General features: G+C 49.7%; 3 protein-coding genes across 3 annotated transcripts; all 3 read left to right on the forward strand.

Moving 5' to 3' along the window:
- Positions 1–2,959: 2,959 nt before the first annotated feature.
- Positions 2,960–25,373, forward strand: LOC133044302 (disks large-associated protein 4-like). Its single transcript, XM_061125697.1, has 6 exons — positions 2,960–3,915; positions 7,173–7,414; positions 9,859–9,973; positions 12,462–12,512; positions 15,348–15,588; positions 25,135–25,373. The coding sequence occupies exons 1-6, from the start codon at positions 3,598–3,600 to the stop codon at positions 25,371–25,373; spliced, it is 1,206 nt and encodes a 401-aa protein (XP_060981680.1). The 5' UTR covers positions 2,960–3,597.
- Positions 25,374–26,398: 1,025 nt separating this feature from the next.
- Positions 26,399–89,806, forward strand: LOC133045077 (disks large-associated protein 4). Its single transcript, XM_061127200.1, has 7 exons — positions 26,399–26,520; positions 57,049–57,410; positions 59,887–59,975; positions 60,524–60,936; positions 86,093–86,184; positions 86,957–87,112; positions 87,968–89,806. The coding sequence occupies exons 1-7, from the start codon at positions 26,490–26,492 to the stop codon at positions 88,184–88,186; spliced, it is 1,362 nt and encodes a 453-aa protein (XP_060983183.1). The 5' UTR covers positions 26,399–26,489; the 3' UTR covers positions 88,187–89,806.
- Positions 89,807–101,596: 11,790 nt separating this feature from the next.
- On the forward strand, positions 101,597–109,674 carry MYL9 (myosin light chain 9). The gene is made up of 4 exons (XM_061127201.1): positions 101,597–101,687; positions 104,714–104,923; positions 107,716–107,877; positions 108,864–109,674. Exons 2-4 carry the CDS (start codon positions 104,740–104,742, stop codon positions 109,034–109,036), a joined length of 519 nt encoding a protein of 172 aa, XP_060983184.1. The 5' UTR covers positions 101,597–101,687; positions 104,714–104,739; the 3' UTR covers positions 109,037–109,674.
- The last annotated feature ends 18,544 nt before the right edge of the window (positions 109,675–128,218 follow it).

The raw sequence follows: 128,218 nt of genomic DNA on the forward strand, positions 1-128,218 counted from the left end.
CAGCCAAGTCAATAAATAAATAAATTTAACAACAACAACAAAAATATTTTTTTAAAAAGTAAAAGAGCTTCGGGGAACCACTGAAGTGGAAGGACGCTATTGCTTTGGCAGGTTAGAAGTATCATTCCAGTTGCAGTTTGCAGCCTGGATTGCAGGTGTTAAGAGTAAATGTAAAGAGACCAGGGAGGAGGCTGGTATGATTTTCCAGGTGAGCGGTGGGAGTGACATAGACAGACAATACAGAGAGGGGGTGGCATCCGAAAATATAACTGAGGTGGAGTCCCTGGGCTATCACAGTTGGGGTTCCTCAGAAGCATGACCAAGATAAGGATTCAGGTGCAAGTACTTTATTTGGGAATAGGTGGCACAGTGTGGGAGGGGGAAGGTAAAGTGGGGAAGGGAGGTAGCCAATGAAGAGGGCATTATCAAGCAAGTGACTGCCCAACTGGAGCTCACTCTCACTGAGGACTGTAGAGCCCACACCTCTGTTGTCCCACCCAAGGGGGAAAGAGTCAGGGTATTTATACACCAACCACCTAGAGTCAGTGGCTGAGAGCTGCAGCCAGAAGGCGCGGTGGAGAGGGGGTTGTTAATTCTCCCGCAGTTCCTGCCAGCCACATATGAGCAGAGCGCACTCCAGCTGCTAGAGAAAGCCCCCGCTCCCTCCAGCAGGGATGCAGGCGCTGACAGTTGGAAGTCAGCCTGCTGGGCATCACAGTGATGAGGCCACAGGAGATACGGGTGGGGTACCCACAGCCACTGCCATAGCGACCAATTGGACATGAAGTCAGTAACAGGCTCTTTTTGAAAAACACAGAAACTCAACTCAGATGTAAGCAAAAAGGCTCTTAACTCTCATATCTAAGATGTCAGGCAAGATCTTGACAAAGGACTGCAGGCTGACACTCAGATAGCAGCCTGAGGATGCCTCTTTCCCAAGAGTTCAGCCATAATCCCAGGGCTGACTCTCACTGGCTAACAAGGATCCTGTTTCTATCTCAGAGCCAATCAGTACTCGGGGATGCAGGACTCTGATTGGCCAGGCCTGGGTCACGTGTCTACCCCTGGGTTCTGGCATAAGGCTGATTCCACCTAGACCACAGGAAGGGAGTCTGAATCATTTTCCAGGCACAGTGGGAACTGTTGTTAGGGGAAAGATAAGAAAGGTCAGGAGAGAAGTGCTTGGGGCTGAGAGGACGAGTATAGTGTGCACTTCTGGGGCAGGACTGCAGCTGTCTTCTGTTCCTGGTGACCAGCCCGCTCCACCTCTGGTATTTTGAGGGAGTCAGGCCCCTGCCAAGCCAGCGAGCAAGCGGACTGTGTTTGCAAACTCTTCTGAGTTTTCAGTATCATTGGCCTTACTTGAGCGGGCACCGAGGACAGATTGCTACACACACAGTTCTCCAGCTGGAAAGCCAAGGAGTCACTTGGGACACAAGTGAGCCCAGGGACACTGCAGCCCTGAGGGGCTGTAAGGAAGATTGGCCAGGAGCAAGATGGATCCGGGGGTGGTTTTGCATTTGCCTGAAACTGTCTTCAAGTAGAGGTTTGCCCAGAGGGAGCTGCTGCTGGCTGGAGTGGAGGAGGATACTTGACTGTCTGGGACACTGATGGGGTGGCTGAAGTCTGAGTTACTTACTTTACTTTGGCTAGAATTGCTTCTCCCAGCCTCAGTTTCCCCATCTGTAAAATGGGGATAATGGTCCTCCACCTCATGTGGCTGCTGTAATGAAGATAAAGGTGCTAATCAGCAGAGTTCCTCTCCAGGCTGGGGATAAAGGCTCTGACAAGTCGCCTGGTAGAAGCAGAGATGCTTCCTGGTGGGGGGCCATGGGGGAGGGGCTCTTCAATCACAAGGACCTTCATTAAAGTGCTCTGAACTTCAGGAGTGGGCTCCCTTAGGCTTCTAGAGGCAAGGAGAGGATCTGGCAGAGAACAGGGAGAATTCCAGCTGGTGGACTCTGCACAAGTCTCAGGCTTAGAAAGGCTTGAGGCACCATTGGTCATGAAAATGGCCAAGTCCAAGTGTGGCAGGCCTGCTTCCAGGGCCAGCACAGATCTTCTCATGGTGGTCTACACTGTCAGTGGAACCAGCCCTAAGGATGAGAGGTGGCTATTTTGGGGGCATGTGGAGTGAGCGTGCATGTATGGGGCTCCTTGCAGTGAGGAACAGTCATGCGGCCTTGGAATCTGGAGGAGACCCTGGTGGCTCAGTGCTAAAGAATCTGCTTGCAATGCAGGAGACCTGGGTTCGATCCCTGGGTCAGGAAGACCCCATGGAGAAGGGAATGGCTACCCACTCCAGTATTCTTGCCCGGAAAATTCCACGGACAGAGGAGCCTGGCAGGCTACAGCCCATGGGGTCACAAAGAGTCGGACACGACTGAGTGACTAATACACACAAGATGTCTGAGTTTGAACCTGGCTTTCCAGTTTATTGTGAAAATATATTCACTAAGGTAGGAAAGTAGAACATATTTTAACAGTTTGCTAGCCTGAGCTATCGCTTTTATTTACATATATGGTGAGTGGGTCTCCATTTTACTTTTTTTTTTTTAATGCTATCATTTGTATTTGGAATTAAAAAAATGATATAAATAAACTTTAAAAAATTCCTTGTGTTTCCATATAAATTTTAGAATAAGCTTGTCAATGAAGAATATATATAATTTTTTTTTGACTGTGCTGGGTTTTCATTGTCCATTTTACTCTTGATCTCAATGCAGAATGCTAAGGGCAGGCTAGGAGTCTTCAGAAATCCTCCCACCCTTGAGATCTGTGGGGGGTCTGGGCTAGCCTTCCCCTCTGAACCCAGCTGACGCCTGTCTATCTTCTTTCCCCAGGTCAGCTGCTGCCCGGGAGAGGCGACCCGGGCGCCCCGCTAGGGCGACGGCCCCTGCCCCGAGGGCCGAGATCATGAAAGGCCTCGGTGACAGCCGCCCCCGCCACCTCTCTGACAGCCTGGACCCACCACACGAGCCCCTGTTCACCGGGCCTGACCGCAACCCCTACCTGCTATCGCCCACGGAGGCCTTTGCCCGCGAGGCCCGCTTCCCCGGGCAGAATGCCCTGCCAGGGGATGGCCTCTTCCCGCTCAACAACCAGCTGCCGCCGCCGAGCAGCACCTTCCCCCGAATCCACTACAACTCCCACTTCGAGGTGCCAGAGGAGAGCCCCTTCCCCAGCCACGCCCAGGCCACCAAGATCAATCGGCTGCCTGCCAACCTACTGGACCAGTTTGAGAAGCAGCTGCCCATCCATCGCGATGGTTTTAGCACGCTCCAGTTCCCTCGCGGGGAGGCCAAGGCCCGGGGCGAGAGTCCTGGCCGCATTCGCCACCTGGTCCATTCCGTCCAACGGCTCTTCTTCACCAAGGCGCCCTCTCTGGAGGGCACGGCAGGCAAGGTCGGTGGCAATGGCGGCAAGAAAGGTGGCCTGGAGGACGGCAAGGGCCGGAGGGCCAAGAGCAAGGAGCGGGCCAAGGCCGGGGAACCCAAGCGGCGCAGCCGCTCCAACATCTCGGGCTGGTGGAGCTCCGATGACAACTTGGATGGTGAAGGTGGCGCTTTCCGCAGCAGCGGCCCGGCCTCGGGACTGATGACGCTCGGCCGCCAGGCGGAACGCAGCCAGCCCCGCTATTTCATGCACGCCTACAACACCATCAGCGGGCATATGCTCAAAGCCGCCAAGAACAACACCACTGAGCTGACCGCCCCGCCACCCCCGCCCGCACCCCCGGCCACCTGCCCCAGCCTTGGGGTAGGCACCGACACCAACTATGTCAAGCGGGGCTCCTGGTCCACTCTGACCCTCAGCCACGCCCACGAGGTCTGCCAGAAGACCTCGGCCACCTTGGATAAGAGCCTGCTAAAGTCCAAATCGTGCCACCAGGGTCTCGCCTACCATTACCTGCAGGTGGGTCCCTGCCAAGGTCAGGGGTGGGGTGAGGGTTGTGGTGAAGGCACCAATTTGAGACTCAGCTGTACCACAGGTTGACTTGGAAAGATGTTTCACTCAGGCCTCTGTTTACTCACCTAGGAATTGGGTGACAGGTGGTATCTTGCTAATAAGAAGATTCTTTCCATTGGTCATGTGCTCAAGAGCCATTGATTAAGACCCTTCTGAGACCAGCCCTGAGTAGGGACTAAAGCATATACCCCCACTTAAAAAAAAAAAAAAGATTTATTTATTTTTATTTTTGGCTGTGCGGGGTTTTCATGGCTACACATGGGCTTACTCTAGTTGCAGCGAGCAGGGGCTACTCTTCATTTGGTGCATGGGCTTCTCATTGCGATGGTTTCCCTTGTTGCAGATCATGGGCTCTAGGACACAGGCTTCAGTAGTTGTGGCATCTGGGCTTTAGTTGCTCCATGGCATGTGGGATCTTTCTGGACCAGGGATGAAACCTTCGTCCCCTGCGTTGGCAGGCGGACTCCTAACCACAAAACCACCAGGGAAGCCCACATCTCCCTGCGCTTGAGAAGAAAAATCTGAAAGCTGTGCCATCTATCCCCTCCTAGAACCAATTGCATGGCATTCTGGTGCCAACCTCCTACCTGGTACTGCCACCAGACTGGGGGCTCCTTGAGGACAGGGACCATATCTGGTGCCATTCTGTGTCCCCAAGGCCCAAGACAGAGTCTGTCATAGAGGAAGTGCTCAAGAAACATGAGAGGAGAGAGGGGTAGATGAGCAGATGAGCACTTAAGTGAAGAGATCAAAAAATAAATAAGACCTATTCCTGATTATCAGGATGCTAGGAGGAAAAAAGGGGCTTCCCAGATGGCTCAGCGGTAAAGAATTTGCCTGCCAGTGCAGGAGATGCAGGAGATGTGGGTTCGCTCTCTGGGTCAGGAAGATCCCCTGGAGGAGGAAATATCAACCCATGGACAGAGGAGCCTGGCGGGCTACAGTCCATAGGGTCACAAGAGTCAGACATGACTGAGCAACTGAGCATGCACGCTGGAGAAAAAGACACACGAACAGACAGTCCTCTCAGTGAGAGCAGAATGTGATGAAGATGAGCAGGGAGCTGCAGGAGCCCAGAGGCCCTAAGTCCTTTTGGAGGACTAGCTTTTTTCTTTCAGACACTAGAGTTTATTGAGGCACTTATTATGCACCAAGGTCCCACTGCTGGAAAGTGGCAGAAGGCTCAGAGATGTCTCTGCTGCTACACATGCACTGGGCCTCTCAGGGCAGGGTGAGTGGCTGTGAACTGGGTGGCTCCCAGTGCCACAGGCCAAGCTGTGGGTGAAAATGACAGGAAGTAGATTTTCTGTTCACTAGATGGGAGGGGCTGCTTCAGTAGGTAGCGTGTGCCTCATCCCAGAGGGCAGGTCAGCACAGGCCTGGCCAGCCCTTGGGAACACATTAGATGCATTTTGAACCAGATGAACATCAAAGTCTGACAGATCCCTGCGTTCTTGTCATGCTATATAAATTTCCAAAGGCAGTGAGACTATGGAGGGGAAAGACTCTTTTTGTTTTTCCAAAGGAAGGAAATGAAATCTAGGTGGTATTTTGTATATTTAAGGCTTTTGTGGCTCTCAATCTACCTTCCTTAGTTTAGAAATATAGGAGAGGGTGGCGTGCAACCTAGCTCCCTCTCAGATGATGTAGGTTAGTCTGATCATGTGAAAATGCTTCAGAAACACCATGAAAATGTGGCCCTGCAGGCACTGGGGTTGTGCCAACTGCTTGCTCCACAGAAATTAGGTGGGTAAGAGCTGGGGAAGCAACAGGTGTTGAGCAGGGGTATACCAAGCCACCTTCCCAAGGGACGGGTGGAGGAAGAGAGGATGGACTAGCCAATGGTTTGGGGTGGAATGTGCAGAACAGTCAGCTGGGGAGAAGACGTTAATGAGAAGTCTGCAGGGGGAACCTGGGCCCAGGCAGGGACCTTTCCTCAGCCAGGAATCAGCCACCAGCAATGCAGGGACCAAGAAGAATGTGGACTCTGCAGGCATGGTGATTTGGGGAATGTGTGCATTTGTGGGTGTGGGCAAGAATTGGTGTACTGTGTGCACTGAGAAACATGTGTGCCTGGGTGTCCACGGTGACGTATAGACCCAGTGAGAGTGTGTGCTCTGCGTGTGTTGAGGACACAGTGAAGTGTGGGCAAGTTGAGGTGGGTCCAAGGTGCACTGGTGGCTAGTGTGTGCGTGAGAAGGCACGTAAGCTCTGTGTTCACATCATGTACTCACTGAGGGGTGGACACACCTTGAAGTGGCTGGGTGTGTCCTTGGGGAGATGGGAGTGGGGGGTTATGCCTGCTCTCTGAGGTGAGTGTACATGGCACGATGTGTTCACCCAGTGCTGGGGCTGAGGTACGGGCGTACTCCATCACACGGTGACCATCCACTGTCGTGGACAGGTCGGTGGGTATCAGGTGAACGAGGGCGCAGCTGGCGGATCCTGGCCTCAGAGGGCAGGAGAGGTCCCCTCAGTTGGTTTGCCATTGTAACCACTGGGGTCAGGGCTGCCCTCACAGCTGCAACCTCACTTGCCCTTATATCAGCTCCCTTCCACTGATGGGGTCCCTGGGGTTCAGATGGGAACACTGAGCCCTTTTTTCCAGCTCACCACATGGCTGCCTAACCCGGGAAAGCCCTCTGCTCTTAGTACCTCAGTTCACCCACCTATGGGGTGAGGAATGTTGGTTGGCCCCAGATTCCTCACCCCCATCCTGCGGGTGAGGTCCTCTGGCTGGGGCCCTCTGACTTGTCCTCCCCCCCGCCCCCCATCCTAAGGTCTGGGGACCTCTTTCAAGCCTGCGGCTCTCATCTGTGTAGTGAGATCATGAGCCATCCACTGAGTTTGTGGGGGAAGTGATAGGAAGGTAACGGGGTGCTCACAACTGTAGCTGGGGGGGAAGTCATTGTGAACATTCTGTCTGGGTGGTTTTGCTGGGGCACCCAGCCTGGGATCCATGGAGAAACCTAAGGTGGGGGAAGGCCACACAGTGAAACTTCCCAGGATGTCCTTCGACGGTAAGGCCGAATTCTCCAGGATGGGAGAGCAGGGAGCTTTACGGTCTTGGGGATGGGGGTTCTATCCCACAGCTCATTCCCCAGGTGATGAGTCCGATCCTGGGTGGCCGGTGGCGCTCTGGGGGTGTGCGCTGCCCACCCGCAACCCCCGAGCCGCCTTCGCTGAAAGCGGTCCATCCCCAGGTGCCCGGCGGCGGCGGCGAGTGGACCACCTCGCTGTTGTCCCCGCGCGAGGCGGACGCCACGGCCGAGGGCCCCATCCCGTGCCGGCGAATGCGCAGCGGCAGCTACATCAAAGCCATGGGCGACGAGGACAGTGACGAGTCCGGCGGCAGCCCCAAGCCCTCCCCCAAGACGGCGGCGCGGCGCCAGAGCTACCTGAGGGCCACTCAGCAGTCTCTGGGAGAGCAGAGCAATCCCCGCAGGTGAGCGCACAGCCCCGGCCCCTAGAGTCGCGCCCACAAGTCAGCCCCGTCCCCGGGAGCCCCGCACCGGAAGCCTTGGCCACACTGAGTTCAGATCCCTAAAAGGACCACGCCCTTAAAGTGAGCCACGCCCCCAGGCTATCCCCGCCCCCGCTGGGCCCCGCCCACTTGTGAGCTAGCCTCTGGGAAAGCCTCGTTACCTGCTTGCAACCCCCGCTCCAAGCCTCGCCTTCCAGGTGAGCCCCTCGCAGGTACTCCACACCCCTGAGAACCTCGCCTTCCTCTTCTTCGGCCGCCGGCTGCTGGGAAAGCGCAGCCCCACAGATGAATCCTGCCCTCCAGCTTCAGGTCCCCTAGGTGAACCTTCCTTCAGGTTTAGACCCCCTCCTGAGATCTTCCTCCTTAGGTTGGCTCCTGCTCTTTGTTGAGTTGACTCCAAAGAGCCCCGCTATTTGGTGAACTACCCCACTACCCGCCGCCCTCCCCACCCCAGTTAAGTCCTGGCCACAGGTGAGCCTTATGCTCAGATAAAGTGTAAGGGGAGTCTCTCTAGAGACTGGCCCAGAAGGAGCCTGCCCAGAGGAGCCACACCCCCAGGTGGTTTCCAGTCCCACAGGGGAACTGCCCCAGGGGACCCTCTTCTTCTGGCTAGAAGAACCCTGCCCTTTGGGGGATTAGGGAGAATCTAGACGTCAAAGGGGGCAGTCTTCACCTGTCCATTACCTCGCCTGGAATTCCTGGAATGGGGCCCAAACCTATTGTTTTAAGGCTCGGAAGAGTTAGTGAAAGTGTGAAAAACGAAATGCACTCATATAGAAAGCAATAATTAACATGTTAGATAAGTGAGCTTGCACGTGCAGAAGTCACAGTGGGGATTAGAACAGAAGAGAATGAGTAGAAAACAGGTGAAAGTTGGTGCAGGTGATTCAGAACCCACTGAGGAAGAGAAACAAGTCAGAAGCAGACAAAAGACTTGGAAGAGTTAAAGGAAACAAGGTTAGTCCTAGTTCTTCAGTTCCTGGGAGCAACAGCCAAGGCTTCACGGAGAAGGTAGGCTAGGAGGACTGCAGCCGTGGGAAGAGAGCAGAGGAGGTGATAGGAGCACTGAGGCAGGGAGTCTCCTTGGCCAGGACAGAAGGCAGGGAATGGCCTGCAGGTGGGAATTCAGGACACAATGGGCTATTAGGTCTCACCCTCTCTGAGCCTTTTTCCCTAGCTTTAAGGGGGCTGAGCTGGATGATCTCTAAGATCCCTTCTAGTCCTGACCTCCTATAATTCTTAAATGATCTGCGGGCATGGAGGTGGGAGAGGTGGGCAGGACCAGGGTACAGGCCTTGAATGAGAGCGAATTGATAATAGTAGTACAGGCCTAATTCAAACCACGGTAATACAGAGAATATCGCAATAAAGTGAGTCACATGAATTTTTTTGTTTCCCAGTGCATGCAAAAGCTATGTTTACATTCTAGTCTATTAAGTGTGCCATAGCATTATGTCTTTTAAAAGGTACATACCTTAATTTTAAAATGCTTTATTACTGAAAAATGCTAAGCATCACCTGACAACTCAGGGTTGCCACAAACCTTCAATTTGTAAAAAAAAAAATTCTGCAAAGCACAGTAGGGGAATTGCAATAAAAGGAGTATGCCTGTAGTAACAGTAATGGGGGCCATCTGTTAGCACTTGCTGCTCTCTGGGCTCTATGCCTGCCCAAGTGCCCTTTAATCTGCATCTCAGAAACCTCCCCACAGCCCCAGCAGACAGGCATGGTGACACCCCCACTTAAAGGTGAGGAAACTGAGACTTACGGGGTGACAACTTACCCAAAGTCACCCCAGGAAGAGCCTGGGTCCCAATCCAAGTTTGTCTATATCAAGAGCTGAGCTGTTGGCAGCTTGGACCTTATTTTGAAAGCAGCAGTGCGGAGGAGGCCCGTGGTCAGGTAGTTCTGAGAAAGACTGAAACACCAAGACTGTGGGGGAAAAGTGATGAGTCTTCAGGAGCCTGGAGGAGGCTACCTGGACATTGTGTCAAAACTGATGACCTTTGGGCAGCCCTGGCTGGAGGTCAAGGCTTGTGGGCCTTGACAGTCTCCTCTGTCCAGCCCCTAGAATTGCCCCAGGCCTGCAGAGGAAGGCGCTGTAGAATTGAGCTGGTGTGGAGTGCCTCTGGTTTGAAACAGTCAAAATCGAGCTTGTGCTGCCACCTCGTGACTGCAGCGGACATGACAGGTGAAGGCCGCCTGCACCCACGAGACTCACAAGGCCTCCAAAAGCTAGGAGCTCTCCCCTTGCTCATCACCCCTCATACTACCCAGGCTGGCAAGGACTTCCATTTTCCCCTCTACCACTGGATGACCTAGGCTGGTTTTCCCACCTCTGGGCCTCAGTTTTCCAGACTGAACAAAGAGGAGACTGAGCCCCATCTGCTCCCCATCCCCTCCAGGAGTCTAGACCGCCTGGATTCCGTGGACATGTTGCTGCCCTCCAAGTGTCCGAGCTGGGAGGAGGACTACAACCCCGTCAGCGACAGCCTCAATGACTCCAGCTGCATCAGCCAGGTGAGGGCAGTGGGCAGCCAGAAGGCCAGTGGGCTGGAGAGAGCCCCAACTCCCACCCAGGAAAAGGACCAACGTCCAGGTCCAGCCTCTGCTGAGTGGTCCCTGAATGTCTGCCCTGTGCTTCTGTTCAGTCTTTGTTCCTGAAGTTGCCTGTGCATGTCTCTTCCCCACCGACCATCTAGGGCCTGGAGAGCAGCCCCAGGGCCCGACACTGATGGCCTGAGCTGTGGGCCCAGAGGGAGGGGTCGCACTACTGCTGTCCACCCAGAAGCCCCAAGGATGTGGGACCGGAGGCCTGGCTTTGAGCCCCAGTCTTGTCACTGACCGTGTAAACCCAAACACAATGTGCTCAGCACAGGGTAGCTACCTTGATGGTTGGTGCTGCCATCTTGCTGTATGACTTCCAGCAAGTTGCTTCTCCACTCTGGACCTCCATGTCCCCCACCTGCTCGGTGGACAGTTGGGCTTCCAGGACCCGGCCAGTTCTGCCACTAAGAGTGGTAAGCACGCTGTGCTGTACTATTAATTCTCTCAACCATCAGCTCCTGGATCCCTCACCACCACCCCAGAGGGTCCTTATCCATATCCCCATTTCACAGATGAGGAAACTGAGGCCCAGATAGGTAGGGTCACACAGGGAGGAGCAGACAAAACTGGGCAGAGATGGGCTATCAGACCCAGACCTGGACCTCAGTCCCTACTGTGTTGTGCACAGTACTTTACCATTTGCAAAGAGACAGCCGGGCAAGGCTCAAGGGCTCCCTCCATAGTGTGAATGGGGGGACAAGGCCCAGAGAGGGCAGACACCTGCCAATGGTAGCACAGTGAGGCAGCAGAGACAGTCAGGTGCAGACCCAGCTGCCTCTCTAGGCAGGAACGGGCCCCAGGTCCCACTGTGTGCAGCCCCACTGCCTGGGCTAATGGACTGCTTTGAACTTTTGGACCCCAGATCCCCACCACACCATTATTCCTAGCCTGACCAAGCTCTCCCCAGCCACCCCCCTCAGGACTGTCATTCCCAGACTCCACGGAAAGCAATCTCAGAAGCGGGGAGAGGTAGAGCCCCCCCACCCCAGCCAGGGGACCCTCTGCCCCTTTCATCCTCCAGGCCCCACCAAGTCTCACCTGAGAAGTTGTGCTGGCCTCTATGCCTGTCACCTCCAACCTATTCACGGCGGCCAGAGGGAGCTAGCAAAAGGCAGAAGTCAGATCACATCACCTGCTCCGAACCCTCCCATAGCTCCAGCCTCACCCCAGGAAAGCCAGACCCGCGAGGCCTGGCCTCCCTCTCAGACGTGATCTCTGACATATTCTGTCACCGGCCCTGCTCCTGCCACACCAGCCTCCTTTTGCTCCTCACATCCCTCATTCCTGCCCCAGCCTCCCTGCGCTTGTTCCTCCCAGGAGCACTCTTCTCTCAGATCTTTGCACAGCTGGTTTCTCTCTGTGATCCAGGTCTTGGCTCAAATGTCACCTCAGAGGGACCTGCACTATCACTTCCCACCTCAGGGGGTCCCCAGGGCCCTGTTCCCTTACCTCGCTTCATTTTCTCAACAGCACTTCTCACTCTCAGGAATTGTATCTGTTTGCTTATTTACTTGGTGTCTGTCTCACCCCCTGGGAGCTCCTGGCAGACAGGGACCTTGCTGTCTTGTCCCCCACAGTGTCCCCAGGCAGGTGGCACAGAGCATGAAGGTGTTTGCTGAATGGACAGTGCCCTTCCCTGTCTGTCCCAGCCTGTCTGTCCTCTCATCCCTCAGCTGTCTTGTCTGTGTCCCTCTGTTTTTCTCTGTTCTCATTCACATTTTTCTCTGATTCTCTCCAGTGTGTCTCATCTCCATGTTTCTCTCTGGGTCTGTCTGTCTGTCTCACATGCACCCTCTCCACCCCCAGCCTGGCCCTGGCACTGGAATCACACTTTTGTCCTTTGGCTACACAAAAAGGTACATGGAATCAGCCAGGCTGGGAATCCCAGCCAGTCTCTCCCACTACCCCCTGCCAAGCCCCAGTTCTCTTTTGGCCCAGAGTCCTCTGAGCCCCAAAACCCTCACCCCGTGAAGCTTGAGTGACCTGAGCCACATATGTGGCCTCAAAATCAGAGATGTCTGATTCTGTCTGTATCTCCGAGCCTCAGTTCCTACCAGGAGAAACTCCCTTCCCACCAGGCACTGGACTGGGTAAGCCCTGACCAGGGAAGAGAAGCATCCAGGTTCTGCCCCTAATCTATAGATCCTGGGAGGCTACCTGCCCAGCTGAGAGGCAGCAGACAGGACATCCATGGTCCCAGGAGAAACACTTAATAAACCCAGTCCCAGAAGGAGTGAGCCTCCTATCCCTGGAGGAAACCAAAACCTCCTAGTAACTCGGCCCCAGCCAGTCTGGGGAGGAGGTTAGACCAGCCCCAAGTTCTCTTGTAGCTGAGCCTGAAGACCCCACCCCAGCCCCCAGCCTCAGTCTCCCCGTAACCCTCCCCATCTCTTTCCTGCAGATTTTTGGACAGGCCTCCCTGATCCCCCAGTTGTTTGGCCACGAACAGCAGGTCAGTATGTTTGCCATTCTCTTGCCGCCTCATCCCAGAGTCCGGGGCTGGGCCTAGGCACCTCAGTGTCCTGGCCCCTAACCCGGACAGGTGCAAGCAAGCTAGCACCAGGAAAACCTCCTCCAAGGAGGATGGATTGGGGCTCCTGTTGGCACCTGGACCTTTCACTCCCTGGCCCTGTCACTTCACCTCTCTGGGCCTCAGTTTCCTCTTCTCAAAAATGGAAAAGAATGAGTTAGGTTCTATGGATGAGTCAAGAATAGCCCCAGGACATTAGGACAGCATTGTAAATCAACTCTACTTTTAAAAAAATAGTAACCCTAGGATAAGGGAAGGCATATCCTGAGATCTTCTAGCCCCTTCCTTGTCTTCTCCCCCAGAGCCTGGGAAAGGCCAGGCAAGACTGTTCTATTTGGACAGATCAGGTGCTGGGGACACTGGCCTCCACGTTCCAGGCCCCAGATCCTCTGACTTATCTCTTTTCTTGGGTTCCATCAAGATCTTTAAGGATGTTAGGGTTCTGGAGTGAATGCAGAGACTTTTCAAGTTTACCAAAGTTGGTGAAGATGATGCTGGTATTGGCACTGTCTGCCTGTCCTAAGGGTGCCCCCTCCCACGCATACCCATCCTACCCCTGGAAGTGGTCCTTTCCTCCCCCCACCCCCCAGCCCCAGCCCCAAGGCCACATGGCCTACATGGTAGAACTAGGACTGACCCTACATCTCCTGATTCCAGCTGTGGATGCCTCATGCACCTCCCACCCTCATTTCAGAGTTCCTCTTGGTCACACTGATGCAGAGGGTCTTTGGGGAGCCCACAGTGGGCCAGGTGATCTCTTCCTTCCTTCAACAGCCTTGTGATAAGGGTCTCATTATCTGTGTTTCACAGATAAAACCTCCAGGGGAGGTTCCCTACACACAGTGTGCCCTCAGTGATAAACATACCAATAGCACTAACCAGCTGGCCTCTCCCCGAGAGCTTGGGAGCATCTTAACCAACACTCACAAATCCTTGCAATCACCCCACAGAGCTGCCTGTAATAACAGGTACAGGTTATGGGGTACTGATTTTCCCCCCACCCTGACACTCTTCAAAGCATGTGATATGAATTATCTCATTTAATCTTGACCACCATCCTGTGAAATCTGGTCCCTAATTAACCCCCATTTTATAGATGGGGAAACTGAGGCACAGAGTGGTTCAGTGACTCGCTAACATTCATATTGTGAGCAAATGATGGACCTGGCAGTGAAACTCTGGCTGTCTAGCTCCCAAGCTGGGCCATTACCATGCAATCCTGAAGCAAGACCTCATTGCCTTTTGAAAATCACAAGGGCCTCTCAGGTTTCAACTCTGGAGGATAAACACCTGTCTCTTTAATACCCCCTCAGGTGATTTCTGGGATATATTACATGGCCTACATGTTAATTTATCAGTGCTGTCTGATAGAACCTGGTGATAATTAGAAATGTTCTATAATCCATGCTGTCCAATAAAGGTAGCATGAGCAAGTGCAATGTGGCTAGTATAATTAAGGAAGTGAAATTTTTAAAAATTATATTTCACTTGAACCTAAATAGCCACACACAGTTAGTTGCTACCGTATCGAACAGAGCGAATTTAGACCTTCCCAAACATATACTCTAAATTGGGTAATGATTCCTCTGGCCACTTTATCTGGTGCAGGACCTGAAAAGTTCACAGGCGTTCCACTTCATTTAGAGGAGGAAACACTGGTCTAAAGGGTAGTGCTGGCCTGAGGTTGCACAGCAGGTCCAGGGCAGAGCTGGCCCCAGGCCCAGCCTCGTCTTTTCCTCCACGTGGTGCTCAGTCAACTTTTGCCCTGCCATGTAGCCCAGGTGTCTCCCAAGACCCCCACCCATTGTCCATCTTTGGCCGACTCACTCTTCAGCTCATACTTTGTGATCCCAGGTACCAAGATGGCCTAGACCTGGGTCAGACAGACCCTTCCAGAACTCTTGGTGGGTATATGTATGGTGAGGCCCCTCTATGCTCACAACTCCAGCTGCAGACTTATAGGATCTTGAATGGTTTTCGCTAGAGGGACACCTAGAAACCATCCAGATGAGGTTGAGCTAAATGTGAGATGGCAAATAGCACATATACCACCATTCTCCACACTGCCCGTGGCAGACATCACTAATTGATCCTCACTGCCATTACCCTCATTCCAGTATTATTTTCTCTCACCAGACTATTGCATCGCTTCGTCTCTGGCCTCTGCCTCCATTCCACACCCTCTATCCAACATCCATTCTGTATCCCAGGGCTAGATTAATCTTCCTTAAATACACATTTGGAGTATTGATTCTGCTACTTCCTCACTGAGTGCACCTGGCAAATATCTTCCCCTCAGTTGCCTTCAGTTTCTTTGCTTATAAAAATGAAGGAATTGGACCATAAGATGGTAAATGTCTAGCACATCTAGTGCCACCTCCCCACTCCAACCATCAAGGCAAACATTACTAATTGAGTATAGCCTTCTTTTTGGTTGACTTCAGATGTAATCTCAAAATCTATTAGTGAATCAGTCTGAACACACAAGATATAACCTAGTTAACATCCTAGAAAGTATATTGAACAGTTTCTCCTCCATCTTAGAGATGGGAAAATTGAGGCCCAGAGAGGTGAGAGGGGCTGTCTATTTCTTAAGGGCTCCCTCTGCCCATCCTGTGCCCCGAGTGAGATGCGAGCAGGAAGGTGGGCTGAGTTGCAGCACCAGACTCCAGCTCTGCAGCTGAACCGACCACCAAGCCCCCCCATCCCTCCAGAATGGGCGGAGATGGCCCCTGATGGCTGCTTTTGCCCGGACAGGTCCGGGAGGCAGATCTGAGCGACCAGTACGAGGCGGCCTGCGAGTCGGCCTGCAGTGAAGCGGAGTCGACTGCGGCTGAGGCTCTAGACTTGCCGCTGCCCAGCTACTTCCGCTCCCGCAGCCACAGCTACTTGCGCGCCATCCAGGCGGGCTGCTCGCAGGAGGAGGACAGTGTTTCCCTGCAGTCCCTTTCCCCACCGCCCAGCACCGGCAGCCTCAGCAACAGTCGTACGCTTCCGAGTGAGTACCGAGGTGGGGGCGGGACTTGTTCGTTCGTTTTGCCAGGGGGCCCCTGGGACCGTGCTTGGTGGACTGCAGATGGAAAGGAATCCACAGTGGGCAAGCCAGGAGTGGAGCGGTGGTTAGGCAAAGGAGCCCTTGGGGCTGAACTTCCCACCAGTTGGTAAACTGGAGCTCAAACGGGGCATGGGGGAGGGGGTCACAGAGAGAGATGTCAACACTGGGAGTGGGGTGGAGGGGTCTAGCTTGTGAGATACTTGGTGGCCCCGGGTCTTTAAACCCTGATTCAGAGCAGCCTTCTGCTGGCAGGCAGGGCTCACTGAAGCCCTACTTACCTGTTTGGATTAGTTCAGGTAGGCAAACCTGTGGGGAGGGCGGGACCCTGCAGGGAAGAGAATGGGATTTGCATTGGGACGTCTCAAAGGGGTGAGTTTGCAGGTGTCTCTCATATTCACAATCAGGGACACCCTGTCCTTCCTGATACCTGTTCTGAGTTCTCTGATGATAACCCAGGGATGATCAGAGACAAGGGGGACCCTCTGTCCCAGAGCAAGCCATGATATCAAGACCAAGGAAAATCATAGCACAGTTTCTGGCTTAGTAGACAGAACTCTGATCTCACTCAGGCCAGCAACTTTTCCTTCCCTTGCTTCAGTTTCCCCGTCTATAAATTGAAGCATAAACCAGATCCCAGAGAGCTCTCCCGCAGATGAAGTAAGTCTGTGCCTGGGGAGGCTTAGGTGGGTGGGGCCTTGCCTGCGGTAGGAACTGACAAATGTAGTTGTTGTTACTGATTCTCAGTCTTGACTCAGAGCCTCCTGACAATCAAAGGCATTTGGGGTTGGATTATTGTAGAAGACACTTGTTTCAAGTGCTCAGTTGGTGTTTGATGTGAACAAATGAGCCTGAATTTCAAGGAATTCTATACACAAGAAAGCAGCTTGTTGACTGGAATGAACTTGGCTGGGGACAGAGCAAGAAACCACTTTGTTTCACTATTGCCTTTCAAATCATGGGTGGTATCTGGGCAGGTTCCTGAGCTTTTCCTATCACTTTTAGACCTTAAGGAACAGTCTCGTTTTCAGATTTTGAGAGTCTGGCCTCATTTCAAAACACCAGGCTCATCCACTTCAGACCTCATGCACCTGGCAGCTAGGGCTTGACTGGGCTGGAAAGCCCACAGTGGGGAGCTGGGCATGGTGGTCAATGTCTCCTGGGTTCCTTGTTCACCAGTGGCCATTGCTGATTCCTCCAGTGGGAGGGGAAGGTCGCTAATGCAGGGGTCGTCTAGCATCAGGACTTTTCTATGGGACAGACGCCACTTGCAGCTCTTTCTCTTAGGTGATGCTTTTGGAGTTTCTTCTGTCCCGAAGGCCCTCATGATGCCTCCCCTCCTGGCCTGGGCAACCCCCCTCCAGGCCACTGCTGCTTATTCCCTCTCAGCTTTTCCATCCAGTGGTCCCTCTCCTCCCACTCAGCCTTTTTTCTTTGCCAGGGGACCTGCCCCTGCCAGGCAGGCTTCTTGGACAGACTCCTCTGAAGACAACTCCAGCCCTACTGTCTCCCCCAGCTTGACTTAACCTATATGACAATGGGGCCTGTGCCTTGCAGAACTCTGAAAATACAGGGTGGTCTGCTACACCCGTCCTTCCAGCTAACCCTGCCAGCCTCTCCATGTTAGGAGTCTCAAGCAGGCATTGGGGTCCACATTGTTTGGCCTCCAAATCCAGGGAATCTCTCTGCCCGACTCTCCCAGACACCCTATTCCAGTCCTCTAAGAGCCTTGGGTGAAGGATCAGATTCTCCACATCACCAGGCCCAAGGGAAATTCTCCCTCTTTTTTTTTTTTTTTTTTTTGTGGGGGTGTGAGTACACCATGCCGCTTGCAGGATCTTCTTAGTTCTCCGACCAGGGATCAGACCCATGCCCCCTGCAGTGGAAGCACAGAGTCTTACCCACTGGACCACCAGGAAAGTCCTGTAAGGGAAGTTCTCTAAGCAGAAGGTGAGCCTGGGGAATCAAATAGCACCTCCAACAATTTTCTTCAAATAAACCCTCATTCACTAATTTCCCCCTACCTCATGTACTCATGAATGGGCTGAGGTTGGGTGATGGGCCACATGTCTCAGAACTGTTTGGAACCCTGTATTGGTCAACTATTGATACAACATTGCTGCATAACACACAACCACAAATGAGGTGTAAAAAAAAGTAACATTTATTTCTTTTGTGCTCATTTGTGGTCAGCTGGAATGTACTCCACATGTTTTTCACCCTCTTCCCGGGACCAAAGTGTCCTGGGATCAGTGGCTTTGGCAGGGCATGTTCTTCTTGTCGTGATGGCAGAAGCGCAGGAGAGCAAGCCCAACTACACAGGCACATTTCAAGGTCCCTGCTTGCATAATATCTACAAAAATCCTATTGGTTGAAGGGGGTTATATGACTAAGCTCAAAGACAAGGGATGGAGAAGTACCTTCCCACCTTTGTGTAAGAAACTGATTTATATGGTAAAGTGTGAGGACTGAGGAAGGGGTGAAGAATCAGGGTCAGTAATTCAATCTACTGTAGTCCACTTTCTTGGCCAGATTTATTCCTGTCCCTTTTACAGAAAATACCCTTATCTCAAAGATCCTGAAAAATCTCATTCAACCATAACATCAGGATGTCATGGTACACCTGAAATTAACACTGAAAATCAACTATCCTTCAGTAATAAATAAATATATTTTTAAGGAAGAAAAAAAGATCTCATGATCTGTGTCAAATCTGGATGCGGCTCCTCTTAATTGAGGAACCCAAAACCTAAAAAAAGAAAAAAAGGTATCTACCTCCCACCTCCCAAACAACGCGCCCCCCCCCCCCCCCCCACACACACACAGAGCATGCATTGGTGAAATAGGGACAGGATGACTTGCAGGTCACATTCTTGTTCAGAAGGAGGGGGAAGGGGTTCAGAGACTTACTGATCCATGGCCATTGTGAAGTCCCTCTTGGCAAATGTTGGGCAGATACTCTGGGAGAGGGAATATCTCTTGATGAGGCCCAAGGTCTGCTCCCTGGGGTTGATGCCCTAAGCTATGGTTTTCTATAGCTCTCCAGAAGTCCTTCCTTTTCCATTAGCCTTTTTTGGCCATGTCTAAAGAAAGCACTGGAGAATATAGGTCTTTGGGCAGTTGACGAACTGTTGTTGTCTGCTTCCTGCCTGAAGGAAGTTGTCTTTTTACACCTTGAATGGTCTCAGTCTCTTTAGCCTAAGCGATCATAGTTTTGGCCACACACCTCCCTCAAACACTTTATGGGTTTTCTATGTATTGTATTCCACTTAACTTCCATATTGCAAAAACTACACCATTAATTTTTGAGTTATGACAGTCTCTCTCTACTCAATTATGAGTACTTTGGGTGCTTCTATGGGGCCATGGTCTTAAACTTTCTGGAAGCCCTTTTGAGCAGCTGAGAGCATCTACTAAACGGTACCTTATTATTTTCAAGTATTAATAAAAGATGTTGTAACCATGCTCTTGATTGGATCTGGCCCACATGTTATATCTTAACTGGCCATGACCTTGGTTTGATCTTTGTCCCCCGGCTGCATATTAATTTGAGACTGATTTACTGGCTGGAGAAGCATTGACTGATTTATTTTCCAACTCAGCCAAGTTCTGAGCTCTCTGTATTCCCTCTAAACACTCAACACTCCCTATATCTTTTATTTACTCCACTCTTTCTTTTAAGTCCTTATCAAATTCAGCCCAGAGGCACCAGCTCTTGCTTTTAACATTTACCTGGAAACCATCTTGCCCAGATCCATTGGTTCTCTTCAAGTTACTATAGATGGAGCTTTAGCAAGCATTTTGTCTCTGCATAGTGTGAGGTCACATTTTTTCAAGCCTCCAGTGACAGTTCACTGCGTACCACTTGGTCCTGAAGACAGTGCTACATATTTTTATTTTTATTGCTCATACACCCCACTCTTGGTATCAATTTCTGTATATATCAACTATTATCACAATAATGCCATGGAACAAGCAAGCACATCTAATTTCAGCGGCACCGAATAATACACATTTGTTCTCATTCATGAGCTTTCGAGTCACCTGGTTTTGCTCCACATGTCCTATATCCTTCTCCTCCTGGGACGAAAGTGCGCTCCTGGAATCAGTGCCCAAGCCATGCCATGTGCTTTTCACGGAGATGCAGAAGTATAAGAGGGCTAAGTCCACTGTACAAGCACATTTCAAGTCTCCTGTGAACATCTGGTTGGTCAAAGCAAGTCACGTGAGCCCAAAGCCAAGGTCCAGGGAAATACACTCGACCTTTTGTGGGAGAAACTGCAGTTATGTAGCAAAGGGCATGAACATAGGGAAGGGTTGAGGATTGAGGCCAAAAATTCAATCACAGCCCCTTCTGCACCTCCCATATGAATGATCCAGCGTTTCTGGCTCTAAATGTAGGAAAGGCGGGGGTGGGGGAGGTGGGAGAGCTCCAATTATTCTCAGTTTGGGGACTTAAGCCCAAACCAAGATACTCAGGAAAGTATGAGAGGACTTCCCTGGTGGCCCAGTGGCTAAGACTCTGCACTCCCTATGCAGAGGGCCTGGGTTCAATCCCTGGTCAGGGAACTAGATCCCACCTGCCAAAACTAAAGATCTGGTGTTCTGCAACTAATATCCAGCACAGTCAAATTAATTAATTAAATTAATGTATTTTTAAATTAAAAAGTATTGGTAGCAACATCTGACACCTTACCCAGACATGTGTGCGCATATATACCTATTTGTGGACATATGTAAGATTCTAAGCCCTTAGACCTCTAAGAAAATATATAAAAGCATATGCACATTGGTGTTCTCACATGTGCACATGTATATGTGCACATATACACCTAATTGCTACATACAGTTGCACATGCTCTCACATATGTGTGTGTCTTCTTCAAGGCTCATGCCACCTCCACACCAGTGAGGAAATTGTGCCCCTACCAGATTGGAGCCACCAAAAACATCTCCCCCCTCCCCACCACTCTGTTTCCCCACTCAGCCCTCCATCCAGGTCTCCATAGTGACCACTACATTCTTGCTTCTCTCTACTCCAACCTCTGACTCCCTCATGCTCAGCAGGTAAACTCACCTGTCTTCCAGAGAAAACCAAAGTCACCAGATTTTCAGACCTCTGCCCAGAGCTGCAATTGTTTCCTGAGATACCTTAGTGCTGGGTTAGGAAAGACACTTAACTGTCATCTGTTGCAATATTATCACGTCACACAATTTTTATTAGGCTTAGATCCTGTGCTGCCATCTGCCACAAACATGTCATAATAAATATGTAATTCAATTATGTCTATGTTGTGAACAGCACCCTCTCCTACATGTGGCATCCTTAATCTGTGTACAACCTGTATCACCGTACATGGCAGTCTTGCCTTCCATCACCTCCCTCCTTACAGACACACCCTAACATGCACAGGCACACCCTCCCTCAGCCACTGTCTCCCTGCAGGGTTCTTCTGCTCAGAAGGCTGCCCCCTGTCCTCAGCATATGTCTCTAAGAAGTGAGCCCAACAAGGGCTCTTCTGAGTCCCCAGGTTGCTAAGGGGCGTGAAAGCTCTCCGTCACTGTCACATGGGCATATATGCTCTCAGGCCATTGGCCAGCGAGTGGGAGGTGTGGGGGGCAATTATTGAGACAGTGAGAGCCTGGCCGGGGCAGGCCCCTCCCCAGTGGCCTTGGGCAAGGCATGGAGCTTCCCACCCACCCACCCTCCCACCCGCTGGGAACTGGCCAGCTTCCCAGCTGCCAGCGCTGCCTCCATAGACACCCCCTCACTCCCTCCCCCTTTCTGACCCAGATTCCACATTCCGGAAATAGCTCTGGCAGGTGACTGGCAGGCAGGCGGGGGTCAGCCCCTACTGGGATGGTGGGGGAAGCAGCACATACACATTTAGGCACATACACATGCCCCTCCCCAGCCACAGGACCTGCCAGGAAGGCCCCTGGGTACCCCTCAGTCTGCCCCATCCTCCCTCCTCTTTCTCCACTTCTGAGAAAGAAAAGAACAGAGAATGCCCGCCCTCCCCCTCCTCCCATCTCTGACTCTGCCCACCTCCTTTCCTCTCCACCCTCCCTCCATCCCTTTCTCCCAGCTTCCCCTCCCCGCCATCATCATAGCCTTCTGTCTCCTTCAGCCCTATTTCTCCCCACCACCCTCTCTCCCGTTTTTCTCTCCATTTCTGGCCTTTCTCCCTCCCCAGCCTGTCTCTCTCCCACTCCCTCTGAATCACAGGAGAGGCTGTGACATCACTAAGGAGCCGCAATGGTGGTGGGCTGTGGGGTGATACCCACCCCTGCCCTGCGCCAGCTGCATTCTCTGCACGGGCACGTGGGTACACGTGTGTACATGCACAGAGGTCCACACACCTGGGGTCACTCTCTGGTGGTGCTTGAGGCTCTAGGGTGAGCTGGAATAGGTTGCTGGCCTGGGAAACACCCTGGATCTTTTTGGATCTAGTTTCTGCTCTGCTAAGTCACTCTGGGTGGATCCTGGCCCCTTCTTGTGCCCCAGATTCTCCATCTATGTTGTGAAGCTTGGGTTTGGAGACCCCCAAACACCTCCTATCTGAGTCACAGAAAGCTCTGTCCTCCTTTCTTTGTTCCCTCTCCCCTCCCCCGGAACTCCCCCAGTTTCTTCTCTGATTCATTCTCTTCTGCACAGACACAGGAAGGAAGGCTGACAAAATTCCAGTAAGCAGCCAACCTTCCAGGTGGCCTCATCCCCCGAGCCCTGTCCCAGGCCTGACTCTCCACAGTCTCTGATTATCACACTACAGGCTCCTGTCAGGTTGGACACTCCAGTTTCCAGAGCGTCAGGGCTGAGAGGAACCTCAAACACCATCATGTCCAGCGATGCAAATAGGCTTCAACTCAGGTGTCATTCCTGATCCCTGGAGCTCAGGACTGAGAGTGAGTTAAGCAGAGAAGTGTGGCACCATCGATTAGTGATGTCTGTTTGGGCCAAGAGAGTTTCACTTATCTGACATTCCTGATTTAGCCCAGTTAATCATGCACATGCACACGCACATACACACACATGTGCACACATACACACATACATGTTGACATATTTTATAAAGAAACTGTAGCCTAGAAGAGGTGAGTGTTAAGTCAGGGTAACCCAGTTAGTAGGTCAAGGAGCTCTTCCCCGCCTGGTCAGCCTGACTTGAGTTCCCCACTATTCTGTGGATGTTGAGGGGTGCGCATCCAAGGTTCTGGTAAAGAGCTGCAGTGTGGTCACAGGAGTTTCAAGGAGACTCATCTGACAACACGGGCAGGATGGATTGGAGGCTGTGCTCTGGCCCAGGCAAGGCCCAGGGAGCTTGGGCAGGGAACATAGAGTCAGAGAATAATGCGAGTGTCCAGGAGACCTTCCTAGAGTGAGTGATGAGGAGCCAGAATTCCTGCCCCCTGAACGAGGGCCCTCCCCACAGAGGGCGGAATGGGGGCTTCCTCCCTGGGCCCCACCCAGCCTGGGACCAGGAAGTCCCTGGTTAACTGAGTCACTCTCCAAAGTCCTACTTTTGGCAGACCGGTAGAACCTTCTCAGGGAAACAGTGATTGGGCTCAAGGACTGGTGGGCAGGCTGGAAACCCCAGGTTTCTGAATGAGACAAAAACATCCCTTACTCCCTCAAGGGCAGAGAGGTCAGGCCAGAGGAGGAGAGACTAAGGTGCTTACATTGAACCGTGGAGGCCCTCCAGTGGTGATGAAGGACAGGAGCCTTGCCACGGGACATCCCTTTCATTGATTAGAGTTTACTGATCACCTTCCACCAGTGAAGTGGTGGTGCAGGACCAGGGACACCTCAGTGAACAAAATGGAAACCCTGGCCTTCATAGAGAGTACACTCTTGTGGGGCGCAGATGGGCAGGTTGGAGGACAGACAAAGCAGTCAGTATAAATAATGCAAATAAGTATATGGATTTTTAAAAAATATTTATTTATTTATTTAGGCTGTGTCAGGTTGTAGCCTTCGTTGTGGCACGATCTTTTTGTGGTTGTGGCGCGGGGCACATCGTGGGCTTAGTTGTCCTGCTATGTAGGATCTTAGCTCCCCAACCAGGGATTGAACCCACATCCCCTGCGTTGGAAGGCAGATTCTTAACCCCTGGACTACCAGGGATGTCCCCTAAGTATATGGCTTATTGGAAAGCAGTGTAGGGCAAGGAGTACTGGGAGTGCCAGTGGGGGTGGGGGGGATATTGCAGCATAAATAGGGTACCAGGGTAGACCTCATTGAGAAACATGTTTGAGCAAACTCTTGAAGGAAGTGAGGGAAGAAGTAGTGGTGGGGAGGTACTCCAGGCTGGGAGAAGAGTGGTACAAATGCCCTGAGGAAGGAGGGCTCAGTAGCTGATGGAGGCAAAACAGGGCTGCGTATGGTTGGGACACAGCAAGACAGTCAGGCTGTGCTTCGGGGCTTCCTGAATTTTCCCATGTAATCAATCTAAAGACTAAGTGAATGGTATAGGTGTAGCCCGGTGACTGTGAGAAGGGCAGAGTAAGCTAGTATTTTCAAAGGGACTCGTGCAGTGCCTGGCATCAATATTAAAAACAAACAGTTGCTTTTAATATTTTTGTTGTTGCTGTTTAGTCACTCAGTCATGTCTGACTCTTGTGCCCCTATGGCTGTAGCCCGCAAGGTTCCTCTGTCCATGGGATTTCCCAGACAAGAATCCTGGAGTGGGTTGCCATTTCTTTCTCCAGGGGATCTTCCCAACCCAGGGATCCAACCCGCATCTCCTGCATTGCAGGCAGATTCTTTAGCACCAAGCCACCAGGGAAGCCCGCTGTTATCCTTATAACTTTATGCAAAAATCACAACAGTGGTATTGGAAAGACTGTATCATCTTCAGTAAATTTTCCTCCATTTTACATTTGGAAAACAGAGGCACAGAGAAGGGCAGGGGCTTGTCTAGGTCACTTAGGAAGGCAGGTCGGGGGGCAGAAACTGGATATGCAGGTGGTAGACCTACTGTAGGTGCAGCCCAGAGGGACAAGGCCCGGAGCAAGGGCCAGGACTGTGAGTAGGGGGACTCGCAGGGGCGAGGCAGGGACTCCATGAGGTGGGGAAGCTCCATGAGTCGTAAAGAGAGTGACTTAGGAATTTACACAGCTCCTACTGCACTTTGCCCTCCAAGGTATCGTGGATGTAATGGTTTTATTTTACTAAAGAGGAAACTAAGGTTCAGGAGGTTGAATGAGCATCTTGTCCAAGGTCACACGGCCCTCCAGAGGCTGGGCAGGGATTAGAACCCAACCTGGAAGACCCCAGATGAGCACAGCAAAACCAGGAGGGAGCGGTGGGGACACTAGAAACCCTTAGGACGTAGAGTCCAAAGTATTGGGAGGCTAATTTGACCACACACAGGTGAGACGACCTGCTTGTGCGGAGCCTCTGTTTCCCCTGGGGAATATCCAGGTGTAGCCACGATAAACGGGTACAGACTCCCCGGGCCCCTCGCTAGTCAGGGAGCATGCGTCTCGTTCCAGCTGGAACCGGTTTGGTGGGGGCGGCTGGAGGGGCGGAGTCCCGGGTGCTCAGGCACGCGCGGGCTGACGTGGGCGCGCGCTCCCTCGCCGGGTCGGGCAGCCTGGGCGTGGGCTGGACTGAGCGCCTCGCGCGCGTGCGCACCCGCCCCGCCGGGCGCGCGCGACGGGCCACGTGCCGAGAGGGCCGCGCGCGCCCCCGCCCGCCCCGGGAGTCCCGAGAGACGCGCGCGCGCCTCTGACGCGGGGGGCGGGGCGGGGCGGGGCCGGCGCGGGGCTTTAACCCAGAGGCCCCGCCCCTCGGGCGTACAAAACCGGAGCCTCGGGCCGGGCCGCGTGAGGGAGGAGGGTGAGTGCCCGCCGCTGGCCGCAGCTGCCGCCAGCCCGTCCGTCACTTCATCGGTCTGTCCGGTCCACGTCGTCGCCGCCGCCGCCTCCTCAGCCCGGACGCCTGGGGCCCGCCCAGCGCCGCTCAGAGCAGCCGCGGCCCCGCGAGGAGACGGGCGCCGCCCCCGCCCGGCCCTGCCCCCGCCCTCCTCCCAGTCTGTCCGTCCGTCCGTCCTCCCGCCCGCTCGCGCTTCCGTCCTTCTGTCCAGCCACCGACCCTGGGGCCCATCTCCCCGCTCCGCCCGCTTTGTCTCACCCTGGCTCGCTGTCTCTTTGTCTCTGCCCTCGCGCTGCCTCCCAGCCCCTCCCTCGCTCCCCGATCTCGGGTCCCCCTCAAAGCGCTCGTCTCATCCCCCAGAGTCTCCCTCTCGGAGCGCCCCTGTTCTTCGGGATTCCCTCTCTGAGCGCCCTCTCATCTTGTGGGGAGGGGGCTTTCTTTCAGAACACCTTCCACGCTCCCCTCACATCCCTTGGGGATCCTCCCATCTGTCCCCCACACCCCGGGGGTCTTGCCTCCTCTTAGCCCTCCTTTCTGCAGGCTTTTGCCTCTTTTGGTGACCCCTCTATACGCTGGGACCTCTGTGATCCCTTGGGGTCTCTCCTTGGGACCCCCGAAGCTCCCCAGCTCCCTGACTTCCGTATCCCCTCCCTGCCTTTCCTTGGTTTGTCCCCCAGTCGTTGTTCTCTGTCGGGACTCCGCGCCCCCCAGCCCCCTGGGTCGGGGTCCCCTGCTTTGCTCTCCCTGCCTCTCCCTGTCCTCACATCTGTCTTGCTGGTGTCACCGCTCGATGTCTCTTGCGCTGCAGACCCCTTTTTGAGGCTTCTCCTCTGCCGGGGGCTCTTGCCCCGCACCCCCCCCCCCCCCGCTTTCCCTGCCGCAGCCCCCTGTCCCCCCTCTCCCCGCTCCTGCTCCCCCTCTCCCCTGTTCTGTCTTTGCCGGTCTCTGGGTCTCTGACCCCCATCCGGCCCTCATGGCTTTCTGTCTGGAGCTCTTGAAGCAATGTGAGTGGTGGGGTGTCCGGGTCGGGCCGGAGTCCGCCCGCAGGCTGGCCGCGGCCAAGGCTCCATGGGGTTGGCGCTGGGGCGAGGGCTGGCGCTGGGGACTCCCCACCAAGAGGGCAAGGGGGGAGGGGCCAGGCTGTCTGGCAGAGGTGGGAGTGGGGGGCCTTCCTGCTCTGAGGCTTCTGCTTTAGTTGCTTGTGTGTGTGTGTGTGTGTGTGTGTGTGTGTGTGTGTGTGTGGACCGTGCCACGGGCTGGGCATCCCTGCCCGCTTGGCCCTGCATGGCCTGGCATTTTGTGATCGCTTGTGGGCAGGCCTGGGCTATTTTGGAGCCAGCAGGATGTGATATCACTTGGGCGTTTATTTAGACCCGACTGGGGGTGGGGGCTGCGTTCTTGCCAACTTGAGTAATCAAATTTTGCAGGGGGGTGCGGCCTCCTAGGCAGCTGGGCTGTGAGGTTTGGGGCCTGAACTTGCAAGCCACCAGACTGGACAGGTGATCCAGGGTTTGTGCTGCCTTGGTCTTGCTGAGAAGGTTGGTCAGGGTGAGGGAAGAAAGGAGTTGTTCTTTACCTGACCAACCTTGAAGTTTGGGCATGGTGGTCTTAAGACCTCTGGGGCCATGGGTCTGCCAGCCTCAAACCTTGTGACCTTGAATGAGACCCTCAGCCTTTCCCAGTCTCAGTTTCTCCATTTGTAAAAAGGGAATAGTTGTGTCAATCTCACAGGGTTGCCATGAAGATCAAATGAAATATCTGTAAAGACACTTTGGGAACTGCCAGCCTAGCTCTAACCCGAGCCCCACAGAGGGGACGCAGCTAGTTCATGGGCACACAGGCTCATTCATGGCAGAGTTGGGACAGGGATCTGGGCCTGGGACGCCTCGGTCCAGAGTTCTTTACCCCAAACTCCATTGCTGCCTGTTATTCAGAAATACACCTGCCCTGCCAATAGGGCAGGGAGCCGGCTGTCCCCTTTTATGCCCCGATTCCCAGTTGTTCTTTTTCAGTTTGTAAAGGTAGGTGGGTGTGCCCAGCGGGATGTCTGTTCTGGGAGACAGTCGGGTTTTCCGTGTTCCATCCCATTGTTGTTTAAGGGTGGTCCTGCTTGTCCAGTGGCACTGGGGAATAAAGTCAGTCAGTTTGTGGTTGTGAGCCCCACCTGCTTTGCTGGCTTCCCGTAGAGCAGGGGAACAAAGGCCCCAGCTGAGAGATGCTCTGCAGACAGCTGGGGTCCGCTGTCAGGGAGCCTCAGATGTCCCAGAACTTTGGAGCAGATCATCAGATCAGCTATGATAGCTCCCTCGTCTTATAGACAAGGTCCAGAAAGCACAGAGGGTTCAGCTAGGACTCCTGTATCCTCTTCTGTAGCACTGCCAGACCAGTCACAGTCAGGCGGGTGTCACCTGCTCACTGGTGTATAATGACAATTTCCAACACCCATCGACCTATTATTGTGGGCCCCAAGCTTGACACGTTACACAGATTTCTTGCAGTGGGGAGGAGAAAGGGCTTGGTTTCTGGTCTAGAAGTGGGAGGATCAGGGTGTGGTCCCCACATCACACCGTCTCCAGGAGGCTGCTTTTTCCTGGGTTTCAGCTTCCATATCTGCAACATGGGAATGATCTTCCTTGTCCTCAGACTGGTTCTGAAATCATGGAATCCCTAAAGAAATTCTGGGAGGCAGACTGCCAAGGTTCTATTCTCGGCTCTGATGCCGTGTGACTTCAGTCAAGTGTCTTCCTCTATCTGTATTTTTCCTTCAAAAAAATGAGGAAGTTGGATGTTGTGGTCTTGGAGGTGCTTTCAGCTCTGACATTTGAGGATTTTTTTTTAACACCTGTGTTTTTGTTTTTTTTTAATTATGAGTGACATTTGAGGATATTGAGGTAACTGAAAGGCCACCTATTTGTACCTGCATCTCATCTTATCTGTAAAAGTGTGTATGATCACAAAATAGCAGAACGTATTGAGTGCTGCCAGGTGTGTGCTGCTGATATACTGTGAGGTTTCATCAGAGAGAGACCTTGTCTGGGCAAATGGATCAGAGGCACTTCCAGAAGGAGGCAGTGCTTGAGCTGGGCCCCTGTACCCGACACGTTCTGCCTCTTATAGGAACTGTTCCAGACGAAAGAAAGAGTGTGGGGTTTTGAGTCGAAAACGCCTGGTTTTAATTGTTCTCCACTCACTGCAGGTGTAATCTTGGTCTAGTTACTTTCTTTCAACTTCGGCTTCTTCATCTGGACTCAAGGTAATCATATTTACACTGCAGGGTCATGGTGAGGATTAAGTGAGATTCTATGTTTAAAAATACCTAGTACACAGTAGGTGACTTCCCAGGTAGCCCAGTGGTAAAGAACCCGCCTGCCAGTGCAGGAGATATGGGTTCAATTCCTGGGTCAGGAAGATCCCCTGGAGAAGGAAGGGGAACCCACTCCAGTCTTATTGCCTGGAAAATCCCATGGACAGAGGAGCCTGGTGGGCTGCAGTCTATGGGGTCACAATGAGTCGTTCACTATTTAGCAACTGTGCATGTGTGCAATACATGGTAGGCATTTAATAAATGGGAGCCCTCACCTCCAAGTAATATCTGGATCCTTTTTTCTTTGTGGGAACAAGACAGAGGCCCAGCCTCTCCCACTACCCCCCTGTGACTGGAGTTCAGGTAACAAGGAAAGCACCTTCTGGCTGTTCTGATGTATAATAGCAGTAATCCTCTAATCTCTCCCTTGCTGTGTAAGACCTTGTATAATCTGCCAGGCTCTTTCCTTACCCATTGTTCCCTGCAACGGTCCTGGGAGGAAGTCAGAAGCCAGTGGAGTTCTCCCTGTTTCACAGGTGAATGAAGCATAGGGGGCCCCGGGAGGGCCTCGCACCCAGGCCTCTTGACTTTTCTTCCCCTGCAACCACACTGTTGCTCCACATTGACTGCTGCCTGGTAGCCTATCCCTCGGGCCACCTTCTCTCCATCTGGCATCTGTTCTGCCAGGAGGGTTTGCTTGACATTTCCCCAGCCTCTGAGCTCATCTCAGATTTAGAGACTAGCTTGAGTCTGGGTGGGGACTGAGTCACCACCTTCCTCCGCTTTCTCACCCTGAGCCTCAGCCAGACACGCCCAGTGGGCCACCACCATAGACCTGCTGGTCATAGACCCTGCACACAGCAGGCATTCCTCCCAGAAGCTCAGGTGGCGCTCTCTGGGCTCTCAGGGGAGGGCAGGCTGCAGGGAGGCTCCGTATGTATTTCTTCACGCCTAGGGGATCTGGAAGCACAAGCCACACGGAGTTGTTGCCTGGCCTCTCCTGCTCCAAGCCCTTGTGTGTGCTCTACCCTCCCCCTGGGTGCCTTCTCTTCCCTTGGAGGCCACATAGTCAGATGCCTCCTCTTCCAAGAAGTCTGTGATTGCTACCTCTGGAGTCAGATTGTGAATTTAGTCTGCATTCCATGAAAGTGTGACCTCAGAGATCACCTCTCTCTGCCTCCGTTTCCTCATAAAATTTAAGCTCCACGTCTTGACACAGTTCAGGCTTCTGAGCCCTATCCCCAAAGGGTCTCAGTTGACAGGTCTGGGGGCAGGAATGAGCTTTTTAAACCAGTCCCCTGAAGGAGGCTGATGCTGAGGGCTTGTGGACCGCGCTCCGGGAAAAGCTGAACGAGTGATTCCTGGCCTGGTGTCAGTTTGGCTTGTCCCTGCTGTGTGACCTTGGACTGATTGACTTTCTGCACCTCAGTTTTCTTCTGGGTCAGGAAGGGATGGAAATGCATTCCTCCCAGGTTGCTCTGAGAATGTGAACTGGTATCAGAAAGGTCCCGCAAGACAGGGGAGCATGTCTGCTACACTGCCAATCATTGGGTGTCGGGGACCATGCTAGGCCGTTTCTGGCATTATCCCACTGCATTATTGCAACAATCCTGTGATACAGGTCCCAGTATGATCCCGAACTGACAGGTGGGAAGACTGGTCCCTCACTGTGCTCTTTGTTTCAGGCAGGATCGGTTGTTTCCAGAAAGAGGTTACCAACTTCCCCTGCTCAGTCCCAGCAGTAGACGCTGTCAGCCTTGGCCAGGGTGGGGGCTGTGAAATTGAACAGCTGGGCAGGAGTGCAGTGCTGTCAGCAACAGGAACTGAATGAGGTTGTCCAGGTGTGTGCTGTGAGTGCCTCTCAGGTTTCCCAGTCTTGTGGGAGGGGAGCCACAGCTGCCTCGCGTCCCTCAGCCTGTGTTGGAATCAGCTGGTTTCTCACCCGCCCACTCCTGGGAACCAGGGAAGACAAAAATCTATATTCTGGAGTTAAAAGATTATTGTTGCTTGTTTCACTGTAAGAAGCAGGCCCAGGGAGGGAAAGGGACAGGGCGTGCCTAGCACCCCAGAAGACTGTGTCAGGGCCAGGCGAGAGCTACTGCCCTGCCTCCCCGCCCAGGTCTCCCACATTTCTCTGTCCCTGGCCTGGATCGCCTGGGGAGAGCTGGTGCATGGAGGCTCCATTTGGCCAGCGTAGAGGACAAGAGCCAGAAAAGTGGTCCCAAGTGGTGGAAACTGGACCTGGCTCAGCTGTATTGGGCTTGGAAAACACTGTCTGACCAGTGGTCTGCCCTCCCAGCCCTGGGCTGGGCTCCGAGAGGATGGGAAAGAGCAGACAGACGGGGCCTCTGCCCCTGGGAACTCAGGCTCTGACAAGGGAGACAAGCCCTACAATTATGAGAGACTGTGACAGTCTGTAATTAAGCATCTGCTGAAGAAAGGCATTGTCTGAGGAGGAAGGAGTGAGCGTGAGCCAGAGGAAACAAGAGCCCTTGAGAGGGGGACTGGATTCAAAGACTGGCTTTGGGGCTGGCGTTCCTGGGGATAGTTTCTCCAAAGCCAGAGGTGCTGGGGCTGGACAAGGTGAGCACATATTTTGGAAACAGTGAGTAGACGAGTTTAGCTGCCGCTCTGGGAGGGCCCAGAAGGTTGTAGGCCACATTGAACTTGAGCCGAAGAGCAGAGGCTTTGGAGAGCTTTGGAAGGTTTTAGAGCCAGAGCAGCACAACTGGAGGATTTTTTTCAAGATGAGTCAGGCTGGGTGAGTGGGACTGAATGAAAGTGGTGACGGGGGAGGAGCTTTGCTAGCATCCTGGGGAAGGGAGAGTGCGGAGGTGTGGGTGGAGCCACGGGAGGGGGAAGGGCCAGTGGGGTGGCAGAGGATGTGTGTTCCCTGAGGAGAGCCCGACTAGGGGCCTGATGGGCCAGCGGGAGAGATGCTGGGTGTTGCTATTTGGAGCAGGAAATAACTGAGCGCATTGCTCGTCCACCTGCTCTGTGCCAGGCTCCGTGCCAGGGCCTCCATGGGTGCTCTCGTGAAATCCTTTCAACAAGCCCAAGGCAGGCGGACTTACCATCCCCCTTTTACCGATAAGGAACGTATGGCTCAGACCCAAGGCTGACTGCAAACACTGGCTCTCCCAGTTCAGCTCAGCTTCTTAGAAAGGATCCTCCTACTGTTAGGGTCCTGGGAATCTAAACCTTCTTGACCCTTGAATTGAGACCCTTGAATTAATACATCCCCTGGGCTTCCCAGGCAGCACTAGTGGTAAAGAACCTGCCTGCCAATGTAGGAGATGTGAGAGACCTGGGTTTGATCCCTAGGTGGGGAAGATCCCCTGGAGGAGGTTATGACAGTTCACTCCAGTATTCTTGCCTGGAGAATCCCATGGACAGAGGAGCCTGGTGGGCTATAGTCCATGGGGTCGCAAAGAGTTGGACATGACTGAAGTGATTTAGCACACACGCACGCACAAATACATCCCCTAAAACCCACACACCCCCTGCTTTCTAAAGACCAGGAAGATTGGGGCTGAGTACTAGCTCAGAATTCCTTAAGGTGGAAGCATCAGAGAACTGAAGGGCCTTCACATCAGCCGTTTTACTCAGCCTCCAGAGCTGGGCCTCCTGTGTCTGGTCCAACTGGGGGCACATCCATGACTTGGCGCACCGGAATTCTCCTCCAGCCTCCTCCCCGCAGAGAGTGTTCCCTGGCCCAGCCACAAAGGCAGGAAGGGACTTGTCCAAGGTACTCCGAGTACAGGAGAGCCAGGTGATAAAACCCAGTTCTCCTTTTCCAGGCTGCGGCCAGGGATACCCACTGGGCCGAGGGAAGGCGAGGGGGAGTGGCCACTGGCGGGGCAGCAGTGGTTGGTCACAGTGCGCGGCTTGGAAGCTAGTGGCCAGTCCTCTGTGTGCCCCCTTGACCAGGGCCTTGGCCGGGGATCTTGAGGTCACAGGGCAGGCACAGCTTCCGTGCTCCGCTCCCCACTCCTCCCTTGTCTACAGTAAACACCCCTGGGATCCTTGTGCCAGTGCTAGTGATAATTCACTCGTCATGTCCAACTCTTACGACCCCATGGGCTGCAGCCCACCAGGCTCCTCTGCTCATGGGATTCTTCAGGCAAGAACACTGGAGTGGTTTGCCATTTCCTCCTCCCGGGATCTTCCCAACCCAGAGGTCGAACCCGTGGCTCCTACATTACAGGCTAATTCTTTCCCACTGAGCCACCAGGGAATACATTGGCATCTACTCTCTGAGCCTAGGGGTTTACAGGGTACAATTGTAACTGCGCCCACGGTTTTCATACCAGAAAGCAGGGCAAGAGTTTCGATGAGGGATTTTTGTGCTCCTTTGGAACAGACTTGAGCCTGAGAAGCCTGAGAAATTATGCAGACATTGGAGCAGTGAACTAGAGTGCCCTGTGCTGTCCCTTTTGATTGTAGTAATTCATTTGATCAATGCTTTACCACTTGCCAGGTGCTTTGTTGTAAATGTGATCATTCTCAGGTATATTCATTCTTTTTATTTTGTTCTCAGCACATTAGTTTTCGATCCTTAATGTTTGTGTAGCCCGTTTTTGATTTGCAGAGAACTTTCGTCCACCTTATCTCAGATTCTTATACAACCCTAAGAGGTCACTACTGTTCTTGTCATCCTCATTTTCCAGAAAGTGACTTGACCAAGGTCCCTCTGGATTCACTGACTGAGCTGTTGTTCACTTATTCAACAAATATTTATTAAATGCCTGCTGTGTGCTAGGTGATGAGCTGGCCCTGGGGATACAGTGACCAGCAGAGCCATCTTAGAGACTTAGCTTCTGACCCTCCAGAGTCCACTGAACCATCAGGGTCTAGCCAGGATCCACCCCAGTGCTCCTACCCCCTACCCTGGGTTCTTCCCATTGCAGAGCCCTGGAGTTTAGGCCTGAGGCTTACACCTAAATTGTTGTAACCTGTGAGCTTTTGACCTGGAGCATCATGATAAAACAAGCCAAGAGAGCAAGTCTCTGCAAACTGAACTTCAAGAGTGACAAAGGAGGTCTTCGGTAATGACTTAATTATTAACAAGAAGGTGAGGGAGGGCATTTTTACAGAAGGCCATCTGCTTCTCCCCAGGGGGATGGAAGTTGCCCAAGGGCAGCTGTACCTAAGATCCTGGCCTGAATTTTCTGCCACCTCCAAATATTTGATTACAGTCTGCACAGATGTGGAGCCCTGTGGCCATGTGCTAAGCTGGGGACCCTCCTTGCCTCCTTTAATATTAAATGAGACAAAATAAAGGCATATCATAGGATATCAGTCTGGAAGGAACTCTCCCAGCCTCCTCACTTTCCCATGAGTGGGGACCACATATCAGAGGGGGAGGGACTTACCAGTATCCCATATGGAGAGAGATTCTTTTCCCCCTTTCTGTCTTACCAGCCCGACTTAGTTTCCCCAGTCCTTCTGGAGGAACTCCCCCCTCCCAGCCATACCTGTTGAGCATTCAAAGCCCTCTTCAAGTCCTTCTTATGCCTTAAGGCCAAGTTTTTCCCTTCCCCCGAGTCTTCCCTGCTACTTTCTCCCCTGCCCAGAGTCCTGTGGTGTCCAGGCTGCCTCCATTTGCTCTTAGAGGCTGACCACCTATTCTGCAAGGTGACCAGCAGCCCTTGAGGAAGCTTCAAAATCCAGGTGTCTGGGCCTTGCCCCCAGGGAGTGCAATGCCTGTCACCTAGAGGAAAGCTTCCTTGGGTACATTTTGCTAGAGTTCTTTTTTTATGTGCAAAAGTTACGCTTTTCTTGAGAAAGCAATCCACGTAGGTGATTAAACATTTCAAACTTGTAGAGAAAAAATGTCCAGTGACAATTGCCTGTCTCCCACTTAGGCTCCTAGATAATCACTGTCAAACAGTCTTGATGTTTTCCTCCAGAAATATTCTGCATACTCGGGCAGCTGTGTCTGTCAGGACATCCTGTTTTACTACCTACTACCCCTGCTGTTCTGTTCCTTATCTTCTTCATGCAAGTCTGTCTCTGTTGTAGGTTATCCCTGCACATGGCCGAGTAGTCCATTGGCAGATGGGCCACCCATTGTTTATCTGGTCCTCTACTCAGGGACTTTTACATTGTTCCTGGCCTTGGTGTTACGAGCACCGTTCCCTACTCGGCTGTATGTGTGTGGGCACGCATCACTGTGGGAGCCATTCCTGCAAGTGGAATTGCTGTTTTCAAGAATCTGTGCACCTAAAATTCTGTTACCTTCTTTGCATCCTGAAAATCTGTATGTTTTGTAAAGCACCATGGTTAGGTATTGACTATGCTGATCCAGTCCAGAGCGGGGGAGGCGGACCAGTGTCACTCAGCAGTGCTCAGCCAGTGAGGTGTCTCTAGAATAAGGTGCAGATGGGAGGGAGGAAGGGAGGAATGAAGGGAAGAGATAGGCTGGGGGACACATCAGAAGTGGAGCCTGGATGGGGGGGAAGGGATGCTGTTCTAGTTACCTGGGGACCTGTTTGTGACTTGGTCTCCAGGGAGAGATGCCTGCCCCTACACATACACACACACACACACACTCACACACACTGTATCCTCCTTCCTCTGCTTCTCTGGTGTGTGCCACACCTGCTTGGCAGCAGCTAGGCCAGTGAGCTCATTGGTCCAGCAAATATTTACTTAGTTCCTGAATCCAGTTCTGGCTTGGCCACTATGTCTCTGTGCCTTTCTGAGCCTCAGTTTTCCTCATCTGAGAGATGGGGAGGTTCCTCCCTGCCTTCCTCATGTCACCAGGCCAGCCAGTGGGAAAACTCCAAAAAACAGATGGTAGTGGTCTTAGCCATACTGTGGCAGGCACCCCAGGGTCAGCAGAGAGTGAAGCTTGGACCCATCCTAGGTGGGATGCTGTCATTCTTGACAGATGGCCTTGTTGGCCCTTGAGTCAGGAGTTTCCAGGCAGCTGTTGATGTCTCCTCTTGTACCAAGACCAGGTCGGTCTCGTTCCCGGGGTCTTCCTGACTTTGCTTTGTCCCAGGGGCTGCTCAGATAAGAGAGTTGCGTTGACAGGTAGGGGAGAGAGAGACAGGGAGATGAGGGAGGGTCTCCACACAGTGGCCAGAGTTTTTTGCATCCTCCCACAAGTCCACAGGAAGACCCACAAGGATGACCCAAAAGGTCATCCTCTGGTCATTTCTGCAGCTGCTTTTCAGTTCTCAGTGGTGGCAGGGATGAGGAAGGGGCAGTTCTGTCCTTTTTCTAGTTTAAAAAGACACTTGAAATCACTAGCTGAGTTCCTCCTCCTGTTTTATCAGTGGGGAGACTGAAGCCGAGGTTGAGGCCCTCCTCCCAAGTGATAAGTCAGGTATTCAGCCCTTAACTCTCACTATCTCTCCCAAGTCGTCCCCGTCTTTAGTTTCGCTTTAGGGTTAAAAACCAAAGTGAAAGAAAAAGATAAAGCAGGAAGCAGCCGCCCCAGTCCAGGCCGAGGTGGGCCCTGGGGGGCCTCACAAGGCCTTGCTGGCAGGGGAGCAGGCGGGGGCAGGCCTCTTCCTGACCGGCTCCCACCCTGGTGCTGGGGGCCTGGCTGGGTGGGGGCCGGGCAGGGCCCCGCTGGGAGAGGCACCAGGCTGCAGACAGGCGGTGGCCTCCTGGCCGGGCCCACGCTGTCTGGGAGACAGCCAGTTCGACGGGTTCCCCCCGGTAAAGTCAGCCTCTCCCAGGTGTGGCCCCAGGTGGGGAGCAGCTGCCTTTGAAACTCCCGTCCTTCCTGGGCAAGGCCAGGCTGGAGCTGGGCCCGTGTTGGCCTGGGAAATCAACCCTGGCTTCCCGAATCCAGCTTGCACAGAGCAGTTCCAGTCTCCCTGAAGGTAAGAGCTAGCGCCCCGTCTCCACCGAGAAAGCTTTTAAACTTTCAGTCCCTGTGGGCACTTACCTCACTCCCTGGCAGTTTCAAGGACCCAGATGGCCTGAAAGCCTTTTGTCCTGATTGTGGTTCCAGCCCCAGGGGCTTGGAGAGGACGGGGCGTGGGGAGAGGGAGCTGTGTGCTTCTCCAGGAGTCGATAGGTGGCCTCCAGCAAGCCCCTGGATCTCAGGTTCCCCATTTGTTTCTTGGCAGGAGCAAGATCCTTCTAGCTCTGTCTTTCAGCCGAATCGATCTTGGTCCCTCGGGAGCTAGTGAGAAAGTTCTAACACACTTTGGGTTTGCCCGTGTGTTTCAGAGATGAACCGTTGCCTAACCACCTGCTGTCTCAAGTTCCTGTTTCTCTGTGCTTTTTCTAAGGAAACTCTCAGCCTTGCCAAAGCAGATATGATAACAACTTGGTTGCTTCAACAAATAGGATTTTTGTCCACCTCTCTTCCTCTCCTCTGCACAATCCCAAGGTCCCCAGGCACAGAGCTGTGTTGGTTCAAGTCTACTCCGGGAGGGCACACACTGAACACAGTAGGCGATCTGGAAGTTGTGGCTGAGTGGCTGCACTGACAATCCACAGTGGACCGTGCTGCTCCCTTGGGAGGCAGAACCCGGCGCTTACAAAGCCCAGCCGTGTCCCAAAGCCCGCATGCCAGGGGTCATGTAGCCCGATAGCTAGGAGCATAGATCTGGAGTCATGCTGCCGGGATCCAGATCCTAGACTGCTGCCTGGAGCTGTGAGGCTTTGGCGAGTTGCTTAATCTCTCTGAGCCTCAGTTCCTTCATCTGCAAAAGAGAGATGATAATACTGATATCACACGAGTCACAGTGTGAGGACGAGAGTGTGTGTGTGTGCGTGGGTGTGTGTGCGTGGGTGTGTGTCTGTAAAGCACTCAGCTCGCTGCCGGGCACGGTGGGATCACTTAAGAAATGTTTGCCCTGCTCTTATTGATATCCAGAGAAGATTGGGAATATTTAAAGACCATCCCTGTCCCGTGCCTGGAAAAGTACAGATGCACCTGGTGTTTGGAGAGGAGTTGGTCATCTGATGGCTCTTTGTCAAGTGTGGGGCTCTGATAGGGAAGATGAAGCCAATTGAGGCAGGCTTTAGAGAGGACCTCAAAAGCTGGGTAAGCTCCAAGTGGATGGAGGTTTTTAGGGGAGGGTGCCTGGGGTAGGAGAGGGAAGTCAGGGGCTGGTTGTCCAGGAGCCTGGGGATCTGAGTCAGGCTACAGAAGCCTGCCCAGGGCCGTCAGAGTCCACCAGGCACTCAGCCAGGGTTTATTTCGGCACAGTCATCATTCCATTGGCCAGTTTGCTTCCCCAGGCTGTGATGAGGAGTCTGCTCTTATGTGTTGTGAATACAGTAATAGATCCAGGCTCTCCTGGAACGTTCTTGCCTTCCCAGGCTTCCCAGGCTGCATGAGGTGCTGTCGGCCCAGCACAGGGAGTGGTAGCAGTCAGGAGGTGTCAGCCTGCGGGGTGGGAGGAGCTGGGCTTGTCCGACAGTACCTGTGAAGGCAGGGCGGCCCGAGCTGCTGCCACCGCAGCAGATTCCTCAAAGGGGGCACGCGCAGCAGTGTGTGGGAACAGTCCAGGGGAAGAGGACTTGGGTTCATCCCAGCCAGCTCCTCCCCGCCCCCACCTCCACGCCCCTTTCCAAACTATCGGCCTTTCATGCCAGGTGCTGAGCCAGGGGAAGAAGAGGGAACAAGACAGACTTGGTCTCTCTCCTCAGGGAGCTTGGAGACCCCATCGGAGCAAGTACGGATACACAGGATACTCTACAATTGAGATCAGAGCCGTGAAGGAAACATAGTTGCTGAGGAGGATTTTCTCAGAGAGGATGGGGAAGGCACCTCGGGGAAAGTGGGGTGGAGGATGGGAAGGAGGCAGGCCAGGGCAGACTGGGAACTGCAAGGGGCAAGACCCTGAGGTGTAAGGTGTTTGGTGTATGGAGGGAACTGGGACAGGTTCGGGTCTGAAAGGGTCTGCAAGGTCAGGGCCGGGCCTGGCTGGGCTTGGTGAGCCTGGTTAAGTAACATCAGAGCTTCCAAATACTTACATCATCATCGTTGTCATCATCAGGTTTTCACACTGATCATTAGTCATCAAGAAAAAACTTCTTCAGCACTCCCTACTTACTGCTTACGCCCTTTCACATACTACTACAACAGTGCACGGAGCCCTGTTGCTTCCCTTGCTGAGGGAGGCGGGTTCCAGTTAGTACTACTGCTTTTAGAAATGATGGGGCAGAGAGGTAAAGTGACTTAACTGGAGTCACACAACTTAACCAAGATTTGAAATCCTGATTCACCACTATTTCTTTTCTGCCGACTGCTTTTGTTTAAGAAGGCCAAAGCAGAAGTGTCTTGTTTCTTTTTAGCCAGATTGCCATTCCAAAATGGCTCATGCTCAGTCGTGATCGCTCTTAGCGATCCTTTGAACAGTAGCCTGCCAGGCTCCTCTGTCCATGGGATTTTTCAGGCAAAAATACTGGAGTGGATTGTTGCCGTTTCTTCCTCCAGGGGATCTTCCTGACTCAGGGATCAAACCCACGTCTCTTGCATCTCCTGCATTGCAGGCAGATTCTTTACCCTTTGAGCCATTAGGGAGCCCAGTTTAAAAGTTTTGGTGTAGAATGATGTCATAGTGATTGTGTTTGGGCACTGGGATTAAAGTGACTTTAACTTTTCTGTACTGTTATACAATATTTTTATAGTTCTCTTTTTGTTTTATTTTTTTAAATATTTTATTTATTTGACTGCGTTGAGCCTTAGTCGCAGCACACAGACTCTCTAGTTGTGGTTCATGGACTCTGGAATGCACAGGCTTCAGTAGTTGTGGTGCATGGGCTTAGCTGCTCTGTGGCATGTGGGATCTTGGTTCCCGGACCAGGGATCCAACCTGAATCCCCTGTATTGCCAGGTGGGTTCTTAACCATTGGACCATTAGGGATGTCCCAAGTTTTAATTTTTTTAACCTCCACATTTACCTTCCCTCTAACTCCTTTCCAAGGTTCTGATACTAACACATCCATCTCTACCCTTGTAGACCTCCAATCTTTTTAATTTTCTATTTGCATTTTCAAATTTTATTTATTATTTATTTTTGTCTGCACTGGTTCTTCATTGCTTAGCTCAGGCATTCTCTAGTTGGAGCAAGTGGGGGCTGCTTTTCGTTGGGATGTGTGGGCTTCCCATTGTGGTTGCGGAGCACACGCTCTAGGTTTGAGGGCTTTAGTAGTTGCAGCACGTGGGCTCAGGAGTTGCAGCTCCCAGGCTCTAGAGCACAGGTTCAGTCGTTGTGGTTGGTTGCCCCACAGCAAGTGGGATCTTCCCAGACCAGGGATCAGACCTGTGTCCCCTGCACTGGCAGATGGAGTCTTAGTCCACTGCACCATCAGGGAAGCCCTGTTTGAATTCTGATGTTTTTCCGCCCCCACCCCCCCCTTCTAAAATTTCTACTTCCTGAATCTCAGGAAATAGTCTCAGATTATTAGTCAGCCCCTGCTCATAAATACATTGAAGTCAAATCAGAAAATTCATGCTTAAAGTAGCTTTAAATATTTTATTTGTGACTTCTGGATTTTGGTGAAAAATCAGTGTGATGACTGGGGCTCATTTGTAGAGAATTCCTCAGTGGACTCTAACTAGCCCATTTTTTAAAAAAGTTGCGGTTAAGTATACATAAAACTTTACTGCTGAAACTGTTTTTAAGTGCACAGTTCAGTGGTATGAAGTACAGTTCACATCTTTTACAGCTATCACTGCCCTCCATCTGTTTTTATCTTTGCAGAGCTGAGACTCTATACCCGTTCCCTCCTCCTCTAGCCCCTGCAAGTCACGCTTCTACTTTCTGTTTCTGTGACCGAGTACCTCATGTGCTAGCCCATTTTAAGGAGGTATATTTGAAAGGAGGAGTAGGTGGTGTCTGAATAACAAACTCATTGGGTTAACTCTCCAAGTTAATGCACACCACAGCCCTCAGCTCTATGTGGCTGGGTTCCAGCAGAGTTTTTAAAAGGCTGCTCATCTCCCAGGAGGGCGCTCTCCCCAGAGGCAGCCTTGGTTCCCACGCCCTCGGTGGCTGTGTGGAGCCTGGGCACAGCTTCAGGATCCTTCTTAACACAGGCAGGTGCTACTAATCAGCCAGAAGCAGCACACCCGGTGGAAACTGTGCCGTCCCCGCCTAGTGCCGTGCCCAGCCTTTACAGATCAGCATCAGTCCTAGGGGGGAAAGGGACCATTTGAGGAGCAAGTGATGTCACAGGTCTCTTTGTGAGGACAGCCCGAAGCCTGGGGGAGGTGGGGTGATAGGTAATGCTTGCAAAACATCGGGGCAGAGCAGCTCCCAGAGGGGTGGAAGTTGTCAAGGTAAAGTCCACTTTCTGCAGGTGCTCTTCAGAATGCAGGCTTGGGCTTGAGGTCTGTATAAAAGTAAATGCTAGCCGGAGTCCGCCAGCAGAAAGGGGAGACCAGACTTTCTGCGGTGACTTCTAAGCTTTATAGGAATGTGTGCTGTCAGTCTCCTTGCCAGCAAACTTGTGTTTTTGGTGTGAGACCAGATGCTGTGAAGGTTGGTTTCTGGAGATTGAAACCTGGAAGGTTTTCCCCTCACTTAGTAGATAGAACCCAGCTTGCCGCATGATGCTGAGCAAATCCCTCAGCCTCGCTGAGCCTTCATTTCCTCAGCGGCACAAGGGGCAATGGTGAAAACATTTCCTTGTGGGGATCAAGTGTAAGGACCTCAGACAGTGACAGGGCCACAGCCGCCGATGCCTGAGCAGGTGAAAAATACCGGTGACTATGACTATTAGTCGCTAATATTCACCCAGTCCTTACAGGAGGTCTTACACTGAGCCATTGTGCGGGCAGGATTCTGTGGACAGGGTTGGGAAGCTGGTGACCTTCCCTTGGGTAGGTGTTCTTTCAAAGAGATCTTCCCAAGTGCCACCATGTTGTGCTTTTAGAGGTGGTCGGGAAAAACATCGAGTAGAGAGGGGGTATCGAGGTGTGAGGGGGAAGCCGATAGTCACAACTTGTCCCAGCGCCTCTGTCTTCCACTTGTCAAGTCACCTCTCACAGACTCTTCCTACTGCAGTGTCCTCAAGGTCTTCCGGGGGAAGGCCCTACAGCCCTGCGCTGCTTTGGGGGTGAAGTCAGAGAATCCCGCCTCGTGAGTGGCAGCAGGCATTCTCCGGGGGACCCCTTCTGGGTGCCACGGGCATGGGAAGCATGTGGTCCTTGCCTTCCGGGGACTCAGGATCTAAAGGGAGAAGGAGAAAAGTAAGCAGGCCTGTGAAACATTGTGATGGCAGAGGCCTGTGACGCCTCTGAACGCCAGGAGGGTGACCCAGTGAGGGGCACCGGGCTGGGGCGGGAGGACAGTCAGGGAAGTCTCAGAGCGAGTAGTGCTCAGAGTAGACTGGAGGAGGGGGAGGCAGTGGGGTGCAGGAGGGGCGGTGCAGGCAGGGAGCAGCCATGCAAAGGCCTGGACGCTGAGAACATGGGGGGTGACATGGAGAGGGGGGCAAAAAGAAGTCGGAGGGGTGCTTGGCAAGGCAGGGACACCAGAGGTCACTACCCTAAAATATTAACACAGCGATGCAGGCGTGGCCTGGGGGGATGGGCAGGCGGCTGGGGTCCTCAGGGCCCTGAATTCTCCTGAGCCTGCCCCCTGGAGGGACAGGACACCTCGCTTCTGCCCCAGGCCAGAAACCCCCAGCTTCTGGGCCCTCGAATGCCTGGAGGGCCTGGGGTCAGACAGCTGGCCTGTGGGCCCCTGGCCCCGATATGCAGGCGCCTCAGGTAGGTGTATGGAGAAGGAAATGGCAACCCACTCCAGGACTCTTGCTTGGAGAATCCCATGGACAGAGGAGCCTAGCGGGCTACAATCCATGGGGTTGCAAAGAGTTGGACATGACTGAGCAACTAACATACACACAGGCAGTTGTAATGATGGTTCCTCACGTGCCAAGCCCTTTCCCATCTGTGGGAAGATGAGTCTTGTGGCAGTCCTCGGGCAGTGAACAGGGCGAGCCCGTATCCTTCCCATCTTACCAGCGGGAGCCTTAGTCATATCATGAGTCAGTGCAGAATGGTGCTCGCTCTCAGGGCCTCCCGACCTACAGGCTTCCTCCAACTCAGCAGCAGGTGTTGGGGGAGGTGAGAGCCAGGAGAGCCAGTGCCGGCTGCTCTCATGTTCTCAGGAGGGGGTTTCCCATCTCAGGTAGGGGCTCTGTGCTGCCAAACTGTCCAGAGCAAGTCCAGGTCCAGCCCTGACCATGCTGTCTTAGAGGTAGTCCTTCCTTATTTCCCCTGTGGCTTAGCCATCTGAACATTCTTCTCCCCCTCCTCTGATTATTAGAACCAATTCTCTGGAGGCCGAAAAAGAGTTGAACAATGAATATCATACACACAAAGATGATATCTGATGTCACATTGAGAACTGAGTGTGAAGTAGGAAGCCAAGAAAGAGCAAACATCTCAGGCCTGGGAGGAATCTTAGAGGACACACCCGTGGGAGCGTGAGTCCCTCCCTGCATCCACCGTGCCTGGGTCCAGCCTAGCTGACCACCTCCTGAGCAGCTCTGCCCCTTAGAAACTGCCTCCTTAGGATGAGGCAACATCTGCTCCCCCTGGACCCCCACCTTCCTGTCCCCCTTTGGTTGCACTGTGATGACTGGGACCACATATGTATGTGACAGTCTTCTAGGTATTTGAAGACTTTTCCAGGCTCCTGTTCCAGTCTCTTGAAGCCCCCCCACCCCTCGTGTTAGACTGGGCACAGCTCGTGCCACACACGTGTCACACCCCGTCTGTGGTAGATCTGTGACACACGTCACTAGTCAGTTGCAGTAACTCTTGTTCCCTGGTGGCTAGGGCTTCCCTGGTGGCTCAGATGGTAAAGCATCTGCATGCAATGCAGGAGACACAGGTTCAATCCCTGGGTCGGGAAGATCCCCTGGAGTAGGAATATGACAACCCACTCCAGTATTCTTGCCTGGAGAGCTCCATGGACAAAGGAGTCTAGCAGGCTACAGTCCACGGAGTGGTAAAGAGTCGGACACAACTGAGCAACTAATACTCTCTCTTTCTTTCTGTTCAGTCAGTCCCAGGCTTTCTCCTGCAGTACTCCACGTGGCTGCGCCCAGTCTGTGGAGCTTTACTTTATTGTGAGTTTCCTGAGGTCAAGGACTACTCATCCTGGGTCCCTGGTGCCCACCCAGGAACCAAAGTGTGGCCTCACTTGTCCTAACAGGAGGATGGATTAGAGACTTCCCCCCAGTGCAGATTGTCCCCTTCTCATCAGGCTCCAGTTTGGCAATGCCCCTGTCCACAGCCACCAACAGTCCCCACTGCTTTCCCCAGGAGCCCCGTGGGGCTGCCCCCTCCCTGGTCCTGCACCTTCCTCTGGTGGTATAGCCTCAGACCGTGTCTGTGATCCGCTGGAGTCACTAAGGCATTTTCCCACGTGTCTGCTGCTGCTTTGTGTAATTGTCTAACTTGGGATCCTGAACTCAGGACCTTAATATAAGCTTGGAGGACCAGGGCCCTTTCCCTTCCTGTGTCCCTGTCCCCAGGCCTGGCACCACAGAAGGCAGCCGGCCTGGGCTGACCTGAGCTGAACTCACGGTTTTCCCCATTCACTGCTGCACCGTTCATCTCATCCCGTCTCTCGGCCGCCCAGGGTTCTTGGCTCCAGATTCTGTCACCAGATAGGCCACCTGTCACTCCAGGCACAGTGAATGAGCCTGTTAACACCGTCTTTCTATTCTGGGATCCGCTTGGTCATTCAGAATGATGAAAGAGGCCAGCAATCGAGGTGCACAGGGCCTGGCAGTGTCTGGCTTTGCACACTGGACTGGGGGTCCTGGGACAGATTGTCAAAAGCCAGGCTTTTTGTGACCCGTTACCAGGGTTTGACGTCAGCCCTCCGGGAGTGAGGATGGTTTTAGAGGCTCGCTCTTTTAACTGGCACTTCCCAGGCTGGGCTCCTGGGACTTTAGAGTTTTGGAAAGGCCGCAGCGAGGTTCACATGCTAGAGCCAGCATTTGACAAGTCAAATAGTATTTGAAAAGCCAAATCTTGGATCCTCCATCCCCTACTCCTCCGCCAGGCCAGGCAGGGGCTGTCCACATCAAGTTTTTCTGTTGGGCTGGAGCCGTAGTGGCCCTGTAACGGGCCATCTTCTACTTGTCAGCACCTCCTCACTAGAGTTTGTAGCTTTAATGTATGAGAAAAATCATGATTCAGTAACTGCTGGCATCTCTTTAAAGCTTGGACTCCCAGGGGTGATAGTAATAAGGTGTCCTGCGGGGTAGGGCAGGGGCCTCAGCAGAGCTTCTGGCAGAGCCAACTCTGCAGGCAGGTCTCTGGGGAGAAATAAAAGGATGCTTGCGGGAGATTCCAGCACAGAATGGGTGGCAAGGGGTGAATGTTGCCTGACAGGTTGCTGACTGGATACAGTCGTGGTAATGATGGAAATGTTTTTTGAGAAACAGCATGCTGGTTAGGGGCTGGAGGAGGTGGGGCTTGGCCACAGGTGGGTGCCTCCCTGAATGTCTGGAGCTGGTGGTCTCCAGGCTGGGAGGTGGGGTGGGGGGCAGGGGGACATGGGGAATACACACACACTCAGAGCTCCGGGCAAGGTTGTTGCTCTGGTACCTGCTCTTCGGGGAGCACATTTGCCTTTCTGACCCTCAGTCTCCTCATTTATACTATGAAGAGGTTGAATTAGTCTGGTGGAGCTCAAAATACCACATGGGGAAATTCCACATGGAGGGGAAGAGGAAAATGAAGCCCCCTCGAGGGCCCTGGCTGGGAGTCAGCCAGGCTCCCCAGGCCCTCTTGGGGGTCCCCAGAATCTGGCTCGAAAATCACTGGAATTACTGTCTCCTCAGACCCTGGAATTTGAGAGTTTCATATCCTCGTTCCAGTCACAGTACCCTGTCAACCAGCTATGTGACCTGGGACAAGTGGCCTAACCTCTCTGGTCTCTGCTTTGAGGCTGTAGTGAGATTTAGCCGAGCTGGGAAAGTCCTGAGTGACTGGGAAACCCATGTCAGGGGTTCTGGTATTTTCTGGTAAAGGGTCTGTGTGTCCAGGACTGCACATCCAGGGGAGAAGGGTGCTGGGTGGCCGTGATCACAGGCAGGCAGGGCACCTTTTTTGTCCATATGCTGGGGCTCTGGTCCAGGAGCACCAGACCTCTGTCGCCATGAGCAGCAGAGCCAGAGGCACCGCCAGCTAACCCACTCAGAGGATATTGCCAGACCCTGTGTGAGACCAAGACTAGGGTTCTGACTGGGGCACTGGCCTGGCCAATATCTCGCAGGCCTGGCTGAGTGGCACCTGCCTTCAGCCCTGGGCAGGATGGTGAAGCAGCAGCTACGAGTGCTGGCTCTGGAATCAGAAAGCCAGAGCTCAGATTCTGGCCGCCTGACCTGGGGCTGTTAACTTCTCTCTGAGCCTCACTGTCTTCCTCTTTGAAGTGGGAACGATAGGCCTGGTGAGGAGTTGATGATCTGATACAGTTACATCTTTTCATGCTAGGCCAGTTCACGGCCAGCCCTCCGTCTGGGGTGATGCCCTGGAGCTTATGAGTCATCTGACTGGCAGCTCGCTGTCCTCAGAGAACCAGCTGACCTGAACTGTGGGTCCATCCGGAGGGCATTGCTTAACCCCATCCTCCAGCCCCTCTGGCCTGAACATGTCAGGACAGAACCACCTCAGACCTTGAGCCCAACTGGGATGTGAGCGGGGCTTTCTAAGGAGCAGCTGTCTCTGGAGGGCGCCAAGGCTGTTGCCCCAGCAACCGAGCAGGTCCTTCTCAGGCAGCTGCTCCAGGGCCTTGAAGAGGGGGCAGCCGTTTGTGTTCCTGATGGGCTCTACCATCCCCTGTGCCCTGGTGCCATGAGCCCGCGACCAGACATGGCCTGCCAGCAGAAGGGGTTTCTCCGCTTTCACCCAGCAGACCTGACATAGTGCCAGAGGGGCCTCCTGCTGCCTTGATTTCAAAGTTCCAAAGGGTCTCCTGCCTTTGCAGGAGGTTCTTGGGGACCAGCTTTCTGAGGTGCAGGGAGAGGAGCTGGGGTTCCAGAAGGAGCAGGGAGGTCTGAGGGCAGCAGTTCCAGCAGTGCCATGGGCCTTGTTAGCAGGCGGGCGTGTACCAGCACAGTGGTTTTCTTTTTTTTTTTAAACTTTGGATTAACTAACTCCATTGTTTAATCTTGAGGTTTTATTTATTTATTTTTAAGTCCAGATATTTCTGGCTTCGCTCACCCATGTGTCCACCTGACAGCCAGGGGCCAGAGGCATTAGAGGCCTGGTGTCCCGTAGACGTTTAAACTTCTGATGCCCATTCAAGGCCAACCCACTTAGCTGGGAAAAGTAAGGGATTAGACCCTGTGCAAGGTACACGGCCCACCACGGTCTCACAGAGCAGACTTTTCTACACAGCCACTCTTTTTTCCTTTTTAATAGTTTTTATTTATTTATGGCTGTGTTGGGTGTTTGCTGCTTTGAGGGCTTTTCTCTGGTTGCGGTGAGTGGGGCCTCCTCTTCATTGCGGTGCATGGGCTTCTCGTCGTGATGACTTCTGTTGCTACAGAGCACAGGCTCTAGGTCCTTGGGCTTTAGTAGTTGAGGCACATGGGCTTAGTAGTGGCGGTTCCCAGGCTCTAGAATTCAGGCTGAGTAGTAGTTGCAGCACACATAGGGCTCTGAGGCACATGGGGTATTCCCGGACCGGGGATCGATCCCAAGTCTCTTGCACTGGCAGGCGGATTCTTTACCACTGAGTCACCAGGGAAGCCCCACAGCCACTCTGGAAAGCTAAAAGCCTGTTCTCTCATCTATAAAACATCAGTGATGATTATCTCCCCTCCCAGGCTTGTGTCTGGAATAAAGTAGTACCTGGCCCAGTACTCACTCGGTCATGATCCTTTTAAATCTGTGCGTAAGATAGGCCTCGCCTGGAAGACATTGCTCGAAGCACGGCTTCATCACTTAACGTCAAACAGAATTGCTCCAAGCTTTACCTCCCACCAGGTTGCACTCGTATAGTGTGTGTGTGTGTGTGTGTGTGTGTTGGGGGCTGACCTAAAGGGATCTTTTCTCTTTGTTTTTTATTTATTTTTAAAAAACTTTTTATTTTGTTTTGGGATGTAGTTTTTGGGAATACAATTTATATTGGGATATTGTATTGGGAATACAATTTATATTATATTGATTAACAGTGTTTTGATAGTTTCAGGTGAACTGTGAAGGGACTTGGCCATACATACACATGTATCCATTCTCCCCCAAACTCCCCTCCCATCCAAGCTGCCACATAACATGAGCAAAGTTCCATGTGCTATACAGGAGGTCCTTGTTGGTTATCTATTTTAAATACAGCAGTGTGTACATGTCCATCCCATACTCCCTAAGTATCCCTTCCCTCTATCCCTACCCCTTGGCAACCATAAATTCATTCTCTAAGTCTGTGAGTCTGTTTCTGTTTCGTAAATAAGTTCATTTTCTTTTTTTCCCAATTATTTTCATTAGTTGGAGGCTAATTACTTTACAAATAAGTTCATTTTTATAATTTCTTTTTAGATTCTGCCTATAAGGGATGTCATACAGTATCTCTCCTTCTTTGTTTGAGTGACTTGCTTCACTCACCGTGAGAATCTCTAGGTCCATCTATGTTGCTGCAAATGACATTGTTTCATTCTTTTTAATAGCTGTGTAATATTCCATTGTGTATACGTACCACATCTTCTTTATCCATTCCTCTGTCAATGAACATTTAGGTTGCTTCAATGTCTTGGCTGTTGTAAACAGTGCTCCAGTGAACTTCGAGGTGCATGTACCCTTTCAGGTCATGGTTTTCTCCAGATGTATGCTCAGGAGTGGTGTTGCAGGGTCATATCGTAGCTCTATTTTTAGTTTTTTAAGGGACCACCATATTATTATCCATAGTGTCTGTACCAATTCACAGGGAGTTTTTCAGAGTGTTTGCCCTGGGCATCAGATTATAGCTCCAAGTCAGGAGTAACTCATTCTTCCCTGAGCCTCAGTCTATCCAGCTGTCAAACAGGTTTGTTCAATCATTCAATAAATATTTACTGAGCTCAACCCTGTATTGGGCTTGGTGCTGGGAAAGCATCTTAATTCTATAAAATATTCAGGGTCCAGTCGGTAAAGAGTCTGCCTGCAATGCGGGAGACCCGGCTTCAATTCCTGGGTCAGGAATATCCCCTGGAGAAGGAAATGGCAACCCATTCCAGGACTCTTGCCTGGAGAATCCCACAGACAGAGGAGCCTAGCAGGCTGTAGTCCGTGGGGTCACAGGGAGTCAGACACGACTGAGTGACTAACACACACACTCTCTCAGGAAGCTATGTTAGATCCCCAGGATATGTATCTGGTCGGGGAGAGGACAGAAGACAAGCTAACCAGTAGGTTATCAGTGTGATGAAATTAACAAGGTCCTCAGAGCAAGAACAGCAGCTGTAGACAAGAGTGGTCAGGGAGGACCCATCAAGGATATGACCCCTGAGCCAAGACCTGAGTGGCCAGCAGTGATGAGAGCAGCTTAGGAAGGAGTAGGTGTGCAGAGATGGGGGTGGGAGCATCACAGACAGGGAGCAGCAGGTTCAAAGGCCCTGAGGTGAGCACACACTTGCAGTGTTTATAGAACAGCAGCGTGACTGGAACAGAATGAGCAAGGGGGAAGTGCAGGAACTGAGCGAGCCTGAAGGGGCAGTGCCTGTCACAGGCCAAAGTAGGCAACGTTATGGAGTGGGGAGCCTTTGAAAAACTTCAGAAAAGGGAGGCAGTAATCTAATTTGTACTTTGAAATAACTCCTTGGGTTACTGTCTGGAGCGTGGTCGTGGGTGAGTTGGGCCACTGACAAAGCAGAGAGGCAGGAGGGTAGGAAGTGGAAGACTGGACCAGGCTGATGGGATAGAGAGGAGCCTGGCTCTGTGACATGTGCTTTTGTGGGGGAGGCCGGGGAGGAGCGGGTGGGACTCTCCAGGCTCCTGGAGTGTGTAGCTGAGTGCAGGGGGTCCCCTCTCCAGGAGAACAAGGCCGACGTGAGGGAGTGAGGCGCAGGTTCATCTAGACACTCTGGACTTGAGATGGCCTTGGCGCCTGACACAGGGCTGCCTCGTGTGACAGGCCGTGAGATAGGAGGCAATAACGCCCTTCCAGCTGCAGTCAGGTCTGCGGGCTGTGGAATCCTCCGACTATAGACCAGTTCAGAGGGACTGTGTGAGGGATTCTCTGGGCAAGAAGAAGGTTGCACTGTTCCCGTAGTCTGGGCAGCCCCAGGAAACCAAGGACCCTATCCGAGAGGAGGCCGCCCTCTCTCAGGCCCCCTGGCTTCCCTACACCACCTGAATTACCTGAATTCCACTTTGCCAAGCCATGCCCTGCTCGAATCTGCCCACGTCTTGAGCTCTTCTGCCTTGCTCCTCTGCTCAGAGCACCCCCCCCCCCACCTGAAAACCCTGTCTTTGCTTGCCTTCGGTGACTCTGGTCCATCCTGCCAGACCCAGTCAACCTTAAAGTCTTCCAGAAAGGCCCCCAGCTGTCCCCCAGAAGGTGATCAGTCTCTCCTTCATCCAGAAACCATGGTGACTGAAGTTGCAGGGGCCACCCCAGGATTACAAAGCATCTCCATACCTGCCAGCTCTTTGGATCCCACTCAGAGCACTTGGGGTGTCACACTCCACTTTCTGGTTGAAGCAGTTGACCTGCTCAAGGATGTTGCCTCCATGTGACCCTCATGGAGTTGGTGCAGTGGCTGGGGCATGGGGGAGCAGTCAGACTTCAGGTAACTTGGGTTCAAGCCCTGGCCCTAATACTGCCTGGCTGTAAGGTGAGCTCGGCTGAGTCTCCTCACTTCTCTGAACCCCACCTGCAAAACGGGGCAACAACAGACCTACTTCATATACCTTTTCTGAGGATTTGTTTGGCCAAAGTCCAATCCATTCTCATTATTCATGGTGCTTACACACATACTGTCTCACAGACACTGAATTAGCGATACTGAACCATTGTTCCAATGGGAAATGCAGAGTCTCCCTGCATGTCTACCAGCTGCCAGCAGAAAACACCAAGGTTTCTATTAAAGACACCTATTTAGTATATTGTTGATTTGTCAACGTGGAATTAGGCCAATAACACCATAACTGACACCTGAACAAAGCTTGTCTGACACACACGTTTTCTCCTTATGGAAAAAACATCTTCTTGCACTTAACAACACTGGACACCACTTCAGCACTATACTTCAGGCCATTTCAAACTGAGAAATCACCACCAGCAACAAAAAAACACAGAAAAATGTGAAAGCACAGCATTAAGTAGACCAGGAAAAGGAGGCTTATTTACAGTATGAGCCGAAACAGAAGGACAGTGTCGCCTTGTTCATTGTCAGCTGGGAACCTGTGTGGTGGGCGATTCGAATTGTCGGGCTCTGCCAGTGGCCACAAAAGCCCCGCAAGTGTTGATTGAAAGGTTACAGATGAGTCTTCGCGCGTAGGCAAACTCACATTACAGACTTAGGAATAATGAGGGCTGGGTGTAGATGGAGCACTCGCTCCGTGAGGTCTGCAGTTAGTATTGGAACCGTCACCAACAGGAGTGTGTCCTGAGCACGTCCCCTCTGGACAGCTGGCTTTGTCTTCCCCAGAGTGTCACCTTGGTAACCTCTTGGCTCCTGTGGACTTCAGAGTGGGAGGCCAGTGCAGGTTGTGGAGGCCCTGAGGCCACCCCCCCCCCCCGAAGGGTTTGTTCCAGTTCCACTGGGAGGGAGGTGGCACCACGGAAAAGCTTCAAAGCAGTGGTGTGATTGGATTCCTTAAGTGGCCCATTGACCAGCATGAAAGAGGGATGGGAAAGGTAAGACAGGAGGTCGGGGAGCCAGGGAGCAGCAGTGTGGGGCATGTGGGGGGGAGCTGGCTGTCCATCAGGAGAGAAGGGAAGGATGGGGAGGTAGTTAAGAAACCCCTGGCTGGGTGCACTCAGTCCCCAGGAGGATGTTGGGGGGAGAAGTGCTGCCAGTCCCTCTTACTGGTGTTTGAAATTAAAGTTTGATGTTGTTCTGAGGAGCAGTGAGGGAGGTGGTTCCAGGCCGGCACAGGGAGGGAAGAGCAGGGGGCATGTGGGCCGTCAACAGGAAAGTGGATCTCAGAGGCCAGTCTGTTCCTGGGATTTTCTCCCAGCATCCTCTGCTGTGGGGAGGGAGACAGGGAAGGAAGGGGAATTGGAGGCCGAGTGGGTGGGGAGCCTTGACTTCTGTTTTTATGATAGCAAGTGAGCCGCCCAGTTTAGTTGCGTGTTGACCCGTTGCATGAGACAAAGAGAGATCTTACAGGTTCTCAGACAGCCCTTCCTCCAACAAGCCCTTCCCGGAGCCTGGCAGAGCCAGCCAAGGGAGTTTAGGGGTCTGGCTTTGAGGTCAGATCTGTTTGCAGAGGGTCTCGGGTGGGTCCACAGGCTCTTCTGCAGAGCCTGCGGCCATGGCTCCCACACTGTTGAGGCTGCCTCCTGCTCGGCTCCTGGGCACCAGCCGACCTGAGGGCCGGGCTGGGCCTCCAAAGCACTTGCAGGGGGGTTAGCCTCCTGAGGTTGCTGGGGAACCACAGCCACTCCTCTGAGCATGTGAACTCTGATTGGCCCTCTTCTGTACCTTGACATTAAAAAAGACAAACAACGTGCAGAAGCAAATTTATTCCAAGCTGAGAGTTTGCTGGGTAAAATCTTAGTGCAGAAGGCAGAAATGAGATAAAGGGGGCCCCTTCTCAGAAGAAGCAAGGGCTTGTGCACAGTGGGGTAGGGAGGCTGGGCTGGATGTCTGGGGCCGGGGGCAGGCGGCCTCACACAGCCAACTTCTGTCTGAGCCTGGGCGTGAGGGACCAGCCGGGCCAAGGTGAAGGCAGGGAGGCACGCAGCCCCCAGAGCTCAGCAGTGCGGTGCGCAGACAGCGCTGGGGCTCAGCAGACGTTTCTCTTAGGATCTTTAAAAATACACACAAGAACCAGCTGGAGGAGCCAGTCATCCTGGAGTGATGCTCACCCCCAAGCTTCCCAGGGCAGGTCTGAAAGCTTTCCAGGGTGAATGGACACAGAGTTGGCCCCACTCGCCATGCTGGTGTCAAGTGCGGCACACAGAACGCCCCCACACAGGGCAGGGAGGGCCGCAGTCACATCCTGGCCGGCGCCAACATCTTGGGTCTCGGGGCATTTGCTTCCTCTAAAGTTCATTGGCAAATGATGGTTGTGCACCCTCTCTGGACTGGGGACTGGCTGCTGACACGCATGGGACACACAGTCAGAGACTTGGCCACAGGCCTGAGTGCCCCAGAGGAGAGGGTCAGACTCTGCCTGGGCCAGAAAGGGCTGGGGGTGGAGGGATGGGCCGGAGAGCAGGAAACACGGAGGATATACAGAGGGGTTTTGCCTGAGATTATGCATGTGCAAGAGGGCTTCAGTGCATGAAGAGTGTGGCATGTTTGGGAAAGGGTGGGAGGGTTCTCTGAAGCTCGAAGGGGCATGCTGAGGGGGTAGGAGGGCGGGAGGTGAGGCTGTTGGGATGGGAATGTGGGACCAAACAGGAAGGGCTCCAAAGTTGGGACAGGACTAGAACCTTGAGTTCTAAAGTGCCGGAAGCCTTCACTATGGCTAAATCTTGATTTTTGGCACCCGAGGGTTTTTTTGTAGTGGTGAGGTTCTTTTTCTTATTCAGCGAATACTTACAGAGCTTTCTGTGCTTGAGACATCACCGTGGGCCTGGGATACGACCTGCTGTGCCAAGACAGACAGAGTCCCCCATCCACGTCAGGCCTGTAACCACTGGCAAGATTTGCTAAGATGAGCAGATGACAAACGTGGCAGGTGCTCTGATGGAAATGCTGAGAGACGCGAGATTAGGGAGCAGTCAGGGGAGGCCTCTGGGAGGAAGTGACCCTTGAAACGTGAGGAGCTGAGAGAAGCCTTCCAGGCAGAAGGGACAGCATGTGTAAAAGCCCCAAGGTGGGAGGAAGTGCGGGAGTTCAGAACACAGACTGGCTGCATCTGGATGCTGGAAGGGGCTGTGGAGGTGTCAGCCTGTATTTCTTGGCATTTCATGCCTGTGAAAGAGAACTGTACCATAAAGTCAGGCCCCATCCTCCTGCCCTGGGTGGGGGTGGGGGTACAGTGCTCACAGGTGAGTGACGCCCCCCACCCACAGAGGCCCCAAGGCCTCGAAATCCAGTCCATTAGTCACACCACTTGTCTGTCACCTGTGCCCCCGGAGACATAGAGAATCCGAGATAAGTTCACTTGTCCTTTTATCACATCTGGCTATCTGACCTGGCCTCCCCTAGTTCACGTTCTCTTTCTCTCTCTCTCTCTCTAATTTAGAGTGGCTGCCTCAGCAGGACTCTGGCCTACACACCCTGAGAGAGAGACTGGAGGGTCAGCCCTCTGTTGAGGCCCTTGACTGTGGACGGTCCCATTGTCTCCTGGGTGGGGCGGGTCCCTACACAGATTGACTCCATCAGGCCAGTGTCAGCCTACAACACAAGTGGGAGACAAGGACCCCGACTGCAATCACAGGGCCTCAGCTAAGCTTAGAGCCCAGTTCTGGGTCCTCAGGCTCACTGTCACCCGCTTTAGGGAGATGTTCTTAGGGAAGTGTCCCCCCTTAAGCATTTTGAGCGGATTGAGACTTCCTACTCCTGGGGAAGAAAACTCCACTGATGCTTCCTTGGGACATTCAGGCCAACCAAACAAACGAATCATGAAATCCCCGGTGAGTCTGGGCTCTGCTGGCCGTGGGCTTCAACAGGCTACTTTACGTGTCCAGCTCTTGAGGGAGACTGGCCCGGGCCTGGTCAGAGAACCAGTCCAGTCTCCCACCAGGGGCTGGGGAGTGGTAAACTTTTGGCTCACCCCTAGGCCTATCTCCCTCAGAACGAGAAAGCAGTCAGAGCCGTGCTGGCCCTGGGCTGTCTGACCTCAGTGATGTAGCAGGTACGTCTGTCCAAGGGGCTCCCTGAGCAGGCTGGGGAATTTTGGACAGAGGAGGAGCTGAGTGCTCTGAGTTCTGAGCTCCCGGAGCACTGAGTCCCCTAGACTGGATCGGGCACGAGACCTGACTCCTGGCTCCAGGCTCTTCTGTGGTGGCCTCTGTTGTTGTTGGAGCACTCATATCACAGCTATCTCTCTGCTGAGGAGGGCCCCTGACTCTCCTGGTCCCCAGTGCGGGCCTGGCCTGGTACATGTGTCTGTCAGGTGAGCAGACAGGTGGATTGTCTCAATTACGTTTTTTATTTTTGTTGTTTGGTCACTCAGTCGTGTCTGACTCTTTGCGGCCCCACGGACTGCAGCACTCCAGGCTTTCCTGTCCTTCACCATCTCCTGGAGTTTGCTCAAACTCATGTCCATCGAGTCGGTGATACCATCCAACCATCTCATCCTCTGCCGTCCCCTTCTCCTCCTGCCTTCAATCTTTCCCAGCATCAGGGTCTTTTCCAATGAGTCGGCTTTTTATTTTTAGGCAATGATCACTTACATACACTTGCAGGAAATAATACAGAGGGATCCTGGTACCCTTTACCCAGTTTCCTTCAGTGATAAAATCTTGCAGAACTGTAGTCTGCTGTCCTAGTCGGAATACTGACATAGATACAGCCCAGCAATCTTACTCAGATTTCGCCATCTTCACTTGTATCACCTGTGATGTATTTTATCGAATGTGCTTTCATCACAAGTGCAGGTGCCTGTATCCACCAGCACGGTCAAGATACACAGCTCCCATCAATTCGCACATACTGGGGTCTTCCCTGTCACCCTTTTGTAACCAAGTCACTTCATCCTCCTCATCACTCTTTCCCCCTAGTCTCCGCACAAACTGCTAATCTGTTCCCATCTCTATAATTAGGTCATTTCAGTAATGTTTTATAAATAGAGTCACATGATCTGTAACTTTTGAGATAGCTTTTTCATGAAGCATAATTCACCTGACATTCATCCAAGTGGTTGCTTGTATCAGTGGTTCCTTTCTTCTGGCTGCTGAGTGGTCTTCCGTGGTCTGGGTGCACCACAGTCACTCACCCATCGAAGGATATCTGGGTTGTTTCCAGTTTGGGCCTATATCATATAAAGTTGCCATGAACATGCACACATAAGTTTTTTGTGAACATGTTATCATTTCTATGGGCTAAACGCCCAAGAGTGTGGTTATTGGATTGCATGATATTTGCATGTTTAATTTTAAAAGAAACTGCCAGATCGTTTTCCAGGGTTGCTGTATCATCTTACATTCCCACCAGCCATGTGCGAGCAATTCCATTTCTCCACATCTTCACTAGCATTTGGTGTTGTCACCATTTCTTATTTTGGTCATTCTTATGTTTGCGTGGTGACATCTCGTGGGGCAGATGAATGGGTTCTCCTGCGCCTTCTCCACGGCCCTGGTGGCTCTGCGCCATCACCATCACCTTGATTGGCAGCCCCTTGAAGGCAAGGCTTAGAGCCCCTCCTCTGGCTCCTGTGGTCCTCACCTGGGTAGAGGCTGTTTCCATCCTCACTGGGGAACGGGCATTTGGAGTTAAGATGCCAAGAAAAGCCACTGGATGTGACCTCACCCCTCAGAGGAAGTAGCTTCTGCTAGTTGACCAGCATCTCCTGTTTCAGACTGAAAGTGGAGCCAGCCCTGGGCCAGGATCGGAACGGGACACTGAGACCCTCCCTCCCACCCAGGGCAGGTCTTAATCCCCTGAGTCTTGCTGGAAACGGGGAGTCTGCCTGGGCGTGGTGGAATCCTGGGGGAGGCGGACTGATGTGTGTTCTCACATCTCGAGGTGGAGGTGGTGCAGCGGAACGGCACCCTGTGGGGATGACTGAGCCCTGAAGGATGTGTTGGTCTTTGACCAGACAGGGAGGGGGCTTCAGCGCAGAGGAGCAGGATGGAGGGAAGGTAGAGTAGGAGGGAAGGACGAGAAGGGGAGTGGCAGGTCCCAGTGAGCTTGAGGACAAGTGAGGCTAACCATTCTTTAACTGTCCTGACCACGTGGGTACCCCAGCTGGATAATCCCTTTTGTGGGACTAAGAGGGGGAGGGTGTGTTGGTCCCTGTGGTTGGTCCCCCGCTAGACTTGACCTTGGCTCAGCATGAGGATGGGCAGGGCTCAGGTCTGTCTGTCTTGGTCATGGCTGTGTCTGATCCCCATTCTCCTCCAGAAATCCTCACCGAGGCCAGAGCTAGGGTCAGGTCAGGTGGGACCTCAGCCCTGAAAGGGGCTCCAGAAGGCTGGCAGCTTCACCCCTGCCCTGCCCTCCTCTCACCCATCTGCAGGTTCATCATGCCTAGTGGCGTATAAGAAGACCCCGCCACCGGTCCCTCCACGCACCACGTCAAAGCCGTTCATCTCCGTCACAGTCCAGAGCAGCACCGAGTCCGCCCAGGACACCTACCTGGACAGCCAGGACCACAAGAGCGAAGTGACGAGCCAGTCTGGCCTGAGCAACTCCTCGGACAGCCTAGACAGCAGTACCCGCCCGCCCAGCGTGACACGGGGCGGCGTCACCCCAGCCCCCGAGGTCCCCGAGCCACCCCCAAAACATGCAGCTCTGAAGAGCGAACAAGGGACGCTGACCAGCTCTGAATCCCACCCCGAGGCCGTCCCCAAAAGGAAACTGTCATCTATAGGAATACAAGTAGGGGCCCCTTTCGCACTCTGTCCTCGGCCTGCACCGCGCACCTGCCTGCGTGTAATTACATCTGGTGGAGTCCCACTAGGTCTCCTGGGTCACGGTGGTTTGTCTGTTCTGGGGGGTTGGCCCCAAGTGGCCAAACCAAATTCCACCCATAAGCCATGCCTTCCTCGAGGTCGCCCGAACGTGGTGCGGGCCGTGCAGCTGTGGGCGCGTGTCCCTGCTCCAATGATGGGTTGTCCCGGTGAATGTAGTTACACTCAGCCAGCCATCTCCTGTCCACTGTTTGCCTGTCCTCCTCTGTCTGTCTGTTCACTCCACCCTTTGCCCTGCCAGCCGACGTGTGGGAGACAGGACTGGCCCGACAGTTCTCTGATCCAAGGTCAGCTCAGGTGCGGAGGCTGCAGCCCTGCCTGGTGGTGGGAGCAGTGTGGAGCGTAGATGCCAAGGGCCAGGGGGACCAGGACCCAGGGCCCTGGAGCCTTGGGGGTTGCTCCCAGGGGACTTTGCCCAGAGCCTTCTCGGGCCTTGGGGACAGGTAGGTTGCCAAGCCCACAGCAGATTGAGAAGTGGGACATCGGTCCTGACGCCTCCCTCCGCAAGAAAGGATCCAGACAGATGAGTCCCTGGGACTGAGGGGCCAAAGCCAGGAGACGCTTCAGGAAGCTGGGCTCACTGTGCGCTCCTGACCACAGCGCACAGCAGGGCCGGGTGCGCTAGCTTCCCCCGCACTGCCGCACGGTGCCTCCTGCATGATCTCATATCAATACTTGTGTGTGATCTGAGCGGGGGAAACCTCAGCCCCACCTTGCAACTTTCCAAAAGCTGTTCTACACCCTTAATTAAGTAAAGCACACTCTGGGCGGGGGTGGGGAGTGAGGAGGGCAGCTACAGTGGGCTGAGAGCTTGAGGAAGGCAGAGCCCTTCCTAACCCAAATGGTGATCAAGGACATCCAGGTGGCATGCGTGGTGGCTTAGAGCAGACAGGATCTCCGTTTCCCCAGCCACGCCTGGCCAAGTGCACAACAAAGCACCAGAATTATAGAAGGAACATGGGACTCTAAGGAGGGCTGAATGGACCAGAGATGGCTCACTGGCTGATTGCTTGCACCTGCTTCTTGGGGAGGCAGAGTTTAGGCAGCTCTGGGCTACAGTTTCGCCATGGATACAAGAAAGTTGGCCGGGAGACTATGTTTTCTGGTCTGCTTCATAAGAAGTTCAGCCCTTGGCCTGTATGTCACTCTGGAGGGATTCTGAGGGGTACAGAAAACAGCCTAGTCTTGGTTGGGCAGCCCCACCCTCTCCTTGGCCAAGCCAGATTCTCTCATCTTTACAGAAGACCCAAGAGAGAGTTAGAGTCACCCTGATTTCTTACACTCAGAGGCTCACACGGGGCTGTGAACTCTGGCTCTCGGGCCCATCTAGGCTTCTCCCTGTCGGATCACCCCACCCCCATCCAAGCTCTCCAAGCAGTTCTTGGGAGCCGGTGATGCCCCGTCCCCTGAGCTGGCTCTAGCTGAAGGAGACATGCAGTTACACCCTCCATGGTGGGGAAGTGCCTGGTGCTCAGCCCTGTCCCAGAAAGCCTCTGTGAAACCACGAGACCAGAGCTTCCAATTTCAGTGACAGTCCCAACCACCGTCGTCCCATTCCTTGCTGCCTCGCGCCCTGGCCCAAGTGTGGGTTCTCCCTCATTCATGAGTGGTGATGGAGGGGCTGGCCTGGCCACTCTGGCCACGTACCTCTGTCCCAGGAATGAAAGGTAGGCTCAGGGCATCACTGGTATAGAGAAAGAGCGCCAACCTTGCACGCGGCTCTGGTCCTTACTGCTCCCCTGGCCCACCTGGTGCTGACGGTGACCTCAGCCGAGTGTGATCAAGGCCCAGGGACGGCGTCCCGTAGGGCCCAGGGACTGGGCCAGCTGTGGCCTTGGTGACAGCTTTCAAATCCAGAACCGCTGCCCGGGATTTGCCCCTCGTGCGGCGGCCCCAGCCTGCCCTTCAGCTGCAGGGTTGGGGGAGTGACCTCTGCCTCAAGACAGCCCGGCTTCAACTACACCAGATAACGGCTGTGGCTTTGTGTGTGTGTGTTTTCTTTCTCTTTCGTTGTCCTTTTTTTTTTTCTTCTCTCTGATGCGTGTAAAGGAGAGGACTAGAAGGAACGGTTCCCACCTCTCGGAGGACAACGGACCCAAAGCGATCGATGTGATGGCACCCTCCTCAGAGTAGGGAAAGGCGGTCCTCTCCACCCCATCCCACCTCCCGCCCGCCTGCCCGCCCGCCTCCGCGCGAATGAGCAGTGCCCGGCTTCACCTGGTCCGGCCTCGGGCCCACGTGCAGTGTCCGCATGCCTCGTGTGCGTCTGTCCGCTCGTCCATTTGCGTCGTCCCACTAATGTGAATTTCAGCAGCAAGTGTGGTGTTTGTTTTTTTATTTTTGTCTTTGTCCCCGTGCCGTGGCTGTCGTTGTCCTTCAATAAGGTTGACTGCATTCAGCCAGTGCCAAACGAGGAGCCCAGTCCCGCTACCAAATTCCAGTCCATCGGGGTTCAGGTAGAGGACGACTGGCGGTAAGTGGCACCGAGGTGGTGGCTGCCTCTCCCCTCTCCTCTCCCTCCCTCCGCTCTCACCTCTCCCGCGCCTCCTCCTCCTGCTCTCCCTAACCCACTTCTCCTTGCTGGATTTCTAATAACCAAGCTGGGTTGGGGGTGCGGGCGGTGGTCCAGGCGTGGAAGGCCGGGCGGGCGGGCGGCCAGGTGCACTGATGAGCAAGGGTGAGCGCTTGCTCCGTGAGAGGAATCAGCCACGGGGGCTGAGGCCGGGCAGAACCACGGCCCAGCACCTCCAATGTTGGTGGGCTTCCTGGCCCCGCTGCAGTAAACAGGCAACCTTATGACCTTGTCCGTGTGTGCGTGTGCGGGCAGGGCGGGGGCTGAGCTGAGAATGAGACGGGGCTGTGGGACCCGCTTCAGGCGCATGGTGAGCAGACGATGCATCCGTTTCTCTGTCTCCCGTGTGTCCGGGTCGGGGTGGCCTCTGGTCTCCGACCCTCTTGGTGACTCACCCTTTCCTGTCCCCACCCCTCCTCCACGCCGTTCCCCGCCCACCCCCCCCACAGAAGCAGTGCCCCCTCTCACAGCATGTCCTCCCGACGGGACACCGACTCGGATACCCAGGATGCCAACGACTCAAGCTGTAAGTCGTCTGAGAAGAGTCTCCCAGACTGCACCCCGCACCCCAACTCCATCAGCATTGATGCCGGCCCCCGGCAGGCCCCCAAGATTGCCCAGATCAAGCGCAACCTCTCCTATGGAGACAACAGCGACCCTGCCTTGGAGGCGTCCTCGCTGCCCCCGCCCGACCCCTGGCTGGAGACCTCCTCCAGCTCCCCGGCAGAGCCAGCACAGCCCGGGGCCTGCCGCCGGGATGGCTACTGGTTCTTGAAGCTGCTCCAGGCGGAAACTGAGCGGCTGGAGGGCTGGTGCTGCCAGATGGACAAGGAGACCAAAGAGAACAACCTCTCTGAAGAAGGTGGGTGCTGCAAGGCCGGCTCTCTGGGTTGGGCGGTGGGGGTGCCAGCCCCGAGTCTCCGGGGTTCGCCAGGGGGAGTCTCTTTAAGTTCTCTTCTTGGCTCAGTTGTGAGCCCACCTCTTATTTTCATTCTTGCTTTTCTTCCTTCTATGCAACTACATAACCAGCCTTTTTCCAGAAAGAATTTATGTCAGCAGCTGCTAGTTGCACAGGCGGTGGGGTCAGCCGCTCCCGGGGTTGAATCCCAGCTCTTTGCTTCCTGGGGAAGTGACCTGGGCAGGTTTCTCTGAGCCTCAGTTTCCTTACCTGTAATGTGGAGATAGTCCTCCCCTCTGTGTGGTGGTGCATGTTCAAGGTCTGAGGAAGTACCACGCACGGAAACTTGGCACCATAACTACACCTTCAGCGGTTCCTTACTGAGCACCTACTGTGTGCCAAGCATCGAGGGTCTAACTGTGGGCTCAGCAGGGTGTGAGGAACTGTGAATGGGTGAGACAGAAATCATCTACTTCCCTACTTAGGTTTCTGTCTATACCATGCCTGTTTTCAAAAATTCCCGTGAGAAATTAGTTCAGGAAAGATCTAGGAATATGCAGGGAGCCTGGAGTCCCAGGTGGTTGGTACAGGGAGGGGAAGCTCTGGCCCCCAGTTCGCTCCCCTCCACAGACCAGGCAGGAGGGACGTAGCATCCCACTGACCCCTGGTGGGCAGGGCCTGAGGAAGGCACCCCTTTATGACGCAGAGTCCCTGTTTCCACTGTCTCTAGGCTAGTTCCCAGCTTTGATGTCACACTCACTGGTGTGCAGGGAACTGTTGTGAGGTATATGTGAGGTATATACCTAATAACTTCTTACAGTACTAGTATTTACAAAATCAGAGCAGAGGCACGGATCCTGAACTGCTTCTAATGGAAATCATCCAGCCTTCTGCCCTTCTTCCTCAGCCTTCCCCACCTTCAGCTTTCAACCGCTCCGTCTTCTGGTATCTACCTTCAATATTTCTTTCATTCTTCTTCTTTTTTTTTTTTAATGGGCGTACCTTTCATTTTCTCTCAAGTTAATCATCATCATGTATTGAAATCTGCCATAATAGTTCATATTTAGCTGTGTCACCTCCCCTTCCTATGTCCCACCCGCCATATAGTACATCAGTTTGGCATTAAAAAAAACAACCAATATTTCTGTTTACTGTGAGCATGTAAATGATGTTCACTGCAGAGCCTTGTAGTAGGATTTCATTGTCTCATACATTTTATTTTTCCTAAAATGAATGGTCACCTCCTCTTTTGTATACTTTGTTTTCTAAGCTCTTATTTGTAATTTTTTTCACATGCCCCAGGAGATCTGCCTGCCCCCCACCAACATTGTTTCCCAGGTGTGCAGATGGATCAGATCATCTCAGGATCTCCTATCTTTCCCAGTGCCCTCTGTCCCCAGCTCTGGCCAGGTTGCTTTCTAGGCCTGCTACCTAGCTGCTGTCCAGAGACTTCCGTTTTCATCACCTGGGACTGCCCTTAGCTACTTTCCTGCTTTTTGGACCATGTGGTCTTCTCTTCTGGGTTTCGTCCTTCACTTTACTGGAGCACACCTTCAGTTGGAGATAAATTTTTGGAAACCACCATGTCTTTTTTCAGACCTCATATAGTTTGGCTGAGTGTAAAGTTGAAAATAATAAATACCAATTATTTTTATATAAATGTAGATATATATATAATATTAAATAACATTCCCTCAGAACCTTAAAGAGGCTGTATTGTACTTAGCTTCCATTACTTGTGCTTAAAAAAAAAAAAAAAAGCGTGGACTTCACTGGTGGTTCAGACAGTAAACAATCTGACTGCAATGCAGAAGATGCGGGTTCAACCCCAGGGTTGGGAAGATCCCCTGGAGAAGGAAATGGCAACCCACTCCAGTTTTCTTGTCTGGAGAATTCCATGGACAGAGGAGCCTGGCGGGCTACAGTCCATGGGGTCACAAAACCGCTGAACACGACTGAGTAACTAAGACTTTCACTTTCACTTGTGCCTAAAAGTTTGAGGCTGGTCCAGTTCTCAGTCCTTGGAAGCTGTTAGAGTCTTCACTTTACCGCTTTTGTGAAGGTTCTAGATGATGTGTCCTGGAATAGGTCTTTGTGCCAGTAGTTAATAGGCCACTTGTATGTGGAGACTCAGACCTTTTGTTTCTGAGAAATAGTCTTGCATTAATTTTTAAAAAATAATTCCCTCACCTCTACTTGTTCTGTTTTCTCTCTCTGAAACTGCTGTCACTCAGATGTTGGGTTTGCTGAGTTGACCCTGTAAAACTGTCTCAGATCTTTTTTGTCTGTTATCTTTTTATTGTCTGTCTTTCTAGAAGGCTTTTTCTTTTTTTTCCCATGCTGTAACAACTTTATTGAGAGATAATTCACATGCCATAAAATTTACCCCTTTACAGCGTTACTATTAGTAGAGTTAGTATACTCATAATGCTGTGCAACCATCACTACTATCTGAATTCAGAACATCTTCATCACTCCAAAAAGAAACCCCATGACTAGAAGCAGTCACTTCTCATCACCTCCGCCCCACTGTCTCTTAGCAACCACTAATTCCGTCTCTGCAGATTTGCCTATTCTGGACATTTATGCAAATTGAGTCATACAGTATGATCGTATGACAGGTCTTTTGTGTCTCACTTTTGCCCTTTTTTTGTCACAGTTTGCAGGTTCATTCATGTTGTAGCATGTATCAGGTTTTCATTCCTTATCATGGAGTAATATTCCATTTTATGGATATACTGCATTTTATTTAAACATTTGGCTGTTGATGGACATTTGAATTGTTTCCACTTTGAGGCTAGTATGAATAATGGTGCTATGCACATTTGTGTATAAGTTTGTGTATGTAACCAGAAGTGGAATTGCTGGGTCATACGGTTATTTTGTGGAGGAACCTGCTGAACTTCCATAGTGACTGCTCCATTTATAACATTCCCACTAGCAGCACACGAGGGTTCTAATTTCTCCACATCCTCACAAACTCTTGTAATTACTGCTCTTTTTGATTATAGCCATCACAGTGGTAAAGTAGTACCTTGTTGTGGCTTTGTGTTTCCATGGTGGCTAATAAAGTGTATAGTATTTTTGCATGTGCTACTTGTGTATCTTTTATTGGAGAAATCTATTGAGATCTGGAGGTTTTCTTGACTTTACTCTGTCCATCAAATGTTTATTAGAGCCATCCGTATAACAGTACTTTCTTACTCTGTTCCTTTTTCATAACATTTTTTCCTTGTTACGTGGATAGAGTATCTTCTATCTTTCTAAGACCTACATATATATTTATTTAAGTTTTCATGTGTCTCTGTGTTGTCTCTATTTCCTTTAGATCCTTCTTTCTATGTATCTTTTTCAGTTGGAATCTTTCTTGGAATGTCCAGTAATCTTTGGTTGTTTATTCATATTAAAAGTGAGCACCTAACCCAGGAGTAGGAAGGGATGGACTATAAGATCACTGATTTTATTGTTAGCCTAGTAGTTCCTCTTGTTTTTTAATTTTATGATTTAATTTAAAATAGAACTTCAGAATTTCCTGGTAGTCCAGTGATTAGGACTCAGCACTTTCGCTGCTGTGCCACAGGTTCAGTCCCTGATTGGGGAATAAGAATCCCCCAAGCCATGTGGCGTGGCCAAAAAATAAAATAAAACTTAATTTTAGAGTTAGCAAAAGCAAATTATATAAAAATAGCAAAAGTCATGGTAATATACTGGTGTGTTGGTAATATACAGTAGTAACATCAAAGATGAAGAAATAATTATTTAACCATCAGGATAAAAACTCTCTAATAGCAGGATAAAACTCATAATATGGAGAAGGAAATGGCATCCCACTCCAGTATCCTTGCCTAAAAAATTCCATGAACAGAGGGGCCTGGTGGGCCACAGTCCATGGGGTCGAAAAAAGTCGGACACAACTGAGCGGGGGGGAAAAAAAAAACAACAAACTCATAATAGCAGATAAAACTATTATGAATAATACTGCTATGAATATTCATGTACAAGATTTTGTTTGACTACCTGTGTTCAAGTCTTTTGGGTATATACGTGGGAATGGAATTGCTGGGTTGTGTGGTAATTCTTTAATTTTTTTTCATTTTGTTACTGTGAAATATATATAAAACTTGCCGTTTTAACCACTTTTAAGTGTGTAATTCAGTGGCATTACCTATATTCACAATGTTATATATCACCAACATCTATTTCCAAAACTTTTTTATCACCTCAAATCGAGATTCTGTACCCATTAAGCAATAATTCCTCATTCCCCTCTCCACCCAGCCCCTGGTGACCTCTGATCTACCTTCTGCCTCTGAATTTCCCCATTCTCAATCTTTTGTGTAAGTGTAATGATACAGTGTTTGTCCTTTTGTGTCTGGCATGTTTTCAGGGTTCATCCATGTTGCAGCGTATTAGAACTTCATTCCTTTTTATAGCTGAATAGTATATTCTACTGTATTTAAATATTGATACCACATTTGTTTGGTCCATTCATCTGTTGGCAGACATTTGGGTTTTTTCATCTTATAGCTACCGTGAATAATGCTGCAGTGAACACTGGATATAAGAATCTGTTTCAGTCCAATTTTCAGTTCTTTCGAGTGTAAACCCAGGAGTGGAATTGCTGGGTCACATGGTAATTCTATGTCTAGCTTTTTGAGGAATCGCCAAACTGTTTTCCACAGCAGTTGCGCCACTTTACATTCCCACCAGCAATGCATAAGGGTTCCAGTTTCACGATATCTTTGCTAACACTTGTTATTCCATCTTTTAAAAAAAAATTATAGCCATCCTAGTAGGTATAAAGTAGCATCTTGTTGTCATTTTGATTTGCATTCCCTGATGACTGACTCTAAGCACCTTTTCGTGTTCTTATTGGTCATTTGTGTATCTTTGGAGAAATAATTATATTCAAATAGTCTCTTTAATGGGGCTGTTTGTCTTTTTGTGGTTAAATTTAGGAGTTCTTTACATATTCTGGATAATAGGCCCTTGTCAGATATATGATCTATAAATATTTTCTTCCATTCTGTAGGTTGTCTTTACACTTTCTTCATAGTGTCCTTTGATGTGCAAAAGTTTTTAATTCCGATAAAATTCAATTTATCTATTTTTCTTTTATTGCCGTGCTTCTGTTTTTTAAATTGTGAATATATATTAATTTAATAAAAATTAAAATTAGGACAGGGACTTCCCTGGTGGTCCAGTGGTTAAGAATCCACTTTTCCAATGCAGGGGACTCAAGTTTGATCCCTGGTCAGGGAACTGTGATCCCACATGCCGCAGGGCAACTACGGACACGCCCTTGCAATTAGAGAAGCCCGAAAGCTGCAGGGACAACCCAGCGCAACCAAAACAAAAAAAAAAAAATTTTTTTTTTTTAATTAGGACAAAAAACAATGAGGCAGTGAGAGGTAACCAGCAGGTCTATGGGCAGGGCCTTCTGAGAGGTAGGCTTGCAGACACCTCAAAATGTTGGTTTCAAATAACACAAAGTAAAAATCATGTCAAGATAACGAAACCAGGTACATTAATATATAGTTACTAAAATAGTAAATAAACCTGTAATGTGATATGTACGTCTTTGTTAAGGCATTAAATAATACAGTCTTGCAGTCTATCTACTAAATTTTAAAGTAATGATGACAGTAAGCATTATTTCGAGATAACTGTAACCGCTGTAATGCGACATGAAATTATCTTTGATTTCTGTTGGTGACAGTGTGGCAGGTACTGCTGACGCTGAACCAGAGTAGTTTGTTGCCTATCTGAGTTTAAGGGCGTCCTGTTCTAGGGTGACTGGGTGACAGACTGGTCCTTTCCTTAGAAGATCTTGAAATGTCAGTATCTTTTCTGTATAAGCCTTCAGAATCATCTTCAGAAAAGAATCCTCTAGTTTCTCCCGGGGGCCTGTGTCTGGTTGCTGGCATCCCAGAGGCTAGGCAGCAGGAGGGAGCTCACACGTCGTCCACCACTGATCCTGCCTGGTTGCCATAGTGTCGGAGCACCTACAGCAGCACTTTTAGTCAAAATACAGTGTAAACCATGAACTTAAAATGTTCTAGGAACTGCATTTAGAAAGAAAAAAAGAGATAGATGAAATTAATTTTAATACATTTATCTTATTCAGTATGTCCAAGTAAGTAGTGTTTCAAAATGTGTTCAACACAGAAAATTATTGAGGCATTACATTACTTTCATACTAAGTATTTAAAGTCCAAAATAAAGTCCAGTGCATCCTTTATCGTCCATCTCAATCCAGACAAACCACATTTCAGCTGCTCACTTGCTTCATACGACCAGGAGCTGTCGTATTGGATGGCACAGATGAGAAGAATAAGCCTGGGGTTGAGGGGACTTCCCTGGTGGTCCAGTGGCTAAGACTCCACGATCCCAATGCAGGGGCCCCCCATTCAATCCCTGGACAGGGATCTAGATCCCACATGCCACAACTAAAAGATGCCACAACTAAATATCCCACATACTGCAACTAAGACCCGGTGCAGCCAAATACATTAAAAGAAAAAAAAAAGCCTAAGGTGAAGGTGCAAAGATACCTTAGTGACAAAGTGTTGGTAGAGTAGGTTAAACTTTCTGGCACTATTCTTAATTCTTTCTGGATTGAGAAAAGGCTTCCCTGCTAAGGGTTATTATGTCATGCCAAACAGTATTACCTTCCTGTAGTATTATGAGCATGTGTTCTTTCAACATGATGACCTTTCTCAATAAGCAGCCCCAGCCCCTGCTATTGAACCCGAACTCTGCATGGAGCCCTTTTCCCAGCCCTGCATCTGTGACTATAACGTAAGGACAGAAGTGGTCACGTTGCTCTGTCCCTTAGATTCAAGATAAGTATTCTGACTGCTCAGGTGAATCAGTAACACCCATGCAGGTGACTGTCTTTCTCAAATAGGTTTTGTGTTATACCGCCGTTCATCTCCAGAACATTTTCATCTTCCCCAGGTGACAGCCTGTACCTGTCAAACACTAACTCCCCATTCCCCCTCCCCCATCCCTTGGCAACCACCATTCTTTCTGTCTCTGTGAATTTGACTACTCTAGGCACTTCATATAAATGGAATCATACGGTGTTTGTCCTTTCGTGACTGGCTTATTTTACTTAGCATAATGTTCTCAAGATTAATGGACGTTACAGCTTCTATCAGAATTTCCTTCCTTTTTAAGGCTGAATAATATTCTCTTGTGGGGAAAGACCCACGTCTTGCTTACCTGTTCATCTGTCAGTGGCTACACGGGTTGCTTCCGTCTTTTGTCTGTTGTCAGTAGCGACACTTCTATCTCTTAGGACCACAATTCTTCCTTGACAACCATGCTTTCTGATCAAATTATGTGTGTCCAGCCAAGGCCCTTGTCTAACTTATGGCCACAGGTTTTTTGTGTTTAATATTTATTGATTTGCTGCATCTGGCCACAAGTTTGTTTTTTGTTCTTTTTTTTCTTATGGCCATAAAATTTAATGTCACTGTTCTTAGATCTCTGGAAGAGCGTTACCAAGAAGGTGCCTGAAGGAGACTGTGGTACCTGCCTATCATGCAGAAACCTGGTGGAGATCCTCCAGGCATTCCAACTGGAGGGAACAACAGGGACAAAGGCAGGGAAGCAGGGAAGGGCAGGTTCCAGGAACCACAACTGAAAGAAAGGGATGGGAAGAGGAGGATGGGGGGATCACAAGAGGAGGAAGCTGACTGAGAGGAGCCTCAAATATCAGATCAAAGTATTGAGCATTACCCTCCAGGCAGGGCGGGGAGCAGCTGAAGATCTGAAGTAACAGTGAGATGGTCAGATTTTCTTATTAGAAAGATCACACTTGATTGCTGTATCAGAAAGGCTTTGGAAACAGGGAGACCTGGGGTGGAGGAGGAAGGAATGGATAAACAAATGTTTCTGAATGTTCTGAATGAACCAGCCAGAGGGGCCCTGGGTTGGAGTCAGATGGAGAGCTCCAGCTCCCCTGGTCTGGGCCACAGGTGACTGGGGAGGTCATTAACTTGAAAGAGGGAGATGGAAGCAGGACATGCGTGGTTGGATAAGGGGGAGCCCTTGAAGAAGCAAGATTATAAAGATCAAGTTGCACACATGTCTTTCTTGCTGTTGAAGGAGGTACAGATGAAAGGAACACTTAAATATAGCCTGTGGAAACTCCTGTGGCCTGGGGGGTTGATAAGACTCATTCCAGAGAATCAGCCTTGAGCGCTGGGCGGCTTACCACGAGCCAGCTCTCGACATTCACCGTCTTGTTTACTCGCTCCTACCCAGTGAGGTCAGAGCTATTAAAACCCTGTCTTGAAGAAGAAGCAAGTGCTTGAAGAAGTGCTTCATCGCTCACAGCTGTGTGACCTTCGGCACATCTGAGCCTACTTCTCCCCGTTGTTCAGTGGGGATCGTGACCCCCACTCGTAGCCTATGGATAAGATGGGACCCTGTGTATGAGGAGTGCTTGGCCTGAGTGCCCGGCGGTGAATGGTACCAGCTGTGCCTGCTGCAGCTGCCGCCACCATCACCCTAACTTGTAGATGGATGCAGCCCAAGCCAGGAACCGAAAAGGAGGCCAAGCCTTTAGCTGTGAGACAGAGGTGAACAGGGGCAGACAGAGCCAGCAGGCTGAGGGAGGGGCCCGCCATCCCATCTCCTCAGCTCTCTCGAGAAAGGGAGCTGTGAGAGAGACCTTGGGTGAGTCACCTCACTCCTCCAGGCCTCCACTTCCTCACATGTGACTTGGGTGGACCAATGTCAACCCCACCAGGCTGTGTATTAATGCACGATTAGAAACACGAAGCCCTTGGCAAGAACCCAAAAGATGGTAGCATCGTCTTACTTTTTTTATAGATATAATTGTATTTATTTATTTATTTTTGGCCGTGCTGGGTCTTCTTGCTGCACAGGCTTTTCTCTGATTACAGTGAGCAGGGGCTACTCTTTGTTGCAGGGCAAGGACTTCTTATCCAGTGACTTCTCTTGTTGTAGCTCCTGGGCTCCAGAGCGCAGGCTCAGCAGCTGTGATGCACAGGCTTAGCTGCTCAGTGGGATGTGAGATCTTCCCGGACCAGGGATAGAACTCATGTCTCCTACATTGGCAGGCAATTCTTCACCACTGGGCCACCAGAGAAGTCATGTATGAATTTTAGGATCGATTTTTCTGTAGCTGCAAAATATTACTGGAATTTTGATAGGAATTGTATTGAGTCTGAAGATTGCTTTGGGTAGTATTGCCATTTGAACAATATTAAGCCTTCTAATTCATGAATAAGGGGTATGTTTCCATTTATCATTAATTTCTTTCAACAGTGTTTTATAGTTTTCATTGTACTAGTTTATCACCTCCTTAGTTAATTCCTAAATATTTTGTTCTGTTTGATGGTATCATAAATGGAATCATTTTTATAATTTCCTTTTCAGGTATTTATTGTTCAGTTCAGTCACTCAGTCGTGTCTGACTCTTTGAGACCCCATGAATTGCAGCACGCCAGGCCCCCCTGTCCATCACCAACTCCCAGAGTTTACTCAAACCCATGTCCATCGAGTTGGTGATGCCATCCAACCATCTCATCCTCTGTCATCCCCTTCTCCTGCCCCCAATCCCTCCCAGCATCAGGGTCTTTTCCAATGAGTCAGCTCTTCGCATGAGGTGGCCAAAGTACTGGAGTTTCAGCTTCAGCATCAGTCCTTCCAATGAACACCCAGGACTGATCTCCTTTAGGATGGATTGGTTGGATCTCCTTGCAGTCCAAGGGACTCTCAAGAGTCTTCTCCAACACCATAGTTCAAAAGCATCAATTTTTCAGTGCTCAGCTTTCTTTATAGTCCAACTCTCACATCCATACATGGCCACTGGAAAAACCATAGCCTTGACCAGACGGACCTTTGTTGGCAAAGTAATGTCTCTGCTTTTAATATGCTATCTAGGTTGGTCATCACTTTCCTTCCAAGGAGTAAGCGTCTTTAATTTCATGGCTGCAGTCACCATCTGCAGTGATTTTGGAGCCCCCCAAATATAAAGTCTGACACTGTTTCCACTGTCTCCCCATCTATTTCCCATGAAGTGATGGGACCAGATGCCATGATCTTAGTTTTCTGAATGTTAAGCTTTAAGCCAACCTTTTCACTCTCCTCTTTCATTTTCATCAGGAGGCTTTTTAGTTCACCTTCACTTTCTGCCATTAGGGTGGTGTCATCTGCATATCTGAGGTTATTGATATTTCTCCCGGCAATCTTGATTCCAGCTTGTGCTTCTTCCAGTCCAGCATTTCTCATGATGTACTCTGCATAGAAGTTAAATAAGCAGGGTGACAATATACAGCCTTGACATACTCCTTTCCCTATTTGGAACCAGTCTGTTGTTCCATGTCCAGTTCTAACTGTTGCTTCCTGACCTGCATACAGATTTCTCAAGAGGCAGGTCAGGTGGTCTGGTATTCCTATCTCCTTCAGAATTTTCCACAGTTTATTGTGATCCCCACAGTCGAAGGCTTTGGCATAGTCAATAAAGCAGAAATAGATGTTTTTCTGGAACTCTCTTGCTTTTTCGATGATCCAGCAGATATTGGCAATTTGATCTCTGGTTCCTCTGCTTTTTCTAAAACCAGCTTGAACATCTGGAAGTTCACGGTTCACGTATTGCTTATAGAAATGTAACTGATTTATTTTTGGCCACACAACATGGCTTGCAGGATCTTAGTTCCCTGACCAGGGATTGAACCCAGACCCTCAGCAGTGAAAGTGCAGAGTGCTAACCATTGGACCACCAGGGAATTTCTGAAATGCAACTTATCTTGTGTGTATTGACTTTGTATCCTAATCCTACTTGCTTTACTTAATTCATTTATTAGTTCTCTCAGATTTTTTTGGTGGAATCTAGGTTTTCTACATACAAGGTCATATCATCTGCAAACATTATTTTACTTCTTCCTTTCCAACTTAGATGCCTTTTATTACTTCTTGCCTTTCTGCTCTGGCTGAAGCTTCCAATCCTATGTTGAATCGAAGTGATGAATGTGGGCATGCTTCCCTTATCCCCGATTTTAGAGAAAACACCCTGGATTATTTCATTGTGGGTTTTTCATATATGGCGTTTATTTATTGAGGTAGTTTCATTCTATTCTTTGTTTACTGTTTCTCTCATGAAAGAGTGTTGAATTTTGTCACATGTTTCTTCTGCATGAATTGATTGCATGGTTTTTCTCTTTCATTCTGGTGATGTGGCATATTTCATTGATCAGCTTGCCCATGTTGAACCATCTTTGCACTCCAGGAATAAATCCCACATGGTCATATGTATAATCCTTTTAATATGCTGCCGAATTCTGTATTTTGTTGAGTATTTTTGCATCAGTATACATAAGGGATGATGGCCTGTAGTTTTCTTGTAGTATCTTTGTCTGGCTTTGATAACAGGGTAATGCTGGCCTCATAGAATGAGTTAGGAAGTGTTTCCTCCGCTTCAATTTTTGGAAAAGTTTAAGGAGTGCTTTTAGTCATCTTTAAATGGTGGATTTCAGCAGTGAAGCCACCGAATCCAGAGTTTTTCTTTGTTGAGAAAGTGTTATTACTGATTCAGTCTCCTTACTAATTACAGGTGTATTCAGGTTTTCTATTTTTGCATGATTTAGTCTTGGTAGGTTTTGTTTTTTCTATGAATTTGTACATTTCATCTAGGTGTTCAAATTTGTTGATGTACAGTTACTTTAAGTATTCTCTCATAATCCTTTTTTATTTCTGTAGAATTGGTAGTAATATGCCCACTTTCATTTTTGATTTTAGTATTTGAATCTTTTTTTCTTAGTCTACCTAACTGAAGTACTGTCAGTTTTCAAAAAAGTTTTTCAAAAAAAACTTTTGGTTTTATTGATTTTCTCTATTGTTTCTCTATTTCACTTATTTCTGCTCTAACCTTTATTATTTCCTTCCTTCTGCTAGCTATGGGTTTAGTTTGTTCTTTTTCTAGTTTCTTAGGTTGTAAGTTAGGTTGTTGATTTGAGATCTTTCATAAGTGTTTTAATGTAAATGTTTATGGCTATAAATTTCCCCCTTAGCATCGCTTTTGCTGTGTCCCATCAATTTTGGTGTGTTATGTCTTTTGTTTTCATTTATCTCAAACTGTTTTCCAATTTCTCTTCTATTTCTTCTTTGATCTATTGGTTGTTAAACTGTGTATTAATTTCCAGTTTTGTGAATTTTCCAGTTTTCTTTTTGTTACTAATTTCTAATTTTGTCCACTTGTAGTCAAATAAGATACTTTGTATGATATTATCTTTTAAAAAGTCTACTAGGGCTTAATTTGTAGCCTAACACATGGTCTGTCCTGAAAAATGTCCCGTGTATACTTGAGAAGAATGTGTATTCAGTTGTTGTTGGGTGGAGTGCTCTGTATGTGTCTGTTAGATGTAGTTGTTTTATTATGGTGTTTAAATCCTTTTCCTTATTTATGACTGGTGTTCTATTATTGTGAATTAGGTATTGAAATCTCCAGCTGTTACTGTAGAACTGCATATTTCTCTCTTTAGTTCTGTCAGTTTTTGCTTCATATATTTTGTTGATCTGTCATTAGGTGTATAAATGTTTATAATTGTTACATCTTCTTGTATCAAATGCACCTGTATTTCTTAGGAACACTTTCTGTGTTCCAGTGATTTTTTTCATAGTTAAAGTTTGAGGGGTTTCTTGTTTTTTCATATGTAGGTGTTTATACACAGTTTACATTTGTGCATTCTAAGATCTCATCTTTCTTTTTCATATGCAGAGCCAGTTGTCACAACACATTCCTGAGTCTCTGCTTTCTTTGCTGATTAGTCATAGCAGTCATAACCTCTGCCGAGAATTCTGCACACGCAGGGGTGTGTCTCTGAGTTCTGTTCTCTTCTGCTACCCGTCTGTCTGTTTGGTGTTAATACGACTTAATTGCCATAGCTTTTTGGCAGCCTTAGGAATCTAGAGGGTGAACCCCCTTCCCTGTTCTTTTTGTTCAGAAAGAAAAAGTCTGCTTCTATCTTCATTCTTCCTACCCTAATTTTAGAATTAGTATATCAAGTTACCCAGAAACATTTTGCTGGATCACTGACTAGAAATAGAGTTTATAGATTACTTTGGGAAAAACTGATACCTAAAAAATACTGAGTCTTCTTAGCTATGAATGCAGTTTATCTCTTCATTTATTCAGATCTCCCTCTTATATGCTCCTTTTCAAGTTTGAGTAACATATCTATGAAGATCTTATGTATTTGTATTAGATTTATTCCTTGCTACTTTCTAGGTTTGGGGTTTTTTTTTTTTTGGTAGTAAAATGAGTTTTATATTTGCTTACTTAACATTGAGACATCTACATTGATCTTGTGTCCAGCAACCTTGTACAACTCTGAATCCTCTTGGATTCACATCATAAATGATCACGTTGTTTGCTGGACCGGCAATGTCGTGTCTGTCTTTCTAACCTCACTGTGTCTCATGCACATCTTGTATAACTGCAGGAGCATCAGGACGTTGTGGACAGTAGGAAGACAGCAGCATCCTTCCCTTGGTCCTGACCTTCATGCCGTGAATATTCAGTGAATATTTACTGAATTCTTTCCACACACCAGCTCCTGGGGATGTAGCAGAATAACACGAAGTGCCTGCCCTCATGGAGCTTACATTCTTATGGCGAGAGACAGAAAATAACCAACTAAACATCCAATGCGCAGGATGGTTAGACATGTAACAGAGAATACAGGGCCCAGTAAGAGCAGGATGGAGTGCTGCGTGGCTGGGGGCAGTGTTGCTGTCCTCCATGGTGTGGTCAGGGAGGCCCTCCCAGATAAGGTGACCTTGGAGCAGAAGCTGGAAGGAAGGGAGAAGCAGTCTTAGAACTCTGAAGATCAGAGAATTCCAGTGGTGAGCAAGAGCTTGACATGTTCCAGGCTTGGGGAAGGCAGCCAGTATAACTGCAGGAGTGAGCAGGGGGGAGGTGGGGGATGAAGTCTGCGTGGCGGAGCCCCAGATCACATAGGCCCTCAGAGTAAAGGCTTGGCTTTGACTCCCCAGAAGAGAACACATTGGAGAATTATGAGCCCTGCAATGTGACATTCTTTTTTACAGGATTAATCTAGTTTCTTTGTTCAAAAGAGAGGGAGGGGAGGGGCACAAGGGGAAGCTGGAAGATGAGTTAGGAGGAAGTAACAGGATCTGGGGAAGAGGAGATGGAGACTGTGAAGTGTTTAAGGGAGGGGTCAGATTCTGGGTGTATCTGCAAGGTAGAGCAGGATTTCCTGATAGGGTTGGATCTAGACTTAAGAGTGAAAGGAGTAAAAAATGATTTGGCGTTGTGAGTTACAGAAAGGATGGAGCTGCCCCTGCAATAGGAAAGACTAGTGTAGATATTGGGAGAAAAGTCAGGAGTTTGGTTTTGAACACTATCAAATCACACACATTGTTAGGTATCAAAGTGGAGAGGTCAAGCAGGCAGTTGGATACATGAGTCTGGGTCTCCCCAGGTCTCCGGGTTGGAGATCATATTTGAAAGCCATCCAAGTACAGAGTTAAGGTCAAAAATGAGACAAGAATTCTCAAGAGAAAATCAACTGTGTCAGATGCTTTTCTGATGGGCACAGCAGGTCAGATTTAGGAATGTGAGGTCATCACAGGCTTCAAGAGCTGGTCTGCTTTGGAGGTGGTGGGGTGCTGAGGGGAGGACAGCCTGACTGAAGAAGGATTAAGAGAAAATAGAATAACTGGGAGACCACAAGTACAGATGACTCCACTAATGAAGTTTTCTGTTCAGGAAGCGGAGAAATGAAGGGAGTGAAGGGTCAAAGGGGAGGGCTAGGATTTTTCTGTTGTTCTTTTTATGTTTAAATGGAGTGATACAGGCACATTTCTATACTGTTGAGAATGACTCTGCAGGAAAAAGGAAATTCATCATGCAGGAGAGAAAGGGGATAACTGTTGGATGACATTCTTAGGTGGGCGAGAAGGAACTGAACTAGTAGAGAACGCACAGTTCCTCCAGAGTGACAGGAGGAAGCCGTGATCAGGGCGCCCTGCAGTGGGAGAGCAGAGTTATCCACACAGACTGAGGAAGTCAGAGGGGGGCATCGGGAGGTTGGGGAGCATTTGAAATGGTCATCGGGGAGAGTGAAGGAACCATGTGCAAGATGAGGCTGTAGAGGGAGAACCGAGGGGGGATGTTAATCCAAAAGATCGGCTTCTTTTTATTTTGTCATCAGTGTAATTGTGTTGTGTTAGGGGATGTGTATCATGCACTTAAAAATTTTTTATCTTGGTTGTGCTGAGCCTTTGTGCTTTGTGAGGGCTTTTTCCTCTAGTTGCTGTGGAGGGGGCGGGGGGCTCCTCTTTCTTGCAGTTCACAGGCTTCTCACTGCAGTGGCTGCTTCTGTTGCAGAGCACAGGCCCTAGGTGCGTGGGCTTCAGTAGCTGCAACTCACGGGCTCTGCACTTGCGGCTCCTGGGCTCTGAGCAAGGGCTTAATAGTTGTGGCCCATGGGCTTTAGTTGCCCCCGAGGCATGTGGAATCTTCCCGGACCAGGGATCGAACCCGCATCCCCTGCATTGGCAGCTGGGTCTCCTATCCACTGTACCACGAGGGAAGTCTATTACTGTCTATAAAATGGTGAATTGGTCCATTTCTCCTTAAAGTTCTGTCACATTTTGCTTTATGTTATTTTGAAGATATCTTAGATGTATGAAGCTCAGGATGTAATAATATCCCTGATGAATGTTTAGTGATTCATTCTATTTTTCCAGATGCCTAATGGTGTTTTGCCTCGAAGTTTTTGTTGTAAAGTGCTGAGAGTATTGCTGCACCAGCTTTCCTTGGTTAGTGTTCATGTGTTACACAGCTTTCAGTCACTTTCAACTTTTCACTTGCCTTATAATTATGCCTTTTATACCTCTTACATGCCTATACCTGAGTTTGGTAATTTGTTCAGTCTGTTGATTTTTATTTCCAAAGTAGAAAATGTCATCCATTTACAATAGGATTTCTCCTCTTTGGATTTATTCTTACCAGGTTATTTTGTGCTCTTCGTTCTGCTTTTTAGAGGTTTCTGTTTTTCCTCTCTTTTCTTGCCTTCTTTTGCATTAACACCCTCTCTCTCTCCATTCCCTTTGCTATTTTGAGGCTGTGTTTTAATTTGGATTAGGTTTGCCTATAAATAACATTTAAAAAGGAAAGAAAAGGTGGTTTGAACAAGACTGTTGATTTCCTTCACATTCAAGAATGTCTGCAATAGTAATGCTGGAGCCCCAGGCTTCTTTCTTCTTTAGGTTTGATGTCATAATTGGCTTCCATTCATGAGATCTTCTCATCTTTCCCAATGGCTGCTAGATTCCAGAACCCCAAGTGCATTCCAGCAGCAAAAGAATCAGTAGCAAAATAGAGCAAGCCGGCCCCACCTACCACTCCCACTTCTATCCCTTTGACCAGGCTACTCATAGCTTGTCGCAAGGGTAGCCTGGGAAATGCCCGAATCCGGGCAGCCATGTACTCAGTTAAAACTACAGGTCCCCCCCAGATAACTTGTTTTCAAATGCCTGTGCTGCGCTTGGTGGACAGAGTTTGCATATTATAGAGCTAGGGCATCGTACTAACAGCAGAAGTCTTCTTATTCAACACTGATGCTAATGTAACTTGTTCTATGACTTTGCATACCATGTCTCATATTTTCCATTTGATAGTACTTTGTCCTAGAAAATCCAGTTTGCCTGAGAAATTTCTGTGTTTTATTTCATCTGAATAAAGTTGCTGTTTGACACAAAATAAAGAAAAGGTTCTACTTCTGAAGGAGAAGGAGAAACAAACGCTAGGACAACTAGCCATATCTGCCATAGAAGTTACACACTGTATTTCTGTTTCTTTAACACTTAAAATTGTAAGTTATTCAACATTTTTACCTTTCTCCCAAACAACACAAAAGCATTAACATATAATTTATCTGTTTTCTTATGATTTAAAACCACACACATTATCATTATATAATTTTCAATTATCTAAATGCGTGTATAAATAATAATTCCCATGTGTTTATCATTTTCTTTGTTCACCATTCCTTATCTCAGATCTTCTTTCCTGGATCATTTTCTTCTTTGCCGAGCTCATCCTTTAGAACTTTCTCTTTTTGGCTGTGCTGGGTCTGGGTTGCATCCCGTGGGCTCTTCATTGCAGCGTGTCATTTTTCTCTAGTTGCGGTGTGCAGGCCTCTCTAGTTGCCCTCAGCATGTGGGATCTTAGTTCTCCGACCCGAGGATCAAACCAGTGTCCCCTGCATTGGAAGGTTGATTCTGAACCATTGGACCACTAGGTAAATCCCTGGAACTGTCTTTAGTGAGAACTTGAGAACTGGCATTAACCCTGTTTTGATTTATCTGAAAACCTTTATTTTTGCTCTCATTCTTATTAACCTTTATTTTTATTGTGAAATACACATGCAAATAGACAAAGAAAAATTTAGAACACTCCTTTCGTCACCACCTAGTTTACAAAATGGAATATTACCAATATCTTTGAACCTGGTGATAAATACCTTCTTTCTGCCATAGCAGTAAGCACTGTCCTGAATTCTGTGTTAGTTATACCCTTGCTTTTCTTTATACTTGTACCACATATATGTGTGACCCTAAGGAACATACTGTTTAGTTTTGCCAGTTTTCAAAATTTACGTTCCTAGAAGCCAGATGTCTGTATTCTTCTGAAGCTTGCCTTTTTGGTTCAGCCTTGTTTGTGAGAGTCATCCATGTTAATGTCTGTACGTGTGGTTCATTCTTTCCATTGACATGCAGCATTCCACTGTATGAACATATCATTGCTTATCCATTCCACTGATGAGCACTTGAATTGCTTCTACTTTTTGGTTGTGAGCAGTTTTTTAATAATAGTATTAAAATGTAATTTACACCATAAAATTCACCCTTGAAAGTATACAATTTAGTGGTTTTTAGTATATCCACAGAGTTGGGTGACCATCACTGCTACCTAATTTTAAAACATTTTCCTTACCCCAAAAAGAAACCTTGTACCCATTCAGCCATCACTCTCTAGGAAATGGCAACCCTCTCCAGTATTCTTCCTGGGAAATCCCAGGGACAGAGGAGCCTGGCAGGCTGCAGGCCATGGGGTCACAAAGTCAGACATGACTTAGCAACTGAGCACAGGCACTAAAACACAAATCTGCTTCATTCGCTATAGATTTGCCCGTTCTGAACACTTCACGTGCATGGACTCATACGCCATGTGTTCTTTTGTGTCTGGATTCTTTCACTTTGCCTAATGTTTTTGAAGTTTATTCATGTTGTAGCATGTGTCACTTGACTCCTTTTTATTGCTGAATAATATTCCACTGTATGGATATATTGCATTTTGCTTATCCGTTCATCAGTTGTTTCCACTTTTTGGCTAGTAGGTATCCTTTCAATTCTGTTCCACTGCATTAATGTACATGTGTATACTTAAGCCAGTACTGTACTGTCATGATTACTATAGCTTTGAAATAAGTTTTGAAATTGGGAAGTGTAAGTCCTCCAATTTTATTTTTCAAGTAAAAGAAGTTTATGGCCAGCTCTCATTTTCTCACTAAAGGAAGTTCTAAAGTTCATACTTCATTTTTTTATTTCCATATGAATTTTAGGATCAGCTTGTCAATTTCCTCAAAAAACAGGCAGATAGGATTTTATTTTGATAGAGATTGTGTTAAATCTGTAATTCAATTTGACAAGTGTTGCCTTCTTTTAAGTCTTCTGATCATGAACATAGGCCATCTTTATTTTAAGTTTTTAAAATTTTCTTTGTTAAGTTTATTCCTAAATATTTTATTCTGTTTGATGGTATTGTAGTTGAAGTTTTTCTTCATTCCATTTTCAGCTGTTCATTGTTACTATATAGAAACACAATTGATTTTTGTACATTGATCTGATATGCTGCAACCTCACTGTTTTGGGGGAAATTCGTTAGGATTTTTTTTATATATGAATGAGTTCCATTCCAAGAGCACATTTGTAAGTCAAGTTTGTTCATAAGTTTAACAAAGTTGGCCTTGGTATCCAACTAACACAATCATTTATATAGTATTGTACTGTAGTAGGTTTATAATATTTTTCATGCAAATAATACATAAAAAACAAATACAGAAAGTAAAGAAAACATTTTTAATGTTACAGTACAGTACCTTGAAAAGTAAGGTAATACAGGACAAGAGCTAGCATACAGAGGCTGGCGTTAACAGGCAGGAAGAGTTTGCCTGGAGGAGGGAGAGGCGGTAGGAGACAGCAGAGCTGAAAGATCGTCAGCAGGAGGAGACTGGGGGCAAGCTGCAGTTTCACTCCCGTCTGACACTGATGGAACGCGTGTTCTCATCTTTGAAAGGTCACAACCTGAAGGTTCATACGTAGATTTACTGTAACTGAAAAGACAAATTCCTCCAACCTGTTCTTCAGGAATATCTTGGCATTGGTTCTTTGCTTTCTCCATATAAATTTTAGACATGGCTTTTTAACTTCTATGTTGAGGTTTTGATTGGAATTATATAAAATCTGTATATCAGGTGGTAGAAAACTGATGTTTAAGAATGAGTTTTTTGTATCCAAGAACATGATTGTCTCTCCATTTATGTAGGTCTTCTGTAGTGTCCTTCATTTAAATTTTATATTTTCCATATAGAAGTTTTACATATTGTTTAAAGATTTGTTAGATTAGTATTTTAATTTTGGAAGGATGTGAGTAGTATTTTTGTTATTGTATTCTTTTTCTTTGGTTGATGAAATGCTGTTGGCCTTTTTATTGATCTTGTATCTAGAAATACTGCTGTATTCTTATTTGTAAATAAGGAATTGCATTTAGCATTGTACCATTGCATATGTTTACTATAGGTCTGTTGTAAATATGCTTATTCTGGTTAAGAAAATTGTTGAATTTAATGGAATTTTGTGTATCTATTTAGATAATCATATGGTTTTTCTAATCTGTAATGTGGTAAATTTATTGATAGATTTTTCTCCTTTCTTGTCTTCTTTTTAGATTAATCAAATATTTATTTCCACTTTTCTCATGTTAGCTTATTGTTCTTTTAGCAGTTACTCTGCATCCTGGACTTTGTAAGACTAAATTAGTACTTTTACCACTTCACAGATAATGCAAGGACCTTGATCATGTGGCCGTGAGATATTTCAGTTCTATAAATAGGATCTAACTGCCCCAAGAGATTATTTTTGTTTTATACAATCAATATTACCCACATAATTACTCTTTTCTTTCTGGTAAGACTTCACTCCTTTATTTCTGTGCTTGTGGTTATTAGGATAACTTTCCTCTGCCCTAAGAACTCCCTTTAGTATTTATATTAATGCAGTATTTGTCTTAAAATGTCTGTATTTCCCCTCTTTTTCTGAATAGTATTTTTTGCTAAGTATAAAACGCTAGGTAGGTATTGATCTTCTTTCAGCACTTTTATTTATAAGTAAGTCTTTATGTTCTGGTTTCCAGACTTTCTATTGGAAAGTCAGTCTTCCTGCTGCTTCTTTGAAGAATAATTTTCTTTCCCTTTGCTTTTAAGATTTTTTCTCTTATATTTGAGTTTTATCCATTTTTACTAGGATACCTAGCTATGGTTTTCTTTGTGTTTTTCCAACTTGATGCTCATAGAGTTTCTTAATCTTCAGCTTTAATAACTTTCGTGAGTTTCAGAAAAGTCTTGGCCATGATTTCCTCAGATTTCTGCTCCATTTTATTTCTTCTCTCCTTGTGGACTGCAATTACACATATTTTAGACTGCCATGTCGTTTCTTCATTCTCTCTTCTGAATTTTCATTTTTTTTTTTTCCCTCCTTTGGACCTCAATCTGGATATTTTCTGCTGGATTATTTTATAGTTTAGCTGTAGTTAATCTACAAAACCTATCTATTGCAATCAGCGGGCTTCCCTGATAGCTCAGTTGGTAATGAGTCCAATGCAGTGCAATCCTCCTGCAGTGCAGGAGACCTGGGTTAGATCCCTGGGTTGGGAAGATCTCCTGGAGAAGGCAATGGCTACCCACTCCAGTACTCTGGCCTGGAGAATTCCATGGACTGTACAGTCCATGTGGTTGCAAAGAGTCGGACACGACTGAGCGACTTTCACTTTCACTGCAGTCGATTTCAGTTAGTGTGTGTCTTTAGTTCTAGGATTTACATTTTATTCTTTTTGATAGATTTCTGGTTCTTTGCTGAACTTCCCCATCATGTCATATATTTTCTTGGACAGATTCAGTCATTTTAAAGCCCTTGTCCAGTACTTCTAGTACCTGTAACCCCTGTAGGTCTTTTACTTTTTTTCTGATTTTTCTCTTTTGCTGTGCAGTCATTTGGTCCTACCTCCTGACATGTTTGGTAATTTTTCTAAATTTTTACTTATTCAATTATTGGCTGTTTGGGGTCTTGGTTGCTGCGTGGGCTTTTCTCTGGTTGTAGTGCACAGGCTTCTCATTGCAGCGGCTCCTCTTGTTGCGAAGCACAGATTCTGGCGTGCTCAGGCCTCAGTGGTAGCAGCTTCTGGCTCTAGAGCACCGGCTCAGTAGTTGCGGAGCCTCACAGGCTCAGCTGTTCCACAGCATGTGGGATCCCCCTGGATCAGGGATCAAACCCATGTCTCCTGCACTGGCAGCAGATACTTTACCACTGAGCCACCAGGGAATCCCCACGCTTGGTAATTCTTATCCAACACCAGAAACTGTATATGAAAACTACAGAAATAACTTGAGACTCAGGGTGATTTTATTTTTTTTTTTTAAGGATGATTTTCTATTCTTCAAGAATGGATTTACTTTGGCTTCTTGCAGACAATAGCATAGGGTGACTTAATCCAATACGGGATTCAGCTGATTCAGAGCTGGGTTTTGTGACAGCCTGGGATATTTCCAAGCCGCTCCTTCTTGGCAGACACTGAGCTCCAGTTTTTGTCTCGCCCCTATCTTAAGGAAGCTTTGCTCAGTTCGAGGTGCTTTCCCCCCAAGTCCTGTCTGCCTTGTAGCTCGGAATTCCAGTTTTGGTCTCCCTGTCCCCGTGGAACTACCACAAGCTCTGCTCAGCTTCCCAGACTCTCAGCAACCACTTTGCCTTCTTAGCGTCTCAGCTTTTTGCTGCCTGTAGATTTGGGAGACGCCTTGGGATAACAGACTGTCAGACTCACCTGATTAAAGTTTCCCTTCTCACTGAAATCTTAGCCTCTCAAATTCTGGCTGCTTTGGTAATTTTTTAATGCCTTGAAAGAGAGACTTTGTTGTTTTGAGTATCTTATTTAGTTTTTTTGTGGGGTTTGATTTTTTTTTTTTTTTTGAAGTTCAGTTTATCAGATAGCAACTGATTTTTCATAGCCAGAATCAAAAGTTATTAGAATTTTCTAATATTGAATCCGTCTTGTAGTACCAGAATAAACCCAGCTGAGTTACATTATTTTAGTACATTTTTGCACTTTTGTTAATATCTGATTTAATAATTTTGCCTTTGTTCTTGATAATTTGGCTAGTAGTTTTCCTTTCTCATCCGTGTCTCGTTTTAGTACCAAGGTTCTCTTAAGCATAAAATGAGATGGGGTGGTTCTTTTAGTATATCTGAAGTCATGATCACTCTGAAGAAGTTTATTTTCTTCCGTTCTGTCCTTTTAGAACTCTGACGGATGTATGTTAAGCTTCCCTCTCTCCTCCATGTCTCTCAGTCAGGATCAGTTCAGTCACTCAGTCATGTCCAACTCTTTGTGACCCCATGGACTGCAGCACGCCAGGCTTCCCTGTCCATCACCAACTCCCGGAGCTCACTCAAACTCATGTCCATCACATTGGTGATGCCATCCAACCATCTCATCCTCTGTCGTCCCCTCCTCCTCCCCCCTTCGACTTTTCCCAGCATCAGGGTCTTTTCCAGTGAGTCAGTTCTTTGCATCAGCTGGCCAAAGTATTGGAGTTTCAGCTTTGGCATCAGCCCTTCCAATGAATATTCAGGACTGATTTCCTTTAGGATGGACTGGTTGGATCTCCTTGCAGTCCAAGGGACTCTCAAGAGTCCTCCAACACCACAGTTCAAAAGCATCAATTCTTTAGCACTGTCTCAGTCACGTTCTTTTAAATAGTCTCTGTTGTAATATACCTACTTGCTTCTTTTCTTTAGTATTTATTTTATTTGGCTGCAGCAGGTCTGCGTTGCCACATGTGGGATCTAGTTCCCTGACCAGGGATCAAGTCCGAGCCCCTGCATTGGGAGCACAGAGTCTTGGCCACTGGACCACCAGGGAAGTCCTCTAGTTGCTTCTTCTATTTCTTAAAAAAATAAGGTACCTAAGTGCAATCTTATGATGAGGAAATCTTCAAAAGGGACTTCTTTTATTCCCATTCTACTTTAGACCAAGCCGGGTACATACACCCACTACCTGCAGTTATTCCTGGCAGCTTTAAGATGTAATCTAGCAGTATAAGGGTTTTGCACCAGGAACTTTCCCACTCCTGTTCCCCTCATCCTTACTGGTTTTCATTAGGGTTTATTCTTTGTACTGTGTCCATCATGGCCCTTGTTTCTGTGATGCCTGATTTTTCTCTTGCAGTAGTTCCAGAGCTCATGTCTTACCTCCTTCCATGCTCTTAAATCTTTTCAGAGCACCTCGATCTCTGCTTTGAACTACTGTTTAAATATCTGTGGCTACATGTCACACTGCTCGTCTGTTCTCTGGCAACAACTTCCTGGTGAACACTTACCTGCCGTTTGCTGCTCCTGTACTATGTCGAGCTCCTGCATGGGCTCCTTTGTAATAACTAATTTCTAAATGAGGTGAAATTCCTCCTAGATAAGCTGTTGTAAGTAGATCATTGCGGGGGAGGAGGCAGGAGGGTGTCCCAGGCTGGCAGGAACTCCTCAGTGCGTCCTTCAGCTTGGTCTTCTCTCCAGGACACCAGAGGGCAGTTACCCTGCAGTGTTGTCGCCCCCTGCCCCCCACCCTTGGTGCTGAATCAGGTTCAGGGAAGCTCCTGCTGCATTCCACACCCCTTTTTACTTCAAACAAGAGATTATTGGTTCTCAAGTTATGCTACTTTGAAGAACTCAAAACTGCCACCTTTATCTGAGCCCTTCAACTGCAAGAACTCTCCCTATGCGGCTGTCACTGCACCCTGACACTTCCTCATACACCGTGCTCTGTCAGGAGACAGTGTACATTTTGATTAATTTACTGTGTTTTGCTTTTCAGTGATTTCTAAGGGGGTTAGGAGTAGTATTGTCTTCCTGCTACTTTATTATTTTGATGACATACAACATAATTTTTTTACTTTAGAAAAACAAAAAAAAAATATTTATTTGGCTGTGTCAGGCCCCGGTTGTGGCATGGGGGATCTTTCATTGCAGTACACAGGCTCTTTGTTGCAGCCTGTAGGCTCCTGTCTCGTTGTGGCGTGGGATCTTAGTTCCCTGACCAAGGATCAAATCCACACCCCCTGCATTGGAAATGTGGAGTCTTAACCACTGGAGCACCAGGAAAGTCTCCCCTGCCACTTTAAAACCAGAAATGGCACTAAAAGACTTCAGTCTTGTATTCCTGGGCTGAGCACTTCATAGTTAACACTGCTTTTTTTCGCATCCCTAATGAAAGTGGTCCATGCTTGTCATGTCCTATCTTTTTCTCAGGGCTCCTAAAATTAGCTGTGTCATTTTCTGTGTTTATTTACTCTCAGGAAGAATTTGAATATATATAACAGGGGTTATCTGTTTCTTGAAGGTTTTGTAAAACCTCACCTATAAAACTGTATAGGCCTGGTTCCTTTTTCTAGAGAAGATTTTTAACTCCTGCTTCAGTTTTTTTAAAGTTATTGGTCTAATCAGATTTTCTATTTCTTCTTGAGCCTGTGGTAGTAATTTGTTTTCCTGAAACGTTTTCTTCCATTTAAACGCAGTTTTCTGATTTATCACCATGACATATCCTTAGCAACTAGTGGGTGGGGTTCACTTTATAGGTATGGTCTGCATTTTTCACAAGAGTGGGTTAATTACTGTGTAAATAAAATGAAGGCCGGCTGCCGTCACCAAATAACGATCAGCACCCTAAGGTGGGGAGGGGAGGTGAAAGCAGACCTGTGCTCGGCTCAGCCTTTCTCCCGCTTCTCTCTCTCAGTCTTAGGGAAGGTCCTCAGTGCCGTGGGCAGTGCCCAGCTACTGATGTCACAGAAATTCCAGCAGTTCCGGGGCCTCTGTGAGCAGAACTTGGTAAGTGTGATTCTTCTTCCTCCACAGTGGGTCTCCCAGCCAGAGCCCCCGGCTGGATTAGCCTCTAAGCCTCTGACCTCCTCCCTGACATGGACAAGGTCTGCCTCCTCAGCCATTGGAAGGATGACGGTGGCACATGTCAGAGCCTACCATAAGAAAAGGGCCGGGAGTGGTCCTTTCAGGTCTTTAATGCCTTCTGAAATAGAAAAGTGAACTCTGTGTAAAAACAGCCACATGGAAGTTAAAAATCAGTAGCACTGATTTATTTATTTACAACATACTCTGTATCTAAGAGGACAGTCAAGGTAAGAACTAAAGAAATAACCACCATTAGGCTTGGTGGGTCTCCCTTCTGCTTCACCCTCACCTGTCAGGCAGCAGCTTTTCCTGTGGGGAGCCTCTTTCCGTCCAGCCAGGGGTGGGGGACAATGGCCAGTGTTTGTCTCTAGGACCAGTAGGGGTTTGGAGGTTCACCGAGGAAGTCATGATGAGGAATGTGTTGGCTGAGAACAGAATGATGGGAGGGAACCCCCATAGGTCTGTAATCACACCGACCTGGGAGTGATGCTGCCTCCTCCCTATAAAATGAGACGAGTCGTCCGCCAGCCGTACAGTAAGGCCACGAGGGCCATCCTCACCAGAGCCCGACAGGTGGCGAAGGCTTCAGTTAGCACATGTGTGAGAACCCACGCAGGGCTCGGAGACCATACTTGGGATGGGGTGCAGGACAAGCCCTGCCCTCTGGCCCCACTGACCCCACTCTGTCCTGCAGAACCCTGATGCCAACCCACGTCCAACGGCCCAGGACCTGGCAGGGTTCTGGGACCTGCTCCAGCTGTCCATCGAGGACATCAGCATGAAGTTTGATGAACTCTACCACCTCAAGGCCAACAGCTGGCAGCTGGTGGAGACCCCCGAGAAGAGGAAGGTGAGCATGGAGCAGTGCGGAGGGGAAGTCCAGGGACAAATTCCTGGTCGGCAATAACGCTGCCCACATCGGTCAGTGCTGCTTGGCTCCCTTCTCCGTGTGTCGTCTCTGAGCTGGGGGCTCACGTCCATCAGTGTGCGGGGTCCATGCTCGGCGCTCGTCCAGCATGCCGCGGGCTCTGTGTAGTTGAGGCTGCCCCCGAAGCATGCCTTCCTGCCCTGCATGTTCAGAAAAGGGGACTCCTGGGAGACACATGCCCTCAGCCTGGAGTGCTAGTGTAGTCACAGCCGCTGGAACGTCAGAGGCAGACAAATGGTCCTTCTCCTAGGACCACGCTGCCAGGAGTCCAGGGGTCTGGGCCAGATTCTGCCTCCCAGGCCAGCCTCATCCCTGAGGCCCGGGTTTCCATCTGTAAAACAGTGGTGCCCAGTGACCCCTTTGGTTATTGGGTACTGGACGGTGGCGCTTGTGAGTTCTGATCCCCTAGAACAGCACGTGCAATGTGATCTCGGAGTCGGAGGCCCTGAATTTAAATCCCATCTCTGGCTGTGTGACTCCTGTGTGAGTTTTGGGCTCTCAGTGGGTCCAAGCAGGGGTGGGAAGAGGTGGTCTGTCCGTCCCCTCCTACTAGAACACTCTAGGATTGTCAGCTTGCTTTCTGCTCCTATGCCTTGTGCTCTTCCCACCATCATCGCTTCTTGTGGCTTCCTGGTTCCAAGTGTGTGTTGCTTGTGCCCGATGCGGGGGAGCTGGGGTGGAGACTCCAGCTGCCAGCATATGGGGGGTGGTAGTGCCGCCACACACAAGGTGGCACCTTTATTTTATTTTTCTTCCCTCCTCACTGTCTCACTAAAGGAAGAGAAGAAAGCACCCCCTCCGGTCCCAAAGAAGCCAGCCAAATCCAAGCCGGCAGTGAGCCGCGACAAGGCCTCTGATGCTGGGGACAAGCAGCGTCAGGAGGCCCGCAAGAGACTCCTGGCGGCCAAGCGGGCGGCTTCCGTGCGGCAGAACTCAGCCACAGAGAGCGCGGACAGCATCGAGATTTACGTCCCTGAGGCCCAGACCCGGCTCTGAGACCAGGAAGCAGACAATTTTAAATTATTTAGAAAAAAAAACAAAAACCACAAACTAAATGCAAATGGAACAAAATTTTCTCAACCTTTAGTATGGTTATTCTGTCTAGAGACCCTGAGCCAACTTTCAAATTGACGCATCCAAGGGCTCACGATTTGGCTTCTTTGGGTCCCTCCAAGCTTTAGGTTATGGAGACTTCACACACACACAAAAATCAACAAAAACACGAAACTAGGAAACTTTTTTTTCTCTCCTCGCTGGCCGCAGTGGACTAGATAGATGGACTTCAGCAACTCCCCAGCCCGGCCTCCAGACTACAGTCTTTTTACTCGTTCTGTCTAATGAGAACTTAAACTAGCTTGTTTACAAGATGAAGACAACCCAGGGGCAGCCTTGGGCACCTGCCATGTCCCTCCTTCTCCTCCTGGCTACCCCAGCTCTGACCTTGGAGTTCTCATTCTTACGTTTCTCTTTGCCCTTCAGAGCCCACACAGGGGTCACCATCCTGACTATCGGCTTTCTGGTTCTCAGCCCTTTGTGTGGTTGAGCCCAGAGGACAGAGAGATGGACACGCATCCCTTCCCCCACCAAGTGCTCACACACAATCACACACACACGCGCGTGCACATGACTGCAGGTTCCTCTCAGCAGAAGCGGCCCTCCCACTGTGCTCCGGCAGCCTTGGGTCTCACCTTTCTGAGACCAGGAGAGGGCTGAGGTCTTGGGGGGTGGGGGGGCGGGGAAGAGGTAAAAACCACACTCCAGACTCCCGCCTTTTTCTTCTCTCCAGCCCCTTCTTTCCTTCAGCAAAAATGTATGACTCAGAGTGACTTGCTGGGGCCACTCAAGAGAGGGCCCCCACATTCCAGGGGTGGTCTGTCCCTGGCCGAGCCTGTGTACAGTAGCCGAGGGGCGGGCGGCTGTGTCTGTACGTATGTGTACATATGCACATAGACCCTAGAGTGTATATTTAACAAACGCCCCTCTGCTCACCCATGCCCACCAGCGCCGCCGCTGGCTCTCGGGGCACCTGGCAGGAGGCGGGTGTGTGAATAGCATATATTTTTACATGTACTATATCTAGGTGTGTGTACAAGTGTGTGTAAAAATATATACCTTGTGTGTAAGCAGCCCTCCCTCTCCCCCTTTTCTTTTTTCGACTCTCACCTGCCCCCCACCATGGGCCCATCTGCCCAGTCTCTGAGTTTTCTATTTTTTTACCCCAATCATCCTTCTCTCTCCCCAGCGCCACTCCCAGCCCCACTCCCAGGGTGTCATGAGCCCTGAGCTGCAATGGTCCAGGCCTGCAGGGTGAGGGGAGGGTGGGCAGGGGGCAGGGAAAAGGTGAGGCCGGCCCGCAGCGAGCCCTGCGCCCGAGGCTGCACACTCCAGTGGCCATGGCTACGGTATTGGGGCCGTCCTCTGTCCAGCACCCACCGCAGGGGGCCTGGGTGAACTGCGGGCCTGCTCTAGGGCCCATTCCAGCTTGGCCACCGTCTGTGACCTTGGGCAAGTCACTTGACCTCTGTGTGCCTCAACTTCCTCCTCTGTAAAATGGGGACAGTCCCCGCCCCTCCCTACCTCACAGGCATGTTGTGAGAATAAATGAGGTAATGTGTACCAAGGGCTCATGGTGTTATTGCGGTGGGATGGGCCAGGCTGGCATGAGGTGGGTGGAGTGGATGCCCCAGGAGACAGCCAGACACCTTCCAAGTAGCAGGGGTCTCTCTGGAGATGGGTGGTCTGGAGGGAAAACTGCAATTCCAGCTAAAGCACCTCTCTGTGAGCCTGGGCAAGAACACTAAGCTCTGGATTCCCTTATCTGGAAGCTGAGTGTGTAACATCTGCCTGACCGGCTTCCTTGAAGAAATAAATGCTTACTAAGTTGCTATATGGTGGGACTTCCCTCGTAGTCCAGTGGTTAAGACTCCACGCTTCCAATGAGGGGCCATGGGTTTGATTCCCAGTTGGGGAACTAAAAGTCCCACATGCCATGTGACACAGCTAAAAAAAATTTTTTTTTAAAGTTGCTATACCGGAGCCAGGATGGGCCACCCTCGCTGGTGCCCGCTCCAGAGCCCGACCCTGCGTGCACGTCACCCAGGACGGGGCACTCGGTACCCCCGACAGTCATCTCCACCCAGACAGTTACATGCCCTGGATGCGCTTCCTGAGCACCCACCCTGCCAGGCCCAGGGCCCGGCAGGTCACTCTCAGAGCTCAGACTCCAGGAGGGGAGACACGGAGCGTGCCCCAGGTGAGCTCCAGCCCACGGCAGGCGATCGAGGAGGCGCTGCCTCGCAGTGGGGCCGTGGGAACCCTGACGGCACCGCCCAAGCTGGCCTGGGCAGCAGCCTCTGGTCAGGGCGAGGGACAGGGGTGCTTACCGGCTTCAGGGGCGGGTGTGGGGATGGGGTGTGGGGGAGACCGCGAGAAAGTGCATTCTAGGCAAAAAGAACAGAAAGTAATGATGTCTGGAGATAAGAACATGTGTTTTAGAAAGTTCTTGGATTAACACACCATTGTAAATACAACACTGTAAATCAACTCTACTTCAATAAACATTTTTAAAAAAGAAAGTTCTTGGGCCCGGCTGAGCTGCAGACACCTGATATCCTCCCCTGGCCCAACCCAGCTGAGGTGCTGGTTGACCTCAGGCCCAAGGGAACTGCCTTCCCAGGAACTTTGTTCAGGCTGCCCTGCCCTCCCCGCTGGGGCCATCTGTGAGCCCATCTGAAGCCACTGGGCCGGGCCCCCTTCACTAGGAGCAGGGTGCCCTCAGGTCTAGATCCTGGTAGTGGTGGCTGAGCATCCAGTGACCACGAGTGGCTCAGATTAACTCCTGGGGCTGCCTGGACCTAGCTCCGCCCTGAGACACAGCCGAGAGTGACTTGAGGGTAAATGAACAAGTTTCAGGTAGCCTGGGCACTCAGCTGGATGCTCAGAAGCCTGGAGGAATATAGGAGCTGCTCCCACTGGCTTTGACCAACCAGCAGCTGAGCTTTATGCCAGCCCAGCCTTGGGGCACCCGGAGGACCCTCACCCCTTCAGAGCCCGAGCGTTTCTGCTGCAGCAGGGACGAGGCATTGTGGGTCAGACCAGGGAGAGCCCTGTACACCCCGTATCCCAGCATGAGTTGGGGTGGGGGGAGGAACACACCTGACGTGCTGAATCTGGGCCCCTGCTCCCAGCCCTCCTGGTGCAGCAGAGGTGAGGCCCGCCTCCCCAGGCTGAAAGAGTTTCATGTCTTTACCCAGAATCACCAACTGGCAAGATTTTGCCGTATCTGCATTGTAAATCCTTTCTGGGACACAAACATCTCCCTCACCTCGAGCATTTAAACATAAGCTGCACAAACCATGCTGCTTTACCCCAAACACACCAGGCGATGCCTAAGAATAAGGACACTCCTTCCCACTCCATACCACCGTGCGCTCAGTCACTTCAGTCATGTCTGATTCTTTGCGACTCCATGGACTGTAGCCTGCCAGACTCCTCCGTCCATGGTCATTCTCCAGGCAAGAATACTGGAGTGGGTTGCCATTTCCTTCTCCAGGGATCTTCCCAGCCCAGGGATCAAGCCCACATCTCTTGCATCTCCTGCACTGCAGCGGATTCTTTACCACTAGCGCCACATGGGAAGCCCAGTACCACTGTTACTCTCTTAATTTAACCAACCAGTGGCCCTCAAGCACCTCCCTTACCCGGGAGGGCGCTGAGATCTTAATACCAGCTAAAGTGGGGATCATACTCCAAATGGCCCCACGGCAGCCTCCCCGGCTTTTCCTTCATATCCAGCCAGGATCCAAAGCAGGACCGTTCACTGCTCTCATGTTATCATGTCTCTTTATTCTCACTGAATCAAAAACAGTTTCCCCATTTTTTTTTTTTTCATGACCCTGACATTTTTAAAGTACCCAAGCATCTTACAGAATGTTACATAATTTGGATTTCTGTTTTCTCATGACGAGACAGATTGAACAGTCTGCACATGAACATGGCTTAGAAGATGTCTCCCTCTCCTGTACTCTGTTCTATCAGGGAGGCATTTATCTCTTCACAGAAAGGCAGCTTTCCAGGGGACCTGAGAATCCTTGGCTTCTGCGTTTCCAAAGCACAACCTTTGAGGGAACAGAAAGGGCCAAGCCTGCTCTCTGAGCCAGAGACCATGAGGACCCCAGATGAACTGAGATAAGAAGCTCCCATCACCACCATCTCTTAGCGGGGCTAAGAGAAATTTAAAGTGAAGTTGGGGGACTTCCCTTGTGGTCCAGTGGTTAAGAATCTTCCACGCAATGCTGGGGACATGGGTGTGATCCCTGGTCAGGGAACGAAGATCCCACATGCCACGGAAGCCTGTGTGATGAGGATCCGTGAGCCATAACTGAGACCTGACGCAGCCAGATAAATATTTTTTAAAAATAAAATGAAGTAGGGTGTCTGCTACCCATCTGAATCTGGCTGATCTGGAAAATCAACACAGTCCCCACTGCCCCTTCCTTATGGCAGCCAAGGGAATCCTCAGAAGTCCCCACTCTGCTCCCTCTAAAAGTCCCCCTCTGATCAGGACCCTTCGCACACTTCCCTGTACCAGCAGGAGAAAATCCAGCCTCCTTACCTTGGCCTTGGAGGCCTCTGCCCACCTTTCTAGGTGCACCGCCCATGGGAGCCCATCCCTCGCCCTCTGCCTTCCAGCCAGCCTCACAGGCCTCACAGGCCTTGCACAGAGCGCCATGGCTCCCCCACCAATGCATCTCCTCTCCGCTCAGCTCTCAGGCTAGCAGGCATTTCTGCAGGGAAACCCTCCCAAAACACCTCAGCCAGGCCAGGCTGGTGCAAATCCCCTGCTCTGCACTCGGAGCACAAGAGTGATGTCCTTCGTTGCTGTCACTGGTGCTTAGATCTGTGAGCTTACAAATGAATACAGTATCTGTCTCCACCAGGGAGACAGATGGGCTCCCTGAGGGCAGGAATAGTGTTTTTTCACTAGTCTTGGTGCCCAGCATCAGGAAATATTTCTTAAATGAACGACACTGTTGGGGAGCACAGGGGCGGGACTTCCCAAAGAAGGTAATATTTGAGCTGGGCTTTGAAGGATGAGCAGGAGTTCTCTGAGCTGCGGCAGGGAAGGGAACAGCGAGCAAAAGGAGACATGTAGGACTGTGCTGCTGCCTGGCGGCGGGGGGCGGGAGGGGGGTGCACTGGACAAGTCTTGAATGCCAGGTTAAGTCTAAGAGCTTTTACCAGCTTTGAACAGAGCAAGGTCATTTCTTTTCATAGAACCCAGTTTTCCTTAAGGCAGGAGCCCCCAGTCCCAGCCTCCATGGTACTCTAGTGACCCAGTTAGCACCCGAGTTTGTCCCCAAAACAGGTCAGGGGACCCAGGCCTGGAGAAGTTCCGTGACCAAGAGGGGATGCGGGCCCTTGGAGCCCCTCAACTGCTAATGGCTTTAACTCCTATAGACTGACAACTCCTACATCTGAATCTACAAGCTGAACCTTTCCTGAACTTTACACTTCCTACTCACCATCTCCACTTAGATGTTTAACAGGTAATCTCAAAGTTAACATGTCCACCAACTAGTAAAAGGAAACGAGAAGGGTTAGAAAAAGCACCATTTGGGGACTTTCCTGGTGGTTCAGTGGCTGGGAATGTGCCTACCAACACAGGGGACCTAGGTTCAATCCCTGGTCCACGAATTAAGAACCCGCATGCCTTGGGGCCACTGAGCCCTTGGCTGCAACCACTGAGCCTGTGCTCTAGAGCCCGTGAGCCGCAAGAGGCACCACTGCAAGGTGAAGCCATCGCTACAAGAAGTCCTCGCATCACAACTAGAGGGTAGCCCCCACTTGCCACAACTAGAGAAAAGCCCACATACAGCAATGAACACCCAGCACAGACAAAAATAAATAAATAAATTTTTATTTTATAAATTAATTTTTATAATATCTTTAAATATTTTAAAATAATTAAACAATTTAATTAATTTTTAAACAATATTTTTAAATATTTTCAATATTTTAAAATTGTTAATATTTTATTAATATTTGTTTTTATTTATTAAAAATCCACAAAATAATCATGAGGAAGTACCGAGTAACTGGCCCGGACTCTCCAAAAATGTTAGTCCGTGATACACAGAAAAGCTCAGGGACAGATGGACTTCCCTGGTGGTCCAGTGGTTAAGAATCCATCTGCCAATGCAGTAGACACAGGTTTGATCTATGGTCCAGGAAGATTCCACATGCCATGGGGCAACTAAGTCCATGTGCCACAACTACTGAAGTCTGCTCACGCCCCAGAGCCCGTGCTCTGCAACTAGAGAAGCCGCTGTAATGAGAAATCCACGCACCACATCTAGAGAATAGCCCCGGCTCGCCACAACTACAGAAAGCCTGCACATAGCAACAAAGACCCAGCATAGCAAAAAAAAAAGCTAACGGACAGATTAAAAACATTTCAGTCAATACAGGAAAAAATATTCGATCAAACTCAACACCCTTTCATGATAAAGAATGCATGACAAATTAGAACCTCTTCAAGCTGACACTTGAGGAGGGAACATCCCTCCCTCCCCCCAAAATCCACAGCTAACATGTTTTATGGTGCAAGACTGAAAGTTTTCCCCTCAAGATCAGGAACAAAGATGAAGAATTTCACTCTTGCCACTTCTATTCAATACTGTACAGTAGGTTCCAGCCTGGGCGTTTAGGCAAGAATGAGCTTAGAATGAATGAATAAGTGAATGAACGGATAGCATCCAAATTGGAAAGAAAGAAGTTAAACTACCTCTGTTTGCAGATAACATGATCTCTCATATAGAAAATCGTAACACGACTTCCCTGGTGGTCCAGTGGCTAAGATTCCATGCTCCCAAGGCAGGGGACTGGGGTTCCATCTCTGGTTGGGGAAGTAAGACCCCACATACCGTGTGGTGTGGCCAAAAAAGGAAAAATTTACAGAGAATGAAGCACTGATTGATACATGTTATAACACAGATGGAATTTGAAAACATTATGCTAAGTGGAAGAAGCCACATATTATTTCCATTTCCATTACATTTCCAGAGTAAACAAATCAAGAGACAGAAGGTAGATTAGTGTTGGCCAGGGGATGGGGGAAGGAGAAGAGAGGAGTGACTGCCAATGAGTATGCAGTTTCTTTGGGGGTGATGCTGGTAGAGAATCCGCCTGCAGTGTGGGAGACCTGGGTTCGATCCCTGGGTTGGGAAGATCCCCTGGAGAAGGGAAAGGCTACCCACTTCAGTGTTCTGGCCTGGAGAATTCCATGGACTGTATAGTCCATGGGGTCACAAAGAGTCAGACACGACTAAGTGACTTTCACTTTCACTTTGGGGGTGATGAAATGTTCTGAAATTACTCGGTGGTGGTGGTTGTATAATTTTGTGAGTTTTTTTTTTTTTTTTTAATTTTCTGAGTTTTAAAACTGCTGAATTGTACCCTTGAAAAGAATGAATTTTTTTTTAAAGAATGAATTTTATGGTACATAAATTATATACGTTTTAAAAATGATCTTAAACAGAGATGTCCATAGAATGGGAAAGCATTTTTGCAAATCACATATCTGATACGGGATTAGTATCCAGAATATATAGAGAACTCTTAGAACTCAACAACAAAAAAAGCAAACAACCTGATTTTTTAAGCAGCTTTTTCGAGTTTTTTTTTTTGGCGGCACTGCACATCATGTGGGATCTTGGTTCCCTGACCAAGATCGAACCCAGGCCCACCCAGCAATGAAAGTGCCGAGTCCTAACCATTGGACTGCCAGGGAATTCCCTAAATGGGCAAAGAATCTGAATAGACACTTCTCCGAAGAAGATACACAAGTGGTCGATAAGCACATGAAAAGATGCTTAACATTAGTTTTTGTGGAAATACAAGTCAAAACCACAGTGAGACATCACTTCACACTCATTAGGATGACTATTGTTTAGCAAAAAGAAAAAAGAAAAAATAACAGAAAATGACAAGTGTTGGCAAGGATGTAGAAAAATTAGAACCCTGGTGCACTCTTGGTGGGAATGTAAAATGGTATAGCTACTATGGGAAACAGTATGGCGGTTCCCGCACCGCCCCCCCCCCCCAAAAAAAAAAAAACTAACTAAAAACAGAGTTACCAGTAATTAGCCTCCAACTAATAAAAATAAATGGAAAAAAAATAAAAAATAAAAACAGAGTTACCATATAACCCTTCAATTTTGCTTCTGGATATATACCCTAAAAAAAAAAAAAAGCAAAAGCAGGGACTCAAAAAGATACTTGTACTACACCCATATTAAGAGCAGTATTCTTCACAATAACCAAAAGACAGAAGCAACACAAACGTCCGCTGACATGAATGGATAAGCAAAACTGTGGTCTTTCCACACAACGGAATATTATTTAACCTTAAAAAGGAAGAAAATTCTGACATATGCTGCAAGAAACTATGCTAAGTGAAATAAACCAGTCACAAAAGGACAAACACTGTGTGATTCCATTTACATGAGTCTCCCAGAGTAGTCAAATTCATAGAGACAGGAAGTGCAAGGGTGGTTGCCCAGCAGGTGAGCGAAAAGAATAAAATAGGTAAGCTGTTTACTGGGCTACGGAATCTAAGTTGGGGAAGATGAAATGGTTCTGGGGATGGACAGTGGTGATAGTTGTAAAACAACGTGAATGTACTTAATGCCACTAAACTATACACTCAAAATGGTTAAAATGGTAAATTTTGCTGTTTTACCACACACACAAAATCACTGCAGATGGTTGACTGCAGCCATGAAATTAAAAGATGCTTGCTCCTTGGAAGAAAAGTTAACCAACCTAGACAGCATATTAAAAAGCAGAGACATTATCAATAAAGGTCCATCTAGTCAAGGCTATGGTTTTTCCAGTGGTCATGTATGGATGTGAGAGTTAGACTATAAAGAAAGCTGAGTGCCAAAGAATTGATGCTTTTGAACTGTGGTGTTGGAGAAGACTCTTGAGAGTCCCTTGGACTGCAAGGAGATCCAACCAGTTCATCCTAAAGAAAACCAGTCCTGAATATTCATTGGAAGGACTGATGCTGAAGCTGAAACTCCAATACTTTGGCCACCTGATGCAAAGAACTGACTCATTTGAAAAGACCCTGATGCTGGGAAAGATTGAAGGCAGGAGGAGAAGGGGATGACAGAGGATGAGACTGTTGGATGGCATCACCAACTCAATGGACATGAGTTTGAGCAAGCTCTGGGAGTTGGTGATGGACAGGGAGGCCTGGGGTACTGTAGTCCATGGGGTCGCAAAGAGTAGGACACAACTGAGCGACTGAACTGAACTGAACCGAACCACCGCCTCCCCCTTCACACACACACATACACACACACACACAGGAGGATCAAAGAAATATGACAACCTTGGATTGGCTGATGGGCCAGAAAAAAATTTTTTTGTAAAGAACATTATCGGGATAATTGGAAAAACTTGAATTTGAATATGGACTGTTAGACAATAGTATTAAATTAATGTTAAAATTTTCCTGATTTTTAAAAAAAATATGTTGCCAAGTCCAAGCTCCCTCTGCTCGCCACAGGACAGGCCGATGAATCCAAGAGGTACTGAGGCAAGGAATATGACTATATTTGGAAAGACAGCAGGCTGAAAAGATGGCAGATTAATGTCTCAAAATAACTATCTTTCTCAGGGGTCTGGACTCCAGGTTCTTTCGTAGAACCAGAAAGAGAAGGGGTGAGGAAGTAAAGTGAAAAGACAGAACAGAGAGGGAGAGGCGGTAGGGAAGTAAAGTAAAAGGGCCATCAGTCTTGCAAAACGTGTCAGGGAATGGCCAGCTGTGTGAAAGGGGATGTGTTAATCTCCTTTTCGCAGGTGGGCAGGGTCAGATTACCTCCTGGTGAGCTGAACAAAGGCACTTTAAAGGCAGAGGAGCAGGGTCCTCTGAGGCAGGCCGGCATGTATGATTATAACAACAGCAATGAAAAGCAAGTCAAAGAAACAGTTCTACAAGAGATATACGGTACAAAGTGGGGAATAGAGCCAATATTTTATGGTAACTATAAGTGGAATATAACCTTCAAAAACTGTGAATCATTATATTGTACACCTATAACTTATATAATACTGTACATCAACTATATTTCAATGTTTTACTTTTTCCTGGTTTTAATCATTGCATTATGGATATGTAACACTTTCCTTCTTAGGAGATACTCACTGAGGTATTTCAGGGTAACAGGGCTTGATCTGTGCAAGTTACTCTCAAATGGTTGGGGAGGAGGACACACACACACACACACACACACACACACACACACACACACACACACACACACGAGAATGTAAGAAAGCCAAATGCTAACAAGTACAGAATCTGGATGAAGGTGTTTAGGAGCTGTCCGTACAGTTCTTATAACTTTATCTTAAATTTGAAACTATTTCAAAATAAAGTTTTTTAAAATGTAATAAGTTTTAAATATGTCCAAAACAGAACTTCTGATTCCTCACCAAACCTGCTCCTTCCATAGACTCAGTTTAGGAAATGTTAGCTCTTTCCTTTCCAGCTGCTCAGGCTGAAACCGGTATATGGTGCCGTTTCCAGGGCTCTGAAGAGCTCCAGTACCATAGTTCTTTATGTCTCAGTGCAGAGATGAATTCGGCAAGAGCAGAGTGATAGATGAGAAGTGATTTATTAGAATAAGACGCTTGTAAGGCTTGCAAGTGGACAGGTGAGGAATGCCACACCCCGAGAACTTACTGGGCTACAGTTTTACAATCAAAGGATAAGTGGGGAGGGGGAGAAGCCCTTCTTCATCTTCCTTGAGTAGACGTCATGTTTTCATCATTAGTTCATCCTCCGGGTTGTACAGGGGAGTTTTCTTGTCCCTGTGTGGTCAAACTAGTTCCACAAATTATTTTTTTATGTGTGCAGAGAGCATGTCCTAGGGATCGGTAACTTACTGTGTTCACTGGGCAAGATGTGGAGCTCATGCCACAGTTTTTTTTATTGTTGTGGGGCATGTCTCGTGCTTCTGTTGCATGGTTTTGTTGCTAAGCAAGCCTGCTGGTTCTGTGGTTAAGCAAACCTGCTTTCTCGAGTAACCATTAACTTACAGGGGTTTCCCATATTTTTCTACTTACAATCCCCTACTGGGATTAACTACTCAATCACCTTGGAATCGTCACACACACACATTAATCACCTTGGAATCTTCACACACACACACACACCAATCCATGTGAAAATCCTACCAGATGCAACTTCAAAATACGTCCAGAATCCCATCATTTCTCCCACTGCCAGCTCACTAGTCTGGATACTTCATCCTGCTCAATAGCTCCTCACTGATTTCCCTGCTCCCTGCCACCCCCACCCACCCACTCCAAGAGGGATTCAGTTAAAACATAAGCCAGATCATGCCATCCTTTGCTCAGAACTCTCTGAGGTCTTACAGTGGTCTACAAGTGTAAGCAGGTAAGTGAAAGGGTCCCTGGAAAAAGAGAACCAGGAATGGCTTTCTTGACATAAGGAAAGCCATTCTGGCCTAAGCCATTTTATGATCTAAACCTGGCCACAATGCTTGCCCTTGAACAGTTCTCAGTAATGAATGAGCTTAAGGGAACAAAAGCATGCAGAAAAAAGGCAGTCAAACAATATGGCGTGATAAAGAGGTGATAAAGTCCCAGTTCCTCCTCAAGGGATTATACATAACAATTCATCTTTGAGTACTGCAGGAACTAAAGTCCCCACCCAGGTAGAGGAAGGAATGATGACACTCTTGACTTCAATAAACTAAAGTTTGGACTCTTAAGTCAACCCTGGCCCCAATTCTATGAGGAATTCTCCTCTGCTTAACCCCTTCATGAATATGCACGTACCCTTAGCTTAAAAGTGAAAGCAAAATTTGCTCTGTGGTGTCCAACTCTATGACCCTATGGACTATACAGTCCATGGAACTCTCCAGGCCAGAATACTGGAGTAGGTAGCAGTTCCCTTCTCCGGGGAATCTTCCCAGCCCAGGGATGGAACCCAGGTCTCCCGCATTGTAGGCGGATTCTTCACCAGCTGAGCCTCCCCCAATTTTGCTGTCCGGGGAGACACTGCTTTGGGAAAGATTCCCCATGCTCTCCTTACTGACTACAAGAAATAATATTTCCTTCCTCCTCCTGATCTTTGGCTTGGCAGTGTCTATTGGTTCGACACCCACCAAAAGGCAAACCCAAGGATCCCCGGGGCAAGGTCCCTACTGCTTCTCAGACCACCTCTCCCAGCCCCGGTCCCTCAGTGACACTCACCTCTCCCAGCTCCCTGACCATGAGCTGAACAAGCGCCCCTACAGGGCTTCTATCTCGGGTGTTCACCAGGCTGGGCTCACTCCCTCACCTCCTTCCTGGGAGGCAGCCCCTACCTCCTGTTGTTCTCTTTCCCCTCACCTTGTTTTATTCTCCTTCTAGCATTTGTTTCTACTCCCCAAGCCACGTAGCTACTTGTTCATGACATTTCTCTCCACAAGAACAAAAGCTTCCAGAGTGCAATCACTATAGTTCACTGCTATTTCCCCAGCACTTGTACCAGACAGGTGGCAGGTGTCAGTTAATATTTACCAAGTAAGTAACTGGATGTTGAAAAGTTCCCTCTGAGTTGGATCAAAGGGAGGGAGAGAAAGCGGTAGGCAGGAGTCTGGGCCAGGGCTGATGGGTAAGCTGGGCCTTGGGGGGGTCACAGTGATGGACAGGGCCTGATGGTGAAGGCATAGGGGATGGGTCTGTCCTCCCAGCCTCCATCCTCTGACTCAGGCCAACAAGAAGGGGTTGGGGGTGCAGCCCCACTGGCAAGGATGCTCCAGGGGTCCCCGGATCCCAGCTCTCGCTGGCTCCCCAGGGCCTCCGTGGGTCTTTCTGGCCACTGTCTCACCACCACCCTCCCTTTTGCAGGTGAGGACGCCCAGGGCACTTGGAGAGTGACTTGGCCCAAGGCCGCCCCCCGCCCCCCCCCCCCCCCCCACCTGCGAGTACAGCAGATCCACTCTGACACGGCTCTTCTCTGGGAGTGGAAAAAAGCCCTACTTGGCCTGGTGGAAAGCAGCTTTCCCCGGGAACAGGCCGGGGCGCGGGCTCTGGGGAAATGGTGGGGGTGGGGTCTGAGGTCCGGAGGCCTCGCTAGAGAGGAAGGACCAGCCCAAACAGACCCCCTTCCCCGGGTTGTCCAGGCCCCCCACTCGCCCCCGTGACCTCCCCCGGCCCACCATGGGGAAGGCCTTCACAGCCTGGGGGGTTCACCCGAGAACACCCCACCTCCCTGGCCCGTGGGTCGCGGCCAAATAAGGCCGGGCTGCCGCGGCCCCGCCCCTGCCCGCCGCCGCACATTCTTCTGCCTTGTAAGGCCCGGCGCCTCGCCCCGCCCCGCGCCCCCACCCCCGGGCCCAGACCCCACCGACGGCCCGACGGCCCCGGCTCCGCAGCCGCTCCGCGCACCGCGCCAGCACCTTCTCCGCACCAGGTGGGAGACCCGCGGCCCGGAGGGTCTGGAGTGGGCGGTGTGACGGCCGCGGCTGGGACTTGGGACGCGAGGGGGGTGGCGGGGGTGGCAGGATCTCTGGGCTGGGACAGATCGTGGGGCTGGGGCTGCAAGGTTGCTCCGTCCTAGGGGGATTCGGGAGGCGGCTGGGCAGTAGGGAGGCTGGACAGGCTCTGGGAAGCAGTGGGCCTGCAGCGAGGGAAGACTGTCCAGGCCCTGCCCCTTCGCTGTGAAGTTAGAGATGCCGACCCCGGGAGGGGCTTGGGGTCGCTTGCGTTCCCTGCTCTAGAGGACCCATCTGTGTCACAGACGGGAAACAGCCCTGCCAGGCTCCAGGGGAGCATCCCTGACCCCTCCCCTATCTCCTGGGGCAGGTAAGAGGGATGGAGACTGGGGTAACTTGTCTCCGCCATCACACCAACGCTGAGTGCCATCCCCGGGGCTTCCCTGCTGAGTCCGCTGCCCCCCTAGGCCTGCTGGGTGGGGAAGCTTGGCCAAGGGCCACAGGGCTCATCCCCTGTACCCCCTGGCCTGACAAGGCCCTGGGCTGCAGGAAGTGGTCCCCGCTCCTCCCCAGCCCTGCAGCTTCTCTGGCTACTTCAGGAAAGAGTCAGATAACTCCCCCTTCAAGGGAGGCGAGTTTACCAACAAGGCAGCTGGCATTGCCAGCCACAGAGACCCTGACGTAATGGGGAACACAGGCTGTGTCTTTGCTGTTACAGTGGGGTTTCCGGGATCAGAAGTGGGGAGGTGGCACCTAGCTGTAGCAGGGCAAGGACCAGTTGTATCTGATCCCTGGTATCTAGGACCCCCAGGAGGAGGAGGCAGCGATGGCTCCAGGTCTTAAGAGCTCAGCCTGGCTCTGACCCCAGTTCCTCAATCAAGCCTACAAATTGCCTCTGGTCACAACAGCCATCGGCCCACCAGGAGAGGCCATCTGCCACCCCCAGACCTAAGCCTAGCCCAGGGCTCCCAGCTTCCAGTTGAACTCTCTCCCTCTTATGGGCACACCAGTTCTTTTAATTGCACAGTGAGGGCGCCCCATTTTCCCCACCCTGCTCCCCAAGATTGCTGGGATGGGCAAACTGTGAAGTTCAGCGCTCCAAGCCCTGTCACAGCCCCTCAAGAGAAGAGGGTGGGGATGGGGCGGCCACGGAGACAGGGAAGCCAAGGCAGAATCAGAGCAGTGGGTGAGCTCTCAGCCACTCCTGCCACGTCTGCCCTAGAACTGTACAGATGGGGGTGGCGTGACTGATGGGGACCATGACAGTCTCTGCTGGGTGCGGTGGACTTCTCCTCAGCTGACTGCTGTGGGCATCATGAGTTAAAGTTCCCAGAGAACACCCGGCCCGGGGAAGAACTGGGCGCCTCAAAGCACTCATACAGGAGAGGGTGGCACCCCCTGCCGACGGCACCGTCCCACCCCCTACCCTTTCCCAAAAGGGAAAGGCTTTTGTCTACCCACCTTGAACCACACGAGAAGCACTGAGGGCCAAGTGTGTGGGTCCAGGGGGACAGTCTATAACTATAGGCAGTTGCGCCTGTGGGGAGAGGCTGGGGCTGGCCAGTGTCCCAGCTCAGGGTTTAAGATCTCAAAGGCCAAAGATCCAGAATGGCTTGAACAAGATCATGGGATAAAGGCCTGGAAGATAGATGGAGGAGCACTTTAGGCTTCTTGCAGATCCTCAACCACGAGACTCAGGACAGAGGAAAGGGGCAGCAGCCCTGGGGCCCCAAACTGCCCCAGAAGCACAGTCCCCAGAAGCTATGAGAAGAGTTCAGGGAAAGAGCCCCTTGTTGCGCCTCAGTTTCCCCATCTGTACAGTGGGGTCAGTAGACTGGCTGCAGCTGCCTTCAAAGTCATTCATTAAACAAGCATCTCTGAGTGTCACCATGGGCTTAGGTATAATTCAGGGTGCTTACACCAGCCCTGACTGATTGTGATGGAGAGAGACCTTTAAGTGCTTGCTGTCAAAGCCAGAGTGGGGGAACTGCTCCCCAAGGGCTGTCTGAAGAACTGGGCTCGAGAAGGAAGGGTGTTCCAGGGGGAGCACCAAGAAGGAAAGTCTAGGGGTACCTGGGAGCAGCCAGAGGTCCAGCTGGGCAGGATCACAGCTGCAAGAGGGATGACAGGGCCAGTCAGAGAGCAGCATAGGAGAGGCTCAGAGGGCCTCCTTCCGTTCCAGGCCTCATGGGAGAGGGGTTTGGCAGGAACCCTCAAGGGCTTCATAGTGAAGTACTGGGGTCTGTGTGCAATGGGTGAGACTGGCTGGAGGTTTGGAGGCCAGGCCTAAACAAAGGTGACAGGAAGCTGGGGTGCTCAGTCTGGGGGAGCTTTATGCTTCTATAAGCACTGAAGAGGGAGAACAAAGCAGGACCCAAATCAGGTCTGCCCACCCCCCACCCCCCGCCCCCCGAAGGGGATGGTCATGTGGGGACAGGTGGGGGGAAGGGAGGCTGCCCGGAGCGCTGGCCTTCCAGAACCTCCAGAGGAGGAGGAGGAATGTCAGGAATGCAGGGCTGACCCAGCTCCTTCCTGCTGCTGGGGGCAGGGAGCCTCGGAGCCTCTCCCAAGGCTGCCCACCTTGTCACTGGGAGAGAGATGGATGGTGTGAACTCTTGAGGATTAAGGGAGATAAAGCACGGAAATGGTTGGCACCGAACCCAATCCTAAGTGTCTACCCGAACCATGACAGCAGAAATAGCTTCCTCTGGGCCGGGCACCATGCCAGGGGCTTTTCGGGCACAAGTCAATGGATCCCTTTGGCTGGGCACTCCTATCCCATTCCAGATGAGGAAACACTTCGGAGAGGTAGAGGAAGTTGTTTCAGATCATGTCACAGGGCCAAAGCTGGCTGCTTCTGTGATGAGCCGGGTGGCAGGAGCCCCCAGCCTATAGAAGCACAAAGGCCAGGCCCAGGCGGCAACAGCCGAGTGGGGTGGGGGTAGGCCAGAAACTTCTCTGGCCCAGGATCACTGGCTCTCCCATCTGCACCCTCTGCCTACAGGAAAGCCCCACACGCCTGCAGCCAAGATGTCCAGTAAACGGGCCAAGGCCAAGACCACCAAGAAGCGGCCACAGAGGGCCACGTCCAATGTGTTCGCGATGTTTGACCAGTCCCAGATCCAGGAGTTTAAGGAGGCCTTCAACATGATTGACCAGAACCGAGACGGCTTCATCGACAAGGAGGACCTGCACGACATGCTGGCCTCAATGGGTGAGCAGAGGCGGGGCCGGGGGGCTGAGCGGGCCCACGAGGGCTGCAGCTGGAACACGCAGTGGGGCGACCCATCCCTCAGGGAACACTTCCCGTGTACTGACCGAGGCGCCCACCCTGGAGAGGAGCTGCCACCTCTTTATTCATTTAACAGACAGGGAAACTGAGGCATAGAGTAGTTCGGCACTGGACTTGAACCCAGACAGGCCCACTCCTGCCTCAGGCAGACCTGTGGTTTCAACTGCCTGGAACCACTTCACTGAAGGAAAAGGATCAGCAGCCACAAAACTGCACACACTTTCCATTGTACAGATGGGGAAACTGAGGCCTAGAGCGGAGGCCAGGGCACCTCCTTGCTCCCTCAGAGGTCACCTGTGTCAGACTCTGAGAGGCGGACTCCAGTGACTTCCCCAGACTCAGAATCTCAGAGCTGAAAGGCCTCAGGAATCTAGCGCCTTGCACCATTGCCCAGATGGGGAAACTGAAGCCCAGAGGCCAGGCTTCCAGATGCCAGCCCACCAGACACAAGGGTGGTTTGCCTCCACATCCTTCCTCGTGCCCTGGGCCACAGAAAACCCCCCTCAGTCCCAGTCCCTGGCGCCCCCTTCATCCTGGTGAAAGCGTCTGGGTCAGACCCTGGCCGGGGGTGGGGTGGTCTCGGGTAGCAGAGGAGGCAGCCTATGGCAGTCAGGCCGGAGTCAGTCCCTGGCACCGCCCCTCACTGGGCAGCCCCACTCTGGCCTGTGGCCCGTGTGTGCATCCCAAGGGGTCTGGGGAGAGAAGCAAACGACCTCGCGTGACCAGGAGGGCGGACCCTGGACACTGTCCCCATCCTCAGCGCCACACCTCTCCCAGCTTCAGGGCAGACTCACTGGAGGCTCCTCCCTGGGAAGGTCAGGGGCCCGAAGGAAGACTGAGGCCTGGGCAGGAGAGGAGCTGTGTGTCCTGCTGTCACGGCTCTTCAGGCACCAGCCATCCCACGGGGACACGGCCGAGTGTGGTGCTCAGAGGAGACAGGGAGACAAAGACTCCCGGGCTTCCCAGGTGGCGCAGTGGCCAAGAATCCTCCTGCCAATGCAGGAGACGCAGGTTCGGCCCCTGAGTCAGGAAGATCCCCTGGAGTAGGAAATGACAACCCGCGCCAATATTTTCTTGCCTCATGGACAGAGGAGCCTGGTGGGCTACAGTCCCTAGGATCGCAAAGAGTCAGATGCAACTAAGCAACTGAGCACACACACCTGGGCTCTCAACCCCAGAGACTACACTGTACGTCTACCCAGAAAAACCCCACTCCTGTTTGTAGCTCAAGTCAGTGGGTCCACAGATCAGTCAGGGCCTCTGGTTAAGAACATCACCCTCTGGGAATTCCCCGGCAGTCCAGTGGTTAGGACTCCGCGCTTCCCCTGCAAGGAGCGTGAGTTTGATCCCTGATAGGGGAACTAAGATCTTGTGGGTCATGTGGCACAACCGAAAACAAGAATCAGGACCATCATCCTCAGGTTTAAAAACAAGAGCAGCAAAGAATAGCTTCCCTGGTGGCTAATACGGTAAAAACAGCAGCAGCAAACAATAAAACAGTAATAGCAAGTGGCAGCTCCGCAGGTATTATCTTAAATCTCAAAGGTAGATGTGATTATCATTCTCACTTTATAAATGAGGAAACAGAGGCTCAGAGAGATTAAGTAATCTGCCCGAGGTCACACAGCTACAAAGTGGCAGAGCTGGGATTTGAACCCAGCAGCTGATTTGAGTCCATAGGGCCGTGCCAGTCACTGTCCTGTGCATTTTACAGCCATTGCCTTCCTCATCTTCGCAGTTCTCCTCAGGGACTGGGGAAGCAGGCACGGAGCTGGGATTCAGACCTTAGCCTGTGTGATATCAAAGCTCACTGGTTTAACTACTTTCAAAACTGTGCCTGGGGTCTGGGGTCCGGCTGCCTGGCTTCAAATGCTGGCTCCACTCCTCACTTGCTGTGTGACCGAGGACAAGGCACCTCACCTCAGAGCCTCAGGTCCCACACTGGTGAGGGGGTAAGAAGGCTGGGGTGGTGACACTTAAGCCATAAGGCACACGGAGTGCCAAAGGCAGGAAGCAATCCGCAGACAGGGGCTCTTACGCCTCAGACAGCGTGACCCACAGCGGACATCCAGACCCCAGACCCGAGGAGGAAACTGGAGGAGGCCACCAGGGGAGTGGGCGGTGATTATGAGTGGGACGGAGCAGTCAGAGCCGGCGGTCCCAGAGAGAGGCTGTACAGTTTACAGTGGCTCAGAGGTTAAAGCGTCTGCCTGCAATGCGGGAGACCTGGGTTCGATCCCTGGGTCGGGAAGATACCCTGGAGAAGGAAATGGCAACCCACTCCAGTGTTCTTACCTGAAGAATCCCATGGACACAGGAGCCTGGTAGGCTACAGTCCACGGGGTCGCAAAGAGTTGGACACGACTGAGCGACTTCACTTTCAAGTTAACTAGTCAGCTCCAGTTTACTAACACTAGGGCTTCCCTGGCGGCTCAGATGGTACTTGCAATGCAGGACACATGGGTCCGATCTCTGCGTGGGGAAGATCCCTTGGAGAAGGGCATGGCTATTCACTCCAGTATTCTTGCCTGGAAAATTCCATGGACAGAGGAGCCAGGTGGGCTACAGTCCATGGGGTCGCAGAGTTGGACATGACTGAGTGACTACCCTTTCACGCTTTTCAACCGTTTACTAAACGTACTGTCTCCTGTCTATGGGGCTACGCAGGGAGGGGGCGGGAGGTGAGAGCAGGCACGGACGGCCCTTCCCCACAGGGAAGAACCCCACGGACGAGTACCTGGAAGGCATGATGAGCGAGGCCCCGGGGCCCATCAACTTCACCATGTTCCTCACCATGTTCGGGGAGAAGCTGAACGGCACAGACCCCGAGGACGTGATCCGCAACGCCTTCGCCTGCTTCGACGAGGAGGCCTCAGGTCAGTCAGCAGCCTTGGGGCAGAGGCCTGGATGGGGCTGGGGTCACACACCTCACCCGGGCACCCCACGTATGCAAGTGGCACCCGGCTGCGCCGGCACCTCAAGGCCCCCCTCTGCCCCCAAAGGGCAGGACAGAGATCACCTGTTCACCTATTTCTGCCACCAGAACGATAAAAGCTGCTTCCTTGTTTTTTCCCCCCAAAGGCTAAACTGAAACAGCCCACATCCCCCATGCCTTCCCACTTCTTAGCTCTCCTACTGGCCCAATGCACTGGCTTCTGCTTTTGACCCTTCCAGGAGCCAAACCATTTCAGGCCCGCGGGCCAAAAGGTTATAGAAACCAGCCCCACCCTCAGGTTCTCCACAGGGCTTCTCAGCCACCCTGGCTCTCTCCCAGGGACGCCGCCGGCAGTAGCTGCTTTAGTGGTTTCTCAGGGGCCAGAGGCGCACCACAGGCCCAAGCACGTTCAGAACCTTTTCCTGACTGTGTCACAGCTCCCTAACTAGGTTGGCATGTTTTCCTCCCCATTTTCCAGATCAAACAGGCAGAGAAAGGTTAAGTAACTTGCCCAAGGTCACACAGCTAGAAAGAAGAGTAGATGAGCATTCAGACGCAGGCAGTGGTGCTCTGGGGCCCAGGTTCTTCAAGCAGCACAGTCGGCACCCCCACAGCCCCAGGCAGGGCACCCCAACCCTCAGCTCCAGGCAGGGCCAGCCCCACCCCCGCAGCCCCAGGCAGGGCACCCCCACCCTCACAGCCCCAGGGCCCCCCACCCACCCCCACAGAAACACCTCGCAGACAGCCCCACTGCAGAACTGTTCCCACTGGGCCCTGGTGACCTCGAACTGAACAGACACCAAGGCTGTGTCTTTCCCCGGCCCCCCACCCTCCAGGTCTGCGAGTCCCGGTGGGGGCCCCGGGTAGGGGGTGTGAGGTATGCCTCAAGGCCCTGGCCCTGCGCCTCCCCCCCTGCCCCCCACCCAGGTTTCATCCATGAGGACCACCTTCGGGAGCTGCTCACCACCATGGGCGACCGCTTCACAGATGAGGAGGTGGACGAGATGTACCGAGAGGCGCCCATTGATAAGAAAGGCAACTTCAACTATGTGGAGTTCACCCGCATCCTCAAACACGGCGCCAAGGACAAGGACGACTAGACCATCCCAGCGCCCCCCTGCCCAGGCCCCTGTCCCAGCCACCTGCTCCCACGTACACCATCTGCACCGGCTCCGTGCCCACGAGCCCAGAGCCCCCTCTCAGAGGACTCTCCCTCTGAGGGGCCAGGGGCCCAGCTCCGAGTGAAGGAAACAGGCTGAGCACCGTACCAGGCCAGGGGCATAGCCAACGGGAGGCCGGTGACCCTCCGAGGAAACCCCATCTTCTTGGGAGCTGGGCCAGGGGGTTGGACCGGGAGGCCCCGAGGGGAGGCTCCTAGGAGAGCCCCGGCCTCGGCTGTTGCCTGCCCGCTTCCGGCTGCTCCCCACAGGAAGGGCCCTGTGTCCTGGTCTGGGACACCATGCCACTTGCACCCCCCCTGCAAGCCCTTCCCCAGCCACTGCCACAAACACACGAATTTCACCGAGGTCCCCTCTCAGAGGACAGGGTGCCACTCCCCTCCCTTCCACCCTGCCCGGCCACGAGAACACACCCCACCCACGGGGGGAGTATGCTCCGGAAGATGCAAGAGGGCGGACATTCGTCTCGGGGAGGCAGAGCCTCTAATAGAAGGTGGAACACTGCTTTGGGTGTGTATGTCTGTGGTTGGGGTGAAATAAAGGCGCCCTGAGGCCCCAAACACCTCCCTCCCTCTCCTTCCCTGGTGGCTGCCCCTCCACCCCCGGACCCCCAGCCCAGGGAAGGCTCAGCTGAGACCAGACCAGTGAGGGGGAGCAGGCAGGTCCTGAGGGGAAAAGCTCTCCTGGGAGGGAGCGGGCAGGACCCACCACAGCAAATCCCAGTGGGGCTTCTGGGGCTCTGAGAGGGCAGGGGTCAAGGTCACAGCCTTCAGGACTACAGCCTGGGTCTCCAGGGTCCCTTCTGCTCCTGGGAAGCCAGGTGGTCCTAGAAGAGCAGGGAGGCTTTGGGAGCCGTGAGGAGGGTTCTTCCCCTTCGCTCGGGGAAGCAGGTGAGAAAGAATGGATTCCCCGCGGGCACCTACTGGGTGTGCCCTCCGCCGCTGGAGGGTCGGTTCTGCCACGTGACCAGTGGTGCAGCAAGCCACAGCTTTTCCCATCCCAAGAGATTGGCAGGACTGGGACCCCTGTTGACAGTGGGGACTCTGATGACGCTGCCTAGAGCCTAAGGGGAAGGGAGATACTGGTTGAATGAACAGGGTCCACAGGGACAGGGGCCGCCTGAGGTCACCCAGTGGGTCTGGGGCAGAGGGAGAGCTGGTCCCTGGCCTCTGGACCTTCCAGGGGTTCAGGCCAGGACTGGACACATCCCATCTGCACCCGGCAGCGAGTAGGTGCTAGACCCAGCTGGGGTCAAAGGTGTGAGGTCAGGGCCAAAGGAGCGCAGAGCACTAAGGGGACCCTGCACTGGCCCAGGAAGCCGAACCTCCCCCAGGCCACCGCCCCAACATCGGTGCCCAGCCCTTTCCAGCAGAAAGCCACGAAAGCCCTTCTCTTGCCTCCAAACTGAGCCCCACAAATCCCTGAGGTCAACTTTAGATGGAGCCAGCCCCAAACGAGTTCCGAATGCTCCCCAGACTCTGTCCCAACCACACCATACCCTTGACTCTGACCCCAGATTGTGGGCCCTGAGCAACCCTCATCCCAATCTGATACTGAGCCTGGCTACCCACTCACTGTGACCAATTCGCAGGACTCCCAGAGCACTGGCCACGCGCGCCCAACACCAGGGTCCAGGTCTCAGCGGAGCCACCGTGGTACCAAAGGCCTTCCTGGAAGAAGGCGGGGACGTGGGGTGGGGTCAGGAACAAACCTCCTCCCTCCCCCTCCACCCCAGAGAGAAAGATTCACACCCAGGGGTGGCAGGATGGAGCCAGTGCAGCCTCACTGGTTTCAGAGCTGGCCAGGGGCTGAGGGAACCCAGGCGATGGGAAGAGGGAAGCATTCTGTGCATGGAAGGGCAGGACCAGGAGGAAGCTGCAGAAAGCGCTAAGGAAGAGGGTACTGCAAGGAATGGAGACAATCTGAACAGAAGTCCGGAACAGGAATGCGTGTGGCACAAACGTAGGACCCAAGAGGAAGGCGATTTTCACTCGATCATTTATTACCATCTCACAGCAGTCTTTTAGAAAAGCAGCAGCAGCTGATGTTTTATTTCAAACAGGCAACATTTAGAGGTAATAGCGAAGGACCCCAAAAGTTTCAAGGTCTGGCACAAAACTCAGAAAAGACACACATGCACGCATATGCATACAAAGACCAGTGGATTTAAATGATGAAGACTGAATGTTTCTGTAAGGCTAAAGAAACTGTAAGCAAAGTTAAAACCAAGTACAGAGGGGGAGAAGATATTTGTAGCATGATTAATTTTTTTTTAAAGTTAATGACACTATCCTATAAAAAGAACTTCAGTCATCCAATAAGAAAAAGGGAATTCCCTGGTGCTCCAATGGTTAGGACTCTTAGGCACTTTCACTACCAGGACCAGGGTTCAATCCCGCATCAGGGAACTAAGATCCCTACAAGCCAAAAAAAAAAAAACACATGTCAGTAGGAAAAAATGGGGAGATAATATGGAAAAAAAAAATCTCAGAAGAAATACAAACACTTAATAAACAGGTTTTATTTTATTGGCTGCATCTCAGTTTCCCAACCCATGTCGTCGGCAATGAAAGCAGAGTCCTAATCAATGGAATGCCAAGGAATTCCCTAAAACTCATTTTTTAATTTAAAAAAACTTTTGTTTTATACCAGACTACAGTTGACTTACAATGTCGTGTTAGTAAAATTCATTTTTTAGAAAGGGTGAATTTTTACTGAATTAAAATGAAACAAGGAATTACTAACTAAAATATAAAAGAAAAAGTTGTAGAATAGAATAGACAAATGAGCAAAGTGTATAAACAGGAGACTCACAAAAAGGAATTTCAACCAACAAGAACAATCTATCAACCTCACTGGTGTTCAGAAAGCAGAAACAAGAGACCACTTTATACTCGTCAGATTGCCAATCAGGGACAGAGAATACCACCAAACACTGGCGAAGATGGAGAAGAGAGGAAATCCCCATGTGCTGGCTGATGGGGACAGGCTGGTCCCCCATGAAGGATGGCATTTGCCAGCATTTGTGAACAAGTGAAGCCCCTCTGGCTCAGCAACTCCACAGCTGGAGACATCTCCCAGAGAAACTGGGGGCAAGCCCAGAGGGGCAGGACACCATGTCCACTGCCCCAGCACGGATGGCAGCAGGCCCCATGCCTGTCACAGGGAGAAGGAATAAGAAATGTGACAGACGCACGCTGTGGAAGACCATGCAGCATTCCAATGCAATGAATCAACGTTCCTACATCAACACAGACATATTAAAAACAATGTCTGGGGGAGTTCCCTGGAGGCCTAGTGGTTAGGAGTTGGCCCTTTCACTGTCATGGCCCAGGTTCGATCGCTGGTTGTGGGGAGGAAAAAACAATGTGTGGGGTGGGGAAAGGAGAAACAGAATGAGTGCTAGCACCTAATAACTTAAATGTAATTTTTAAATGTGCATAAGGTTTTAAAACCAGCATAAGGGAACTTCCCTGGCAATTCACTGGTTAAGAGACTTGCCAATGCAAGGGACACGGGTTTGATCCCTGGTTTGGAAAGATTCCACATGCCGAAGGCAACTAAGCCCAAGCACAACTACTGAGCCTGTGTTCTAGAGCTTGCGAGCGTAGAGCCCATGCTCTGCAACAAGAGAAGCCACCACAATGAGAAGCCAGCACACCGCAATGAAGAGTAGTCCCCACTCGCCGCAAGGAGAGAAAGTCTACACACAGCGACAAAGACCCAGCACAGCCAAAATTTTTTTTAATTAAAAAAAAAAAATTCATATAATTCTTCACATGCCTGCCCCTATTTTATAGATGAGGTCTAGGGGATCCAAGGTCACTGTGAAGAACCAAGGCTCAGACTAGAAGTTAAGTTGGTTAACCTATTATTACTATATTTATTAGTTTATAAGATACAAAAGATGCACCCCAATTTTACATGGAAAGCTATGGAGAAACAATTTTGAGGTCATAGGTAATACAATGGAATAATTAAGAGGACAAAATTAGGTTGCAATCCTGGTTCTGCCATTTATTAACGGCATGAACTCGAGCATGTTAGCTATCCTCTCTAAGGCTCAGTTTCTCTACTATAAAATGGGGATAATAGGGACTTCCTTGGCAGTCTAGTGGTTAAGACTGAGCTCCCAATGCAGCAGGCATGGGTTCTATTCCTGGTTGAGGAACTAAGATCCTGCATACCTTGCATCGCGGCCAAAAAAAAATATGAGGATAATTATATGCACCTCATAGAGTTGTTATGAGGATTAAATAAACTTATAGCTATACATAGAACATACTTATAGTTATACATAGAACAATGCCTGGTACATAGAAAGTGCTACTTTTAAGTTATTACATAAAATGAATCTTAAAATACTGTAAAATGAATCTTAAAAACACCATAAAATGAATCTTAAAATACATGCGTTGAATGTGATCTTAAAGTCCTTTTATAGAAAACACCTTTGTTACGTAAATATATTTTAGAGGATTCTAGTAGGAATTCATAAGCTCTGGAAAGGACGACAACCGTAAAAGCTAAGGAAAACAATGACATAAATAACAAGATTTACCAAATTTGCCAGTAAAGAAACCCCCTTCCATACATACAATGGCATAAATGAGGACATCAGGGCTGCATCCAACTGAATAAAAAGCAAGCTACAATGCAGAATTATACTGAAGGAATTCTACCTGGTACCTGCAGCAAAAGCATACATTATCAGCAAAATCTGTTAGCTGCAAAACGCATCCTTGCAGCCATGCTGTGTGTTGCTACACTTTCCCACTAGGGGTCGCCCAAGGTCACCCAGAGAGTTCCAATCCCAGCCCCTCTGCTTTCCTCCACTGCCTGCAGCCTCCTCAGAGCGGCTTCAGTTCCAAGATGCTCAACGGACTGGTGGCCCGGGGCCCATGGAGCCCTCAGGATCTTTGAAATAAAGGAATTCTTCACCCAGGTACCGAAGAACCACCCTTTGCACCGTTTCTGTCCATCTACAATACGGACATATTACAAGGCGGCAGGGAAACTGTAAATGCATTTTTTTAGGAAGGGGAAGAAGCAGCGAAAGTCCTATGTGAGCAAATAGGATATTATCCTCATTTTGCAAGTGAGGAAATCGACTCAAAAAGGTTAAGCAACCTGTTCAAGGCCACACATCCAGGGAACTTCAGGACTAGAATTCACATCACACCCAGGTGGGTGAGAGCTTTGTCACTTGGTTACTAATCCCCACCCTCAGATCTGGGGGGGAACAGGTAAGGCGAGCGTATGAAAGAGGGGTCATGAAGTGATGTCTCTTTCCTCTGCCAAAGGCCCTCCATGCCGTCCCCCACTGGTCCAGGAAGGCTGTCGTCTTTCCCCACTGAACCATGACACTTGAGGATGGGGTCTAGGTCATTTCTTGACTCCCCATCCTGGCAGAATCCCAGAGCTACATAGTAAGTTTATTCACTCGGTCAGAACCCCTGAGCCCCACGCAGAAACGCTCATCCTCAGAGCTGCAGTGACTTGGCTTCCTCTCCTGGTCTCCCGTCCTCAGTGCCTCCTCTCGGCTTCCCAATCTCCCCTCAAACCCTGTCAGTTCTACAACCAGAATCCCATACAAGTCCCTAGACTTGTCCTACTAACTGTCAGACTGACCTGGAGCCCCTTCCTCTGACCACTGGACTTCATGTGGACTACTGAGACAGTTCTTTGTTCTCATGTTTTAAAAAATGAAGTGTAACTTATACACAGGGCTTCCCAGATGGCGCTAGTGGTAAAGAACCCGCCTACCAATGCAGGACGCAGGTTTGATCCCTGGATCGGGAAGATCCCCTGGAGAAGGGAATGGCAGCCCTTTCCAGTATTCTTCCCTGGAGAATCCCATAGACAGAGGAGCCTGGTAAGCTGCAGTCCATAGGGTCGCACGGAGTCGGACACAACTGAAGTGACTTTGCATGCAAGCACAAAACGTATATATAGAAAAATGCATACACTGAAGCATACAGATCCATCAACCGCACTGAGCCTCTTAACTGGCCTTTCTGATCCTCCCTGAATGCGCCTCTCCTCCATCCACAGGGCAGTTTCCAGTTGTATTAATACATGGGACCATGTCACTGCCCTGGGAAAAACCCTCCAGCACATTCTTCCTCTGGAATGTTTCAAGACAGAGACTTACAGACACAGCAAATAAGCACACCTCATTTTTGAGAAAGAAATATAAGTCAGATATAAATTCTCCCTGAAGAAAGGAATTCATGGGACTACCCTGGTGGTCCAGGGGTAAAGAATCCATCTGCCAATGAAGGGGATATGAACTCTATATCTGCTCCGGCAAGATCCCACATGCTGCAGGGCAGCTAAGCCCATGCCCCACAACTACTGAAGCTCACACACCCTAGAGCTTCTGTTTTGCAACAAGAGAAGCCATCACAATGAGAAGCCCGGCACCTCAAAGAGTAGTCCCGCTCACTGCAACCAGAGAAAGCCTGTGGGCAGCAACGAAGACCCAGTGCAGCCAAAAATAAAGAAATAAAAGGAATTTACTTCCACTAAAGGGAAACTGTGAGGCATAGGTTGTTGTTTAGTCGACAAGTTGTGTCCGATTCTTTGCATCCCCATGAATTGTAGCCCGCTAGGCTCCTCTGTCCATGGGATTTTCCAGGGAAGAATGCTGGAGTGGGTTGCCACTTCCTTCTCCAGGAGATCTTCTCAACCCAGGGATCAAACCTGCATCTCCTGCACTGGGAGGTGGGTTCTTTACCGCTGACTACTTGGGTCTTGAAGGATTGTTTATCCAGATGCTGAGCTGTAAAATGTCCCAACTGGGATGATAAGAAAGTGAATTTACAGCCCAGTGAAAAAAGAACATAGTTTCACTGTGTATGTAAGCTACTGATCAACTAAATTCAATGTATGATTAAATTTAACCGTTTATTGTTGTTGCACTTGTTTCTCTTTACTATTGCTTTGTCTGTGTCCCACAGTTGTGTTTTTTTTAATTACTTATTTTTGGCTGCACTAGGTCATCATTGCTTCATGAGGGTTTTCTCTAGTTGGGGCAAGCAAGGACTACTCTCTAGGTGCTACGCACAGGCTTAGTTGCTCTGTGGCATGTGGAATCTTCCAGGACCAGCGATCGAACCTGTGTCCCCTGCATTAACAGGCAGATTCTCAGTCACTGGACCACCAAGGAAGTCCTGTTTTTGTTTTAAATAAAACTTATCCATTTTAAGTGCAAAAATGAAATTAATTTTGGCAAATGTCTGTTCATTCCCCTTTTTGGCTGAGCCCTCTTAGTTCACGCAACCATTAATCCACTTTTTTATAGATTTCTTTCCTCTTCTAGAATTTTAAATGAATAGACCATACAATACTGGCTCCTTTCACATGGCATATTTTTGAGATTCCTTTATGTTACTGCATGTCCCTGTAGTTCCTTTTCAATGCTGAGTAGCATCCCACTGTAAGGATCTGTAACACAATTTATTTAGCCTTTCACCAACTGATAAATATTTGGGTTGCTTACAATTTGAGGCTACTATGAATAAGGCTGTGATGAACATTCATGTACAAGTTTTTGCGTGGACATATACTTGGCTCCCTCCCAAAAATGACAGATTGCTTTGTGATGCTTCTTGCTATCCCATTCAAAAAATAAGTACTCTCTTGCTACTGATTTACTACAGCCTTTCCCATATGAAACACAGACACACAATGATTTGTGAAATACAGGTTAGAAAATTTTAAGAAATCGGGACTTCCCTGGTGGTGCAGTGGTTAAGAATCCACCCTGCAATGCAGGAGATACAGGTTCAATCCCTGGTTGGGGATTGAACCTGCAGCCAGGCAACTAAACCCAGATGCTGCAACTAGAGGGTCCGTGCGCCACAAGGAAAGATCCCACGTGATGCAGTGAAGATCCTGGGTACCACAACTAAGGCCCGAGGCAGCTGAATAAATAAATAAGCAAATAAATAAAAAGAAAACTGTAAGAAGTCATGTAATGTAAGAAAATGAAGATTTTTGTGTGTGTTCTTTCCCTATTTGCCAAGCATTAGGCAGAGCACGGCATAAGCATTTCATTATTTTCTCTCTCATAGTAGCCTTCGGAGGAGACAGTGCTGCTATTCCCATTTCCTATATGGGAAGCTGGTCCAGGCTTTCACTGCTGAAGGTGAGGGTTCCATCCCTGATTGGGGAACTAAGATCCTGCAAGCCGTACAGCATGGCCAAAAAAAAGAATAAAGATTTCAAATAAATAACCTAACCTTCTAGAGGGAAAGAGGAGAAAATGGAACTTAAATCAAACAGGAGAAAAGAAATAAAGGTTAGAGCATAAATTAATGAAAGAGACTAGAAAAACATTGGAGAAAATTAACAAAACCGAAAGTAGGTTCTGTGAAAAGATTGTAAAAATTGACAAACCCTCAGCTAAGCTGACCAAGACGAAAAAGGAAAAGTCACAAAATTACTAGAATCAGAAAGAGAAGGGGATTTTACTACTGACCTCACAGAAATAAAATCCTAGCTCTTCCAATGACCAGAGTGTCATCACAGGCAGGTTAGTTAAACTACCTGAGCCTCCGTTTCCTCTGCTCTTCAAAGACATCATTTTTCTGAAAGGGTTATGAAGAGTAAATGAAAGGATTTGTGTCAAGTACCTGGTCAAGCTCAATTAATGACTATCACTCCTCTAGTTGATCAGGTCACTCTTTTCCTTTCCATTAACATCAGTCCTTCAGCCTATCTGTTCAGCTGCCTCTACCTTCCAAATACATTCCAGAAGCTTCTCACCTTGTCCACTGCACCCCTGGTTAGTCCAAGTCACGACTCTCTCTCACTGACAACAGCCCAAGTGTTGCTTGCTACTCCTGCCTCCTCCCGTGGTCTGTTCTCTACACAACCACCACAGCCGTGTTTTTAACACGTAATGACATGCACATCTCCCTTCTGCTCTCAACACTCCAGTGACTTCTCATTGGGCGTGGGGGAAAAATACACACTTTTTGCCATGGTCTAGCGGGCCCTGCAAAATCTAGGCCGAAGTACCACTTTTCCCTTTGCCTGCAGGGCTCCAGCCACACTGGTCTTATTATTCTTCCAACTCACCCAGCTCATTTCTGTCTCAGGGTCTTTGCTCTGGGTATTTCCTCTGCCCACAACATCCCCCTCTCTTACAGGTCCAAGCGTGGCTGGAGTTTCCACTTAATTAAAGACTCCACTCATCATCACTTCTCTGTTGGTATCTACAGTAGCTCAACATCTTACTCTCTGTCTTACTATTTTTCTTCCTAGTACTTATCACTCTCTGACATTATTTATTTCCCATCTCCCTTCACTAGAATGTAATTTCCATGAGGCAGAGGCTTTACTTTACACACTGCTTTTACCTCCAGTGCCTAGATCAGAGCCTGACATGTAGAATGTGCTAATAAAGGTCTGTTGAGGGACTTCCCTGGCGGTCCAGTGGTTAGGATTCCATGCTTCCACTGAAGGGGGCGTGGGTTCGATCCCTAGTCAGGGAACTAAGATCCCAAATGCTGCACGGTGTGGCCAAGGGAAAAAAAAAAAAGAATGACGCTGCTTTTGGAAAACAAAATAAATAACTCAAAGAACTCTTTTTCCATCCCACAAAAACTCTACTGCTTTCAAGTTTAAAAAATAAATACATAAAAGATCTGCTGAAACAGAAGAAAAAGCTCTGGAATAGGATCCACAGACAAATGGGACTTTATATTTGGTGCAGGACAAAGGCAGCATCTCAACCCAGAGGTAGAAAGGTAGACTAGTCAACACAGGGCATTGGGACCACTGGGGAGATGTTTGGGAAAAAATTATTTGAAGATGGTGGATTTATCCCAGGTATGCCACTAGACTCCCTCTTGAAACTCTACTTTCAAAATGAAGAAACCAGGAGTTCTCCCTGGTGGTCCAGTAGTTAGAACTCTGCACTTTCACTGCTGAGGGCATAGGTTCAATCCCTGGTCAAGGACAAGATCCTGCAAGCTGTGTGGCAAAAAAAAAAAAACCCAAAACAACAACAACAGCATAACCCTACAAGAAAAAGGAGAACAAAAGAAGGGACCACACAACAAAATTGTTGGGGTAGAAAGTAAATGGGCAAGTATTAGCAGATGGCAAAACCAAGCAGGCAGTAAGAAAAGGTGAAAATTTAACCTGATTTATACCACAGAATCCCCCAAAAGACTCAGAAATTAGTGCCATCTCTAGAAGGGGGCATAAAAGTGAGGTTGGGAGAGAGGGCTGCACAGGAGGGGAAATTCACAGAAGAAGGCTTAAAAAGCAGCTTGCTGTTTAGTCGCTCAGTCATATCCGACTCTTTGCAACCCCATAGACTATAGCCCGAGAGGCTCCTCTGTCCATAGGATTCTCGAGGCAAGAATACTGGAGTGGGTTGCCATTTCCTTCTCCAAAGAGCAGCTTAAATATATAAAATAGTAGACTCTTAGATCACTTCCCTATATTACTCCCTGCCCACCGTGGCTGCAACCCAGACCCTGGCAGATCAGAAATTTATTTTTAGGCAGGTCAGAAATTTTTTTAGAATGTGGAAGAAGGCCCCTGGACAGGTAGCTACCAGACACAGGAGACTGAGAAGATACCAACAAGAGGAATTATACGAAACTTCGTTTACTAACTGTTGAAGACGTCCAGATCCTCAGCCCTCTTCCCCTCCTCAGCTCTGGGAACACTGCCAGTAAGATACAGAGCTCATAACACTAAATGGTGAGGTCCACCCCCTCCCCCCAGTTTTCATCCCCCGCTTGACTCCCAGAACTCTCAGCACAACAGGGAAAAAGAAAAACTAGACTCATATCAGGGCATATCATCAAGAAATTCCAGTTCGCTAAGGATGAGAGGACATTCTAGAAATTTCTAGAGAAGCAAAAGTAGGTCACAAGCAAAGTATCAGTATTCAGAATGACTTGGGATTTCCCAACTGCAATACTGAAAGCTAAGAGACAACAGAGTGATGCCTTCAAAACCTGATGAAACTTCTGGGTATATACCCAAAAGGATTGAAAACAGGAACTCAACAGATTTCTGCACACCCATGTCGGTAGCAGCACTGTTCACAATGACCAAAAGGTGGAAACAACCCAAGCATCTGTGGATGGCTGAATGGATAAGCAAAAACATGGCAAATACACACAGCAAAATATCATTCAGCCTTAAAAAAGGAAGGCCATTCGGACACACGCTCCAACATGGGTGAACCTCGAGGACACTGTGCTAAGTGAAATAAGTCAGACTCAAAAGGATAAATACTGTACGATTCCACTTTTAGGAGGTATCCGAGTAATCAAATTTATGGATACAAAAAGTAAAATGGTGGCTGCCAGGGGCTGGGGAAAACAGGCAATAGGGAGTTACTATTTAATAGGTGCAGCGTTTCAGTTTGAGAAGATGAAGAAGTCCTGGAAATGGCCGTACAACAATGTGGATGTACTTAATACCACGGATCCATACACCTGAAAATGGTTAAAATGTTAAGTTTTATCTTACACATATTCTTCCACAATAAAAAAAATCCAAAGAAAAATTATTTCCAACCTAAGTTTTTCTCATACACTCATGGGAGTGCAAATTCTGAAAATTTATCCTACAATTGTACTCAAATGTAAATGACAGATGTGTAAGGTTACTTACTGCAGTGTTGTTTGTGACAGTTAATACTAGAATCAACTCACATGACAATCCACATCGCAGAAGTAAGATAAAAATGGTGTATCCACACAGAAATAAGAGGTAATTGCTATGGGATTTCCCTGGTGGTCCAGTGGCTAAGACTCTGAGCTCCCAACACAGGAGGCCTGGGTTCAATCCCTGGTCAGGAAACTAGATCCCACATGCTACAACTAAGACCCAGTGCAACCAAATAAGTAAATATATATATATATATATATATATATTTTTTTTTTTTTTTTAAAGAGGTAATTGCTGAAAAGAACAACGGAGCTCTTCACGTATGAAGAGAGAAAGGCCTTTAAGATATACTGTTAAGTGAAAAAGGCAATGTGATGAACAGATTGCATCAAGTAATCAATCACTTAAGAAGTAATCACTCCCTTCAAAAGTTTTATTTCCATGTCAAAATCAGAGTAAAAGGCAAGAAATTTCATTTCCAAAGGGCTTTCCAGGTGGCACAGTGGTAAAGAATCCGCCTGCCAAGCAGGAGACATGAGTTCGATCCCTGAATCAGGAAGATACCCTGGAGAAGGAAGTGACAACCCACTCCAGTATTCTTGCCTGGAGAAACCCACAGACAGAGGAGCCTGGCGGGCTACAGTCCATGGGGTTGCAAAGAGTTGGACACGACTTAGCATCTAAACTGCAGCAACAGAGGGGACAAACTGTATTCAGGTCTTCTTAAGGGGTAAGGCTTAATCTCTAGCAATATATTCATCCTAAGGGTTGAAACCAGGTAAGGGCTTTGTGGGAACTGAAACTTATATAATTTGGGGGGCCTTTATTAAGAAAAAATGTAATATTAAATATATAAAATTGGCACAAATATGACTGCATTCAAAATGAGAAAAAAAAGATAGCAAACTGCAAATTTTTAAACAACTAACAAATATCACATCACAAATATCACTATCACAAAAAGTAGCCTTTTTTCCTCCTTCTGGGGGCACTTTTAAAAGTCCTCTCTTTTTTTTTTTATAATTTTATTTATTTATTTTTGTCTGCGCTGTATCCGTTGCTGCTCGGGCTTTTCTTTAGTTGTGGTGCACAGGCTTTCTCGTTGTGGCGGTATCTCTGGCTGCAGAGCACAAGCCCAAGGCGTGTGGGCTTCAGTAGCTGTGGCTCGAGGGCTCTAGAGCACAGGCTCAATAGGAGTGGCGTGCAGGCTTAGCTGCTTCTCGGCATGTGGGATCTTTCCAGATCAGGGATCGAACCCGTGTCTCCTACACTTGCAGGCGGATTCTCTACCACTAAGCCACCTGGGAAATCCCTGGAGGCACTTAAAAAAAAACCCACATTTATTTACTTACTTGGCTGCGCTGGGTTCTAGCTTCATCATGTGGAATCATCAGTCTTCACTGCAGCATACAGTGTCTAAGCTGTAGCATGTGGGATCTAGTTCCCTGACCAGGGATTGAACCTCGGCCCCTTGAATGGGGAGTGCAGAGTCTTAGCCACTGGACCGCCAGGGAAGTCCCTGGGGGCACTTTCTTTGGCCTTATGATAATAGCTTTGTAATACAATTTTTATAGAGAGAAAATAAAGATGACTCAGTTTTTCTTCTGACGTGTACACTTATAACTGTGTACACTGCATTATTAAGTACATTCTTGGCAGAAGAAAAGTTCCATTTTTAATAAGTGTTAGTTAAAAACTGAGCCCTCTGCTTCCATTTTTATTGTCTCCATGATTGGAAGAATTTGCTATAAACCAGCTTCTGACTCGAGGTTTCAAACCCTGTCATATCTTCTTTTACTTAGGTACCTCTGGTGTGGATTCTGTAGGATATCTTTATATGGTGCTACTATTGACCCCTCTGTTCCTGCAGCTCTGTGTCATGAAAGCCTTCCCTCTACCAGAACAGTTGTCGGTATTTGAACTGTTGGTGGAAGTGACTGCAAATTACATAAATAGATAAACCCAACCTAAATGCATCTGGGCTTCCACAGTGGCTCAGTGGGTAAAGGATCTGCCTGCAATGCAGGAGACACAGGAGACAAGGGTTTGATCTTTGGATGGGGAAGACCTCCTGGAGGAGGAAATGGCAACCCACGCCAGTATTCTTGCCTGGAAAATTCCATGGACAGTAGAGCCTGGTGGGCTACAAGACTGACTGACTAAGCACACAAGCACGCAAAGGCATTCTAACTGAACCTTTAGGTAGATCAGGAACAGTGTCCAGAGCCAACAGAAGGCCACTACGAACAAGGGGAACAGTGAGGAGGGAGGTCATGGTGGAATAAGACCGGGGTCTTAGGTGATGGAATGTGTGCTGTCGTGTCCGACTTTTTGTGACCCTATAGACTGTAGCCCTCGGGGCTCCTCTGTCCGTGGGAAGAATACTGGAGTGGGTTGCCATTTCCTCCTCCTGGGGATCTTCCCCACCCAGGAATTGAACCCGCATCTCCTGAGTCTCCTGCACTGGCAGGCAGATTCTTTACCACTGAGCCATCTGGGAAACCCCTTAGGTGATTACAATGGCAATTTCTTAGCTTGTACATTTTATGAAAACATATGACCTCTTCAGGGCCTTGGAAGAGACAGAGGCAAGTAAGGGTCCTTAAAGTACAAACATTTGACTTCCCCGGTGGTCCAGTAGTTAAGAATCCACCTACCAATGCACGAGATATGGGTTCAATCCCTGGCCCGGGAAGATTCCACATGCCTCAGGGCAACTATTGTCGTGGGCCACAACTACTCAGCCCACATACCACAACTACTGAAGCCCACGTGCCCTAGAGGAGCCCGTACTCTGCAACAAGAGAAGCCGCCACAAGAAGCCCAAGCACCGAAACTAGAGGAGCCCCTGCTCACTGCAACTACAGAAAGTCCTTGCGCAGCAGCAAAGACCCAGCACAGACAAAATAGATTATTTTTAAATGCAGATTAATAGAACCAAAGACGATTCTTCAGCCATCAAACGAGCAGAGATTAACACAAACCTGCTAACACTCACGGCTAAGGACAAGGTAAGACAAGCACTCAAACACTACAAATGTTGTTAAGGAGAGCACTTCGTTAACACGCCTTACAGATATGCACTCCAACTCTTCGTCCCATTAATTCCACTTCAGAGAATCTATTTAAGGAAATTTTCAGAACTGCAAAGATATTTACTTCAAAATGTTAACTGCAATTGTTGACAATCAGGAAAAAATTTAAATAAGAGGGAGGAGAGAAAAACACCTCTCAGGATGTGTGTATCTTTTTGCATGTGTCTACATGAACACGGAGAAAGGTAAGGAAGAAAACATACCTGCCATCACTGCTAATGCAGGAAGCTGGGAATGACGGGGCGGTCACTCACTTTTTCTTTCCATGCTTTGGGGTGGTTCAACTTGCCATAATTAACACAGTGTATTTGCTTTTATAATGCAAAACATACTTTAGGAGGTAAGAAAGTTCCCATATATAAAAAAGATGAAAGCATGCCAAATAGAATCTGATTCCCATCTATCCTATCACCTGAGACCCTAATTAAAAGAATGAAGAAAAATATAATCAATAAGTCTCCCGGTCCCCACAGCAGCCAGCTCTGGAGGCTCATTTCTGTAGGACCCAGAGGTTTACAGGTAGGGACTACCAGAAAAATAGAAAGGGATTTTTTTCAACCCCCAAATTAAAAGCAGAACACTCGCTAATTAACCTGGCTAGAAGCCAGAGAGCATCAAGAGAAGAGACTGTGGTATTTCTACCCGCAGGTTACTGACTCATCCCTGCCACATCAACATCCCCAAGTTAAGATGCTGTAACTTGGGGACCATCTGAAACACAAACTGCACAAGAAAATCAGATAATCAACTGTAACTAGAAAACTATTTAAGAAAGTCATGCAGACATATACCACTTTTAAGTAATATTCCTCACCACTTAATCTTGAAAAGATAACAATTTTAAAGATTTTTAAAATCTTGATCTAGCGTTCAAATCTTTAACACAGTGCTGCCTGAACTATGGGCAAATAGACATTTATATATACAATATGTTGCTTTCAAAAACATTTAAGTCTCAGATGGTAAACGCCAAAGAAGGAAGAGACCTTTAGGATTATTGTGACCTACCCTCTCAATTCCCTCAGACAAAGAGAAAGAAATGGTAACTCGTAGTGTCAAATGCCACACAGCTGTTAGAAGCAGAACTGAAGATTTCCCTGGTGGTCCAAGGGTTAAGAATCTGCTTGCCAAGGCAGAACATGGGTTCGATCCTTGGTCTGGGAAAATCCCACATGCTGAGTGGCAACGAAGCCCTTGTGCCATAACTGCTGAACCTGAGCTCCGAAGCAAGAGAAGCCACTGCAGTGAGAAGCCCAAGTACCACAACAGAGAAAACCCACACGAAGCAACGAAGACCCAGAGGAGCTTTGGCCCCTCTTAAAAATAAATAAATTAATCACTAAAAAAAAAAAGCAGCAGCAGAGCTAAGACATCTTGATAATGGTATTTGCTCTTCTACAAATGCTGGATGCTATTCACAAAAGGGTTTTTACACATCCTTTATTTTCTCTTACCCCCACCAAAGCCAGATGTTTCCACAGACGAGAAAACTGAGGTTCAGTGGCCTTGGATGACTTGCCTCTATCATCAGGCTAGTTATCTCCAAACTCCAATTCCCATACCACTTCCACCACTGGGTGCTGCAGCCCAAACCCTTCACGACAACCTAGGGGGTGGGTTCGCCAGCGTCAAGCACACCCTGTCAAAGCACTGGATGCTCAAAAATTAGATGAATGAGGCAACTTCCCTGGTGGTCCAGAGGTCAAGAATCTACCTTCCTGTGCAGGGGATGTGGGTTAGATCTGTGGTGGAGGAACTGAGATCCCACGTGCCTCAAGGCGACTAAGACCATGCCTGCACGTGTGCTAAGCCGCTTCCGTCATATCCGACCCTTTGCGACCATCCAGGCTCCTCTGTCCATGAGATTCTCCAGGCAAGAATGCTGGAGTGGTTGCTGTGCTCTCCTGGGAAACTTCCCGACCCGGGGGTCGAACCCGAGTCTCTTCCGTTTCCCGCACTGACTGAACGTACGCTGGCAGACAGGTTCTCATACCACAGGTGCCACCTGGGAAGCCACAGTGCCCACCGAGCCGGAGATCTGGAGCCCACATACAACAATCAGAGAAGCCGACGAGCTGCAACCAAAACCCAACGCAGCCAAAAAGTAAAAAAATACTTTTTGAAAAATGAGATGAGTAAGTGAATACCCAACAACTAGGAGAAAGCTAAGCAAATTGTATTGTAATTGCTCAACAAAATACTACAAGGCTTTTAAAGTAAGATGTTGATAAACTGAAATTCACAGGAGCTGAAAATGCAGCACCTCAGAGGAAAAAGCCACAAATCTCCTAGACCTGAGACAAATGGCCATCTGTTTGGTCTCAATTACTCAGATCTGCCTCACCTGATCACCCTGCCTCCCATCTCTTGCCACCTCTCCTCAGCCACTGTCTCGAAACCTTCAGGAGCTCCCTACTTACCACACTGCCAAATCCAAATTCTTCACCTCGGCCTTCAAGGCCCTTCAAGCCAATCCAATACAGCTGTTTCCTGAGTTACTTACTGACCCTGGCCTTTGCTGGATGCGTCCCCTCTCGCCCCCGGAGCCCCATCTCCTTTATGCCACTGGCTGTAACTTTGGCTCATGTTGGCTTCTGGTGAATATTGGTCCCTTTCCCCATTTCCATCGGTAGCTCCGACAGTAAAGAATTTGCCTTCAACGCAGGAGACCTGGGTTCAATCCCTGGGTTGGGAAGATCCCTTGGAGAAGGAAATGGCAACTCACTCCAGTACTTTTGCCAGAACTCTATGGACAGAGGCTACAGTCCATGGGATTGCAGACAGTCGGACACGCCTGAGCAACTGACACTAACGGGTGAAAAAGGTACTGGCTGGCTTTTTTGTTGTTTCCATTTTGGGGGCTTCGGCCCACAGCAAGTTGGATCTTAGTTGCCCAACCAGGGATCAAACCGGTGCAACCTGCATTGGAAGCATGGAAGCCTTAACCACTAGATCACCAGGGAAGTTCCTTTTTTATTCCCTTTTTTTTTTTTAAGGGAAATACATTTGCATGACATTCATTTGAACCTATGCAACAATCAAGTTCACTAGAAACAGGAACAATCAAGAAAGACCCCCCATCGCAACGAGCCTCTGATTTGGGTTTTCAGGTGCAGAGGCAGGCCTGCCTTATGCAACCGGTCCAGTCCCTTTTCTAGCCCGAGGGCCCCTGAGTTCCTGGGACTCTTCCTAAAATGGCCTCCTGGGGGCCACCAGGTTAGCTGAGGCCCCGCCCACCTCTTTCCCTTCCAAGCCCCACCCCAGACCTGTCCCAGGAGTCAGGACCCCAGGTTCATCACACCAGTCCTTCCCTCTCAAGGACAGTGCTTTTCCACATGAAAAAAGGCAGCAGGGCAGGGTGCAAAACTGGGTGAGAGAAAAATGACAAAATAACTCCCCGGCTGGAAAAAGTTTTCCCATGAAAGTTCTCAGCAAGTATACCCAAACCCCCTTCGTGCTAGGACACCACAAAGCGACATAATAAATAAACCTAGGCCATCTCCTAGGTTAGCGCTCAGACTTACCCCAGCACGACATACCGCTGTGAGGAGGTCCCAGAGTGACTGTAAGCAATCGGCTCCCAGTGAGAGGCAGGGAGTTATTTCACGTTTTCCACCAAAGTAAATAGTGCTGCAAAGAACAATCTTGTGTAAGCATTCATCTTTGTTCTGCAACCATTTCTCAAGACATTCCTAGAAGTACACTTCCTGGCTTAAAGGATGCACATAAATTCTGGTACTTACCAGTTGAGAAACATTGTACGGTAATTCTCAAACTCTTAGGAGTACTTAGGCTTTACCTGGGGAATTTGTTTACAATGCACCATCTTGATACACTACCAGCCGCCCAGTACCTCCTGACTCCCCTTCCCCCTCCAGGAAGTCTGGGGAGGGGCTCCTGAAGCTGCTTTGTTATCGGCTCCCAGGTGGCTGTGCTGCAGGCTAAAAGGAGGAAGGAGCTGCTCCCTTCCCTCCATCCAGATGGGTTGATACCTGCTGTAGCACCAGAGCTGGGAAATACTGGCCTAAGGGGCCGCCGCTGGCTGAATACACAGGGTCATCCCATGCACTCGACACAAGGCCTGTCGCCATGTGCTGGGAACAGTCACAACGCCAGGCTCATCTGGCTGCAGCTGTTTCCCCTTCCAGGTCCCCCTTACCTAGGCCCCCATCACCTCTGTGATCCTAGTGACCAAGGTCTTGAGGATTTTACCTTTCTTACCTGAGACTTCATGTAAACCTCCCTTTCTCTCTCAGAAGGCTGTGGACAGAGCACCCCAATAAATTGTCTGGGGCCTCTAGTCGGGCCGTGGTTTCCCCATCTGAAATGGAAGCACTGGGCGGCAGTACTGACACCCTGGCGA

This window comes from Dama dama, chromosome 23, assembly GCF_033118175.1.
Source record: "Dama dama isolate Ldn47 chromosome 23, ASM3311817v1, whole genome shotgun sequence".
NCBI lineage: Eukaryota > Metazoa > Chordata > Mammalia > Artiodactyla > Cervidae > Dama > Dama dama.

Excerpts from the sequence above, each read along its gene's own strand:
- LOC133044302 (XM_061125697.1), top strand. The coding sequence starts at position 3,598 with ATGACGCTCGGCCGCCAGGCGGAACGCAGCCAGCCCCGCTATTTCATG. Across the intron at positions 9,974-12,461 it reads ACTCCAGCTGCATCAGCCAG|ATTTTTGGACAGGCCTCCCT; the intron begins GTGAGGGCAGTG and ends TCTTTCCTGCAG. Across the intron at positions 15,589-25,134 it reads CAACAGTCGTACGCTTCCGA|CTGGAACCGGTTTGGTGGGG; the intron begins GTGAGTACCGAG and ends GTCTCGTTCCAG.
- LOC133045077 (XM_061127200.1), top strand. The coding sequence starts at position 26,490 with ATGGCTTTCTGTCTGGAGCTCTTGAAGCAAT. Across the intron at positions 26,521-57,048 it reads TCTGGAGCTCTTGAAGCAAT|GTTCATCATGCCTAGTGGCG; the intron begins GTGAGTGGTGGG and ends ACCCATCTGCAG. Across the intron at positions 59,976-60,523 it reads CAGGTAGAGGACGACTGGCG|AAGCAGTGCCCCCTCTCACA; the intron begins GTAAGTGGCACC and ends CCCCCCCCACAG.
- MYL9 (XM_061127201.1), top strand. The coding sequence starts at position 104,740 with ATGTCCAGTAAACGGGCCAAGGCCAAGACCACCAAGAAGCGGCCACAG. Across the intron at positions 104,924-107,715 it reads CGACATGCTGGCCTCAATGG|GGAAGAACCCCACGGACGAG; the intron begins GTGAGCAGAGGC and ends CCTTCCCCACAG. Across the intron at positions 107,878-108,863 it reads CTTCGACGAGGAGGCCTCAG|GTTTCATCCATGAGGACCAC; the intron begins GTCAGTCAGCAG and ends CCCCCCACCCAG.